The 144,179-nt window shown below is 46.6% G+C and overlaps 1 protein-coding gene across 3 annotated transcripts; it reads right to left on the bottom strand.

The window, feature by feature from the left end:
• Positions 1-68,571: 68,571 nt before the first annotated feature.
• Positions 68,572-139,082, bottom strand: THAP12 (THAP domain containing 12). Of its 3 annotated transcripts, XM_078658526.1 has the most exons (6): positions 138,494-138,599; positions 136,948-137,068; positions 123,808-123,928; positions 104,301-104,408; positions 76,494-76,530; positions 68,572-70,610 (listed from the first exon to the last, which is right to left on the bottom strand). In XM_078658526.1, the coding sequence occupies exons 3-6, from the start codon at positions 123,922-123,924 to the stop codon at positions 68,683-68,685; spliced, it is 2,190 nt and encodes a 729-aa protein (XP_078514652.1). In that variant the 5' UTR covers positions 123,925-123,928; positions 136,948-137,068; positions 138,494-138,599; the 3' UTR covers positions 68,572-68,682. The 3 variants fall into 3 exon arrangements, with proteins under 3 accessions (XP_078514652.1, XP_078514654.1, XP_078514653.1); XM_078658528.1 differs by lacking the exons at positions 136,948-137,068; positions 138,494-138,599 and adding an exon at positions 138,847-139,082; XM_078658527.1 differs by lacking the exon at positions 136,948-137,068 and having other exon boundaries at positions 138,494-138,615.
• Positions 139,083-144,179: the final 5,097 nt, after the last annotated feature.

Here is a 144,179-nt window from a genome sequence, read left to right as displayed (position 1 = left end):
GAAGCGTAGAGAAAAAGGGTGCTAACATGCGAATTTGCGTGTTAGCACCCTGTTGCTGATAGGGAGATAATTTTATCTCCGCTTTCTTGGCATTTAAGGCCAAAAAAGTGGAGATAAATCCCTTGATAATATGCCCCATAGTTCTGTGGTCTGCATGGTACACGTTCTTTGCAGGGACATTAACCCTCGGCCCTACTTTATGATGAGTCAAAACTGCCACTAGACAAAATTCCCATCTCTCACCAGTAAGAACATTGAACACCAGAGTTATCTGTACATTTTCATTGTTGCCTGAAAACTACTGGATGCACAAGAAACACCATAAGGTATTTAAAAACAACACCCCTCCCCCCACTAAAGACAGCACCAGGTGTGGCTGCACCGGTCGCACCGCCCTAAAGCCAGCCCTGAGCTCTTATTTCTTTACACCAGCATTTCTGCAAATCCACCAAATGGTGGTGCTATATTTTTTTAGTATAGCGCAAGAGCGTGAAACAATAAGTTATTCAATAAAAAATACCAGGGCACCCAGGCCAATCATATGGAATCGTCCAAATTGGCATATGTATTTGAGATCGATGGTAGGCATGGATGGCCCTGGCATTTGGCAGCCCTCTTTGGCGATGTGGGTGGTGCAAGCTGTAGTGGCGTCCGATCAAATACTTTAGGCACTGGAATTTTTTTTATACAACTTAAGCACTTGTCGACAGCGCCCTTTGTGTCAGTACGGGCCTCTACAAAAATTTACAATTTGTGTCGCTCGCATCATGCTGAAAACTATGTGTAATTAATATTTTGGGGAAAAAATGACATTGTATGACTGAAAATCGGCGCAACCGACCAAGGAAGTACATTTAGGAGGTAAGCGTGTGTAATGAACGCTCTCACCTCTTACAGTAGATACTTTATTATATTAGACATTTTACTGCTTACGAAAGCCTGGAAAGAGTTCGGAATAAACTGGTAAATGACTTGTAAGCAGTGACAGCGATCTGTTAAAATGCAGCTCCGAAGGAGCACTAGTGCCATCTAGCGTTTCTGTTGTAAACGACTAACAACAATAATTGTATTGTGTTCTACAACATAGGTGTGTAATCACAATCCCTGCGTTTTCTTTAATCAATATGACACACAGATAATTATGTTCTAAAACCTTAGTCAACCGCCATATCCCTGGTAGGCAGCAAAGTAAGAGTTCGTACCGTTATGGAAATGTCGCATATGGTTACTTGGTCGGGGAGGCGTTTTGACACTATATTTACTCACTATCGCCACGCACAGGAAAGTAATCCGAGTGGTGGGGTGTGTGGGAGGGAATGCAGTGGCGTCACTAGGGTTGGTGTCACCCAGTGCGAAACTCATGGTGTCACCCCCTCAGAATCACTGTTGGTCTGGTGGTTCTTCGGGCGCGTGCCAGCTGTCCAGTAAGGACCGCCTCTGAGTCCTGGGTATGGCCGCAGAATCCAGTTGCAGTGGGCATACCGACAACAGTCTGGCAGCAGCGACCTCCAATCTCCCGAGGGGATGATCACCTGTTTTGTGGGGTCATGGCGGGTCGGAGGTCACCGAGGTGCGACCTTACTACAGTAAAATAGTCCAGCCACCCCTTTGGCATCTATTGAAGACATGAAACTCTCGGCTGTACCGTCTGTGTTCAACAATAAATATTGCAGCCATGAGAAGTTAGATCTTTTCGGAGACTAAATCCCTAGGAATCATAAAACACGTGCAAAATCACCCCGATTACACACAGGGAAGTTACACGGGCCATATGCAAACCATAACCTTGAACTACATTATTAAGCACATGGTTCACTTCTTTCCACTATATTAGAAACCTGATGGGGAGTGCGGCTTCGCTTCAGGACAACACATGGAAACATATATACATATAAAGCTGGAGGAGGCATATATTAGAAGGAAGGTTGTAGGTTTGACTCCCGACCTGCCAACACATGGAACATTCATTTAGGGTGTTGTTAGACATTGGTAGTTTTGCAAGTTGATAAGTAACAATTTGATAGGGGCCACAACCTGAAACAATGAGTGTCAAGACTTAAGTTTATATATTTTTACGCGTATAAATAAATACTACTAAGTATGACAAGTGTTTTTCTTTATAAGTTAGCGGTGAAGAAATTAGTACATAAATATACAGGTATAGAGAATGAGAGGAATAGCGAGTACTCCTGGGAGTGCGAAAATAACATAACAGCGACGGTAGGTCATGTTTAGAAAAACAAATAATTGTAAAGGATAATCGTAAGTCAAAACATGCACATAATGAGGAATCTGAAGAACTTAATAGCAAGAATAAGGCCGTCCAGTTTGAAATCTGCATATTAATTAGTATAAACGTAATTTTGGGCTACCCCATATATAGTAAATAGACACCAGAGGAACGGACTGAAGATTTAATAAATGAGGGCGATCTTATCAACTGCGCTAGCACTAGGAGCTAAATGAATTATATAACGAAGAAAAAGTCATGAGTTCGAATCCCGACCTCACAACATACGAAAATATAATTTAGTTTTATAACTTATATTTTTTAAAGTTCTAACACAGCTTGATAAAATAAGGAGCCGGAATTCTATCAAGACTAATTTTACACGCATTTAAAATGCATTCACGAGAAGTATCTACACATTGTTTTTCAATAATTGATGCTTCACCGGTAAAAAACAAGCGCGAAAATACACCCCAGGTGTAGTGCATTTGATGAGCAGAGAGTATAAATAAAGAGCAGCAGAATCTGGCACAATCCACACCCGCTCAAGAGACGTGATTGGTCAGGGACTGACAGTCACAGGCGGTTTCAAGGTGAGGAAATGTATGGGATTTGAGGTCCAGGGTGAACGTTATATTAAGCTTTACTTGCACCCTCCCATTAGCACCGGCACCTATCCCCCAGCACTCAAAGGGACCGATGACAAGTAATCTTAGCTCTGGCTGCTGGCATATGCATGTCCTATCACTACCTCAAAAACATCTGCAAAACCCTGTGCTTAATATTGTGTTCAAACTTGTTTCTCATCATGCACAGATGCAATATGACGCACACAAGCCTCCTTCTTTTTCACGTATGCGAATACCTGTCAACTGCCCATATTTTGAGGGGTTCAACCCATTCAATTATATTTACCCTCCTAAAAAGCAGCATCCTGCCAAAGACTTCCATGGGGTCACCCCTTTGCAAACCCGCACCACCTTCAAAACCTTTCCCTCCCTTCACTTCAATGGTACAAACCTCGTAAACATCTGATCTCGTTCTCATCAAAGGGGCCACAGGTTGTCAGATATGCAGCTGAGCAGCGAAAAAAAATGAAGAACGCTGGACAAGTGGGAATCATGCTGTCCCGGTTGCTAGTATGGATCACATTTCTAGAAGGTGCGTAGTAGTTACTATTGGTCCAGCAGGTGCAGTCGTATCGGGGCCCGTTCGTTGAACCCTAAGCATTTCCGTCTATACTACCCCAGCAGCAGTGAAAGACTGCGTGTTCCTTGCTTGCACCTGGCTGGGCCCCTGGCATAATTGCTATGTTATTAGTTCTATCAGACCCCAACCAACCAACACGTTCAAACCCTTCCCGCTTGGAGTTAAAAAAAAGGCCATTAAACGCTGCACTCGTGTACTCCGCTGTTCTGTGCTCTCGGTAACGATATTAGCGGATTTTAGTGGGAACCCTAAAGCGCCGTATGCACCGTCCGCTGCCGGCTCTGCACCTCGACTGTGCTAGTTTAATAAGGGAGTGGAATTGAAATAAACAAAACTCAACTGTGAAATATGAGGCATTTATGGCAGCACTTAACCGTGAAGAGCAGCAGTGGGGTAACTCTCCTTTAACTGTGTTTTAAATGGTGGGGAGGACAACTGCCCTTACCTTTTCTAGACTTTAGACTCCTTAGAGGTGGTGGCTGGGCCCCTAGGCGTTCTGCAAATCGCCCAGCAGCACTCCCCTGCTGCCTGCCGAGACTGTTTCCGCTGAGTCTCAGTGCCTAGTGGTGCCGTGCGTCAGAGAGCTCTGCGCAGGGGCTGGTCCCAGGGCCGTCATTGGTAGCGCTGTAAGATTGACGGCCCTGGGACCCACAAACTGGGTACGCCGCCGCCGCGCATCGCATCACCACTACCACTAGGGTAGTAGGTGGTGCGTGCGTGGTGTGCGCTGCAGTATTTTGTAAGCAGGTGCTCTTGCAGAGCAAAGGCGAGGTTGCATAGCTGTATTACAAAGCGTAACCAGACAGATTGGTGTCACCCCATGTTTGGTGTCACCCGGTGCGGTCCGCACCCCCCTAGTGACGCCACTGAGGGAATGCTCTAGTTACTTACAGGTAGACTTAATCGTACTGGTTCCTTCTTTTCCTCTCGACACTCCTTACACTGTGAGGGCTTGTTTATGAGGTTTTGCCAGAGGGCAGCACCGCAGGCCTTGCTGCTGTGCAGCCCTACGCGGTACAAAAGGGGGTGGTGATGGACGGAGCATCAGAACCAATCAAACACTCACACCCAGTCAAAAGATCTGGGCTTGATCCATCACCGTTCTTTAGCCCACTCTGCCACCCCAGTTCAGACATGGCTATATGCAAATCAGTCTGACCCTGTGCCTCATGGGAACAGTCCAGCCCGAACTGCCAAGCCCTGTCTTCCCTGGACCGGAAACAAGCTTCCGAGGACCGGTTTCTGGCATTCCAGCCGTCTTCAGCCCGGCTTGCTTGAATCCAGTGGCAAAGTGAGCAAGGGACTCACGTCTGAGCATACCCTGCCACACTTATGGAGGCCAAAAGCGGTACAAAAGGGGGTGGTGATGCACGGAGCATCAGAACCAATCAAACACTCACACCCAGTCAAAAGATCTGGGTTTGATCCATCACCGTTCTTTAGCCCACTCTGCCACCCCAGTTCAGACATGGCTATATGCAAATCAGTCTGACCCTGTGTCTCATGGGAACAGTCCAGCCCAAACTGCCAAGCCATGCCTTCCCTTGACCGGAAACAAGCTTCCGAGGACCGGTTTCTGGCATTCCAGCCGTCTTCAGCCCGGCTTGCTTGAATCCAGAGGCAAAGTGAGCAAGGGACTCACGTCTGAGCATACCCTGTCACACTTATGGCGGCCAAAAGCAGTACAAAAGGGGGTGGTGATGGACGGAGCATCAGAACCAATCAAACACTCACACCCAGTCAAAAGATCTGGGTTTGATCCATCACCGTTCTTTAGCCCACTCTGCCACCCCAGTTCAGACATGGCTATATGAAAATCAGTCTGACCCTGTGCCTCATGGGAACAGTCCAGCCCGAACTGCCAAGCCATGCCTTCCCTGGACCGGAAACAAGCTTCCGAGGACCGGTTTCTGGCATTCCAGCCGGTGATGGATCAAACCCAGATCTTTTGACTGGGTGTGAGTGTTTGATTGATTCAGATGCTCCGTCCATCACCACCCCCTTTTGTACCTCTTTTGGCCACCATAAGTGTGGCAGGATATGCTCAGACGTGAGTCCCTTGCTCACTTTGCCACTGGATTCAAGCAAGCCGGGCTGAAGACGGCTGGAATGCCAGAAACCGGTCCTCGGAAGCTTGTTTCCGGTCCAGGGAAGACAGGGCTTGGCAGTTCGGGCTGGACTGTTCCCATGAGGCACAGGGTCAGACTGATTTGCATATAGCCATGTCTGAACTGGGGTGGCAGAGTAGGCTAAAGAACGGTGATGGATTAAACCCAGATCTTTTGAATGGGTGTGAGTGTTTGATTGATTCAGATGCTCCGTCCATCACCACCCCCTTTTGTACCGCTGTGCAGCCCTACGGCAAACGAAAAGGACAGGAATGCGCAGTATACAGCGCATTCCTGTCCTATTCCCCTGTGCAGACACACAATGGTCTGCCGTGTGCCAACGCAGGCAACTTTGCATCATGGTGTAAGAGTACCTGCGTTGCAGGGATGATTACCTTCCTGCACAACAACAATTACTAGAGGCAGCACTCACAGAAAAAGAAAGAGCAAGGAGAAATAAAGACCGCATTCCTCATTGTGCCTCCTCTGGGAAGGTGTACGTTTTTGGCGCTGCCTCAGATTTACGATTCCATGGATGTTGCTGGGAACACCCACAACAACAAACATTGCACGCCCCTTTAATGCAGAAAAACGAGTTAAAGGGAACGATATTTACAAGGCAGCATCAAGCCAAACAAAGTGGCTTAGTGCTGCCTCGTAAATATGAAGCAGGTTTGTGCGCTTCAGAAGGTCACAAAAGATGACGCTCCGGTGGTACATTCTAAATGAGGCCCTGAGGGGCTTATTTACAAGCACATTGCGCCACCTGTGCCTCACTTTTTATTGACGGAGTGGAATGCGCTTTCCCATACTTACAAGGTCATGTAAAGTCACCCTGCATGGCTTTTCACGGCCTTGAAAATATGCTTACCTTTCAGGCATGACTGTGTAAAAGGGGCATTCCCTTTGTTGCTGTGGGTGTTCCCACGCAACGTCCATGGAACTTGACGTACTCTCAGATTTACATTGTGTAAACCTGGGAATATGGTAGACTCCTACGCCTCCCCAGACAAAGCGTAAGGAGGCGCAATCTGGAGAAATACTTTCATTTCTCTTTATTTTTTCCTCTTTCTATGTGTGCTGCCATAGAGAGGAAAATGCATTTATATTTAGCTTTTGTGCAGGAAGGCATCCCTTTTCTGCACAAAAACAATCATCCCCTCAGCGTAGGCACCCTTGTAAAAAGATGCAAGGGTGCCTGCACTGGAGAACGCCTGCTGTTTGTGTGCTGGCACAGGGGAGAAGGACAGGAATGTGCTGTATCTTGTAGATACAGTGCATTCCTGCCCTGTTATTGTGACACACAGCAGCACAGCAGGAAGGCTTGCTGTGCTGCTGTGTGTCAAAATATTGTAAATGAGGCCCTGAGTGGGGGTCATGTCCGGGAAGCAGGCAAACCAATCTTACCTACGAATTTAACTAACATCTTTTCACTCTTCCTTTTGTCTTACGCCATAAATACCTGATGGAGCCATGTCGGTAATTAGGGTTTTAAGTGGGGCAAGTCCTGGCTAGTACAAGACCCAGCAGTAATTAAAAACTGACATCGAAATGGGTCACTATAAGGCTCTATAGAAATGTCTATAGCTTTACTGTTGAAAATGCTGAGCAATTTCTCAGAAATGCAATCCTCGTATACATTTCATGTTTTACTTCATCTTGCAATCCCTACGAGTATATTATATTTAAAGATGTGTTTTAGACCTGACACATTGGGGTGGAATTCCCCCAAACCTTTTGCCTTCACCCCTCCTGTTTTGTCAAATTTGTTGTTGTTGCCTTTAGGACTCTGTGCACTTTACCACATCTAACCAGTGCTAAAGTGCTTGTGCTCTCTCCTCCAAACACAGTAAAATTGGACTACACCTAATTAGCACAGTAAATATACTTTTAAGTTGCTACTAAATTGTACTACCTGTACACAGAGCATGTAAATTTAATGTTACCAGTGGGCACGCAGCACTCATTGTGCCACCCACCAAAGTAGCCCTTTAAAACACGTCTCAGGCCTGTCAGAGTTGCCTGTAGTGCAGTCTTAAACTGCCATTTCGGCCTGACTAAATAAACCTTTTACTAGCCCTAAACCTTCCTCTCTTAATTCTTATATGTGACCCCTAAGGAATGCCCTAAAGGCTCATAGGGCAGGAAACATTGTATTTAAAATGTAGGACGTGTACTTATGTTTTCAATGTTCTGGGATTGAAAAACTCCTGAAGTCATTTTTCACTTTTGTAAGGCCCATCTCTCCTATTGACTAACACTGGCTTACCTTATTACATTTAATAAGTACTGTTTGAATTTGGGCAGATAGAGATCTGTTGTTTACACTCAAATTAATTGTAATTTAGAATCCTCTTTATTGATGATGTTGGATTTAAGTTACAATTTTGAAAATGCCACTTTTAGAAAGTTGGCATTTCTTGTTCCAACAATCTGTGCCTTATACCAGTGTCCTGGATCACATGGCCGTGAATCTCTCTGCTGTTGGGGTTTGTATATTGCTTCCAGACAGTTACACAGAGGGGGCTTAGGTGTGGACAGGATGGGCCATCCTGGCACGATGACTGGGGAGCGGCTGTAACCAGCCCTATTTACACTTCAAGGGGCTATGCCTCCTGCACACACAAAGGAATCTTGTAGGAAAGTGCCCTTTTTGTATGGTCACCTCCACACTTTTTGCCCCAAAGCTGATGAAAGTGCACTGGAGCCTGTTGCCCAGGTCCCAGCGCCAATGCTCTCTCCTTAAAACACGATATAGCAAATTAGTACTCCACTTGGCAAGAATTTCAACCCCCTTACAAGTCCCTAATAAAAAGAGGTACCCAGGGCCGAAGTACTATTTGTGCCACCCTGGGGTAGCCAAGTAAATAGATTACAGCAGGCCTGCCATTGCAGACTGCATGAACAGTGCAAACTGTTCCAACTCAACTTTGCCCTCACCATGTGTGGCAAGGTCAAAGCACTATCTTTAACATACACCAGTAACCCCTAAGGTAGGCCTAAGGTGCAGTATATTAAAGATGTGTACATATAAATGCAAGTTGATATGTCCCTATAGTGGCCCTTTCCATGAAGGACTACTATGTGTTCAGCGAACAATAGAATAGCATGGGCTGGCAGCGGGGCATTCCTGAAGCTGGCAGTTCCATTATGGTACCATCTAAATAAGTCATATTTGGGATCAAACAACGTGCCTCATCAACCCAGACATGATTCTTGTGCCAATGTCATTATGGCATGTACCCATGCGGCTACCTTGGAGGTAGCCTACTGGTTACCGAAGCCTTACACGTGCTCTGGTTGGCAGTCCGTGCTTGCTGCCGCCAAGACAGGAATCCAACCCCCTGTCAGGAGGTGCGAACTCTCACAGGAGTCAATGGCCTGGAAGGGAAAGAGGTGGCACCTCCCTCCCTGACAAGATGGCTAGTGAAGTGGCACATCAAGGCAGTGAGCTTCAAAGCATGCACTGCCTCTGATATGCAAGCAGGCTGCATCATCGAGAAGAGCAGAGTCCTCTCTCTGCCTCCAGGCACATTTGCACCTGGCCAGGTGGGAAAATTAGATAATCAGGAGGTGTACACCTCCAGAAGGCTAGCTACACCTCGAGGATGGAATGCATGGTCCGTATAGCCAAAGAAGATTTGTGCCATTTTTTAAAGTGGCAGAATAGAGGGTTCTGGATAGAAAAAGGTGAGACCAACACCACCAGATGTGGCCATATCAAGGACAAAATAGCTGTAGGGACTAGTATCCCATTGGCTACTTGCACCCACACTGCCAATTGCCCTAAATCTAGGATTTAAGGGACACCCCTTACACCAGAACCTCAGTTCTGAACCAACTTGCATCCAAGACGAAAAAGAAGAGACCCGAATACACGACAACAGGACATGTTTAAAACACAAGAGGGATAATCTGCACCTGTGGCAACACTCCTTTAACTGCTTGACTGCAACTTGTACTAGCCCAAAGCTCAGATCTTCCAGACAGAGGGACCCCTGTGAGAGCCGGAAGCAACCCCAGACTCACTTGGACTGGTGACACCACTCCCCTGAAATAGCATGTAAAACCAAATATACTGGAACCAAAGGACCACTGGCCATCGGGCTTCTGAGGGATAGCCCAAAATTAAATGGTCCAGTGCATTGTAGGAAGGTAATCCTCTTCTCCAGCAAGTTTCAGGTGGCTACCATTTCCCATTTTATCTCGGACCACAAAATAATATCTGTTGAACATACCAATACCAAGGCTTGTTGGTGGCTAGCACAGCTACCACTACCGTTACTTGACACTGCATCAAGAGGGAACACCACAGTATCTACGAACGACGTAAGCAGCGGCTCTGTTGTCGACTTTTTGCATGCATTTTTCCCCAAGCACCATCTCAGCGGTCTGTTGGTGTGAGGATGCTGTGGAGTTCAGTGGGCTGGGGCTCGAAGTTCATGTAGATGGTGGATATCTTGTCATGGAAGTGGTTCGCTAGGGTGTTGCAGAGTTCTTGTGAGGGACAGTTTGTGTTCTCAGTGCTGGTGGGCAGGATAACTCTGATGACGCTAAAGAGTTTCTTTGTGTGATTGGCGCTTGCTTCGATGCAGTCTGCTATGGCTCCTTTCATTGCATCTTTGAGTCGTTGGTGGTATTTGTTAATGGCAGATTTGAAAGTGTCTCGGTCTGTGGTGTCACTGCTGGGGCCTGAGAGCAATTTGAAGGTGACTTGGTATGTGGTCTCTCTGCTGTGGAGCCATCTTCTCTCCAGTTGTTTGCAGCTGCGCTTCATTGTACTGAATGCTGGAGTGTACCCGCTGGCTTGTTTGGTTGATCTGCAGGTCTTGGCTGGTTTGTTGGCAGCGACTAGGTCTACAGTGTTGGCGATCCAGCTGGTGAAGTTCTGGACTGTTTGTTCCAGGTTGTTTGCGGGATCCGACTGGGTGGTGTGAAGGGCGTCCATCCATTGGGTCGGTTTCACATTGTTCCAACTGCGGAAGGAGATATGGGGGGCTATGTGCGGTGAGCCTGCGATGGTCAAGTGGACAATGGATTGGTCAGTCCAGGTGAGTTGTGTTGCATGACTGTATTTGACTGTTGCTGGAAGTGCAGATCGCCTCCAGTGTGTGCACTGCTCTGTGTGTGGGGTATGCGACCAGCTGGGTGAGGCCGATGTTGCCCATGCATTCCAGAAGGTTGGCAGAGTTTGTGTCTGTGGGGTTGTCCCGGTGGAAGTTGAAGACTCTGAGGAAGATGTAGTGCTTGGACTCAATGGCAAAGTGGGGCGATGAAGTCTGTGATGGTGTCACAGACGCCAGTGCATGGTCTTAAGGAGACTGTAGGCAAGGGTGATTTGATGGTCGTTCTCTTGTTGGTATGGAGTTGGAAGTTGAGTTGTTTTATGATCGGTGTGTTGTCGTCTTCGGTGGTGGTGGTGCAGCGAATTGTTTCTTTGTGGATGATGGCGATGCCTCCTCCGCGTTTGTTGGGCGGTCCCGGGGTGTCATCTTGTAGCCGTTGCTTGTTGTGGTGGTGATGTCAGTGGCGGAGGAGAGGTTGAGCCAGGTCCCTTTGATGAAGATCACGTCGGGGGCAAAGGTGTCGATGGTGTTCGAGACCAGTGGAGAGCTTGCAGAGATCAGGCTTTGAGCAGGAGGCATCGGAGTGCTACTGGGGCGGTCCCAGTAAGCGGATTGGGAGTGGCGTTGGTTGTAGTGAGGACCAGGGGTCCCGAGCTGCAGCGGTGGCAGGGGAACGGTCCTACCCTGGAACAAGGAGATGAGAGGCAGCAGTTTTATCATCTGGGGTCCAGGGCTCGGAGTTCTGCAGAGGGATATTTGAGGGTGACCAGAAGGCCAGGGTTCCTGCCGCTGGGGGAGGTCCCGGCACGGGCGGGCGCTGACGGGGTTGTCTCTGGCGCTCCTGCTTGAGCAGTGGTACTGCAACCTCCATTAAGTAGGTCCTGGAAGGTGGGAAGGCCGCTGGGAGGCTGTGGGCGGTGCCGGTGGGAGGCTGTGGGCAGTGCCGGTGGGAGGCTGTGGGCGATGCCGGTGGGAGGGAATAAACTGCGTAAATCGAGTGGGCGGCGGGGAAAACAAGCAGAGCAATCAGGCAAAACAACTGAAAGCACAATCTAGTGAGGCAAGTGTACTATAGGAACAACAAAGCCAAAAGCCAAAAAAACAGGGAACAAATCAAGACAAGGTAATACAGGCAGCAAGGGGAGGAGGACACAGGGAACCGATCAATGGGGTCACGCTGCAACCTCAATTAAGTAAGTCCTGGGAGGTGGGTCACTGGGTGGCTGTGGGCGGTGCCGGCAGTTGGGGGAAAATGGCAGGAATCGAGCAGGTGAAAACAAACAGAGCTATCAGACAGGACAACATAAAGCACAATCTAACGAGGCAAGTACACTATTGGCACGACAAAATACAACAAACAGGGAACAAATCAAAGCAAGGGAATAGAAGCAGATAAAAAAGCAAGACACGGGGACCTGCTCAATGGGGTTGCGCTGCAACCTCCATTAAGTAGGTCCTACCTAGGAGGTGGGAGGATCGCTGGGAGTATGTGGACGTTGCCGGCTGGAGGTGAGTGGGAAAACAATGGAGGGAATCAAGTGGCCGGCAGGGGGAAAACAAACAGCAATCAGACAAATTAAACAACAGAAAGCATATTCTAATGAGGTAAGCACACTATGGGCATGCCAAAAACAAACACACAGGGAACAAATCAAGGCAATAAAGGCAGCAAGCAAGGGGAGCAGAAACACGGGGACCTGCACACATGCACAACTGCACATCACCAGATGTCAAGGCACATGGGCTATCATAAACAGCAAGGCATCCATTTAGCTTGCCTACACAGCAGCAGAGTAACAGAAGCAGGTTTCCTTCTTTGAAATCAAGAAACAAGTACCCCAATCAGGCCCAAAATACTCACTAATGTTTCTGGCCAAATTAAAAAGCATAGAAAAAGACATGCCCCACTTCTTTACAGATGTGGAAGATGCACAGACTTGGCTGGAAAAAAGAGGAAAGACTGTGAACTACCTCACCATGGGTGAACAGCTGAACCACTGCTGAGAAAATGTTAAACAAAACAATAAGCCCATGGCCCCACAAAAGAGTTGAAATTGACCACAGTGCACAAATGGTAGTGGAAGTCATAAATCTGTGGAGCCCACAAATAAGAAGCATGAGGAGTAAACTAAATACCTCAGCAGAAAACAGTAATCCAGGATTGGAACACGCTTACACAGACAATGGTCAGAGACTAGAGGTCACTACATTACCTCCAATGAGATTGCCTAACATTCTGCGTTATCCATGCACCCAGAGTGGCCAAAACTTGTGAAAGGCAATGTGCACCTGGAGGTTTCGGAACAAAATGGTAAGCTGACCAGATGTCTTAATCAGTCAGCACGTGTTAGACTTGTCTGCCTTAGGGTGGTCTTCCCCCATTCTTTTTGCCTTTCCTCCTCCATTTGGTTGGACCATTTTTTGTTTGCCTTAGGACTCTGACCACTTTACCACTGCTAACCAGTGCTAAAGTGGATGTTTACTCCTTAAAACATGGTCATATTGGATTATCCCAAATTGATATATTTAATTTACTTATAAATCCTTGGTAAAGTGCACTACATGTGCCCGGGGTCTCTAAATTAAATATTACTAGGGGGCCTGCAGCATTGCCTGTGCCACCCAATTAATTAGCCCTTTAAACACATCTCAGGCCTGCCATTGCAGAGCCGTTGTGTGCATGTGTAGGCTGCCATTTCGACATGACAAAATAAAACTTTTGGAAGGCCCAAACCTTCCTTTTTAATGCATATGTCAAGAGAGATGGGACCATAGTTTTTAGGTTCTCCAGGATCCAAATTGGCCTTTTTAAGCAACGGCTTAACTACCACCTTTTTCCATATTGATAGAATAGATCCAGATGCAATGGCTTTATTGATAGGCAGGGGACAATATACTCTTACCTCCTAGTTGCAAAATGTTAGGGGTAACGGGCTATGTGGGGAACCTGATTTGATATCAAGCAGATAACATTCTGCCTGTGTTGTGTAAGTTAAGTAAACCGTGAAAGACTTGCTGAGGAGTTATCTAGAATGGGACAGTTGTATTGCAAGTCAAGTGATGTCTGAGGCTCTGTATTTGAAATATTAGAGAAATTAGAGTTAAGGAGTGTCAGAACTTTATATATATCCGCCACTTTGGAATAGAAGAATTTAGCCATTTGGTCACAAAATTCTTGGGAGTGCAATTGAAGGGACAGTTAAATGGCAAATTAACTTAAAAAGATCTTTGGAGGATTCCACTGAGGCAAGTTCATTGGTGCAAAAAAGAATTTCTGTCTTGCACAATGGGTTCATAGACCTATTCTGAAACACAATTAGGAAGGTGTATTAAATGGCATCCCCACTCAACTGCTATTTGGAATGGAACCTACTAATAGTTTGTGACCTCAACTGACAGTTTCCAGGAAACTCAATGGAAATAGGGCTGTTGCTCTCTATTTTTACCAGGTAACAACTTCTCTCTGATCAAGCTGACTCTATGGACAAAGTGCGGACTGCTGATAGAATTTGTCTGTTGATGTGAGCTGGTAGTGCTCGCTGCAGCTGCTGTCAGGACCTGCCTTGTTCAATAAGTGAAAAAGGCATGGCCTGCTTTCTCTGCCTTGCTTACACCTCTTCCTTGCTCAGACGCAGGCAGCTCTTTCAGGAGCCTTAGACCCAGCCGTGGCCCATACGTATGGGCTGAGTGGCCCCGCTCCCACCATTTTCCCAACAAGGATATTGTATGTCAGGCTGAACAAAGATCAGCCTGACAGACACTCTTCTTGTTCTGGTCAGGCAGCCAGGAGCTAGACATGCACTAAATGCAAAGGCCTGTGGCTGTCTGAGCTGAAATTTGATGAGGATTTCACAGCCCTGTGGGTGTGACCTTCTCTGCCTGGCAAAAATACCTCAAGGCCCTCACCCTCGTGATGAGGGGGAGCGTCGCTGATTGCCTCAGACCTGAGCTGGTGAGTTTTAAGCCCTGAAGTGCCCGGGGCCGAGTGTCAATCAGTGACACCTCGTCACAGAGTGGGGTGGGATCAGCAGCCTCCATGGCCCCATCCCACTCTGTGAGGAGTGAGGGTATTCTGCCTTCCCTCAATTGCTGACCTTATGTCAGCCAGTGAGGGAAGGCATCAGTCCCAACCCTTTTGGGACCGCCCAGGCTTCCCTCCTGGAGAGCTGCAATGAAGGCAAGTTAAGTTTGTCCACCCTAAGCGTGGAAGGGTATACTCAGATGTGAGTCCCTTGCTCATTGCACCATCAGGATTCAAGCAAGCCGGGCCGAAGACGCCTGAAATGGCAGAAACCGGTCCCCGGAAGCTTGTTTCCTTCCCAGTGTAAGAATTGGCTTTTGTAGTCTGGTCTGCCCTGTTCCCATGATGCACTGGGCCAGGGACAGACTAATTTGCATACAGCCAGGTTCTGAAACTGGGATGGTGCAATGAGCTAAAAAACGGTGTTGGATCTAGCCCTGATCTCTTGACTGGGTGAGAGTACTCTGCTTCATTCAGAGACTCTGTCCATCACCACCCCTTGTTGTAAATAATTTTGTCCACCCTAAGTGTGGAAGGGTATACTCAGATGTGAGTCCCTTGCTCATTGCACCATCAGGATTCAAGCAAGCCGGGCCGAATACGCCTGAAATGGCAGAAACCGGTCCCCGGAAGCTTGTTTCCTTCCCAGTGTAAGAATTGGCTTTTGTAGTCTGGTCTGCCCTGTTCCCATGATGCACTGGGCCAGGGACAGACTAATTTGCATACAGCCAGGTTCTGAAACTGGGATGGTGCAATGAGCTAAAAAACGGTGTTGGATCTAGCCCTGATCTCTTGACTGGGTGAGAGTACTCTACTTAATTCAGAGACTCTGTCCATCACCACCCCTTGTTGTAAATAATTTTGTCCACCCTAAGCGTGGAAGGGTATACTCAGATGTGAGTCCCTTGCTCATTGCACCATCAGGATTCAAGCAAGCCGGGCCGAAGACGCCTGAAATGGCAGAAACCGGTCCCCGGAAGCTTGTTTCCTTCCCAGTGTAAGAATTGGCTTTTGTAGTCTGGTCTGCCCTGTTCCCATGATGCACTGGGCCAGGGACAGACTAATTTGCATACAGCCAGGTTCTGAAACTGGGATGGTGCAATGAGCTAAAAAACGGTGTTGGATCTAGCCCTGATCTCTTGGCTGGGTGAGAGTACTCTGCTTAATTCAGAGACTCTGTCCATCACCACCCCTTGTTGTAAATAATTTTGTCCACCCTAAGCGTGGAAGGGTATACTCAGATGTGAGTCCCTTGCTCATTGCACCATCAGGATTCAAGCAAGCCGGGCCGAAGACGCCTGAAATGGCAGAAACCGGTCCCCGGAAGCTTGTTTCCTTCCCAGTGTAAGAATTGGCTTTTGTAGTCTGGTCTGCCCTGTTCCCATGATGCACTGGGCCAGGGACAGACTAATTTGCATACAGCCAGGTTCTGAAACTGGGATGGTGCAATGAGCTAAAAAACGGTGTTGGATCTAGCCCTGATCTCTTGACTGGGTGAGAGTACTCTGCTTAATTCAGAGACTCTGTCCATCACCACCCCTTGTTGTAAATAATTTTGTCCACCCTAAGCGTGGAAGGGTATACTCAGATGTGAGTCCCTTGCTCACTGCACCATCAGGATTCAAGCAAGCCGGGCCGAAGACGCCTGAAATGGCAGAAACCGGTCACCGGAAGCTTGTTTCCTTCCCAGTGTAAGAATTGGCTTTTGTAGTCTGGTCTGCCCTGTTCCCATGATGCACTGGGCCAGGGACAGACTAATTTGCATACAGCCAGGTTCTGAAACTGGGATGGTGCAATGAGCTAAAAAACGGTGTTGGATCTAGCCCTGATCTCTTGACTGGGTGAGAGTACTCTGCTTAATTCAGAGACTCTGTCCATCACCACCCCTTGTTGTAAATAAAGGCTGAACAAAGATCAGCCTGACAGACACTCTTCTTGTTCTGGTCAGGCAGCCAGGAGCTAGACATGCACTAAATGCAAAGGCCTGTGGCTGCCTGAGCTGAAATTTGATGAGGATTTCACAGCCCTGTGGGTGTGACCTTCTCTGCCTGGCAAAAGTACCTCAAGGCCCTCACCCTCGTGATGAGGGGGAGCGTCGCTGATTGCCTCAGACCTGAGCTGGTGAGTTTTAAGCCCTGAAGTGCCCGGGGCCGAGTGTCAATCAGTGACACCTAGTCACAGAGTGGGGTGGGATCAGCAGCCTCCATGGCCCCATCCCACTCTGTGAGGAGTGAGGGTATTCTGCCTTCCCTCAATTGCTGACCTTATGTCAGCCAGTGAGGGAAGGCATCAGTCCCAACCCTTTTGGGACCGCCCGGGCTTCCCTCCTGGAGAGCTGCAATGAAGGCAAGTTAAGTTTTTGGATGTCTGGTGCATATATTTTTGAATGTACGTATGTATGTGTATTTGAGTGAGTGTTGTGAATGGGTGTGTGCACGACCGGCTTTAAAGCTGGTGATTCCCAGTGCGACAGTCTTTTTTGGCACCCCCCCATGACCTCCTTCTCCACTAATTCTCTCACTGCTACTCTCCAATAGTGCCCCTCATCTCTCCATAGTCCATCTGTGACATAGATTTCATTTTGTATAGCACTACTCATAGTTCACTCACACATGGGGGCATATTACCAACGATTAGCGATATTTATCGCTAACGAGGCTTAGCAACGAATTTTTTAACGCTAAGCATCGCCGGAAATTATCGCAGAGATAACTTGCTATTAGCAAGGTTTATCTCAGAAGTGATAAAAATCCTCCCGCTAACTGCCAAATGAGAGATTATTGCTGGAAAACCAACGATAATCTCTCGAAGTTTGGAGTTAGCTTGATGATAGGGGCTCACAAACTTAGCCATGATATCCACCTTCCATAGGATATCATGGCTAAGTCAGGAAAATAACTTGGAAGATCCAAGCGCACTCCATTTTCAATACTGTTTGTGCCATTTTTTGCAATTTCACATGTTCAGCGTGCACTCAATTAGCGGTCTGTCCTGGGACCGCGCGGGTAAATACTAAACAAGAAATTGAGGCGGGTAAGCCTCAGGCTTGAGTGCACTGCAGATGCCAGATAGGCGTATTCAAAACTCCACAGGCGTAGTCAAAATTTAGTCCTTTTATTATAGGTTTCTTCAACATATTTCTCAATTGTACTGGTTGCGTAGTAGACAGTTAAAAGTATATATACCAGGTGTAAAAAAAGCAGTGCTAACCGCGGTTAGCGCTGCTTTTATTATCACTAACAGGGTTAGCGAAATCCTTGATAATAGGAGAAATGTCGCTTAACAACATTTCTCCTATTATTTTTCTCTGGAACGCCCCCTTTGCATCTCATTAGAGATGCAAGGGGAAGCGTAGAGAAAAAGGGTGCTAACATGCGAATTTGCGTGTTAGCACCCTGTTGCTGATAGGGAGATAATTTTATCTCCGCTTTCTTGGCATTTAAGGCCAAAAAAGTGGAGATAAATCCCTTGATAATATGCCCCATAGTTCTGTGGTCTGCATGGTACACGTTCTTTGCAGGGACATTAACCCTCGGCCCTACTTTATGATGAGTCAAAACTGCCACTAGACAAAATTCCCATCTCTCACCAGTAAGAACATTGAACACCAGAGTTATCTGTACATTTTCATTGTTGCCTGAAAACTACTGGATGCACAAGAAACACCATAAGGTATTTAAAAACAACACCCCTCCCCCCACTAAAGACAGCACCAGGTGTGGCTGCACCGGTCGCACCGCCCTAAAGCCAGCCCTGAGCTCTTATTTCTTTACACCAGCATTTCTGCAAATCCACCAAATGGTGGTGCTATATTTTTTTAGTATAGCGCAAGAGCGTGAAACAATAAGTTATTCAATAAAAAATACCAGGGCACCCAGGCCAATCATATGGAATCGTCCAAATTGGCATATGTATTTGAGATCGATGGTAGGCATGGATGGCCCTGGCATTTGGCAGCCCTCTTTGGCGATGTGGGTGGTGCAAGCTGTAGTGGCGTCCGATCAAATACTTTAGGCACTGGAATTTTTTTTATACAACTTAAGCACTTGTCGACAGCGCCCTTTGTGTCAGTACGGGCCTCTACAAAAATTTACAATTTGTGTCGCTCGCATCATGCTGAAAACTATGTGTAATTAATATTTTGGGGAAAAAATGACATTGTATGACTGAAAATCGGCGCAACCGACCAAGGAAGTACATTTAGGAGGTAAGCGTGTGTAATGAACGCTCTCACCTCTTACAGTAGATACTTTATTATATTAGACATTTTACTGCTTACGAAAGCCTGGAAAGAGTTCGGAATAAACTGGTAAATGACTTGTAAGCAGTGACAGCGATCTGTTAAAATGCAGCTCCGAAGGAGCACTAGTGCCATCTAGCGTTTCTGTTGTAAACGACTAACAACAATAATTGTATTGTGTTCTACAACATAGGTGTGTAATCACAATCCCTGCGTTTTCTTTAATCAATATGACACACAGATAATTATGTTCTAAAACCTTAGTCAACCGCCATATCCCTGGTAGGCAGCAAAGTAAGAGTTCGTACCGTTATGGAAATGTCGCATATGGTTACTTGGTCGGGGAGGCGTTTTGACACTATATTTACTCACTATCGCCACGCACAGGAAAGTAATCCGAGTGGTGGGGTGTGTGGGAGGGGAATGCTCTAGTTACTTACAGGTAGACTTAATCGTACTGGTTCCTTCTTTTCCTCTCGACACTCCTTACACTGTGAGGGCTTGTTTATGAGGTTTTGCCAGAGGGCAGCACCGCAGGCCTTGCTGCTGTGCAGCCCTACGCGGTACAAAAGGGGGTGGTGATGGACGGAGCATCAGAACCAATCAAACACTCACACCCAGTCAAAAGATCTGGGCTTGATCCATCACCGTTCTTTAGCCCACTCTGCCACCCCAGTTCAGACATGGCTATATGCAAATCAGTCTGACCCTGTGCCTCATGGGAACAGTCCAGCCCGAACTGCCAAGCCCTGTCTTCCCTGGACCGGAAACAAGCTTCCGAGGACCGGTTTCTGGCATTCCAGCCGTCTTCAGCCCGGCTTGCTTGAATCCAGTGGCAAAGTGAGCAAGGGACTCACGTCTGAGCATACCCTGCCACACTTATGGAGGCCAAAAGCGGTACAAAAGGGGGTGGTGATGCACGGAGCATCAGAACCAATCAAACACTCACACCCAGTCAAAAGATCTGGGTTTGATCCATCACCGTTCTTTAGCCCACTCTGCCACCCCAGTTCAGACATGGCTATATGCAAATCAGTCTGACCCTGTGTCTCATGGGAACAGTCCAGCCCAAACTGCCAAGCCATGCCTTCCCTTGACCGGAAACAAGCTTCCGAGGACCGGTTTCTGGCATTCCAGCCGTCTTCAGCCCGGCTTGCTTGAATCCAGAGGCAAAGTGAGCAAGGGACTCACGTCTGAGCATACCCTGTCACACTTATGGCGGCCAAAAGCAGTACAAAAGGGGGTGGTGATGGACGGAGCATCAGAACCAATCAAACACTCACACCCAGTCAAAAGATCTGGGTTTGATCCATCACCGTTCTTTAGCCCACTCTGCCACCCCAGTTCAGACATGGCTATATGAAAATCAGTCTGACCCTGTGCCTCATGGGAACAGTCCAGCCCGAACTGCCAAGCCATGCCTTCCCTGGACCGGAAACAAGCTTCCGAGGACCGGTTTCTGGCATTCCAGCCGGTGATGGATCAAACCCAGATCTTTTGACTGGGTGTGAGTGTTTGATTGATTCAGATGCTCCGTCCATCACCACCCCCTTTTGTACCTCTTTTGGCCACCATAAGTGTGGCAGGATATGCTCAGACGTGAGTCCCTTGCTCACTTTGCCACTGGATTCAAGCAAGCCGGGCTGAAGACGGCTGGAATGCCAGAAACCGGTCCTCGGAAGCTTGTTTCCGGTCCAGGGAAGACAGGGCTTGGCAGTTCGGGCTGGACTGTTCCCATGAGGCACAGGGTCAGACTGATTTGCATATAGCCATGTCTGAACTGGGGTGGCAGAGTAGGCTAAAGAACGGTGATGGATTAAACCCAGATCTTTTGAATGGGTGTGAGTGTTTGATTGATTCAGATGCTCCGTCCATCACCACCCCCTTTTGTACCGCTGTGCAGCCCTACGGCAAACGAAAAGGACAGGAATGCGCAGTATACAGCGCATTCCTGTCCTATTCCCCTGTGCAGACACACAATGGTCTGCCGTGTGCCAACGCAGGCAACTTTGCATCATGGTGTAAGAGTACCTGCGTTGCAGGGATGATTACCTTCCTGCACAACAACAATTACTAGAGGCAGCACTCACAGAAAAAGAAAGAGCAAGGAGAAATAAAGACCGCTTTCCTCATTGTGCCTCCTCTGGGAAGGTGTACGTTTTTGGCGCTGCCTCAGATTTACGATTCCATGGATGTTGCTGGGAACACCCACAACAACAAACATTGCACGCCCCTTTAATGCAGAAAAACGAGTTAAAGGGAACGATATTTACAAGGCAGCATCAAGCCAAACAAAGTGGCTTAGTGCTGCCTCGTAAATATGAAGCAGGTTTGTGCGCTTCAGAAGGTCACAAAAGATGACGCTCCGGTGGTACATTCTAAATGAGGCCCTGAGGGGCTTATTTACAAGCACATTGCGCCACCTGTGCCTCACTTTTTATTGACGGAGTGGAATGCGCTTTCCCATACTTACAAGGTCATGTAAAGTCACCCTGCATGGCTTTTCACGGCCTTGAAAATATGCTTACCTTTCAGGCATGACTGTGTAAAAGGGGCATTCCCTTTGTTGCTGTGGGTGTTCCCACGCAACGTCCATGGAACTTGACGTACTCTCAGATTTACATTGTGTAAACCTGGGAATATGGTAGACTCCTACGCCTCCCCAGACAAAGCGTAAGGAGGCGCAATCTGGAGAAATACTTTCATTTCTCTTTATTTTTTCCTCTTTCTATGTGTGCTTCCATAGAGAGGAAAATGCATTTATATTTAGCTTTTGTGCAGGAAGGCATCCCTTTTCTGCACAAAAACAATCATCCCCTCAGCGTAGGCACCCTTGTAAAAAGATGCAAGGGTGCCTGCACTGGAGAACGCCTGCTGTTTGTGTGCTGGCACAGGGGAGAAGGACAGGAATGTGCTGTATCTTGTAGATACAGTGCATTCCTGCCCTGTTATTGTGACACACAGCAGCACAGCAGGAAGGCTTGCTGTGCTGCTGTGTGTCAAAATATTGTAAATGAGGCCCTGAGTGGGGGTCATGTCCGGGAAGCAGGCAAACCAATCTTACCTACGAATTTAACTAACATCTTTTCACTCTCCCTTTTGTCTTACGCCATAAATACCTGATGGAGCCATGTCGGTAATTAGGGTTTTAAGTGGGGCAAGTCCTGGCTAGTACAAGACCCAGCAGTAATTAAAAACTGACATCGAAATGGGTCACTATAAGGCTCTATAGAAATGTCTATAGCTTTACTGTTGAAAATGCTGAGCAATTTCTCAGAAATGCAATCCTCGTATACATTTCATGTTTTACTTCATCTTGCAATCCCTACGAGTATATTATATTTAAAGATGTGTTTTAGACCTGACACATTGGGGTGGAATTCCCCCAAACCTTTTGCCTTCACCCCTCCTGTTTTGTCAAATTTGTTGTTGTTGCCTTTAGGACTCTGTGCACTTTACCACATCTAACCAGTGCTAAAGTGCTTGTGCTCTCTCCTCCAAACACAGTAAAATTGGACTACACCTAATTAGCACAGTAAATATACTTTTAAGTTGCTACTAAATTGTACTACCTGTACACAGAGCATGTAAATTTAATGTTACCAGTGGGCACGCAGCACTCATTGTGCCACCCACCAAAGTAGCCCTTTAAAACACGTCTCAGGCCTGTCAGAGTTGCCTGTAGTGCAGTCTTAAACTGCCATTTCGGCCTGACTAAATAAACCTTTTACTAGCCCTAAACCTTCCTCTCTTAATTCTTATATGTGACCCCTAAGGAATGCCCTAAAGGCTCATAGGGCAGGAAACATTGTATTTAAAATGTAGGACGTGTACTTATGTTTTCAATGTTCTGGGATTGAAAAACTCCTGAAGTCATTTTTCACTTTTGTAAGGCCCATCTCTCCTATTGACTAACACTGGCTTACCTTATTACATTTAATAAGTACTGTTTGAATTTGGGCAGATAGAGATCTGTTGTTTACACTCAAATTAATTGTAATTTAGAATCCTCTTTATTGATGATGTTGGATTTAAGTTACAATTTTGAAAATGCCACTTTTAGAAAGTTGGCATTTCTTGTTCCAACAATCTGTGCCTTATACCAGTGTCCTGGATCACATGGCCGTGAATCTCTCTGCTGTTGGGGTTTGTATATTGCTTCCAGACAGTTACACAGAGGGGGCTTAGGTGTGGACAGGATGGGCCATCCTGGCACGATGACTGGGGAGCGGCTGTAACCAGCCCTATTTACACTTCAAGGGGCTATGCCTCCTGCACACACAAAGGAATCTTGTAGGAAAGTGCCCTTTTTGTATGGTCACCTCCACACTTTTTGCCCCAAAGCTGATGAAAGTGCACTGGAGCCTGTTGCCCAGGTCCCAGCGCCAATGCTCTCTCCTTAAAACACGATATAGCAAATTAGTACTCCACTTGGCAAGAATTTCAACCCCCTTACAAGTCCCTAATAAAAAGAGGTACCCAGGGCCGAAGTACTATTTGTGCCACCCTGGGGTAGCCAAGTAAATAGATTACAGCAGGCCTGCCATTGCAGACTGCATGAACAGTGCAAACTGTTCCAACTCAACTTTGCCCTCACCATGTGTGGCAAGGTCAAAGCACTATCTTTAACATACACCAGTAACCCCTAAGGTAGGCCTAAGGTGCAGTATATTAAAGATGTGTACATATAAATGCAAGTTGATATGTCCCTATAGTGGCCCTTTCCATGAAGGACTACTATGTGTTCAGCGAACAATAGAATAGCATGGGCTGGCAGCAGGGCATTCCTGAAGCTGGCAGTTCCATTATGGTACCATCTAAATAAGTCATATTTGGGATCAAACAACGTGCCTCATCAACCCAGACATGATTCTTGTGCCAATGTCATTATGGCATGTACCCATGCGGCTACCTTGGAGGTAGCCTACTGGTTACCGAAGCCTTACACGTGCTCTGGTTGGCAGTCCGTGCTTGCTGCCGCCAAGACAGGAATCCAACCCCCTGTCAGGAGGTGCGAACTCTCACAGGAGTCAATGGCCTGGAAGGGAAAGAGGTGGCACCTCCCTCCCTGACAAGATGGCTAGTGAAGTGGCACATCAAGGCAGTGAGCTTCAAAGCATGCACTGCCTCTGATATGCAAGCAGGCTGCATCATCGAGAAGAGCAGAGTCCTCTCTCTGCCTCCAGGCACATTTGCACCTGGCCAGGTGGGAAAATTAGATAATCAGGAGGTGTACACCTCCAGAAGGCTAGCTACACCTCGAGGATGGAATGCATGGTCCGTATAGCCAAAGAAGATTTGTGCCATTTTTTAAAGTGGCAGAATAGAGGGTTCTGGATAGAAAAAGGTGAGACCAACACCACCAGATGTGGCCATATCAAGGACAAAATAGCTGTAGGGACTAGTATCCCATTGGCTACTTGCACCCACACTGCCAATTGCCCTAAATCTAGGATTTAAGGGACACCCCTTACACCAGAACCTCAGTTCTGAACCAACTTGCATCCAAGACGAAAAAGAAGAGACCCGAATACACGACAACAGGACATGTTTAAAACACAAGAGGGATAATCTGCACCTGTGGCAACACTCCTTTAACTGCTTGACTGCAACTTGTACTAGCCCAAAGCTCAGATCTTCCAGACAGAGGGACCCCTGTGAGAGCCGGAAGCAACCCCAGACTCACTTGGACTGGTGACACCACTCCCCTGAAATAGCATGTAAAACCAAATATACTGGAACCAAAGGACCACTGGCCATCGGGCTTCTGAGGGATAGCCCAAAATTAAATGGTCCAGTGCATTGTAGGAAGGTAATCCTCTTCTCCAGCAAGTTTCAGGTGGCTACCATTTCCCATTTTATCTCGGACCACAAAATAATATCTGTTGAACATACCAATACCAAGGCTTGTTGGTGGCTAGCACAGCTACCACTACTGTTACTTGACACTGCATCAAGAGGGAACACCACAGTATCTACGAACGACGTAAGCAGCGGCTCTGTTGTCGACTTTTTGCATGCATTTTTCCCCAAGCACCATCTCAGCGGTCTGTTGGTGTGAGGATGCTGTGGAGTTCAGTGGGCTGGGGCTCGAAGTTCATGTAGATGGTGGATATCTTGTCATGGAAGTGGTTCGCTAGGGTGTTGCAGAGTTCTTGTGAGGGACAGTTTGTGTTCTCAGTGCTGGTGGGCAGGATAACTCTGATGACGCTAAAGAGTTTCTTTGTGTGATTGGCGCTTGCTTCGATGCAGTCTGCTATGGCTCCTTTCATTGCATCTTTGAGTCGTTGGTGGTATTTGTTAATGGCAGATTTGAAAGTGTCTCGGTCTGTGGTGTCACTGCTGGGGCCTGAGAGCAATTTGAAGGTGACTTGGTATGTGGTCTCTCTGCTGTGGAGCCATCTTCTCTCCAGTTGTTTGCAGCTGCGCTTCATTGTACTGAATGCTGGAGTGTACCAGCTGGCTTGTTTGGTTGATCTGCAGGTCTTGGCTGGTTTGTTGGCAGCGACTAGGTCTACAGTGTTGGCGATCCAGCTGGTGAAGTTCTGGACTGTTTGTTCCAGGTTGTTTGCGGGATCCGACTGGGTGGTGTGAAGGGCGTCCATCCATTGGGTCGGTTTCACATTGTTCCAACTGCGGAAGGAGATATGGGGGGCTATGTGCGGTGAGCCTGCGATGGTCAAGTGGACAATGGATTGGTCAGTCCAGGTGAGTTGTGTTGCATGACTGTATTTGACTGTTGCTGGAAGTGCAGATCGCCTCCAGTGTGTGCACTGCTCTGTGTGTGGGGTATGCGACCAGCTGGGTGAGGCCGATGTTGCCCATGCATTCCAGAAGGTTGGCAGAGTTTGTGTCTGTGGGGTTGTCCCGGTGGAAGTTGAAGACTCTGAGGAAGATGTAGTGCTTGGACTCAATGGCAAAGTGGGGCGATGAAGTCTGTGATGGTGTCACAGACGCCAGTGCATGGTCTTAAGGAGACTGTAGGCAAGGGTGATTTGATGGTCGTTCTCTTGTTGGTATGGAGTTGGAAGTTGAGTTGTTTTATGATCGGTGTGTTGTCGTCTTCGGTGGTGGTGGTGCAGCGAATTGTTTCTTTGTGGATGATGGCGATGCCTCCTCCGCGTTTGTTGGGCGGTCCCGGGGTGTCATCTTGTAGCCGTTGCTTGTTGTGGTGGTGATGTCAGTGGCGGAGGAGAGGTTGAGCCAGGTCCCTTTGATGAAGATCACGTCGGGGGCAAAGGTGTCGATGGTGTTCGAGACCAGTGGAGAGCTTGCAGAGATCAGGCTTTGAGCAGGAGGCATCGGAGTGCTACTGGGGCGGTCCCAGTAAGCGGATTGGGAGTGGCGTTGGTTGTAGTGAGGACCAGGGGTCCCGAGCTGCAGCGGTGGCAGGGGAACGGTCCTACCCTGGAACAAGGAGATGAGAGGCAGCAGTTTTATCATATGGGGTCCAGGGCTCGGAGTTCTGCAGAGGGATATTTGAGGGTGACCAGAAGGCCAGGGTTCCTGCCGCTGGGGGAGGTCCCGGCACGGGCGGGCGCTGACGGGGTTGTCTCTGGCGCTCCTGCTTGAGCAGTGGTACTGCAACCTCCATTAAGTAGGTCCTGGAAGGTGGGAAGGCCGCTGGGAGGCTGTGGGCGGTGCCGGTGGGAGGCTGTGGGCAGTGCCGGTGGGAGGCTGTGGGCGATGCCGGTGGGAGGGAATAAACTGCGTAAATCGAGTGGGCGGCGGGGAAAACAAGCAGAGCAATCAGGCAAAACAACTGAAAGCACAATCTAGTGAGGCAAGTGTACTATAGGAACAACAAAGCCAAAAGCCAAAAAAACAGGGAACAAATCAAGACAAGGTAATACAGGCAGCAAGGGGAGGAGGACACAGGGAACCGATCAATGGGGTCACGCTGCAACCTCAATTAAGTAAGTCCTGGGAGGTGGGTCACTGGGTGGCTGTGGGCGGTGCCGGCAGTTGGGGGAAAATGGCAGGAATCGAGCAGGTGAAAACAAACAGAGCTATCAGACAGGACAACATAAAGCACAATCTAACGAGGCAAGTACACTATTGGCACGACAAAATACAACAAACAGGGAACAAATCAAAGCAAGGGAATAGAAGCAGATAAAAAAGCAAGACACGGGGACCTGCTCAATGGGGTTGCGCTGCAACCTCCATTAAGTAGGTCCTACCTAGGAGGTGGGAGGATCGCTGGGAGTATGTGGACGTTGCCGGCTGGAGGTGAGTGGGAAAACAATGGAGGGAATCAAGTGGCCGGCAGGGGGAAAACAAACAGCAATCAGACAAATTAAACTACAGAAAGCATATTCTAATGAGGTAAGCACACTATGGGCATGCCAAAAACAAACACACAGGGAACAAATCAAGGCAAGGCAATAAAGGCAGCAAGCAAGGGGAGCAGAAACACGGGGACCTGCACACATGCACAACTGCACATCACCAGATGTCAAGGCACATGGGCTATCATAAACAGCAAGGCATCCATTTAGCTTGCCTACACAGCAGCAGAGTAACAGAAGCAGGTTTCCTTCTTTGAAATCAAGAAACAAGTACCCCAATCAGGCCCAAAATACTCACTAATGTTTCTGGCCAAATTAAAAAGCATAGAAAAAGACATGCCCCACTTCTTTACAGATGTGGAAGATGCACAGACTTGGCTGGAAAAAAGAGGAAAGACTGTGAACTACCTCACCATGGGTGAACAGCTGAACCACTGCTGAGAAAATGTTAAACAAAACAATAAGCCCATGGCCCCACAAAAGAGTTGAAATTGACCACAGTGCACAAATGGTAGTGGAAGTCATAAATCTGTGGAGCCCACAAATAAGAAGCATGAGGAGTAAACTAAATACCTCAGCAGAAAACAGTAATCCAGGATTGGAACACGCTTACACAGACAATGGTCAGAGACTAGAGGTCACTACATTACCTCCAATGAGATTGCCTAACATTCTGCGTTATCCATGCACCCAGAGTGGCCAAAACTTGTGAAAGGCAATGTGCACCTGGAGGTTTCGGAACAAAATGGTAAGCTGACCAGATGTCTTAATCAGTCAGCACGTGTTAGACTTGTCTGCCTTAGGGTGGTCTTCCCCCATTCTTTTTGCCTTTCCTCCTCCATTTGGTTGGACCATTTTTTGTTTGCCTTAGGACTCTGACCACTTTACCACTGCTAACCAGTGCTAAAGTGGATGTTTACTCCTTAAAACATGGTCATATTGGATTATCCCAAATTGATATATTTAATTTACTTATAAATCCTTGGTAAAGTGCACTACATGTGCCCGGGGTCTCTAAATTAAATATTACTAGGGGGCCTGCAGCATTGCCTGTGCCACCCAATTAATTAGCCCTTTAAACACATCTCAGGCCTGCCATTGCAGAGCCGTTGTGTGCATGTGTAGGCTGCCATTTCGACATGACAAAATAAAACTTTTGGAAGGCCCAAACCTTCCTTTTTAATGCATATGTCAAGAGAGATGGGACCATAGTTTTTAGGTTCTCCAGGATCCAAATTGGCCTTTTTAAGCAACGGCTTAACTACCACCTTTTTCCATATTGATAGAATAGATCCAGATGCAATGGCTTTATTGATAGGCAGGGGACAATATACTCTTACCTCCTAGTTGCAAAATGTTAGGGGTAACGGGTTATGTGGGGAACCTGATTTGATATCAAGCAGATAACATTCTGCCTGTGTTGTGTAAGTTAAGTAAACCGTGAAAGACTTGCTGAGGAGTTATCTAGAATGGGACAGTTGTATTGCAAGTCAAGTGATGTCTGAGGCTCTGTATTTGAAATATTAGAGAAATTAGAGTTAAGGAGTGTCAGAACTTTATATATATCCGCCACTTTGGAATAGAAGAATTTAGCCATTTGGTCACAAAATTCTTGGGAGTGCAATTGAAGGGACAGTTAAATGGCAAATTAACTTAAAAAGATCTTTGGAGGATTCCACTGAGGCAAGTTCATTGGTGCAAAAACGTAATTTTTTCCTCCTTGATGACCGATTTGAATTCGGCCAACATAGCCTAATAGGCCAATTTATTAGGAAAAAGGTAAGATTTACGCGTACTCATTTCTGGCGACGCCATGCCTGTCTAAGGAGACTAAGTCTTTCAAAGAACTATGGTGCTGTTGGCAACTTTATTATTGAATGAATTGCCTTAAGTGGGGCCAAGATATCAAAAGATGCAGTGAGCGACGACAAGAGTTCTATGGCCATTAGCTCAGCGTCCTCCTGAGCTGTCCATTTGCAACTATTCAAGGTATGGGATAGGGCTTCTGCACTAAGTCTCTTCCAATTTCTTTTGGGAGGTAGGTTTTGCTGTCAGCAGGCGAACTGTGGACAGGGATCCAAGAATGAGAAAAAGGGACCACAAGATGGTCCATTTAAGGGGGAGAGGGCTAGCTGCTTTAAGCCGGACATCGTTGGTTAAGATGTCATCCGGAGTATGGCTAGCCTTATGAGTCACAGCCGTGACTATTTGGCTAGCCCACAACAGTCCATCACTTCTTTAAAGGCCTGTCCACAGGTAGGTCGCCCCCCCCCAGCTGCCACACGGGCCTCCGGTGATGCTGTAGCCTGCTCCCGCTGCCTGTTATTGCGTGAGCCCTTGCCAACTGCATCTCGCTTGTCCCCTGTACTGCTGTGTTGTGTCCTTGAGCCCCCTTCCCTCGTTTTGCTTCTGTGCCCTGTGACCCCTTCCCTTCGTTTTTGCTTTCTGAGCCATTGAACCCCCCTTCCCTTGTTTTTGCTTCTGCGCCCTGTGCCCCCTTCCCTTCGTTTTTGCTTTCTGTGCCATTGAACCCCCCTACCCTCGTTTTTGCTTCTGTGCCCTGTGCCCCCTTCCCTTCGTTTTTGCTTTCTGTGCCCTTGAGCCCCCTTCTCCTGTTTTTTTTTTCTATGTCCTTTCTCCCCCCCGCCTCCCTCTGTGCCATTTTCCCTCCGCTGTGCCCCTGCGGCCCCGCCCCCGCTGTTCCCATTCGCCACCCCGCTCCCGCCTCCCAGCTGCTCCTCCCTCCCACAGCCCCTCATATGGAGGAGGCACAGCGGGCGCGCCGAAGGTGCGCTTAAGGCAGGCCCATCTGCGCCCGTCCGTGCCTGGACCGCACCCAACGCCAGAACCCCTGGCCCCGGACGGAGCAAAGGACCTCGACTGAGATACGACACCGCCGCCCCCAACGCACTCAACTTCGGACGACCACCCGCCTGCTACCAAGCCACCCCGAAGCGAACACACGGACCATTCACCTGTCAAGCCTGCAAATTCACCTGCCTCCGAACCTGCAGACCACCGCCCGGACCTAACATCAAGAACAACCACCTCAAGTGCATCCTCCTCAACACCCGCTCAGTCCACAAGCACGCCATCGAACTCTGGGACCTCCTCGACACAACAGCACCAGACATCGCCTTCCTCACGGAAACCTGGATGAACGCTTCCTCAGCCCCCGACATCGCCATAGCCATCCCAAACGGCTACAAGATCACCCGGAAGGACCGCATCAACCAAACCGGAGGAGGAATCGCCATCATCTACAAAAACACCATCAACATCACGACCAACGCCGAAGACACACTCCCTGCTGTCAAACACCTACACTTCCAGATTCACACCGACCCCAAGACCACCCTCAGAGGAACGCACATCAACAGACCCCCGGGCCCACGCACACAATTCAGCGAAACCATCGCCGACTTCGTCACCCCGCAAGCCCTAGCCTCACCAGAATACATCCTCCTAGGGGACCTGAACTTCCACCTCGAGAAAAACAACGACAACACCACCACCCTGCTCGACAACCTTGCCAACCTCGGACTCAAACAACTGGTGAACACCCCCACCCACCTCGCTGGTCACACGCTTGACCCCATCTTCTCCGCCAGCAACCACATCTCCTTCAGCCACTCCACCGGACTACACTGGACCGACCACAGATGCATCCACTTCACCTTCAAAAAGACTACATCCCACCACCGCACGCAACAAATCCCCCGCAGATGCTTGAGCAAAATCACCACAGACCAGCTCCTCGCATCACTGAACCAGAACCCGCCAACCGACACCGCCGACATCAACGTCGCTGCCCACACCCTCGCACAGTGGATCACCAAATGCGCCGCCGACCTCGCTCCACTGAAGAACCACCCAGGCAAGACCGGAAACAGGAAAACCCCGTGGTTCACAGATGCCCTCAAAGACTCAAAGAAATCCAGCCGCACCCTCGAAAAATCCTGGCGCCAAGAACCGACAACAGAAAACATGACAGCCCTCAAGAACGACACTCACGAACACCACCAGCTGATCCGCACCACCAAAAAGACATTGTTCAAAGAGCGGCTGGACAACAACACCCACAACAGCAAGGAACTCTTCAACATTGTCAAAGAGCTCTCCTACCCCAGCGCCAGCAACAACGACATCACACCGTCGCAAGACCTCTGCAACTCCCTCGCAACGTTCTTCCACCAGAAGATAGTAGATATACACAACAGCTTTGGACACCAGACTCTGCCTCCAGTCACTGAACCAACAACCCCCACCAACACCCTCAGCGCCTGGATCCCCACCAGCACCGAAGACACCACCAACGTCATAAACTACATCCACTCCAGCTCCCCCTCTGACCCATGCCCCCACTTTATCTTCAACAAAGCCGACACCATCATCGCACCCCATTTCCGGAACGTCATAAACAAATCCTTCACGTCAGCCACCTTCCCTGAGAGCTGGAAGCATGCAGAAATCAACACTCTCCTAAAGAAACCTACAGCGGACCCTAAAGACCTCAAGAACTTCCGCCCCATCTCTCTTCTTCCCTTCCCGGCTAAAGTCATCAAGAAGACCGTCAACAAACAGCTGACTGCGTTCCTCGAGGCAAACAACTCGCTCGACCCATCCCAGTCCGGATTTAGAGCCAACCACAGCACCAAGGCCGCCCTCATCGCAGCCACAGACGACATCAGGACCCTGATGGACAAAGGAGAAACAACCGCTCTCATCCTCCTAGACCTCTCGGCAGCCTTCGACGCCGTCTGCCATCGCACCCTAATAACCCGCCTCTTCCACACCGGGATCCAAGGAAAGGCCCTAGACTGGATTACCTCATTCCTCTCCGACAGAACCCAGAGAGTCCGCCTCCCTCCCTTCCGCTCAGAGCCACCGAGATCATCTGCGGCATACCCCAAGGCTCCTCGCTCAGCCCAACCCTCTTCAATATCTACATGAGCCCCCTCGCCGCCATCGCACGCAAACACATCAACATCATCTCCTACGCCGACGACACCCAACTGATACTCTCCCTCACCAAAGACCCAGCCACAGCCAAAACCAACCTCCAGGAAGGAATGAAAGACATCGCAGAATGGATGAAGCTCAGTCGCCTGAAACTGAACTCAGACAAGACGGAGGTCCTTATCCTCGGACAATCCCCATCGGCCTGGGACGACACCTGGTGGCCCACAGCACTGGGCTCCGTACCAACACCCACGGACCACGCACGCAACCTGGGATTCATCCTGGACTCCTCCCTCACGATGACCAAGCAAGTCAATGACCATCTCATCATCTTGCTTCAACACCCTGCGCATGCTCCGAAAAATCTTCCGGTGGATCCCCACTGAAACCAGAAAGACCGTCACCCAAGCCCTCGTTACCAGCCGACTGGACTACGGAAACGCCCTATACGCAGGAACCACAGCCAAACTTCAGAAACGACTGCAGCGCATACAGAACGCCTCCGCACGACTCATCCTCGACATCCCCCGCCACAGCCACATATCCGCCCAACTGAGAAACCTGCACTGGCTCCCCGTCAACAAGAGGATCACGTTCAGGCTCCTCACCCACACACACAAAGCGCTCCACGACAAAGGCCCCAAATACCTCAACAGCCGCCTCTCGTTCTACACCCCCACCCGCCAGCTCCGCTCCGCCAACCTCGCCCTCGCCACCGTCCCACGAATCCGCAGAACCACCACCGGAGGAAGATCGTTCTCCTACCTGGCAGCCAAAACATGGAACTCCCTCCCAGCACACCTACGACTGACCCAGGACCATCTCACCTTCAGGAGACACCTCAAGAACTGGCTATTCGAGCAGTAAGCGACCCCCCCTTCAGCGCCTTGAGACCCTCACGGGTGAGTAGCGCGCTCTATAAATGTATTGATTGATTGATTGATTGATTGATTGGAGGTGTCACTTTCCAAATTAAAGCCTCTTAGCACTGTAGAGTTGTTTTTCCCAAGTAGGTTTCTAATAAGTGTGTAAACGTTGAAATGAAGGTAGCCCTGGATCCCGGTAGTCTATAAACTAAAATACCAGAGAGGGATTCATTAGGGCCAATTTTTAAAGAAAAAAATATTTCTTTGCAAAGATCGGACTGGAGTAAGGTTGCAGGTATAATCACGTTTATATATCACTGCAAGTTCACCTCCTACTCAAACAACTCTATTGTGTAGCTCAATCAGATATCCTGGGTGGACAGCATCCACTAGGTTGGGGCCAGAGCAGTTTTTGGGCCAGGTCTCTGTGAGAAAGACCCAGTAGGGCTTATAGGTGGTAATGAACTCTGCAGATTCTACTTTATTTTTGGTGAGCGAGCGAGCATTGACCAGGAATCCCAATTAGCTCACTGCGGTATGAGTGCACAAATCCTCAGAAGGGGATAGCCACACCAATTCCTGAGTTGGAATATGAGAAGGTGGAAAGGGATTTGCCTGGAATTGACACGAGGGGCAGCAGTTCGTCTTGTAGCAATTGAGAGTGTTGAAATCTAAATGACAAGTGCAAGATGGAACATTACCTTGACTACCCAAATTAAAAAGCTGGTTGCTGGTGTAAAACAGCCCCGGGGTCTCTTTGCTAGCAGAAATAGCAAGGGATCTGCCATAAGGCGCAATGCAGGCACGGATGGGCGCAGAAGGGCTTACCTTTGGCGTTCCTTAGGTGAACCAGCGGCACGCCTGCTGCGCGCGTCCGATGTAGCATCTGGCTTCAATGCCTTCACCCCGTGCACCACCAGCAAGCTAACCCGGCAGTGAGCGCTCTAACTTGGAAGTAGGAGAGCCAAGATGTCTTCCTTCTGTGCAATCGGCAACGGCTGCGATGGACGGGGGAAGAGAAATGATGTGAAGTGGCAGAGCAAGTGCGATAAGTTAAGTGCCTCAATATTAAAAGGGGAACATCATGAGAAATATTTTAAAACAGAATCCTGCACCTGAGGTCGTGAAACAAAGGGAGCAGCTTACCATAAGACTATCAGATGCGTGTCTGCTGTGGATCCGGCTTAAATGCCTTCACCCCCACGCACCCTTAGCCAGCTAACCCGTCAGTGAGCGTTCTGAGCTGGAAGTAGGAGAGCCAAGATGTCTCACCACCTTTTCAGTGGGAAGACAGGTGTAAAAAATTAGAACAGCCAAGAAGGTGGGCCCACCTTTGTCACTTCCACCCCTCAGCTGGGGGAGGCAAGGTGGAGCCCACTCTTCAGTGCCCGTCATCTTGCACCTCCAATCAGGATGAGGGATTGTTTCCACTCCTCCAAGTGAGATGAGCACACCAAGCGTGTAGTCACCCTAAGGGCAGTAGCCCATTCGCTTCTACCTCAAGACCTCTAAAAACACCCCTATAGTATTTAGGGGCAGCCGTGAACCAAACTGGCAGATCTTGACGACATAAGAAGATTGGCTTCCCGAAGACGTCGCAGCAGTGAAGACTTCAGGCCCAACTGACTTGGCCCCAGTCCTACCGGCCTGCCTGCAGCTCCGAACGGAACGGCTCCAAAAAGGATCAGCATCCTCCAGATTTGGTGAGGACTGGTCCCCCACTTCAACAAAGATTTGAGAATCCTGAGGACAGTGGCCCTGTCCACAGAAGAAGATTCAGCCTCTGCGGGACCTAGAAACCCTGCTCCAGGACTTACCTCTGCTCCAGTCACCCACGACCCATGTCCAGAGGGTCCATCTGTCCTGAAGTGGTCCCCCAGTGGTTCTGACCTCAAAACCATCGAGGGGTGTCCCCTCCAAGGTTCCGTGTTGACGCCTGCAGCCTCTTCACAATGACCCCCCGTCTACCGTGACTGAACCAGTAAGCAGATTCCCGATGTCAAAAGGCACCCCTGCAGTCTCCGACACTGCATCCTGGTGATTCGATAACGAATTGTATTGACATCGAGGAACATCTCTACGTACCTGCCCAGCTGATGGTTCTTCCCAGAAGACTTCCTTGCCCGAGCCTGCAACTGAAATCCAAAGATGACAACCTCCATAGGAAAGCATCACGCTCCCAGCACTTCCTAAGCACCCTGCACCCGGCTGACCCTGTGCTGCTGGTGGTGTGGACTTGGTGCTGACCTGGGACCCCTTTGCCCTTACCTTAACCCCAGGAGCTTTTCCCTCATATTCACGCGGCCTGCCTGTGAGCAGCCACCAACCGAGGTGCCCCTTAGCCCCATTTGCTAACATTGGCACCCTGCGCCAGGCTGCCTTAGTGCCGCTGGTAGTGGTGCACCGCGAGTGCTGAACTAAACCTTGGGAAACCTTAGAACTAACCCCCAAAACTCAGTTACCAAAACCGTTTACTTACCTGTAAACTTAACCCTGCTTTTTCCTCCATAGGATTGCTAGTAGGTGTTTCTCGGAAAAATTGTTTTAAGTGTTGATCCTGTCTTGTACTGCAAAAAAGTAACTTAGAGTCTTCTACTGAGATAACCTGCTTGCCAATATACTACAATACCCAAATTGTGTGATTAGTTTGTTTTGTGCAAAAGTAGAAAAGTAACTAAAGTAATCTTCAGTAATGATCAGTATTCTGAACAGCTTACAACCCATTTTCTTGAATGCAAAGCAAATTGTATGTTCTTACAAAACCAACACACACTATATCTTGAAGAATATCAATGTATTGAAAGTACCACTTACCTGCTACTGAGTAAATCTTGCCCCCAGATGCATCAAACATCCATTTTGCAATTCCTTATTAGCGAAAAATAAGGATTCGTTAATAAGGAATAGCAAAATGCTATGCATGAAGAAATCGCTAAAAAAATTGCGATTTCTTAATATTCCTTAATTGCGACTCGCAATTAAGGAATACCTCCCCATTCATTCCTAAGGGTGTAGAGGCCCATAGGAAGGAATGGGAAGACATTCTCAATTTGCGATTATCAATTAGCGAATCGTAAATTGAGAATGCAATTTCAAGGGTGCAGGGGTGTCCAAAGGACACCCTGTTGCACCCCTGAAATTAATCTGTGCACATATGTTGCCCACACACATGCTGTGCACAAAATGAAACTTTGAAAAAGTTTTTTCAAATTACCATGAAGTTCAACTTCATGGTAATTTGCTCCCCCTATTAGCGAAATCCCTAATTTTTTTACTTTGTTGCATTGCATTTAAGGAATCTCAATTTGGGATTCCTTAACCACTTGGATGCTAAGCCTATTTGTTGATTCCCATGTAATTTCCATTGAAACCAATGGAAACTCCATGACGAGCTGGGCTCGTCATGAGCGTCGAAGGGGTTAAATGCAATCGCAATTTAAGGAATCTCAATTTAGAGATTCCTTAAATTGCGATTTTTGCATTTGGGATAATGCATCCCAAATGCAAAAATACCGGTCGCAAAGGGGCAGATTCTGAGAATCTGCCCCTTTGCGACTAGATTTTCCTTTCATGCATCTGGGCCTTAGTTCTAGTAATAAAAATAACAAAATGACACATTTGTATTCAATTAGTCTGGATTCAGTCTTTGACTGTGTGTCATAATTTCTTGCCTGAGTGTTTACAACAAATGCTTAACACTACCCTCTGATAAGCCTGACTGCTCAACCACACGACCACAAGAGAGAGTAAGATAATATCTACATTAGCCTCTGCTATATCTTTTGGATTTCACTGGACTTTGCACACTATAACTTACTTTGATATAGTATATAAAGAGCGAGCCTCCTACAGATACCTTTTTCCAAGCAAAGACAGAGCCCTTCTAGGATAGATCCAATGTACGTGAAGTGGAGGATCCTAGACAGAGGCTGCCTGGGAAAAATGTTATGTGTAAGCAGACACACACTGTCAGTAAGCGAGACAGCAATGGACTGGGAGAATGTGTTAATGTCCGAATCTTATTTCGACCAGGGTAAAGGGGAGCCAGTGAATGACCAACCTCAGTCAGGTTTAACCTTGCATCTTCTTACTCTGAAAGAAACTGAGTATTAAGAGTCTGCAATATATATGCTGTTGGTACAATGTTGTCCTAAAGACAACACTGTACTAAGTATAAGAAAAAGGATTCAAAGATCTAAGTGATGTCTCGCCCTCTTTGACAAGGCCACTTACATGACTCCAGAAGAGGCTATCCACACTTCACCGATCAACGCATTGAAGAAATAACATAGCCAACCCCTTTCATTGTCACTAACCACAAATCAATAATGTAAAGACAAAGGCAATAAAAATACACCACAAGGAAAAGGGGACGTTGAAAGACAGACAGAGAGAACAATACTCTGAACTCCTCCTCTGATTAATAGCCCTGCCTTACACTCAGTTGAACAATTAACGCTCTTATGTTATCACTATCATGAAACAAAATCAGTTACTTTTGCAAGTTATGTTCAAGAGGTGATCATTCAACAATAAATCTAACTGTCTATCATTAACAATATTATCATTACCTTGATTTCTCTCTCCAGGGTTTTATGATGTCAGTACTCCTATCTCTACAGATTTGTTGACTCCGTTAACCCTTTCCATGCTCATGACTGCTCCACGCCATCATGAGCCACGGGCGGCGTGTGCTCATGACGGCGTGGAGCCGTCATGCAACTGCCACCCGCCCACGCTCCGCCTACACTGCACTAATTCCCCGCCTGTGCGGGCTACTTAGTGAGTGGGTGGGATCATGACTGCTTCACGCCGTTATGAGCACATGCCGCCCAGCGCCACGTCCACCCCCTAGTACCGCCCGTGCCGCGGCCGAATTCGTGCCGCGGCGAAACGGTTAACAAATGCTACAGACTCTTAAGGAGATTTTATGTTTTTAGTATAAATGTTTTTGTTTTAATCTCCTTGGTCCTGTTAAATAAAAACTATATGGCTTTACTGTCCTTTTTCCTGTCTTGAGGAGAGCAAAGTTCTGCTATCAATCTCACGTATTTTGATATGGATTTTTGTATGGATTTTTAAAAAGAATCTTTCTTCCTCAAAGTTTTTCTGTCAGGGTTCCTTTTGTTGTGCAATATCTGTGTCTTCATCTAAATCTGTAATTACTTCACAATATGTCCAAATTCAAAATTGCAAGATTCCTAGATATTAAAGTGTCCTAAAAACAAGTTTGCTTTCCAAAAACTCTTGCAAGTTAAATGTATCGGCACTCACCTGAAAGCCATTGACAAGATCCCAATATCTTTTAAAAGGATGGTTCTTTAGAGCGGAACTACTATCGTCTTTGATTCCTGTCGATGATTAATGCCCTTAACGGTAGGTGTTGTTTATTTTGTACCGTACACCAGACTGCTACCAAGCCTTAGAGAACTGGGAATCTCGCATGAAGTCCTGCAAGACTTCCACATTTCCCACAAAAGATTTGGAAACACAAACTTGGTTCCCACCAAGGCCTCAATCTACCCAAGACTGGCAGGGACGTTATTGTCCTACCTGGTGTAAAATAGAATTGTGAACCTCCCCTTACACAAAACCTGAGAAATACCCTACAAGGCCATGGACTTCTGTAAAGGGACATGGCAATACATCTTGGACCCAGAAAGATGTGACATTATTCGCACACGGGTAAGCTCACATGTAACCTTGCAATTCACATTGTTGTCTGGCAGAACATCTCTAACCTCCATCTTATGAACTTCTATATGTAGGACATCAAAATGGATCCTTTGCCTGCCGTTTACATGGACAACACATACGTTCAACACATAGCGAACTGCAAATAGATGGTAAACATACATGTGCCATCAATGTCTGCTTGGAGAGAGCGAAGGACCAGTTTGCAGGGGATGGACTGACTCATTCAGAGCAAGAAAGGCCAGTAGTCATCTCTCCCAGGAAAAAGGCCTGTCCTGTCATTATAACATGGTGCTGACTCCAAAGGAGGGCGTTATATTCAGTGTCGCAGTGGGCCATCAGCACACATGCATGACTGACGTGTGTGCTGAAACCAACAGATAAAAACTCTCTTTGGAAATTGCCAAGAATGCATGTTGTTCAGAGCCATGCAGCATACATTTGCCATCCCACCAGATTCCCTCACAGATACAACAGCCACCATTGGAGAAGCCTAGTCATCAAATTTGGAAAACCATCAGGAAAGGCTATCTGCATTCCCATGCTGTAATCATTAAGCATGGGCGTAAAATCCGTTCCGCTCGCGGATTTTGCGGATTTTCGGCAAATTGGCAATCCGCGAACTCTCGCGAACTTGCCGAAAATCCGTAAATCCGTGCGAAGCGGATTTTTTGCTTGGTCGCACTTGCCAACTAGAATACTATACAATTTCGCGGGAGTAAACACTTGCGAACACGTAGATGCGGCGGGCAGCGACAAGCTCGCAATTGCGAGATTGCAAAATTTGCAATTTCGCACAAGAAATCCACCAGCAGGCAGCATAAACCTTTAAAATTATGATTTTTATCAGAATAACTCCTCAGGTTGACATTTGCCTGCACTTTTTTTTTTGCAAGGAGTCCATTTTGGGGGGGGGGGGAGAAGGAAGTGCCCCACAGTCTCCAACTTCCTGATCCTGTCCAGCAGGCTCCTCCCAGTGCTTTCTTCATGTGCTGGTCACTTTGATTTGGATCTTGACCTGGAAGGATTACTTTTTGTGGATGCTGCTGGATATTTCAAATTTTACAAAACTGAAAGCACTCAGCAGGTGCAAAAGTTCAATCTTATCATTAGTAACCATTCTCTGTAGTGCTTCCTGAGGGGCCCCTTCAGAGTTCAGTTGCCTACTTGCAACTATTCTATGACCCTGCTCTGACCCTCACAGCAGGCTCAGAGAATAGCTACAAGTATACAACAAAGGTCCTGTTAAAAAATTACACTTCAACAGAAAGCAATTACAGACAAAACTGAAAGCACTCAGCAGGTGCAAAAGTTCAATCTTATCATTAGTAACCATTCCCTGTAGTGCTTCCTGAGGGGCCCCTTCAGAGTTCAGTTGCCTACTTGCAACTATTCTATGACCCTGCTCTGACCCTCAACAGAAAGCAATTACAGATAAGGAAGCAGGTGCCAGCCTGGAAGATCAAATTCAGTGACACATTAATCAGCCCCTAATTCATTCATGTCAGTTGAGGCAGGGCAGGTGTGCTTTTCCCCCCATAAACACAGTGATGAACTAGAGGGTGGCATGGGTGAGACCAGGGGGTGGCATGGGTGAGCCAGAGGGTGGCAGTGGTGAAACAGAGGGTGGCAGTGGTGAAACAGAGGGTGCTGTGATGAACCAGACGTAGAAACAATATGGTCGCGACCGTTGCTACCCGACAAGTAAGTTCGCGTTTGCGAACTGGTAAAAAACCCTTGCGAAATGGCAGAAACACTTGCGAACACAAAAAAAAAGGAATCCGCAAAATTCGCGAGAGTTCGCGGATTGCGAATCCGTAAATACGCAATTTCGCGGATTGCCAATTCGCAAAATCCGCCCATGCTTAGTAATCATGCCTTATGCTCTGCAGTTATAATCCCTTTAATCTGATGTACCATCGGAGTTACTTTGGATTCTCTTCTTTCACAGCCATCAGCCACTTCAGTGACTTGTGATCCACGGATCACAAATATAGCACCACACAAGAAAGGCCTGAACCTGTAAAAGGACCAGATTATAGCAAACCACCCCTTTTCGAGGGTTGCTCAGTTCTGCTTCTGAGGCAGGAACCATCAACTGGATGTTCCATGCCGTTCTTGATGAACTGGGAGAGGATCATGCCAATTCACTTATCAAAATCCTCTACCTGCACAATGAAGGGCTCCCTGAAGTCGTGGGTCAAGACTTCTGCATTGCAGAGAAAAGTCCTCAACACATTGAAGCCATTCTGTTACTTTGCAGACCAGATCATCTTCCTTGGCTGCTGCCTGGAGGCCAGACTTCTCAAATTGGCAACTATGGTCCAAAATTGGCCACAACATTTCTGTTGTACCCAATAAGGCATTGGAAAGTGCTCATCTGGGTCTTTGTTACTGGGACTCCTACTCCAGGCACTAAGGACTACCTGTACCTTTGCCTCAAACGGGCAAATATTTCCCCCTCCTCACCTAATGTTCGACTAGAGAGAACTGAAACGCCAGGCACCTGGTAAACTTGATAGTCAGTTTGGTCCATTGCATTGGCAACAGCACCTGTTCATGTGGGCCTTCCTCAAACCGCTGAAAACAGCTGTCATACAGGTAAGCCATACAGAACGTCTGTAGGTCATAAAGCGCATAGCTTAACTCCAGATCGAATGTGGCAGGAGCATTCTGTACTATTCATTTTATTTTGAGTTAAGAAGTAAAGCACGTAATAAATATTTGGTTTTACTACTTCTTCACATCGATCATCGAATCACATTGTAACCTGGGCTACCCAGAACTGATTTATTAGGTACCTGCTCACCAAACCTTAAATTTGAACTGCATGCTTGAACTCTGCCCACACCCCAGTTAGATTACCATATTTGTCTAGGGAGAGTCCCAACTTGCCTTGGCAAACTTGTTTTGTGACTGTGGTAAATAATCAATCAGTTATTAATAATGTCAGTCCAATGCTGTCATTCAAGTCAGACTCATTGTTGTATTGTGTATAGTCGATTAGCAACCTTCGGATGCTGCTGAGTTTCTTGTGTTCATTTACATTATATCCTATCTTTTGCATCGCAAGGATAGTCCACAATTTGTTATAGGACTGGATAAGAAATGGCAGGTATTTTGTTTCCAGGTCACCACCAGAGGTTTCTTTGTCCTTATCCGAAAGAAGAGTTCAATGAGAATTCTCTCAGATTTAGAAGGCCACACATCTTAAGTCTTAAAAATCCAGGAATGAATACTCCCAAATCCTCTGTGAGTTGCCTGTTGCCACTTTGGTATGTCTAAATACCTCTATTCAGTAGACTTCTATTCTCTTACATTTCTACCAAATGTGGGTAGGACAGCCATCAATTTATTCGCACCACCAACTGACATTCTGTGTGCATGTTTGTGAAGTAAGTGAGTGGTACATATATGGAAGTAGAGCTCTGCTGAGAGTCTGAGTACTGGGCCCAGTGAGGTTCATTCTAGATGGCCCCTGGTTTAGCAAGGTACAAGATGGAGGGTAGCTATAGCTTCCCCAGTGGAAGTGTATGACTATTCCTGTGGCTGGAGGGTGGAGACCCAGACACTGAAGCAGAGGATGACGAAAGTTTAACAGCGGGTTGCTGATTGGTTCATGATGAGCACTGCCATTTAGTGTAAAGTAGGGATAGGCTTGAGCGGTGCTGTTTCTGATGCCCAAGGTGAAGACGTTTCTAGGTAAAGCCTGCCCTTTAGCCTCCCTGATTACTGGGTCTTGAATGCTCATGAAGGCCATGGACCAAGATCTCCACCTTACCCTGCCCTTGTTTTGGATAATCCTGCTTGGAGCCAGCATCATTTTTACCTACTGTGAGAGTCATCCCTTTGCACAATGGCTATGTCTGAGGAACAACCACAAAATTATATTTGAAAGAGAAACAGCCCAACCTGATTCTGCAACCTTAGATAGTGGATTCACATCGCCTCTCTGGAAAACGTGTATAGAAGTGAGAGCCAAATCAATGCACTTTGATCCAGTTGCAAGTTCTTCTTGACCGAGGAAGGGAGCGCACCACAGAGTATTTAAAGGAATGCTGTGTTACTAGGTGTTTACATGACAGTCAGACTCCTAGAGGTGAGAGGACATCATCTGAAGTCAGAATTTTCTGCTGGAGAAGCTAATGACCTGTCTAGAAGCCTGCCTGCCTGCTAGTTGAGAAAAGGAAGGAGTGCACCTGGTCATGAAGGAGGACGAACTATCCAGAAGAAGCCAAGCATGCTCCAGGCATGAGGAACAACCAGAGAAAGCAAGCGGTTTTGTGAAGGAGTACACCTGCCCCACTGAGTGGTTCTTGATGTGAACTGCACCAAGACTTTAAAACTGGCAATCATTGTGTGCAATTGTCTTTGGCTTCCTGCCACATGCCCAAGAAACTGGTGCTGCCTCTTCCAACTTCAAGCGTTGGATATTCCTTGTGGCCTATGACCACAATTGCCATCGAAGTTGCAGAATGCACCCAGCGTAGAGATGCCACTACTGTCGAAGACTACTGTTGCTGTGTAACTCACTGCACTGAACTCACCCAGCCGTCTAGCTGTGAGTGAGGTCACAGCCAAGGCTTCCACATACCAAAAGCCACCAACACAGGATCAGGACAGTTGCATTCGCCCATCCCCCACATTCAGAACTCCAGCTACAGAATGCACTTAACCACAGGGCATAAACTATGAGTGGAATGAGAGATTGAGGAAGCAGTAAGAAATATCCATAGGAACTAACGACTTTTACTAGGTGAACTTGAACTGCTGAACACAAACTGTTCGGCGTATCTAAACTTTGGTGTATTTCAAAAGAACTGCACCTATTCAAAATCAGTGCCTTGCCCTGTGTCACCTACCAGGAATTGCATGAACTAGGAATATATTGTAGTGTGAGGAGGATACTAAAAAGGTGTAGCACCTTCTTGAAGAACAAAGCCAATAGATCTTGGAGTGGTGCAGCCTACTGGCTTTGCCAATGCTTGCTGTTAAGAGGGAGGTGGTTACCATGGTGTGCACCACTAGTCACATGAAGGAATCTAGCACTAGCACTGTTACTTGCACTCTCACAAGTGGTGCACCTTCATTCAACTCTACTGTGTACAGATAAAGGTTCTGTAAAGAGCAGCCCTTGCTGAGACTTCAAATTCAGACATATTATTTAAGCAAATAACGGCACTGACAGAAACAAATGAATACAAATAAAAATCCCAAATGCTAAAGGGCAAGTTTGAAAAGCTCTACTTTTTCCTTTAATCTGTGTAATGTGGACAAAACAGGCTGAGAAACACACAAACACACATGCGCACGCACACACAGTTTTCTCTTGTATGAAGTCAGAAGGAAAAGAACTGCATGGAACAGAAAAGCGGGTTTAGTTAGCATGAGCGGGCGAATCAAACAAGCATTTACAATGCAATGGTTTCGCCTTTGGAAAAGTTAGAGCTATTGGCACTGTAAATGACAAAATTTTTATTTATGTGTTGGTTTTGAAAACAGATAAATAAATGGCATTGTCATTTACATTGCCATTAGCTTAATCTCTCGCAATTAATGCATTAATACACAAAGCAATGTCTTTTTTTCTACAAAAGTAGACTGTGCAGATACCTCATGTGGCTGAATAATGCCAACTGAAAACCTAGGCTCAAATCCCAGCGTCCACGTTTACCCAAATTGTATGATCCTGGGCAGACCACCCTGCAGCGTAGTGCCTCGTGTTTCTTCACTGGCAAATTTGGGAACAAGGTGATTCTCTTCATGTTATGCACTGTAAAAACGTTATTCATATGTGTTTAAAGATATTATGATGTTTTTCAGTATCTAACGAGGCCAGATTGTAGGCTGGGTTTGGCCAGGGACTATGGTGTGCATGTGATTTTTCTAAATTGCCCCACTATATTTGCACTGTTGTTGTATTTCTAGCACTATGGAAACGTGTCTCTGCCCCTCTCACATCTCTCTGCTTCATCCCATAATACTGCCCACAGACACCCAATAAAACACAGATTGTACCAATCAAGCACAAAAAGATTTAGCTGTTTACTCAATTCCCTAGAAAGCGCTCCGAAGCCTCGTTCGTCATAGAAAGCGCGACTTCATAAATGAACGCCAGCACTCTCCCCCATCACCACCCCCTTTTGTACCGCTGCGCTCTCTCCCAAGCAGCTTTACATTGGATGATGAACCAATGGGGGACATTTACATTCTTCCAGACTGCAGGGTCCCTGCGAGAGGACGGTTTCTTCTTTACGTCTCCATCCATGGACGGCCTCAAGGAGGTGGACGGGAGAAGGCGGTGCCGTGACTGTTTCTTTTACAAATGGACGGACACAGCTCTCTCAGAGAGACCCCTGAGGATGGGGAGATTGCCATCACTACGGTTAGTGCAGCAGGTGCAGTGGCACCAGGGCACATGCTGCGTAAGGTTAGCTCCATTAAGTGACATTATTAGCTGAGAGGACGGGGGGGGGGTAGCAATTATCATGACCGGCTTCGATTCCTCCTTTATCTATGTTTCTGTCAGGAACATCACAGCCCATGTGTTATCCATCAGAGATGAGCAAATACCATCTGCATGTTGGGGGGGGGCGATCTACAGTTGATTAGAAGGCTCGTACCCCCCAACCTCCCCTTCTGTGGACAGGAGACTCTTGTACTGCCCCCGTCCCCCGCCAGGGGCCCCCAGAGTAAGGTTGCATTCCTTACAATGGTGCGGGAGGCCAGAGTTCACTAAATCAGCACACGGATAGGGAATCTCGTCACACACACGTCTGCTACAGAATATCCCCAGGCGTCAGACTGGATCCGGAAATTTTTGCGTAGCAGTACCCTTGCGCGTCGGTAGGCGTCGTCTGCGGCTCCGCGTCCGTCGTCGGCGTCGTGGGCGCCGTGATGACGTCGTCTGAGTACTTAGACGCCGCCTCCGCGTGCTGACGTCAGTTCTTAGACACAGCTTTTCCGCGCCAGAAACGCAGAGCCATGTTAAAAAAAAACAACACTGGTGCCATTGAAACTAGGGCCCTGAAAGGGGACAACCCTAACCCTAGATATTGGTTCGCAGAACGGGGAGGACGGGTGGGTCGGTAAGGAATCTAATACTAACTAATGTCTCTTACAGATATATCGTTACACAAGTAGTAACTTGTGCATCTGAAAGAGACACGTTAGTATTAGATTCCTTACCTTAGAATAGATACCCCAGAGATACCAACCCCGGTGGTGGGTCTGAAAACCAATAATCACACCAGAAAGTCCTGGAGGACGGAACGGCCAAAGAAGCCATCCCTCCGGACTTGACTGTCCAGGCAGTAGTGTCTTGCAAACGTGTGCAGCGATGCCCACGTAGCTGCCTGACAGATATCCTGTAAGGGCACACCCCGGCCCAGGGCAGTTGTAGTTGCCGTGGCTCGGGTGGAATGAGCCCGTAATCCAACAGGGGGCTCCTTTCTAGCCAAGGAGTAGCATGCTTGGATACACAAGATGATCCACCGGGAGATGGTCCTCTTGTGCACCGCTTTCCTCTTCTTAGCGCCCACGTAACCAACAAAGAGTTGGTCATCCACCCGGAACTGGCGTATGCGATCCAAGTAAAATGAGAGCGCACGTTTTGGGTCCAGACGGTGGAGCCGCTCTTCCTCTTTAGAGGGATGCGGTGGCGGGAAGAAGGTTGGCAAGGTGATAGACTGCCCGATGTGGAAGGCCGTGACAACCTTGGGCAGGAAAGATGGTTTGGTTTGCAGCACCACTTTGTCCGGATGGACAGAAAGGAAAGGTGGAGTACAAGAAAGGGCCTGGAGCTCACTCACTCTCCTGGCAGAGGTGATGGCAACCAGGAAAGCAGTCTTCAAGGTCAGAAGGCGAAGAGGACAGTTGTGAAGTGGCTCAAAGGGAGCGCACATCAGAAACGTAAGAACCAGGTTCAAGTCTCACTGAGGCATCACAAACGGAACAGGAGGAAACGTGTGAGTGATGCCCTTTAGAAATCTATTTACAATAGGGGACTTGAACAAAGAAGGTTGATCAGGCAGCCTCAGAAAGGTAGCCCTTGATAGTGCCCAGAGCAGAGCCCTAGTGGGCAAGAGAAAGAAGGAAGAGAAGAACCTCAGAAAGAGGGGCAGCAAGAGGATCCACAGCCTTTGCTGTGCACCATGCCACAAATTTGTTCCACCTGCAGGCGTATACCGACTTTGTGGAGGGACGCCTGGCTGCCAGAATGACGTTACAGACTTCAGGAGGCAAGTCAAATGGCCTCAACTGTCGCCGCTCAATCTCCAAGCATGGAGGTGGAGACTGGACAGGTTCGGGTGGAGGACTGCCCCTGCTGCTGCGACAGAAGGTCCTCCTGAAGAGGCAGACGAACCGGGGGATCGACTGACATACTGAGTAGCTCTGGATACCAGTACCTTCGTGCCCAGTCCGGAGCCACAAGGATGAATTGGGCCCGGTCGCGCTTGATCTTCTTCAGCACTCTGGGCAGAAGTGGTATAGGCGGAAAGGCGTACAGTAGACCGCAACTCCACTCGCGACGAAAAGCGTCTCAGAGCGAGTGCCGCCTTGGAAATTCCAACGCGCAGAACTGATGACATTGCGCATTCTCTTCGGTGGAAAATAGATCTAACCAAAGCTCTCCCCATCGCTGAAAGAGGCCTTACGCCACGTCCGAGTTCAGACGCCATTCGTGATCCATCAAGCACTGACGGCTGAGCTCGTCCGCCCTGGCGTTCAGAGAACCTGCCAGGTGTTGAGCCACCAGGGTCACGCCCTGGCGTTCCAGCCATTGCCAGAGACGCAGAGCCTCCGGGCAAAAGGGTCCACGACCCCACCCCGCCCTGTTTGTTGCAGTACCACATGGCGGTGGTGTTGTCCGTGAACACCTGCACTACACTCCCCCTGACAGAGGGGAGGAATGCCTTCAGCGCTAGACGAATCGCCCGTAACTCCAACAGGTTGATGTGGAGCCGGGCCTCCGCCGGAGACCAGAGGCCTCTGATCCCCGCCTCTCCCATGTGGCCACCCCATCCCTGGAGGGACGCGTCCGTCACGAACTACGTGCTCCAGTTGGGGAAGGGAGAGGGATCTGCCGCTGACCCAATCGCGGTCCGTGAGCCACCACTGCAGCTGTCTCGCAGTGCCCTCCGAGATCAGGACGTGGTCGGATAGGTTGCCCTGATGCTGGGCCCACTGAAACTTCAGGTCCCACTGCAGAGCCCGCATCCGCCACCTGGCGTGATGCACCAGCAGGATGCAGGAGGCCATCTGCCCCAGAAGCCGCAGCGTCAACCTGACCGAGACCCGGGATAACGGCTGAAAGATGGGAATCAGAGCCTGAATATCCCGGACCCGCTGTTCGGGCGGATAAACCCGAAACCGCGCCGAGTCGAGAACCGCTCCGATGAAAAGGAGCTTCTGAGAGGGGCACAGGTGTGACTTCGGCACATTGATGGAGAACCCCAGCCGGTGCAGGAGGTCTGCCGCAGTCTGGAGGTGGCTGACGACTGTCTGCGGCGAGCCCGCCTTCAACAACCAGTCGTCGAGGTAGGGGAAGACTGAAACCCCTACCCTGCGCAGGTGAGCTGCGACCACCGCCATCACCTTTGTGAACACCCGTGGGGCGCTGGTAAGGCCGAAGGGGAGCACGGTATACTGAAAGTGCTCGTGGCCTACCGTGAACCGCAGGTAGCGCCGGTGGGCCGGCAGGACGGGGATGTGGAAATAAGCGTCCTGCAAGTCCAACGCTACCATCCAGTCTCCTGGGTCCAGGGCAGCTAGGACCTGAGCCAGTGTCAGCATCTTGAACTTCTCCTTCCGGAGGAAGCCGTTGACGTTCCTTAGGTCCAAGATAGGGCGCAGGCCCCCTTTGCCCTTCTTGGGTACCAGAAAGTAGTGGGAGTAGCAACCACACCCTACTTCTGGCCCAGGAACGAGAACGATGGCCCCCTTGGCCAAGAGGGCCGTAACTTCCTCCTGCAGAAGTCGCAAATGATCCCGCGATACACGGTGGTTCTGCGGTGGCATGGCTGGAGGAGTCGCCTCAAAGGGGAGGGAGTAGCCCCTTCGGACGATCTGCAGCACCCACCTGTCCGAAGTAACGGTGCGCCAGTGGAGGTGGTGATGGCGAACCCTGCCCCCCACTGGCGTCACATAGGCCTGAAAGCACGGATTAGGAGGGCTTTGAGGCAGATGCTGCGGGGGAAGGTGTGGACTGACCTCGCCGTTGTCCCCGACCGCCGGGACGGCGGTTCCCACGGCCGCCACCGCGTTGGGTATTACCCTGCGGAGCGTGGCTGGCAGCACGTGTGGGTACACCCCTTCCGTGGCCACGAAAGGAATGATAAGCAGCCGATTGCTGGCGCGGGGCCGAGAGGCCCAAGGACTTGGCCATAGCCCTGGAGTCCTTAAAGCGCTCAAGCGCATGGTCTGCTTTGTCGCCAAAGAGGCGACGGCCATCGAACGGCATGTCCATCAATGTGTTCTGGAAATCTGCCGAAAAGTTGGCGGACCTCAGCCAGGCGTGGCGTCTGACCGCCACCGTCGTTGCCATCGCTCTACCTAGCGAGTCGGTGGTATCCAGCCCACATCGGATGGAATATTTGGCTGCATCCCGGCCCTCCACAAGGGCTTGGCCGAGTTTGGCCCGTACCTCCAACGGACACTCTGATAGCACTTCCGTGACCGTATCCCACAGAGAGTGGGTGTAACGGCCCAAGAGGCATGCGGTGTTGGAAGACCGCAGACCCAGACTAAGGGATGAGAAGATCTTTTTACCATACTGCTCATACCTCTTGGATTCCCTGTCCGGCGGAGCCGACGGGAACGCGGTCTGGGAATTGGAGGCCTGGATGACCAGGCTCTCGGGGTGGGTTGGGTGGATAGGAAACATGGGTCGCCCGGGGCTGGGCGGTGGCGTCTGGCCACGTTCCTATCTACGGGCGAACCCGTAGCGGGCTTGGACCAAGTGCCCAGAAGAACGTCGGTCAAGGCCTCATTAAAGGGCAGCAGAGGCTCGGCCGAGCTTGACTGCAGTTTAAGGACCTCAGTGAGGAGATTAGTCCTCACGGCCGCGACGGGGGGCCCAAGGCCTTGGCAGCCCTCATCAGCACCACACTGTAGGTTGCCCCCTCCTCCGAAGCCACGGTAGGAGGGGAGACAAAACCAGTGTCTGGAGAGGTGTCCAGGCCACTGGCCTCCCCAAGGTCTCCTGCCCAGTCCTCATGAGACTGACACTCTCTGGTCAGAGGGTCCTCAGACCCCTCCCAGTCCTCTTCATCACCCATCTCCTGAAACTCGGGGTTCTCAACCAATGGGGCCTGTTCATAGTCCAAACGACGTCTGGAGCGGCGCCCATCGGGGCCGTCCCGGCGCCTGAACAGGAACGAAGGTGGAACCGGGGACGGCGCCACCCGAGGACGGTGCCGGAGGCGACACCTGAGGTTCCGACGCCGGGGAGGTCGTAAGGTCCACCGGCGACGAACCAGAACCCGAAGGAGGTCCAGCGGCGTCGGGCCCGAAGGCGCCGGCGGCGCCGGAACAACTGAACCCCTCGGCGCCGGGCCCGAAGGCGCCGGCGGCGTCGGGATAACGGGAACCTGCGGCGCCGGGCCCGAAGGCGGCGGCGGGGCCACAGCACCCAACGGCGTCGGGGCCGACCCGACCCGCTAGGGGTCCCAGACGGGTCCGCTGGGCCCGAAGGCGCCGCGGAGCCCGTCGGAGGAGAGAGTTTCCTCATGGCCATGAGGAAGAGCTCGACCTCCTCCGGCGTCGCGTTGAGCCCAGGGACCGGAGGGTGTGGGGCTGAACGCGGCGCCCGCGACTCCGACGGAGCCGCGTGGGTGGTGTCACCCGAACCCCCGGCCGCATCGCGCGAGCGTCGGGGGGAGTCCGAAGAGCGATGACGCCGCTTGGACTTCTTGTGCTTCTTACCTGACGACGACTTCGACCAGGAGGAGTGCGGCCTACTCTCGGAGCTGTGGTGGCTCCGAGCCCGCGACCTGTCCCTCGACCTCCCATGGGACCGAGACCTCTCGCGGCGCGGGACCGACTGCCGGAGTTCGAGTCGCCTGCGGGACCGCTCCCGCCTGGTTTTCGAAGAGAGGGCCCGGCAGTCGGAGCAGGCCTTGTCGTCGTGATCGACGCCTAGACAAGTTAAACACAGGTGGTGAGGATCCGTGACCGACATCAGGCGGTCGTAATCCTCGCAGTGCTTAAAGCTGGGCATCCCTACGGCACCGATCGGAGTCGAAAGACTTCGAGAAATGATCAAAATCGATCAAAAAAGTTAGTAAAAAATGACTAGGGTTACTGCTTTTTCCAGATCTGCCCTTGCTGGCGCGGAAAAAAGAAGAACTGACGTCAGCACGCGGAGGCGGCGTCTAAGTACTCCGACGACGTCATCACGGCGCCCACGACGGACGCGGAGCTGCAGACGACGCCTACCGACGCGCAAGGGTACTGCTACGCAAAAATTTCCGGATCCAGTCTGACGCCTGGGGATATTCTAAGGTAAGGAATCTAATGCTAACGTGTCTCTTTCAGATACACAATACATGAATCTCCAAACACAAACTAACACTTGACAATGCAATCAGACCCACTCCTCTGACACCAACATCACACACCCGCAGTTTAATTAAAGAGCACACAATATCCGTAACACAGCGCACTACGCCGTAACACAGCATCACAATACCAGTTACACAGCATCACAAGACCTGTAACACAGCATCACTCCCTGTAACACAGCATCACAAGACCTGTAACACAGCATCACACGACCTGTAACACAGCATCACAAGACCTGTAACACAGCATCACAAGACCTGTAACAGCGTCACTCCCTGTAACACAGCGTCACTCCCTGTAACACAGCGTCACTCCCTGTAACACAGCATCACCCTACCTGTAACAGACTCCCCCAGTTGCATCAATCTCCGGCCCGTGGTGGCCTCTGGTGGCCGTGTTGGGTTGTCACTCGGACTGCAGAAAGCTCCTCGAGGCCCCTGTAGGGTCGGACTGGGCGCTCTCCGGCTGGCGCTTGGATAGCACGGTCAGTCTTTTCTAGAAGGCGCCTCGACGCCCGGATGAGGCGCTCCGCCCGCTCGGCACGCTCTGTCTGCAGGCTGAGGGCGGAAAATGCACATTTTACACTCCCACCCGGGAGGGGAGCACGTTTAAGATGCTCCTCATGCAGAGGAGTGACGTCACCTGCTCGAGGCCCGGCCGAGTGACCTTCACTGGTGAGGAAGGTGTGAGGGGAGGGGGGGGGAGGTGTGAGGGGAGGGGGGAGGCGTGGGGGGTGGGGGGAGAGGGTGTATAGGAAGGGATGGGAGAGGGGTCGCAAGTGAAAGGAGAAAGAGAGACAACAGTGAGGGTGCGGGGAAGGGGCCCCACGAAGGAAGCAGGCCATTCTTAGGGGCCACAGAGGCAGGGGCCTCTTCCAGTCTGCGAGGACTCCAGGGGCCCCCCTGGACCCAAAGTAGCAATGCTGCCCCCTGGGCTTCACTCTCACAAACCAGAGCTTTCAGGGGTGACAGCAGAAATGGATCAACCCTAGTGTACCAAAACTACAGATCCCAGCATGCACTGGGCGGGTAAACCAAAATCCCTGACGTCGGCCTTGGTGACAGGAGTCCTCTTAGTACCCTTGGCTTTGGAGACTTCTGACAATAAATAGACGCAGCAAAATGTCAGATCATGTAACAAGCATTTCACAAGTGCCCCCCGCCCAGGTTAGCCCCAGGTCCCCTGCTGGTGGGGTTGGGGGGAGAAGCAGGGGGCTGCAGGTGGGGGGGGGGGGAGGGAGTATACAGACCGTGGGGAGAGACTGGCACGGGGCGCCCTGGCAGCGTTGTACCACTGGGCAAGGGTCCCACGGGGCAGCAGGTGTGTTCCAGAGGTAAAGGGCGTTTTCATATAGCGCTTAAACTTCTTGGCGGCCTTTTCAGAGCGCAGAACGTGAAGAGGACCCCCCAGGGCCTGTGAATGACAGAGCAGGGTCTTTGGGTAGGGACCAGTGTCGGTGCCAGAGCTGCGGCTCTTCTGAGTGCCACAAGGCCCAGGGCGCGGCTCTAGCGCCGAGGCGCTACACAAGGAGGAGCTATCAGGATACACAGACCTGGAACTTTCATATGTTGGCGAGTAGGTGCAAGCAAGTATTGGGTGGGTGACGAGTTAGGAGAGGCTTATTTCCCTAGAGAAGGGGGCTGCTGGGGGGCTCAGTTCAGCCTCCGAGAGGAAGAAACCACACTTGGGCAGCCATAGCACCTCAACATGAAGTTGCCCGTGCTAGGCGCCTTACCTTTCTGGTTACAAGTTTGACGGTGATCTCCGGGGTGTTTTTTCAGTGTAAACACGTTGTTTGGTGGTCAGAAGAAGTCTGTAACGCTGACGAGGACGCAGGGCAGTGTCGTGATTGCTTGCAGTGGGACAGGCCTGCCACCTTGCATCTGTGCTGCTGCTTGAGGGCTTTGTCCTATAAACCCTGCCCTGCAGGGCTTGAGGGCCCCAGTTCACTCCTAGCTGAGAGGGGGCCCCAGGCTGCCACCTTAACTCACCCGAGCTCTAGTGCAGAGCAGGAGATGACCAAAGCATTTGACTCCTTCCAAGTACCTACCATTCTCCATGCGCGGATTAACACAGCTGGTAAGTTCCACTATAAGCAACAAAGACGTGCTGACATTACATCAAGCTTGGGAGATGAATCATATGTGGTTTAAGACAAGACTGTATGGCGAGCAATTATGCACGGACAGCGGGAGGGGGGCGGGAAAGGCACGGACAGCGGGAGGGGGGGCGGGAAAGGCACGGACAGCGGGAGGGGGGGCGGGAAAGGCACGGACAGCGGGAGGGGGGGCGGGAAAGGCACGCACAGCGGGAGGGGGGCGGCGGGAACGGCCAGCACTCACCTGGACCTGGACAAAGTGATTTAAAAAGAGACTGAAGCAGCATTGTCAGTGCAATATCTTGGTCAATGAGAATCTCGGAGTTTTCATGCCAGATGTTCTAGAAGCGGGTAAACACATAAGACAAGACTGTATGGCGAGCAATTATGCACGGACAGCAGGAGGGAGGCAGCGGGAACGGCCAGCACTCACCTGGACCTGGACTTCCTCCAGCGGCGGTCGGCCGCGGAATGAGCAAATGAAACGTTGACGACCAAAAAAATAAACCCCGCCCACCGCCGCACTGACGTGTCCAAAGGGGCCAGATGAGAAAAATTCTCAGAAACGCCCACGAGTCGCCTCGCAGAATGACGGACGCCTCTGTTTCCCAATGGCTAGCGTCCATTTATGGAGCTAGCCAATGGGAAACAGTGGCGGGACGAACATCCATACTGGTAAACAAAAGTTTTCGCCTGCGCGAACCGCTCTTTGCGCAGCTTTTCGCCAGGCGAAACCTAAAAACGAGGGGCTAGGGCCCCTGGGGGTCGAGCTCACTCCCTGCTGATTCACATCCCTCTACAACAAAGGTCTTCAAACTTTTTGAAGCCGAGACCCCCTTGTCAAACGTTTTTAGACGTAAGTACCCCTTCTGACAAATATTTCTAGAACCTGGTGGTACTCATCATCAACAACCATAAAAGCCCCTAATCCCCACAGAAAATGCTTTTTACAGAAGGGAAATAATATTAAACAGTGTTTAGCAAACCAAAGGTCATTGAAAGGGCAAGAATGCACCATATTTATGAAATACAGTGCATTCCTATGATTTTCACTTGCGTTGGCGCACAATTGCTGACTAGCACCAACATAGGCACGGTTGTTTCTATACAGGAAAGGGCACTTTTCTTCACAAAAACAATCAGAAACGTTTTGCAGCACACATGGAAAAAGGAAAAACGAGGAGAAAAGAAAACATTTCCCCTCGTTACGCCTCCACTGGGGAGGTGTCTGTTTTTGGAGCTGCCCCAGGTTTACGTGATTTTGAAATATGGGGTAGCATCAAAATACATGGGTGTAGCGTGGAACCCCCAATGCATAGTCCATGGAACACCTCCTTGACGCAGAATAAGGCAACGCAGTGGCTTGAGCTGTTATGTCTTACTCCATATCTATGAGGCCATGAAAAGCCATGCAGGTTGACTTTGCACCGCCTCATAGGTATGGTTAAGAAGCCTGCGCTACCGGAGCGTCAAAAAAAGTGAGCTCTGGCGATGTAAGCCTCTCCTAAATAAGCACAAACATATTCTGTAGGTTTTTTAGGTCTTTCACCATCAGCTATCTACATACAAAATAATGGGCAGCGTAAATGAAAAATAAATTCCGGCGAATTCCGATTTCAATGAGTGGATATCCTCAGGACTGGATAACTGCATTCCGGCGAGATTGGGAGGGAAATTTCGCGGACCGTCAAACCCTTGGTTCGACGACTCCCTAGTCACGGCTAGAAAGGGTTGCAAGCAGCTGGAACGCGTATGGAGGCGCTCCTATGATCTGACGGCAAAAAGGAAATATCGTGCCGCGATTCAGCATTACCATAAGCTTATCCATCAAGCTCGTGCCAAGTTTGTGGCCGATAAAATCCTATCCAGCACCAACCCTTCTAAAACCATCTTTGCTGTTCTGAAGAACATGAAAAACGGAGGAGACGTGGAGACCTCTGTGATCTCGAACAAACAGTGTACCGAGCTGGCCTTGCACTTTGTGAATAAAGTTGACAAGATCTACCAGGGGTTACCCACCCCGAACCCGCCTCTGGCGGGGGAGGACTCGGGGATTCTGGGATCAATGGGGACTAATATCTTGACCTTTTTCCCGCCACTGACTGAGTCGGAGTTTGAGGTTCTCTGCTCTAAAATCAAATCCGGTTCTCCAGCCGACCCACTGACGCCTGCCCACTTCCGTCAATTCCATTCGCTTCTTGCTCCGCTGAACTTCAATCTGGTCAACCTCTCCTTGACCTCAGCGTCTGTCCCCAGGGCTTGGAAACATGGCAAGGTTATTCCCTTGCTTAAAAAACCCTCGCTGGACCCCACCGAGCCAGCCAATTACCGTCCAATTTCCCAACTGCCTTTCCTGGCTAAGGTGACTGAATCGCATGTGAATACCACACTCTCCAGGTTTGTGGAGCAGAATGACATCTTTGACTCATCCCAACATGGCTTCAGGGCCCGGCACAGCACTGAGTCTGCGCTATTGGTGGTCACGGAGACCATCCGGGCAAACCTGGACGTTGGAGACTCAGCGGCCTTGGTCCTGTTGGACCTAAGTGCCGCTTTCGACACTGTCTCCCATGTAACTCTCTTGCAACGCCTACAGGAAATTGGCATTAGAGACCTGGCCTTGGAGTGGCTTCGGTATTTTTTGGAAGAAAGGTCCTTCCAAGTCTATGTTCCACCTTTCCAGTCACAGGAGTTTGCCTTGCGCCAGGGTGTACCGCAGGGGTCAGTGTTAAGTCCCCTATTGTTCAACATCTACGTACAGCATTTGGCTGCGTTGGCGAGGGATAGGCACTGGTATCTTACGCTGATGATACCCAGTTGGTCATCGCCTTCTCCAAAAAAAAGTCACAAACCTGCTAAAGTTTAAGGAGGATCTTGCTGTGATTGAGGACTGGATGGCAGTGAAAAATCTTGGCATCTGGTTCGACAGTGAACTAACATTTGACGCCCAATCTAAAGCTGTGGCTGGAATGTGTTTTGGTGTTCTGAGGGGCTTGAAACCGCTGTTGGGTTTCTTCCCCCCGAAAGTCCGCCAACTCATCCTCCAGGCGACCATTTTGTCAAGATTGGATTACGGGAACTGCCTATATCCAGGGGCAAACAAGGCCAGCGTCAAGCGTCTGCAGAGGGCACAGACGCTGCTGCTCGCATGCTGTTGGCCCTCCCATACACCTGCTCGGTCTCCCATGTCCTGCAGAGGCTGCACTGGCTGCCGATAGCAAAGCGTATTCAATTTAAGACGCTTTGCTTGGTGCATAAGATCTTATCACCACAGGCACTGGCTGGTTTGAGGGGACTACTGCAGTTCTATGCACCCCGCCGTCCTTTAAGATCTGCCACCTTAGCATTGGCATGCACCCCGCGTGTTTGGAGAGCCAGAGCTGGTGGCCGTTCCTTCCGCTGCCTGGCTGCGCAACTGTGGAACTCTCTCCCTGGGTCAATTAGAGTAATTCAAAACCATCTTGCGTTCCGGAAGGCCATTAAGACCTGGCTCTTTCCGGCTTAATGCTGTTTGCTGCGGTTTCTTGTCTGGGAGTTGTTGGTCAGCGCTGGGACGCCCCGTCGCTGAGGCAGCCATGCGCAATATAAATCTAACAAATAAATGAAATAAATAAATAAATAAAAAAGTTGTTACTCGGTGGGAAATGAAGTACAGTACATTATGAAACTTCTATTAGTTAATGCACTGCAGAGTACCGTGTAACCAGAGAGCCATAGAATTAAATCTGGATTGGTGCAGAGGAGAATAGTGATGTGTATTTTTAGTGCAACAAGGTCACAGCCTGTTACAGAAAGGACTGTAAATATGCAAGTCATTATTTTATACTTGCATTACACACAGTGTAAGATAGAATGCTGCAAGTAGTTTTACTATAAAATGGTGCTTCCAAAATGTAGATTTTAGTAATACTAGAGCGTATGTAATGCAATTGTTTTCTTAACTTAACTGTCACTTTAACACCTTTTTAGGAGTACTAAGGGCTGTGTAAATGCAGTTAAAATTAAATGCAAGCACTTCCCAGTCCAATTGTTAACTCTTTGCACTTCCATTCATAGATTTTTTTTTCTCATCACAAACCTTGGAGTTATTTGATCAATTAAAGCCAGAACTGCTCATCCTTTACACTTACTGATTTGCATTTCATTCAGGCAAGCAGCTGAGAACGATCTAGATTAGCTGTCCCAGGACAGCTGTCTTTTTTCAAAAGGAAAGCAACCCTTTTGAATTGCAGGGCAAGTGAAGGTGGGGAATACGCGACCCCCTTTCCAGGACACCAGGGCCCCCTGGGGGTTGCACCCCACAGATTGAAGACCTCTGCTCTACAAGGACGTAACGACTCACTGCATAAACGCAAAATGTAACAAGTAACCTTTTCAAACACGCTGGACCAGAGAGGCTGCTGTGTGCCAACCGCTGTGCAAGGGGTAAAGGTTCATACACTATTCGCACCGTGAGAGGAAGGTGGAACAGAGTGCGGATAGCAAACTGACAAGATAGAGTGCAACATGGAGCTGGAGAGGAGGAGCACAAGAAGGCGAGCGCATCGCGGAGAGGATCGGGAATGCTTAAAAGAACAAGCATTTGCAATGCAATCAGTCTTGCATTTGTGAAAGTTAGAGCTACTCGCGTTGCAAATGACAATGTTTTTCAATAATGTTTTTTTGTTTGCAGTGAAGTGATTATTTAATGAAAAAAGGTGCACGCTCTATCATATTATACGTTTTTACAGCAACTGTACAGTAAAGCTATGGCTACGTTAATGTAAACTAGGTGGGCAAAGTGCACACGTCGCGGAGTAGAACAGATGTTTTTATAATTTTAAAATTATATGGATAGAATACATACACCGTTGAGTATGTGTGTGTGAATGAACTCTCCATGATGATAACTTGATGCTCCTCTGTGATGGTGTCAGGAGTCATTTATATGTGGACAATTGTGAATTATTCAAAGGTTATAGCAGTGTTTACATTATTAAGTAGATTTATATAAAGTTCTTAATAAGATGGAGTATCCAGAGACAAAATCTCTTCTACCACGGTGGACGACATTCCTCTGGTGAATTGTTACGTAAAACTGCTGAAAATGATAGGGCATCCAATGGGATGTGAGGGAGTAGAACAGTGGGTAGAGCAAGACGTACAGACTTCCTATAAAAACGAAAATAGATGATGCTGACTGATAAAAATATGATCATTTATTTAGACTTTGCTTAAAGTCGCAAGAAAATGTTGAGGGCAGTAATGTGTGCTAAAATGCGGACATGTGAGGGCGATAACTAACTTTCCACCAAGATTTGCCACAAAACCTTATACAGGAAAAGGGAGCTGCCAGGAGTTAAAAATAAATTAATGTCCCAAGCCGCAGTGTATCAACTGGATAGCCAGTAAAGTTGAACGTGAGTGTCAAATGAGATAAGTATATATTTGACATGTTGATGCGTAAGGTTATTCCCTGCTATGGCATTCTGACTGTTAACTTGAGTGTGGATACCGCTTATACAGTGCAGAGAAGCCTCTATCTGCCTGACCCTGACGCTAAGAAAAGACTGCTGGGAATAAATATATCATTTTATTATACCAAGATATCCCCATTTTTTTATACTGGAGAATAGCTCTTTTATTGCCCGTCCAGTAAATCAAATCCCATGTGGTCCATGTTTAAAAATTATGTTTGCTTTCTTTCCCCCAGAATAATAACTGAACAGGGGACTTTCCAGGACGATTTACATTAAGGCGTAAAATATTGCAGCCAAAGTTCCCTGGTGCACATCACATTGGCGGTGTCATTTCATGTTATTTGTATAAAATAAAAGGTACTAATGTGCGTTTGCAGCTGTTTGACTGAGATATTACCCAAATCAGTGTTGTGTGCATAGGCAAATCCCACTGGCGATGGCCTGGTGTTTCTTTCTTGCGCAAGCGCATGAGGCAGCCTACGTGGTACAAATAGTGTTGTGCGTCTGCTTTACAGAAGCACTGGAGTTTAAATCTCTCCTTTAATGCCCTGCTTGTGTATAATCACCTTTAGTTTAACTGAAATGTGGTCTTTGATAAAACCTCAGTGCTGCACTTTTACTCTGCATTGTTAGATCTTCTTGCGGCACTAGAGTCTTGTGGCAGGTCTTCTCAGCACTGGAGGTGCACAGAGCAGGAGGCAGTGTATCTTTCTGTTTATCAAAGCCTCTGCTGCCTTTTAGAATCCCCATGCTGAAGTAGAAACGAAACCTTCTTGTACAGCCTTGGCGCCAGCATGAGGCTTAGATTCCTGCGCGTGCCTTCACTGCGTTGTGCACATCGAGGCATCTTGTGCAAACAGATCTGCCATGTAGCGGTGTTCATTTCATAGATCACGGCGCATCGAGGAGCTAAATGTTATCATTAGGCTGTAAATGAATGCTGCATGTTGTCCCCTCTGATGTTATGTGGATCCATTAGAAATAGTGCCTCAATCATAACGCTTGCAGTGGATGGACTCAAATTAAGTGTAATCAATCAGTGGTTGAGTGGTGCTCCACCCAAGCAACAGGAAGTGGTGTACAGTGACTTCTGCAGAATTAGAAGGCAACAGAGAGTGATGATGCTATTAACCAATAGTGAGCGTGGGTGGTCAAAAAGCCCCTTCTGAGTGTTTTTTAAACACAATAGATCATCGCCATAGCGACAGTGCATGCGCGCTGCCTACAGGCTTGACCTAAAAAAAACAAGTGGAAGGGAGTTTTAAAGCACACAAATCTGATTCCCTGCAGTGCTTTCCTCTATGTGTTGAATCTAAACAAGGTGAAGGACAAATCATCTGTAGCGAGACCGGCAAAATGAAACAAACAGCCGCTGACCAATGGAAAGAAATAGAAGAAAACAAGTTACTTACCTGTAACTTTGGTTCCCCAGTATTGGTAACTTTCATAGATTCCCATGCTTTGTATCATTCCCCGTCGTCGGAATGGGAGCCTCGGTAGTATAAAAACCATAGAAACAAAAGAGAAACCTAGGCCTAGGCCTCATCTCATTTTGTATTCTATCCACCTCTTTTTGTAAAAAGAGACCAAACTTTTGCCAGGACCAATCAGAGCAGCCTCACCCTCTAGAACCTTCCTGAGAGAGCTCAGAGCCTCAGATTTTCGTAGCCGTTGTGCAAACCGCCACTAACTCTGTAAAAAGACTGAGCTTTCCCAGGGGAGGCGGGCGGGCGCATGGGAATCTATGAAAGTTACCAATACTGGGGAACCAAAGTTACAGGTAAGTAACTTGTTTTCTTGCCCCAGTATTGGAACTTTCATAGATTCCCATGCTTTGTATCAGAATAGCTAGCAGTACAGCACCATGAACACATTTTGTAAATACATGGCATCACATAACCATAGAAAAATACATAAAGTACAGTAAAAACAAACAAAATGTGCTCACCAGGATGGAGGGATCGTAGGGAAAGCTCACCTCTCAATGAAACAGATTCCTCAGGACTGCCTGGCCAACAGCCGCATCATCTCGTCCTGCAGACTCCAGGCAGTAGTGTTTCGTGAAGGTATGAGTACTGCTCCACGTTGCTGCCCTGCAGATGTCCTTAATGGCAACTCCCGAAAAGAGAGCCACAGATGAAGCCACCGACCTCGTGGAATGTGCACAGACTCTGCCGTTCAGCGGCTTGCCCGCTTCCTGATGACAGAATTGAATCGCACTGGAGATCCAGCGGGAAATGGCAGTCTTTGTCAAAGGCAACCCCTTACGAGGTGCACTGTAGGACACAAACAACTGAGTAGACTTCCGAAAGGGACGTGTGCGCTCCAAGTAAAACTTTAAGCATCGTTGAATGTCCAAAGAATGGAGCGTACGCTCCGCAGGTGTAGAAGGATGTGGAAAGAAGGTTTTCAGAATCACCGGTTCATTCAAGTGGAACTCAGATGGCACTTTCGGGATGAATTTGGGATTAGTCCGAAGAACCAGACCTTGTTTGGTAAATTGCAGGAATGGATGCACTATGGAGAGTGCCTGAAGCTCACTCACTCGTCTAGCTGATGTTAGAGCTAAGAGGAGTGCTAGTTTCCAGGAGAGGAACTTTAAGTCTGCCTTGTGAACCGGCTCGAACGGAGCTTCCAAGACAAGGTTGAGCTACCACACTGGTGGAGGAGGACGAACTGGCGGATACATCCGGAATAGGCCCTTCAAGAATTGTTTAACCACCCTAGAGGACCATAAGGAAGGACCTGCCGAACTGCGTCGAAACCTTGATATGGCCGCTAGATGCACCTTTACTGATGAATGTGCCAAACCAGACTTAGCCAGAGATAGCAAATACGGCAACAACTGATGAGGTTGGGAAGTGTAAGGATGGAGACCTTCCCGTTGACACCACAAGCAGAATCTCTTCCATTTTGCCGTGTACGTCTTGTTGGTACTTGGTGCTCGGGCTTGAGCCAAGACCTCTCTGCATTCTTGAGACAAAGCTAGATGACTGAATTCTCTGTGTTCAGGAGCCACGCCGTCAAGTGGAGGGATCTCGGATCCGGGTGGAAAACCTGCCCCTGACTCCTGGACAAGAGGGACGGAATGGGCTTCAACTGAATTGGAGGAGCTTGGGAGAGCCGCAGTAGTTCTGTGTACCAGAATTGTCTGGGCCACGCTGGAGCAATTAGAATCATCCTGCAGGGTTCCGCCTTCATTTTCTTGAGAACTCGAGGAATGAGGGGAATGGGAGGAAAAGCATAAAAGAACGCGCTGTACCAGGCCATCGAAACAGCGTTCCCTAGGGACCCCTGATGGTGAACCTTGCTTGCGTAGAACCGGCATTTCGCGTTCTCCGGCGAAGCAAAGAGGTCGATGGCCGGCGTCCCCCAAACTGAGAACACTCCGTCGAGAATGGATTGATTCAACTCCCACTCGTGAGTAACTTCCGTCTGGCGACTCAAGGCGTCCGCCTTGACATTGAGAGTTCCCGCCAAGTGCTCGGCTCTCAGAGTGATGTTGTTGTGAATCGCGAAATCCCAAATCCGTTGAGCTTCTGCGGACAGAGTCTGCGATTTGGTGCCTCCTTGTTTGTTTACATAGTGCATGGCCGTCGTATTGTCCGTCCGGACCAGCACTTAGCGATTGCCCACTCTGGGTAGAAAAGCTTGCAAGGCCAACCGAATGGCTGTCAGCTCCAGGAAATTGATATGGCACTGCCGCTGTCCTGGACTCCAATGGCCACTGACTTGAAGCTCGCGGAGCACTGCACCCCAGCCTTCCAACGAGGCGTCCGTGGTCATCACCATGGGTGAAGGAGAAATCCTGAACGTTAGGCCTTGGGCGAGATTGCTTTTCCGAAGCCACCATTCGCTCGCTGTTCTCATTGCTGATGTTATGACAACCCTGTCGTTGAACGACCCCTCTGCCTGGCGCCATTGCTTGTCCAGCTCCTCCTGTAGAGGACGCATCCGTAGCCTGCAATGCGGTACCAATGGTATGCAGGAGGACATCGATCCGAGAAGGGATTTGTATTGGCGGACCGACAGGACCTTGCTGCGGCAGAGTAGTTGAGCAGAAACCATCAATTTTTGTTGTCGCTCCTCCGAGGGACGAGCCGTACAATGCGTGGTGTCCAGCACGGACCCCAGGAACCGGGCCGTCGTGGAAGGCAGGAGGACTGACTTGTGTTCGTTCAACTGAAGGCCCAGGCAGCGGAACAAATGGAGGCAAGTAGACACGGCTTGCGAAGCCTCCTGGAACGATGGTGCCTTGACGAGCCAGTCGTCCAAGTAAGGGAAAACTTCGAGGGATTGTCGTCGAAGAAAAGCTGCCACCGGTGCCAAGACCTTGGTGAACACTCTCGGTGCCGACCGGAGGCCGAATGGAAGCACTTTGAACTGGAAATGGCTCTTTCCCACTGTAAAGCGAAGGTATTGTCTGTGAGCTGGGTGTATTGGAATATGGAAATATGCGTCTTCTAAATCCAGAGACGCCAAGTAGTCGCCTGGATTCAAGAGAGGAAGAATTTCCTGGAGAGTGACCATCCTGAAGGAGAGCTTTACGAGATAGGTGTTGAGCTCCCGAAGATCGAGGATGGGCCGCCAAGTGTCTTTCGTCTTCCGCACTAGGAAGAATCTTGAATAGAACCCCCGGCCCCTCTGAGAGAGCGGGACCGGTTCTATCGCTCCTTTGAGGAACAACTGATGGGCTTCTAGATGTAGTAATCCTAGATGTCCTGAGCGGATGGCGCCCGGAGCTCGCGTTGGAGGAAAGTTGTGAAACTCCAACGTATGGCCACTCTTCACGATGTTGAGGACCCATTGGTCCGATGTTATTGACATCCAACTGTCCAGACAAAGGGATATCCTGCCCCCCACTGATGTGACCGGGAGGGGAGGAACAGTAGGTAGAGCCGGGAGGCCGCTATTGTCGTTTGGTGTTGTCACGACCCTGACGCTGTTGACGGCCTCGCGGAGGGTTGCGAGAGAAAGAAGCTGATTGCCCCTGTCGCTGATTCGAGTATTGGGGTTTATATGACTGGGAAGACTGCGAGGAATAACGTTGTTGATTTCCTCTGTAAGACGCAAATCCTCTCCCTCGTGCGCCCCTAAAGGGGACCTTGCGATAGGTGAGAGAGCCCAAGGACTTTGCTGTGTCTGTGTCCTTCTTTATATTCTGTAGGGTATCATCCACATGTTTCCCGAACAGCATCTCCCCATCAAATGGGAGGTCTAGGACTCTGTTCTGAACCTCCTGACGAAACCAGGTGGCCTTCAGCCAACCCTGACGCCGTAACACAGCGGAGCCGGCCAAGGCCCGGACGGCCGTGGAAGCAATGTCCATTGCACAATCAATCACTTCTGCAGAAGATTTTTCTCCTTCTGCCAGAACCTTCTTGGCGTCCTCCCTAGTGGGCTCAGGTAAGAGATCCACGAAGGGTTCCATATCGCACCACATCTGGCGGTCGTAACGGCCTAAGATGGCAAGGGCATTCGCCGCTCGAACCAGTAAGCTGGCCATAGAGGAAAACCGTTTTCCAACATTATCCAGACGTCTGCCTTCCTTGTCTGGAGGAGTGGTCAACGGTGTGGACGGATTCTTTGACTTGCTTTGTGCCGCCTGAGAAATCACAGAGTCAGGCTTCGGTTGACCAATAAGGCAAGCTGGACTGCCTTCCGGAGCTTTATATTTCTTCTCCAGTCTGGGGAGCACTGGAATCACCGTGGCCGGACTCTGCATGATCTTCATGCCCTCCTCCCAGACATGCTCAATAATGGGAATAGATTTTACAGATCGTTGGTACTGCTCCTTAAAGTCATAAAGGAAACATTCCGATTCCTCTCTCGAAATAGGTAGGCCAAACCTCTTAGCAGCCCGCTCCATCAGATGATGAAAACCCCCTATATCCACCGGAGGGGAGATGGAAGTGTCGCGACCAGCAGCATTTGGGTCTTGCGGGTCATTGTCCCCCTGATCCGGGTCAGGGTCCTGTAAAGGATCTATCAAGGGATCCACTGGGACAACCTCCTCATCCGAAGAGGTATCCAGATGGACATCGGGAAGTGGTGCGGGATCGGGTGTGGGAACCCGGGCCAACGGTGTCACTGGCGGTGGTGGGGAGGGTACCACCGGAACACTAGTAGCCGGCTGCACTTGCGGCGGCACTGGAAGTGGAAAAACCGTAGTCTGTCCAGAAGGGTCTGACGGAAACCTTTTGCGATAATCCTGAAGCATGTCCTGAAGATCCGAAATGAGAGAGGAGGGCATGGCTACCATGCCTTGACCCAAACTCGGTGGATGTCTCTCTTCCACAACATAAGGCTGTAGTTGTTGGCCACCTGCCTGGTCGAAGTACTCCTCCGTGTCCGTCTCCTGTAACTTTACGTTCAAGTCAGAGGGACTATAGGCAGGTCCATAATTGCCATCGTCCTGAAACTCATCCTCAGACTCATCATCCAAAAGCATAGTCGGAAGATGGGACGAGACTCGTCGCGGAGACGTCATCTCCGGCGTGATTTTCATTCTCTGAACTGGAAAATGCATTTTTTGGCCCGTCGATGGTCTCGTCGACGACGCCGTCGTCGTCGGAGCATCCGTCAATGTAATCGTCGACGGCAACACAGTCTTCGTCGACACAATCTTTGTCGTCGATGGGACCACCGTCGACACTCTCGTCGACGAACTCGTCGTCATTATCATTGTCGTCGACGTGGACGTTCGTCGTCGACGGACGCTGTTTTTTGTCCGGCCCAGATCCTGAAGTGCCAGTAGGATGTTTGTCACTGGACTTGATCTTTTTGGACGGAGGAGAAAGGATCACAACCTCCTTTTTGTCCTTTAAGGCTGTTACCACTGCCGTAGCCTGTCCCTGCCTCTCCTTTACACTTCCGTGAGGAGATTGAAGGGGACCAGCCCTCTCAGACCTATCAGAGATCTTGTGAGGGGCTTGAAGAGAGGGCTCAGATGTCGAAGAACCAGGGGGAGACCTACCCCTCTTCTTTGATCTCTTCGAGGAAGCAGCAGACACGGAATCCTCCTCATCCGAAGAGAGCACCTCCTTGCGTGTCTTCATCTTCTGAAGCCAGGTAAGTAGCCGGCCTTCTCTGTCCAGAAGAGTCTTGGTCGAGAAAGTCCTGCAGATCTTGCAGTCTGTGGCCTTGTGGTCAGGATATAAGCAATAAATGCAATTATCATGCTTATCCTCCACAAAAAGACGTTTTTTGCCACAAGAGGCACAGGACCTGAATAAGGCCTTCTTCTCCTTGTCAGACATGACGATTTGAAGCAGAAACTTGAAGAAATAAGTAGAAAAACAGTGAAAACTGAGCAGAGCTCAGTGGAGACTCCCTAGCACAACATGCGGTAGAAAAATCTGAGGCTCTGAGCTCTCTCAGGAAGGTTCTAGAGGGTGAGGCTGCTCTGATTGGTCCTGGCAAAAGTTTGGTCTCTTTTTACAAAAAGAGGTGGATAGAATACAAAATGAGATGAGGCCTAGGCCTAGGTTTCTCTTTTGTTTCTATGGTTTTTATACTACCGAGGCTCCCATTCCGACGACGGGGAATGATACAAAGCATGGGAATCTATGAAAGTTCCAATACTGGGGCAAGTGACGATTAAGCCAACCAATGGTAAGCAATAAACAGGCTTGAATCCAAAATATCTCATCGATTCCCTGCAGTACTTTGAAAGAAGGTGAAACTCAAATCATTCTAGATAGACTGGCAAAACCAAAACAGCTGCCACTGACCAATGAAAAGAAAAGAAGTAAGTCTGACAATGGAGCCAGCCAATGGTAAGTAATGGGCGGGTTTAAAGCCCTTTTTCATATTTAATTAACTAAAGATCTCACAAGGGACAGCCATGCACTGCCTTGGGCAAAACCTAAAAATAGAATGGAAAAATGTTTTGCTCATCATTTAAGATAGCTGATTCAACATTAGATCACAGCATCTAAGAAATCCAGAAAAAATGATAAGGGTTTTGGAACGGGGACAAAGTTATTGCTTCGAATGGCATTTCAAATACAAATACACGGAGAAGATGGCTTATCTAGAGTGATGCTACTTCATTTCATGAAAAAAGAAAAAAAAACTATGGCACTAGGTTATTGGTATAGACATCAAGATATGATTTGATGGCGCCTCACAATTGGGGGAAACGACTGATGATTTAGCAAAGAAGTACGGACCATAGGAGTCATTTTAACAATCAAGGATTACTGGTAACAACAACAACCATGGTTCAGAACAGTCAGCGGTTATTCATAAAAACAGAAAACCCTGAATTAACAAAGTTAGTATGTATAGCACTGATATGGGTTCATTTTGATTTTGAAGGTGAAAGCATGTCAAAATGTTACTAAAGCCAAAAGAGACCCAAAAGTACTCCAGCTCTACACACAGCCAACCATTGGTACTGCAACACCTGCCCATAAAAATCAATGGAGTTAAGGACTTAAAATAAAACCCAAAAGAAAATAACGTTAAATGAAATTAATGTAAATTGTTCAAAATATAAATGAATATAATTTAATGCAAAAAGTATATAAAAAATAGTACATATTTTTAATTTAAGTATTAAATTGAAATAACTTTTTTGCATTTAAAACTTAATGCAACAGTACGTTATTAAATATTAAATTACTTTTACATCTTTACATCACTTTTCATAATTATATCTGCATAGTAAAAATGTGTTTCTACTTTAGGTGGGAATTTCATTTTTAAATTTAACCTTGAGAAAAATTATTTTAATGTAGTTTAATGTAATTTAAAGTAATTATTTTCTAATTTAACATTTAGATAATAGTCCTGCAGGATTTCTTTTCTTAGTGCTACAGTTAAAATAAATATATAAAAATAATTGACTTTATTATTTTACATAAAAAATGTCAGCAAACCTTTACCGAGTTGAATACATTTTTTTACTTTTTCTATACCTTACCATAGGGAGACAGCACAGTTGGGGCAGAGACCTTCGCATGGTAAATTATAGGGAAAAGATGCCAATACTATTTCATAAGGAGATTTTGACAGCAGTGGCCGAGATATCTGCATGGCTAAGAAGAGGGAAAGGTATTCAAGTTGGAACAAGTTTGTAAAAACATGTTTATGTTATGTATTAATGAACATTTTTTCATATATTTATTTTAATTGTAGAGTTAAAGAGAAAATGCTGCAGCACTATTAACTATGTTCAAATACATTTATTTTATTAAAAATGTATCAAATTACATTAAAATTATTCTTCTCACAGTTAAAGAAATTCCAACTAAAAGTAAAAATATATTAAAGGTGATGCATAGAATTAATAAAATGCAATTATATTTATTCAAAACTATTACTTTTTTTAATGCAAAAAAATTCTTGAAGATTTTATAATTAAAATTAATATATGTTCTATCGATATATCATTTTGCTGACATTAAATTATTTATGTTATTAACTATTTTAAAACAATTTGAATTAATTTAATTTAGCATTATTTCCTATCCGATTTACATTTAAGCCCCTGCCGTCATGATTTTCTGTGGGAGAGGGTTGCAGAACCGGGGGTTAGCTACGTGTTGTGCTAGACTTACATCAGTTTTTTTAGTAGTAACTTACTCTTTTAAGCTAAGCTTTAACCTCTTTTTCGAGAGTGAAGATATGCAAGTTTACACTTTAGAGTAAATTTACACTCAGATTTTGTGAAGAGACAAACGTACTAAAGTTAAGATTCTCCTTCCTCTCCTCCCTAATAAATTCCAGATAATCATAGCAGATGGAAAATAGAATGTTCAGTTCAAGATTTATTTTGGCAAAACAGTTATTATCGTTTTTGTCATAGTATTAAAACATTTGAAAACGTGTGCTCACTTATATACAGTACTGTACCTCAAACTATATTTCACACAGCCGTACTTTCTTGTGAATTACTTGAAGCAATAAGGCCTTCTACTTTATCCCCATATAGTTGCAAGTAGGTATCCACCATAAAATCAAGGTCACCTTTTACGTCATAGTTTACGTAAAGTAAAGCAAAGTCACTTGACCTGTCAGCACTTGGAGTGTCTCTTAGATATGCTTTCAATCGCTTTCGTCCAATTTCATATTTCTCATTTTCAACTTTCATCACAGGTAGGATACATAGAACTTTCAACAAAGCATACATGTTAGGGAAGAACTTCATATCAGGCAAATGTAAAGCTTCATTTATGCTACTTGGCAGTGCCACATCTTTTCCTCTGTGCTTCCACTTGATCCTCCAGCAATGAAGTTCTGCAGAAAGTGTGTCTGGATTCGGAAGATCATGCCTGTACATTTCAGAATGCTGCTCCTCACTTGTGCTAAATTTCAGTTGCCCCATGACGAAAGGCACAAGAGACAAACATTTGAGAGCTTTTAGATGTTGCTCTGAAAATATATCTTTGAGTTCACGAATGGTGTTTTCCACTAGTGGAATACTGAGTATCTCCTTGTAGTAACTTTCAATTAGCACATTGGTTTCTTCATTCTGCAGCTGTACTCCAAGCATCTCTCTTGGGGGTTTAACTGGAATGTCCAATTTTGTTGCAAGATTTGTGGCTTCTTCGAACCAGAACTCATGATAAACTTCAATGTTTTCCATCACCTCATTAAGCGAATGCAGCACAGCAGTTAAGCTACCCGATGCAAAGAAAACATCTGACGTTAATGCTTGCAAATTTTTTCCAAACGCTCTTGTAAAAGAAAGTGCATTTTTTAATACAACAGCAGATACAACAAACTCAAAATCTGTAACTGAATACCAAATTGAACTTGCCTCCCTTAGTATGTACGTGGTATATTTAGGTGATGATGCATCTTTCCTAATATTTTCAAAGAAGATGACTAGTGAATGCATCATGTCTACCAAAATCTCAAAAGTATCATGACGATCACCCCAGTGAGACCGGCAAATGTCCTTTAGTTCATTACCCTTTTCTTCATTGTTTTGAAAAACATCTGTAATGGTATCTTCCAGTACAGTTACTAAGAGTGGGTTGAGATTAAAAAACATACAGATTGCCTCTATTGTTCCCAGAACAAACGAAACACTGGAGATGGACATGGATTTTGCAAGCCAGATATTCAGGGCACAGGAGGACGAGAGTGAGAAAACAGCTTGAGGGTACTTTTCTAAGAGAGTATTAACCACAACTTTCATGTTTGAAGCACACTTGTTATCAGGCACATATGCTTGTCCCCGGCAGTATTCCAAGTTTAGCCCCCATTTTTCAGTAACTGTTGCGTGAAACTGGGCAGCTAAGATGTCCGCATCAGGTTCATAAGGTAGAACCCCTAAAAACTCTTCTCTCAAGTTGTTAGAGTCATCAATAAACCGTACAAACACAGGCAGGTAGACTTCATCGGCCATTTCCACCACCTCTTCAATGATGATTGAAAAAAAATGAACATCTCTTACTTCGCGGATTAGTTCTTCCCTAACACAGCTCCCACAAATTTCAAGCATTTGTTTCAGTTGCTCCTTGTTACAGTAGGCTACATTTACAGCAGTCATCTCAAAACGCTTCCTCAGAACTTCATCACCACAATTCATTCTGAAATCCATAAGTGCTTGAAAATTATCAGGGGTAAATGCATCCTCACAGTTCTCATCATCATCATCATCATGGTGTCCGGTCAAAAGAATATTTTGTTTGCCCATAAAGACCAAATTTTCAAATAAGATCTTGAGATAATCTTTGTTATCTTTCTCTTCCTGCGTTAAAGATCTTGTTTCCTCTTCATTGTGGAGTTGAATGGTGTTTTCAATTCTCTCTTGATTGGTCAGTTTCTGTGCAGAAACTTGATCAACTGAAGAATAAAAGAAAAATATGTAAAATAATGTATTAGTTCAAACTATAAATATCAATTGTCTTAGTCTCGCACAACCTGCTAGTAAACTTCCAGCCACATAATACAATTATTTCCCTGATCCTATCGTCACTGATTTTGTTGAGAAAAAAAGCAAGAAATTGCTTGAAAGGTGTCACTATTTTGCTAGATTGATGGCAAATTTTAATTTGTTAGCATCTTGCAAGGATCATAGAAAGTGTTATGTAAACCCTATTGCAACAGAGTACAACATAATGGACTAAAAAACAAGACAAACTGTTACAGCACTTAAATCCAACTGGGGGCTATAAAATGCATTTTTTGTTTAAGGCTTCACAAACAAAGACCTGTATCTTCTCCTCTCTAAGGGAATAATAATGAAGCTGCCTTTTGTAGACAAATCTCAACATGCAGCATTCATAATCAAGGAGTTATTTGCCCGGCACATCATTTCTTTATGGACATGTACAATGTTCCTGGAAGCCTCAATCACCAAGAGCATGTTAGCTTAAAGGAACTATTTCATTCTAACCCCAGCTGAATTATCAAAAGAATTGCTTGGTTCCTATCAGGGTAACTACACTACCTCACATTTGCAGGTGACTAATCAATTCCCTATTGGCTCTACAGCAGGTCTTTTCTCTGCCTAAGATCAGTTACAACACTAACACAATGATGAAAAAGAAAAGAAGCAACAAATCTTAATAAGAATAAAACAAGATCAAAGGAAATACAAAAGCACTGGCATATAGAAAGAACTAGTGTAGTTCACAGAAGACAAAAGCACAAATGAGATGCATTTTAAGAAGTGTTAGAATCTATGAAAAATCTTAGTTTAATTTGTTTATTGGTTTCCCATTTGAATGAAGTGCATTAATACATTGTTCCGTTTATGATTGCGGTTAGTTACAACGAGTAACAAATCAACAACAATGAAACTTAACTAACATTGGCCGTATTACCACAGTGATTAGTCATCATATAGTACTATCAGGTAGGATCAGCCTACTCTGTGCTTAATTGGTCTGGGCTTAACCAGTGTGCTGTATCAACTGTTGTGTTTTTGGTTATTATGTATAGGTTTCTATTTGAATCAAGTGTTCCCATCAGTCCTCACATATGACTCTCAAGGTGTGCACCTTATATGGGGAAGGGATGGTCTGTTGCTAAGGTAATGCTCTGCGAGAATATGCCTTTTGTTTTAGTGAATCTCGGGTTGTTCGACCTGATCAGGTGATTGTAGTTTACGAGGGTCTTGTCATTTATCAAGTTCCGTGTCAACAATGTTCCCTTCTAGGATGCTACATCTATACTTTGTTACAAAGACAGTCTCTTTTTCCACTAATTAATTCTCTCTGCTACACACTCAGTTGTGGCATCATTGTTGTTTTTCAGCACATGGGCATTTTTCTTTAACTAGTAGTGTTGCTTGATCTATGATTTTTTTTCCAGCTACACTGTGGGTGCTCTTTTGTTTAAACCCAGAATGCAGGCTTCCATTCTGCACAGGATAAATCTGCCTGTGAGTTCAGAGATTAGTAACTGCGTTCTAATATTCATTCAACACTGGCCAATTCTAAAACGTAGTTTTTAATGTCTGCATCATTAGCTACGCACTTACGCATGTGTCCACTGTATTCACATATCGTGTGGGATCGTTGTGGTGTCACTGAGGACCGGTATAATATATTAAATCGGATCAGCTTAGATTTAGCATTTCTCGAGTCTTTCAATAGTAACTCTACTGCGGCTGACTATTCTGTATTTGTAAGCAGTTTTTCTGAATCCACTTTTTTCTAAGTGTTGCGAGGTAAGTCTTTGTCTGGCCTGTGATACTGCAGTATAGGGTGTTATTGCATTCTGTGCCTTGCCATGTGTTCGTAGCGTATTTAGCATTATATAGCTAATACGTTCAGTATCCACCACACTGCCAGATTTCTTTAATAGTGAAGTCATTGCTACATTCCAGTAGAGTCTTATTTCCACACATATCACTGAATGTCAGTAGAATGCCTTGCGCAAAAAGGTTGCCCACTTAAATATGTTTGCCCTTTGCTATACTGTATAGGTAACCGCTTTAGCTTCCAGAATTTGGAGTAGAGCGATAATGTGAGCTTTGGTGAATATGATCTGTAGTCCCAATATATGGGCAAGTCATTGCTTCCAGCCATGCCTAATAGTCTTGAACAGATCTGTGTTTTACTGTGTATGTCTAGTGTTGTAGCTACCATTGATTTGTCATGGAGTGGGCATCGGTATGCTTGGGTTCCTTTGTGAACAGGTTGCCGAGCCATGTGGCTAGCCATTGTAATTGGGCCAATAAGTAGTTGCATTCAGAGTACGGCTCCTCAGCTCTCCCTACAAAGTTGGAAACTGCAGTTTTCACTAAGCCATCCTCTGTCTCGCATTGTCCCACACAATATCAAGCAGTAGCGCATACATTGTTTAAAATATCGGTTTAAGGGCTTTCCCCAGTACATTTCCCCCCCAAAAAGTACAAAAACAGGGAGATACAATAATCCTTGAGAGAGCTAAATCTGCCCACAGTGGTATTTTTTTTAAATACTGGATGGATTGTTTGGTGGCCGTCTTGTTAGTATTTCCCTCTATGATGTCCGCATTTCAGCAGTACACCTGGATACCCATCTATCAGAATGAATACACCTCCCATTTCATTAGCAGTTAATAACTTCTCGTATTTTAGGCCTCTATGGAAATATGCATGGTTTATCTTTGTGCGGCTTCAGACCAGATTAGCAGTCGTAGCACTGGTCCTAACTATGCACCTGTATTTTTAAGATACTAATGTATGTTATCTGTGTACAACTAAATTATTTGGGAGTGTCCATACAAGCGTGATTCCCTCATTTCTCCTTCCTAACCATCACTTGTTAAGAAGAACCGTTGTAACGATGGGCCAACCCAGTCTATTCCCTTTCTTCACCCACCAGAGCTCAAGGATGTCTCTACTGCTGGCACCCAGGCTGTCTGGTGTGAAAAGAGTAGTCTTTATGTATGCTTTAATCTTGTTTCTGTATTTCTGTCTAACGCACTAAAATGTCCAAAATAGGTCGACATGTTTCAGCCCTTTGTAATCGCCATGTTGGGTCGGTGGGGTTTTCTTCAGGACCTCAGAAACATAGTGGTGGCTGCGAATAATAACAACAGCCCCGGTGAACAACACTGTAGTTTACTAGATTCAAAAAAGGTCATTAAGTACCTTTAAGTCCAAAATTAGGGACCTCATCTGAGTTCCGGCGGGCATATTAACCTGCTTCCGTCGTGCAGAGCGACTTGTGCTCGCTCTTCCTAGGGTGCCCCGGCACCACCGACCCGACAGGGCGATTCCAAAGGGCTGAAACATGTTGACCTATTTTGGACATTTTAGTGCGTTAGACTAATAAGCGGTCTTCCCACGCACAACACTGCTTTTATTCATCTTGATTCCAGACTTATTAAAAGTACAGTCCAGGAAATACGAGGATCCTAATTTTCCACATTTTAACTCACTTCCCCTGAGCACTGGTCACTCATTTCTCGTTGATCACTACTGCAATAACCAGTGGTTCTCCTCCTGGAGGAGGAAAGCATACGAAAAAGAAGCCCAATGATGATGCTGTCAAGTTTTTTACATGGCGGAGAACCAAGATATACCGCCACACGGCTTGTTTACGTGAATGAGGGTCTCTGTTGGTGTGCCATCGCCTTTCTAGTCATTTGCAGTTGTGTTTGATGGTCTTGAGTTCTGGTGTGTACCGGCGGCTTGTCTTGTGGATGTGCTGATTTTGGCTGGCTTCAAGGGGGCAACTCTGCTGACGATCCAGTCAGCAACATTTTGGACAGCCTGTTCCAGGTTGATTACGGTGTCGGACTAGAAAGTTTTGAGGGCATTTTTCTACTAGATCTCAATCACTTTGTTTTAGTGGTTGTGGGAGGAGCCCGGGGGCCTGGTGGGAGTGTCAGGGCACCTGTGATGGTGAAGTGAATGATTGCACAGACAGTCCAGGAGAGTTTGGGGTCATGGCTAAACTCTACTCTGTCAATATAGGAATAAAAAATTGTTTGGTATATACAAGATAAAATTTGCAGAAAAAGGGACAGTGCAGTGGAATTTGAGTAGAGGACTCATCGCATAAGCAGATCATAATAGATGACTGATCAAACTGACCCAGGGGGAAACATAGACCAGATGGCCATTCTGTCAGGGGAAATATGGGGGGGTGGAGTCAATCTCTCTCCCTACGTCTCAGCGTTTGGGAGCCACTTCACACCTAATAAAAGAGCTATTCGCCTCCTGGATAACTCTGAACTCTGGCAGAAAGGCCCATTTGGCTCAGGCAGGATAATTACAACTTTCTAAAAGTGTCATTTTCAAAATAGTCATATAAAATCTGACTTCACCATTAAGTTAGATTTTAAATTGCTATTAAAATTAGTCCTTGAATCATTTTTGCATCTACTGCTAAACAGTGCTCAATTAAAAAGAAAATATTAATAAGAGCCAGGGCCCTCGTCAGGAGGGCACAGCAGCTTGCACAACCCATTTCCTCTGCCAGTGTTACCATGACATCACAAACCATCACACTCCTATAAGTGTGACAATTCAAACTCAAACTATTCCGGGCCCTCACAGCTATAACAATGGCTTGGGTGGCAGGTATTAGTAATTTTTTATGTATATTGAATGAATAAACAACTGTTGTCCTCATCTCAAAATTAGATAAACAGTACCACCATGTGGCAGACTGTCATAACTTCCGGTGTTGACAATTAAGTGCCGGTGCCAAGCACAGGAAACCACAGGCTCAAATTAAGCACTTCTACCAAACCTAAGTTCTGTATGATAAAGTGTTATTATGTAACCAGGGGCTTCCCTACGGGAGGAGCCTGCCTTGCCACAGAGACAAACCACTTTGGAGGTATTCCACTCCTGGTAAACGTGAAGCAAAGTATACATGTGCTATTTAGAGCATACCTTAGGGATTCTTTATTAGTATTGAAAAAGAAGGTATAGGCCTGGTAGAAGGTTTACTTTAAAACTGCACACTCAGGAAGTAGCGACAGACCCGAAGACATTTTACATTGTCACTTTAGTGGTGGCACGATATGTGCTGCAGTCTAACATTTAACTTACAGGCCATGGGTACAATTTTGTACTTTACTTGGGACTTTTAGGTAAATTACATAAACCAATCAGGATTGTAGCCAATTGTAATGTGTTTTGGGGCTCTGATCACCAACAATGGGCACTGGACAAAAGCATCCCAGGGTGCAAAGTTCAAGAGCCGGCACAAAAATATAGCAAAAGTGGGGGGTGAACAAGCAAAAAAAGGCTCTAGCTTACAAGAGCAACAGCCATTTCCAAGGCAGTTCTTCTTGATAGTCAGTGAAGGCGATGTGGAAAACCTCTCTCCATTGGTGGGGTCAGATCCAGCCTCACATCCTCTAGTCTACTCCCTGTGTGAAGTTGGACTACCTTAACAGTGTTAGACCTTTCCTCAAATTCTGTCTTTGGTAGTATTGGTACTCTGTCAAGCTCAAGCCCAGCTTGAACCCTTTTCAACTTACAACCCTACTGGGATAAATCAAGCCCTAGCCTACCTACCCATAAAGGCAACCAAGCCATTGAATAGCACCACCATGGCCAACAAGGTGATGTGGCCAATCTTGCCTCCCAGGTCAGGCTTCTGTCCCAGAGTGAGGGCCCCCAAAGTCAAGAAACCAGGAGAAGCACAGACAGCTGTCAGTACCAGGAATCAGGCCCGTATCTATCCAAGGACAGGTGGAAGGGCCTGAAATTTCCTTGAAACAAAATAATTGGGGATCAATGGCACATGTTTCTTTATCATATTGATCACTTACGTTTTTGCTGCCTGAGTAGTTGTATTTCCTCTTCACTCTGCAGAAAGAAAATGTGTAATTATAGAATTTCAGATACTTAGAAATTCACTAATTGCATACACCTGTAGATAAAACAAGAAGGTGCTAGGGAAATTTAGCCAAACATTAACATACTGGACCTGTTTCATGAAACAAAATTGTCGGGAAGAAAGTGCAACTTGTGCTAGAGTAAATAAAAAAAATGTGTGTGAACGTACAGAATTTACTGCAGAGGCACACAAATATTAGCTACTGATGAAAAGTGCATTGAGGAGTGAGGCGTAGAAGGTACAGGCTAGACACATCGCCCACTGTGGGATGTTCCAGGGCCTGCACTCTCCACAGACCAAGTTTCACTGCAAAAGTTCTGCCCTGGTGTAGGGATGTTGTAGGTGAAGGTGTAGGTCTTTTAAATGCACTTTTTAATCAAACCAAATACATCAATGATCATGCAGGGTGTGATCACTAGATTATAGGATTACATGACAACCAGCTCCTGTTCTTCCAACATGCTGTATGGGAAACAGTGAATGCTAAAGCAGCAGGTATGCATTCTCAACCTCAGGGAGGTCCCTTCCAAGAAACACAACATGTGTGAGGCAGAGCAAGTGCATACAATTGCATTGCACATCGGGTCCAGTGTGTGCAAAGCTGGCAATGTATGACTCATTGAGGAATACTCAAGTACATAAAAATAGAATGTTCATCTCCCAATGTGCCATTCAGAAAAATTCAGGATATTGCGCGTTGAGGATACTTGTCGCTGCAGTAATGAATAAATAAGCCATATTCTCCCACTCTTAAAGAATCCTACCACAGACTCTGATGACCTTGACAGTTACCGGACCTTCACTCACCTACCATTCATGAGCAAGATCACGGAAAAAGCTGCCTATGTTCAACTCCAAGATCACATCAGAGCTAATTATCTCCTACACTACTACCATTCTGGCTTCAGATCATGTTGTAGCACAGAGATCTCTACTTCATACGCCGTGGACGATGCCCTCCTGATCATAGATGGTGATGACTCTTAAAATCTGATATTGCTGTACCTCTCAGCTACCTTCAACACTGTCAGCCATCCTGGAGTCTCAATTGGGATTCACCACTAATCTTCTTCACTGGTTCTCTTCCTACCATTCCAAACAACACCAGTTTCTTCCCATGTGCTCTTCCAGGTCCCAAAAGAAACCCATCAACTGCGGAGTCTCCCAGGGTTCTATACTGTCATCTTCAACCTCTAAATGTAGCCACTTGGTGCTCTAGTCACCGATACAAACATCATGATTCAACAATAAGCCAATGATACATACCTCTATTTGAAAGTATCCTCTGCTTTCAGACATCAAATGCCTCAAAGATGCACATTATTCAGATCTGGATGGCCTTTGCCTACCTGAAGCTCAATCTAAACATGACAGAACTCCTGGCTCAAAGACAAAACTTGATAGGTTTCAACCCTAAATGCCAAGTCACTTAGATTCATCCTTGTCACCAAATTAACCATCAAGGAACATATAGCCTAGCCAAAAAATACAATACTCTGGCACGAGAACTCTCTTTTAAAGAAAATGAAACGGTTTCTTCCAGATAGCGATTTCAGAACTATTGTTCAAGACCTTGCACTCTTGGATCTGGACAGAGGTAACCCCTGCTACATGGCTTCTATGCTCCACACTGGCTCCACATTGGCCCCACTTGAGGGCACCCTACAAACTGCAGCACAACTCACTCAGGACCAAAGAAAATATGATCCCATCACTCCCATCCTGTTTTAAGTCCATTGGCTCTCTTTGTGGGCCCAGACCATCTTCATCAGACTGCAGACTTTGAAGTGTAAAAAACGAAAAAACATGCAGCAAGGTTTTTACATCTATGCACGCAGGATCTGGAACAGCATCCCCGCATCCATCAGGATTGTCCAAACGCTGCTCCAATTTAAAATTAGAAAAGTGTTAAAGCCTCAACTTTTTAAAGAATACTAAATCACAATCCATTAACTGTCCATAACCTTGTTACTTCTGCTATTGCTTGTTGACTTGTTGCTTGTCTTTGTCTGTATAGCGCTCTGTTGCTTTTTGTCAATATTCGCACTATAGAAATAGCATATACATCTATATATGCAAAGAAAGTTGGTCATACGAGCGTTCCTGTATATGGACTAGCGGATAGTTAATGGGAGCAGTTCACAAAGGTTCATCCAGCTCCTTTATCAACTAAAGAAACAAGCACTGACAAAGCCAGTAGGTCTTGGGTGCAAACTACTGGATTTGCCAATGCTTGTTTGTAAAGCATAGTGAAACACAAATATCATATATATATATATATATATATATATATATATATATATATATATATTCACTGAAAAAACCATAGGTTATAGACCATATATAGTTAGGAATTAGCATTTAGAAAACCTTATTTTACTCACACAAAACCATTGAAATTCCATATATAGTTAGTTGCACTAACTATATATCGCGCACCCGCAATCCACTGCTGATGATGTCACATATTACATCATTCATGACATGGTCAGTGACATCACTGATGACATCACTGATGACATCTCAAATGACATCACTGATGACATCACTGATGACATCTCATTTGACATCATTCTTGTGCTAATACGATAAACCTCTTCAGACTCTAATATAACCTTAGATACACTCAGTGTATACAGACACTCACACACTGTCACTCATCCATGGAGTTACTCACACACCTAGTCAGTCATGCAAAGAAACAATCTCACCTCCATTTCCTCAACTATACAGTTATACACACCTTACTTATTCAAACATATACTAACACATATTTACTCTCTTATACAATCCCTGATACAAGTTCACAATGATCCATACAGCCACTCACACATTCAGTGGCTCTCATGCACAGTTATTTATATATGCCAACTCTCACATGTACTGTGTTTTACATATGTACTTACTATGACATGTAGCATTGAGATATCCATTCACTCATCAATACACTCATGCACACAGTCAACCGCCCATGTAGCTTTTTCCACATGCACTCTTGAACTCATACACCTAGTGAATCAACTGCTCACACATCTATGCACAGAGTCACACACCTCCCAGCCACCCCCACACAAACTCAATCTCCCATAGAAATACTTGGGCAACCAATTAATAACACATATAGCCTCTCGTATAGCTAATGATCAACACATGCAGCAGTTTACATCACAACAGACATAATGATGCACAAATTAAGACAGTTTAGTCACTAACCCATGCATTCAGTGAGACACATTTAATCACTCACTCATACAGTCAGTCACGCACCTACTAAATCCTTCATCCAGACACTTATACATCCACTCATTCTTCAATATCTAAGACATATTTTAACTTTACAGAAACACACAGTCACTGGATGTTGTCATCAGTGATGTCATCAGTGATGTCACTGACCATGTCATGAATGATGTAATATGTGACATCATCAGCAGTGGATTGCGGGTGCGCGATATATAGTTAGTGCAACTAACTATATATGGAATTTCAATGGTTTTGTGTGAGTAAAATAAGGTTTTCTAAATGCTAATTCCTAACTATATATGGTCTATAACCTATGGTTTTTTCAGTGAATTTTCAAGGTTTTGTAAATGCTAATTCCTAACTATATATGGTCTATAACCTATGGTTTTTTCTGTGAATTTCATTGGTTTTTTAACAGCTAATATCTGTAGCTGTAAAATGTATTCTTCTTTAAATCCAAAAATATATTTTATATGTTTATGAATAATTTTTTTTTTAAATATTTTTTTTTCTTCGTTCCCGCTTCGCGAATCGGGAAGCTTCCCGTTAGCTGACCTTGATGCCGCGAAATAGACCGCGAGCCGGTAAACGTTTCTTTACCGCAAGTGCCGCGTTAGAAAACAACATCGTGACGCCTCCCGTCCGCATGACGTTTCACGTTGTCGCGTGATACGTCATATGACGTGCTACGTTAGCGAACTGGTACGCGAAGCGAGTGCCAAAGCGCAGGTTTCTGGAAGCAAACCGGGAGGCCCTGCAAAGCGCTTAACGTAAACACAGCAAGTCATGTGACTTGGTAATAACACTTTTCATTGGTTCATTTCACTTTTGGTTTCCTAATGATGTAAGACTAGGTCATATAATCTAAAATGAACACTTTTGATTGGTTGAGAACTCTTGTTTTTCCCAAATGATGAAAATCCCTCCTTCTTTCCTCACTCTGACTTTCATCATTGTGAGAGAAAGACCCTTTGTGATCACTGAGCAATGGCTTCTTTAGTAGCTTCAGCTGGTGCTTCCCCACCACCTCCACCACATCCAAGGAAGAGTGGACCACCTGCTCAAGTTGTAATTCAACAAGAAGAAGAAGAAGAGGAACAGGAGGACGAGCACGAAGAGAGGCAGTTTTTGCCTGAGCAGCCCAAGACCTCTCACCGGAAAGAAAACTTCATTTGGCAATTTTTTAAAATTCCCAAAGGTCAGAAAAAAGTAAATGCAAGATACGTAACTTGCCTTATATGTCAAGATAGACTGTCCAGAGGGACCGACAAAAAATACAGTTTCGGAAACTACACAATGCATCGCCATATGACTAGGTGGCATCCTAACAACTACAGTGCTGCACAGTTTCGGAACGACCTAGATAATCTCCCTATTATGGCCAGAAGATCTGTTGTACCGGAAGTAACGGGACCAGAGGGCAGGGAGATGGTGCCAAATATACAAATGAGATTTGGTGAAGTAAAACACACCTGCGTATTTTGCGATGGATTCATTTCCTACGGAGAAAGTAGCATCACTCTGATCAACAGAGCTATTGACTATCATATGCAAGTTTGTCCGAAACGCCCAAAATAATAAATACTTCTTTTTTTTGTTTTGTTGCTCCTGTTGAGCCCTTTACAATGAATCGTTTTCATTGCCCCCTCCAAGAAAAACCCAAAAAAATATAAAACTGTTCCGAAAAATTCAAAAACAGTAAAAAAATGTTCAGAAAAATAAAAATAAAAAGTTCTTTTCAGAACTACCTCCCCGTTATTAAAAAATTGGTACAATATTTGGAACTGTGCCAACCTCTATTTCTCTTAGTTCGCTTCCTAGTTCGCTCGCTGGTACGCGAACTGGAAGCGAACCAAAAACAGTAAGTATAAGGGAAGGAAACACACACTTATGTTAAAAGAAAGACAGCTATAGGGGAGTAAACTAGAGATACTATTACCCATAATCCACTGCTGATGATGTCACATATTACATCATTCATGACATGCTCAGTGACATCATCAGCAGAGGATTGCGGGTTTTTTGGCAACATGCCTTATCCACGGTTTAATAACGCTGCCTTTTGCTTTATATAAGTTTTCAAATTGTATGAAATATATACCAATAGGTCTTTATGAACCTTTAGGTAGTGCTTTTGTTCATGAGGTCTGGTCGCTTCCATACACATACAGATGTTTCAAAGATGATCAAGAAGTTTATCTGAATGGAGAGGAATGCACTGAGACGCCAGATCATTCACTAATGTGTAGGCACATACAGTTACACGATTCATGCAACAAACACCGACCAAATATGGCTTGCGTGTTGCAAGGCACGCCAGTTCCTGCTATCATCCCCACGTTCAAGTTGTTGGAAAATGGTAGTTATTTGATGCTCAATAATGAAGATTGTTCTGAGTTAATTAAAAGTATTCCTTTTATCGTAACAGTAAGTGAACGGGTTATTTGCTGCAGAAATGTTCTATTTCCTCCCACACATGAACATAGGGAGTTTTCAATCTGGCCACAAATACCAACCTTGGGACACGTTTCAACGGCATGGCAAGAATAAGAGCTCTTTTGTCTCAGAGAGAGGTGGCCTTGAGTTCGGCCCGTGAAACTTTCGTACTTCACATAGCGAACACCCGTACACAGGTTTGCCTTTCAATTTCAGCAACATGTTTCCGACTATCTTTAACGCATCCTCCACAAAATCCCTGGCACACTTTTTTAAAGTTGTTACCAGTGGTCTCGTGACTTCATTTGAGAAAATCTTTGGAGTCATCCCTGCTCCCTTTCATTGTATTTTCTGCACTCTGGTTCGTGGATTGGCATTTTTACTTGCATTACCAGCGGACGCTCTTGTGCTTTTTTACATTTTTAAATATGGATGTCCCTCCTATGCAACCTCCGACCCTGCAGCTGCTGACACTGTTCCGCAATCGCATGCTAGAATATTATGGCACAATGCCGTTGGCGATATTAAGCACGGCATATGGATTATCTTTTCGGTTCTCCTACTTCACCTGTGTCCAGCCTGTATTTCACTGCCTGACCTGTGATTTCGATTGGGCCATTGATTTGTGTCTCTGCGGACCGGTTTCTCCTGACGTCGACTTTAATCAGCTGATGACTCCTATCATTACTCACGAGTTGATTTGTCCTGGCGAAAGGATTATGGCTGTGGCATTGATGCATGGACTACTTGGTCCCTGGAATTTACTGGCGGCAGCACAGTCTTTCTTGGAACACAGCTTTCTTGAAAACCCACCGAGCTGTCCTCTGATGGTGATAGAGGATCCGGTGCTGGGAGAGCACGTATGTTCTTTTCCGCTTTTAAATTGGATGGCTGAACTGTTTTCGGATGAAGACGGTGACTTCCTATTGGAGGCTGTTGCAGCTTATTTTGCATACACAGTTATGTCATAGACCTTTTTCATGTTTGATATGCTGAGTACTAGCATTTCATTGACAATTCATTGACTTATTTGTCAAGTTTTTATTATTTACCTTGCCTATTGGCTTAAGACTCGATAAAGTACTTGGCTGTTTTATTTTTCTTTAGCATTGAATTTTCCTAGTTTTTAATGCTTTACCTTGCGGACCGTCCACATATAAACTTGCAATCTGCTCTCATGAGATGGCACTTCTATTATCTTATTCAGTTCGTTTCCGGATCATGAGGAGGTGTCATCTAGGTCCTGGATATCTTTACACCGTGTTAAGTTAGCATGGGCTCATTACCGGTTTAAACGCCATTTTTCCTTTTTTGCAACTTCTGCACACGACACTTAGTTGTTGCTTTAGCTTTCCACCTAGTAGTTCATCGTGGTTTACATGAGAATAATATGTTATTGGTCTACTATCTGCTTTACTTGTTAAACTATATCTGTACAGCGAGTGCTAAAGTTTCAAGAACAACACGATACAGAATTGTTATGAGGTCTGATCTCCACGACTTCATACTCATAACATAAGTGCAACTTCTGCCAATTCTGGGCATGAGGCGGGTTTTATATTGCTTTGCCGAACACACATACACAACAGTTGATGCGGTTCACATGAAGAGAGAGCTGGTGTATGCTGATGTGATTCCTTCAAATCTAAGACACTAAAGTATGGGCACGCCCTAAACCAACACAAAGAGACCTTCTTAGCAAATAATATAATATGTGTATTAGGGAGGGTGAGATATAAGCAGCCGCGGGCCGTGGAGGGAGTTACGATGGGGCAGGGAGGCGGGGAGGGGGAGAAGCAGGGTGGAGCCCTCTCTACCTTGCCCCTCCCCCTCCCCGCCTCCCTGCCCCACCGTAACTCCCTCCACGGCCCGCGGCTGCTTATAAGTGTTGCTAACTCTTATTCATTTACAGCATGTTAACATACTGTCACCATTCGCTTTTTATGTACTAGTAACTATGCTGGTAATTTTGCTACTGATAATATGTGTACTTGTATTCTCCACCCTGCTTCTCCCCCTCCCCGCCTCCCTGCCTCACCGTAACTCCCTCCACGGCCCGCGGCTGCTTATAAGTGTTGCTAACTCTTATTCATTTACAGCATGTTAACATACTATCACCATTCACTTTTTATGTACTAGTAACTATGCTGGTAATTTTGCTACTGATAATATGTGTACTTTTATTATCTAAGGTACTACGCCTGAGAAGACGGCATTAGTAAATAAACATTTCAAATACACATCTGTTCTTCTTAACTCCATGTTCTGGTTTCTAAGAAATCTATAACGACCGACTGTTCATGAGTTCCACGTATCCTGAGGTACTATAAGTTCATATTCTGGATTGTCTAAACATTGAGAGTTTGTTATATCCAATGTGACACTGTACCTAGCTTGCTAAATAGTTTTTGATTACTAACGTGAGTTTTGGGACACCCTAATTCGCCGAGGTTCCAATCCTCTGTCCACAGTTCTGTGTGAGAACAGAAACCCTGCGACAGGGGCACCCCCGACCCTTGCTGGAGCTTCATCACACTTGCGATACAACTCCAGCAATGCGCCACCTTTACGGCACAGATACATCACGCATCTGTGCTGTTTTTGCCCCATGATGCGCCGCATTGTAAATGCAGCACACCATAGGTGACGGAACAGCGGCACAGAATGACTAACACATCCCTGGTGATGCGCCAGTCATCATAAATCTATCCCTATGCTTCTTATCTTGTTAGAGATGAACCGCCATATGTATCATCAAAGTTATTTGCATTTCCTAAATAGCGAACTTTAAGGAATAAATAGCGATTCTTTACCATTCCTAGTTTGCGATGAGCTATTTGCTAATTAGCCGAATGTAGCCCAATGAAGCCCAATGTAGCCCAATGTAGCCCAAAGATGGCCGCCAGACACACAAAAAAACAAATGTAGCCCAAATATCAGCCAGATGTAGCCCAACTATAGCCCAGTGACAGAATGACCAATCAGCTTCGCAAACCTCCGTTACGCGAAGCGGAGCGCTGTTACAGATATATATCTTTTTTTGAACGTTAATTTCTCAAAATCCACTGGAGCACATATATTGAGACCTAGCAAAGGCACATCGGGCTACCAGTCCCTAATATTTTGCCAAGTTTCGTGCAAATCCATTCAGCCGTTCAATTATTATTTTTATTTTTTTTTTTTGCCCCGCGGGGCCCTTTTAAAACCTCCACATCAAACCTAGGGGGTCAGCGAGGATCTACTATGCCCCCTTATAGTTATTTCCCCCTTTGTTTTGACCTCCTCTTGTCTCTCGATCCTACCGAGAGACAAGATGGCGGCCGCTACGGACTGTTTGGAATGTTGACAGACGCCGGAGAACCAATCAGCTTCGCTTCACAAAGCTCCGTTGCGCGAAAAGTCCGCGAACCAGAGCGCTGCCTGGTCCGCGCTTACAGATATATATCTTTTTTTAAACGTTAATTTCTCAAAATCCACTGGAGCACATATATTGAGACCTACAAAAGGCACATCGGGCTACCAGTCCCTACAATTTTGCCAAGTTTCGTGCAAATCCATTCAGCCGTTCGGGCTAAAAGTGAGGCCAACCGCCCTATGGAAAACTCAATGTTAAAAACACGTTTTGGGACCCCCCTTTTTTCTCGGCCCCCCCTGGACGAACCCCCCCCAAATTTTCAAGGGCTGCTCAGAAACAAAATGTGCCATTTTCCTGAAAATTTCAGCCAATTCCGTCCACAAACGCCAAAGTTATTAGACATAGAATTTTCAAAAAACCCATAGAGAAAAAATCCTAACTATATATACCTACTGGCGACCGCCAGTAGGTAATATATATATATATATATATATATATATATATATTTATATACATATATATATATTTATATACACATATATACGTATATATATGTTACAAAAACTCAAAGTAGCTAGCGATGTGTTGCATGCAGACACATGCAGACACACTGTCGCCCTTCTTTGAATGCTTTCTCTTCATAAGCAAAGTCTGTTCCAAGGTTGCCAATGATGCATCATGCTTGCGCACGTACGTGTGGATGGTCATTTTGAAGGGGAAAAAACACACTATATATCCGAAACAAAACTGCCTAATGGACAAAATAATCCAAGTTATCATTGTGTGCTCTTCTGCAGAGAGGAAACACAAACATTATACATTAAAAACAAGGTATGTATTCGTTATATCTATGCTAAAAGTACATCTAGTTGCAATATGTATTATTATTAACTTGTAACTACAGTGTGTAGCTTTAGCAGTAGTTTTAAATTAATACAGCAGTGCTTGGCCCACGAGGGCTGCCATTTAATAGCATGTTGATCAAATGGAATCTCATGTGCATTGTACTTTGTCCAATATTTGTATAGCCCTTGTACAAATATCGGGAGGGCCTATTCCCTGACACTTATGCCCAAGACTGGAATATACAAGTCACAAAAGCGAACATAGAACACTATTTGTTATATTTTATATGTATGTAAACATAAAAATGGACTATTTGAAAAGGCCACGTGTCATTGGCAACAATGTTTTTGTTTCTTCTGTAAACTACGGATGGAACATTGTCACTTTTATCTCCACATCATTTAAAGCTGCTGCAACAGAGATCGAGGTATAGTTTCCAATGATCAGGTTTTCCTTTCAAATGTTTGTCAGACCCTAAAGATAGGCACACATATTTAACAAACCATACAGGAAGAGTACAGACCTCTAGCTGGTTGCCAATCGTCCAGACAGAGTAATGAAGTTTCAGAAGCAAATAATGGGGTTCTCAGCCTGGATCAATCACCCCGACCTTGGTAATGCAGCAACAGGACCACCTGAAGTGTGGCCCCTCGGCACATTAGTGACCCTGGACTCTTTCTGAGCATCAGTCCGTGTGTGGCTTGGTGACACAGAGCTTCAAAAACACACAACATAGCTTTCTGAAGAGTGGCCAACTGAGAGCCTTGGAAGTAGTCACTGAAACCCCTTTATTACACTACTTGCCAGACAGGCTGCAGGCAGATTTAAAGACAGTCTGTAGGCCTACACAGAGGTCTGCTGCTGGGATACCCATAGGAGACAATGCAAAATTCTGTTTTAGGTATTTTCAAAGGGGATCTCATCAAACGGCCTCTGAGTTTAACAAGGAGCTTTCTAAAAGGGCTGCAGCAGGCTATCTGGAGCTGATGTCGTATACCACCCTCCAAGTAATTTTCTTAGAACAATAGCACTCAAATTGCTCACCTGACTAACAAATAAAGACTGAATTAAATGTGTCCGACAGTACAACAATGAAGAGTAACTCAATCATTGCCTCCACTACTGTTTTGAGACAGGAATGTCTTGGGGCCAACAAGAAAACGAGTTACTTACCTGTAACTTCAGTTATCATGTATTGGTATCTTTCATAGATTCACATGCTTAGAATCATCCCCACCGACGAGGTGGGAGTCTCGCAGGACAATAAAATATACACATAATAGTCATAAAAAACATTACACATTAGGCTACTAAGGACAGTAAAGTCACTACATTAGCCTATCTTAGTCCTTTTATAAAAAGAACCAAATTTGGAACACAGCCAATTAGGCTGCAGCACCCTCTTAGAACTCTCTCCAGAGAAGAAAACCTTCAGATTTTCGAAACACAAGTGACAGTAAGTATGTAATAGCAATAAGGTAAGCCTCTCTGGGGTCGCATGTGAATCTATGAAAGATACCAATACTGGATAACTGAAGTTACAGGCAAGTAACTCGTTTTCTTATCCAGTATTGGGGTATCTTTCATAGATTCACATGCTTGGAATCAGAATAGTTAGCAGTAAAAAATCCTTAGTTAGATAGTGGATAGTGGGTATCATAAGAAAAGAAAAGCAATAGATACCTCGAAATACCAATACAGCAATGCAATACAACCTTTTAATACAAATAAGGGAAAGCAGTATAAACATATGCATAGATATAAATATATATATATTTGCACATTGTCTCTGTTGCGTGTTTTTTTATAAAAATGAATAATATATTTTTATAAACCAAAACGTATTTATTTTTTTAACTATAAAATAAATTGTAATATCATCGTGATTTTAACATGATCATGCATTTATGCTGTTATAACTTTCATGTAATGATTCTTCATGGCACTGATTTAGAGAAAAAAGACTGCTTAAGCCTAAGATATGTAGTGTGTCTTTTATGTTTACTACCACGTGGTTGTGAAAAAAATGCCCGGGAAAACTATTTGCATTTAAGCTATTGTGATTGTACTGACTAACGATCTGTGAACAAGGGCGGATGCCCGAAACGCGTAGGATCTGGTGGCTTGAGCGCTAATAAATTGTTTTTTTGGCCCATGACGAACGTTGGAGTGGCGTAGCTTCTTTTTGAGATTGCTGCGGCGGCGGCTGCGATAATTACAGGAGAGAGCTTCACTCTGTGCATTTTACTTCGGAAGGTGGTTGCTTACGAAGCCACTCCACTCCCCGGAAGATTGGCTGCAGCTGTTCAACCAAACGTGCTACTTTCTTCTAAGGAAATAATCAAGCAGCAGCCCCCGACCTGGCTCTGGATTTCACTCCGCCAAGCTTTTGCGGTAACGGACCTGTACGGTTGTCGTTCAACGCATAATTGACCTTGGCGGTGAGTGACAGTGAGCGAGCAAGCGGTGGGGAGGAGTTCTTTGGCCTTGGCAGTAAGAGATCGGTAACTGACTGTGTTCGTAACTTAACTGCATCGATCTCATTGCGCAATATCAAGTCACCGCTAACATGTCAGCAGAGACTTTGAGAGACAGGGAGGCGGCGGCAGATGTGCTTTACTCTAACCTCCCTACTGTAATTAACAAACAGGGAGTCAACAAAGCCGCGTCCAATACCGCTGAAAATACGGATGAAGATAAAATCAGAGCTGCCATGAAACGCCTTGAGAAATGCATGCGGCAAGAACTCACCAAATGGTGGGAACATAAATCCCTCACCAAGTACCTGGAGGAGGGGCGGGTGCCCCGTGGTCTTCGCATTCTCTTAGCTCCGAGCTACGAAAATCCTAATCCGGACATGCTAAAGGAATGGGGGCAAACCAATCTTGGGTCCTCCAGCAAATTAATACAAGTACTTGTGAAATACGCTGTGATTGACAGAGAAGCCATAATGAAGGAAATAGACGGCATAAATGAATTGCTTTGCACGTTTGAACCCAACGATTTAATTGGGAAGCTACGGAAAGAGATTGACGACCGTCTGAAACAACAAGAGGAGAAAATCAAAAATCGCAAAATATACAAATTCGCCCGTGACAAGGAGGACTATGCCCAAGGGCGAATTTTCACATTTGCTAAGAAGTACGAAAATGCTAAGAAGACAAGATTGGCACAGCAGGCATCAAAGAAACCTGCTTCCTCTACTGAGACCCCAGTGGCTGCCTCCACCTCAGCAGGCATTGGCGTGGTATCTGAGAACAGCGACAATGAATCCCTCACAAGCAGTTCGTCATGGGAGAGCAGAGGCGAAAAATCAATGGATACACAAACAGCGATTTTGAATCTTGGGGAAGAGGTTGATTTTTTATGCTCGGATCGGCTGCAAACATTGAGACCCAGAAATCGGAGACAGCAGCCGCAAAGCAAGGAAAACGAGCAAGTGCAAACAAACGCCGAAGAGAACGCCGTAAAAAGCAAAAAATCACCAAAAAAGCCAAAGAGGCAATACTGGCGAAAAAGGAAGTAATGGACAATGTAATTATCAATTTATCCACCATTGTACTGACTGAAGCAGAAAAACAGCTTCTAAGTTTGGGGCTTACTTATTGTCCTGTGTCCGACTTTAGCTACACCAAAACACGTGTAGACATTTTTCTTTATATTCGTAAGTTAAAGCTCATGAAGTTTTTCAACATTAAGGAGGGCAATAAAAACAATCTTTCAAAGCAACCTGAAATTGCATCAACCTCGAGCTCGTTCAATGTCCCGGCTGGAGACACCAGAGCTTTTTTGACAATACATCAATTGGCAATGAATGATGCGCCGGTTGCTGAGGATGTGTCAACACAGGGTGAACTCCATGCAGCACAAATACCACAGGTAGGAATGAATTTAAGTCCATTCATCGAAGATTTGAAACAACTTTACCATAAAGTGAAACACAGAAAGAGATACAGAAGCAGTAGAGAACAGGCTTACACAACTTTGGTTAATAAGTTAAGCAAGGACCAAAGTATCATAGTCACCATGGCAGACAAAGGCGGTAACGTCGTGATTTGGCCGCAGAAAGACTATTTTGATGAAGCAATGCTGCAATTAAACAATGGGACCTGCTACATGAGAACTACTATAAGATCGTATAACGAATCAAAAGAGGTCCTTAAAAAACTATTGTTTAAATGGAAAAGGGAAAACATGTTGTCCAAACAGGAATTTGACTTTTTAAATGTGGAAAATCCAGTACTGCCCAAACTATATCTTTTGCCCAAGGTGCACAAAATGGTGAGCCCCACCCCTGGCAGGCCCATCATCTCTGCTATCTCCAGTGTGGCTGAGCATATTGGGGAATACATTGATTACTTCCTTCAAAGTTTGGTGCAAGCATTGCCAACCTATATTAAGGACACTGGCCACTTTCTTAATAAGATCAAAAATGTTCCCTGGAGTGATGAACTACTATTAATCACCCTAGATATAGAATCACTCTATACCAGTATTAATCATCAAACTGGGCTTAGAGCGCTTGAACACTTCTTAGGAACTAGATCCATCAGTTGCTACAAACATAATAAGATGCTGATAGAATTGACAAATTGGTGTTTGCGTCACAATTATTTTATGTTTGGTAAGGAAATATATCTGCAACAGAGAGGGGTGGCGATGGGTGCCTGCTTCTCCCCCAGCTACGCGTGTTTACACGTGGGCTGGTGGGAGGAGCAGGTCCTTAACATCACTTACAATGATATTATGGCGAACAATGTATTGCACTGGATGCGATTCATTGATGATGTTTTTTTGGTGTGGAGGGGGGATCAGACAAGTGCAGAAAATTTTATAAAATCACTCAATGTCAATGATGAAAATCTACATTTTACATCACACATCAATCAAGTAGAGGCAGATTTCCTTGATGTTAAGATATTTGTAAAAAATGGCAAATTATGCACTAAATTACATCGCAAGAGTACTGCCGGCAATAGTACACTCCATGCCAGCAGCTCCCACCCCCGTCACACCATTGACAATATCCCCTTTGGTGAGCTATTGAGGCTCAAACGAATCTGCAGCACTGATGAAGATTATGAACTTTGTGCTGCAGAAGCCCTCAATAGATTTCGAGGGAGGGGTTATAAAGAATCCGTCTTGAAGCAATCCATTGAGAAAGCTAAGAACAGACCCAGGGACTCTCTTTTATCTAATTTAGAATCCATCATGGAGAAAACATCAGATTCAGACATCAGTGCACCTAGACTGATATTGACATTTAATAGACAGGAACGCAAAATTCGGTCTATTATTAACCAAAGGTGGCCGGCTTTAAAAACTGACTTGGTGCTGGCACCTAGAATAGCGGCAGGACCCAACATCACATATAGGAAAGGCGTAAGTTTGAGAACCCAGCTGAGCAGAGATTTTCCTGAAGTGATTAAAAAAGACAATTGGATGGTTAAGCCTGGCTTCATCCGTTGTTCTAGCTGCAGAGCTTGTAAGTTCGGGGTTAACACTACCACGTACTTCACACCCTTCAGGCCTGATCCAGTGGAAATTAAGGGCAAACATAACTGCAAAACTGAGTTTGCAGTTTATGTTCTGACATGCACCTGTGGCTTAAGATATGTTGGCAGCACACGCCAACAGGTGCATGTCAGAATTTTGCAACACCTGCGAGCTATCGTCAATAACGACAGCACATACCCCGTGGCTCGACATTTTAAAGCTATTCACCATAACAACCTTGAATGCCTGACATATTTTGTCATAGCCTCCATACCCAAACCTATCAGGGGAGGGGACAGGGATCTTATGCTTAGGAGATTGGAATCTCAGTTTATCCTAGAACTGGACAGTCGTTTTCCTAACGGTCTTAACACAACTGAAGACCTCCATGTATTCCTGTAAAAACCATTTGTTGACCTTGATATATCTGGTTTAAAGCTTTCCTGCCATTACCCGCCCCCCTTTCCTCTCTTGAAGTCTCTTTATGAAATATATGTTTAATTTCATCTTTTTAATTTTGGCACATATGTTTGGAATTGGGTAAGAGTTCTTCTCTCACTCACCATTCATATTGGAAGAACACCATTTAGGATTTCTTCCATATTTTTCCCTCTGGGGGCACACATAATTTTGGATTTTCTATAGCACTTTAACATTGACACAGACAAAGGGGGCATGATGATAAGCAGTGGCAAGGCTTTTTCGTATTGTACGATTTACTTCTGTGACCATACATGAATAGAATACAAAATCATGATGGATATATAAAGCATTCATGCTGATATCAGATAAGTTCCTTATCTAACGAATTAGAGACAGTGCACAACCATGCATATACACCAGGTCTTAGCTAAAGAGCATGTATAAATAACTCTTTATGCACAGAGTGTTTTGTTTACACATTCTAGTCATTGACTATTTAAACAACGTTGCACTTTATGATGATGGCACTTTAATGCATTTCTGTTTGCACTATTATTGCATCTTTTGCACAAATTTGCTGGTTGCGATATTTGCACATTGTCTCTGTTGCGTGTTTTTTTATAAAAATGAATAATATATTTTTATAAACCAAAACGTATTTATTTTTTTAACTATAAAATAAATTGTAATATCATCGTGATTTTAACATGATCATGCATTTATGCTGTTATAACTTTCATGTAATGATTCTTCATGGCACTGATTTAGAGAAAAAAGACTGCTTAAGCCTAAGATATGTAGTGTGTCTTTTATGTTTACTACCACGTGGTTGTGAAAAAAATGCCCGGGAAAACTATTTGCATTTAAGCTATTGTGATTGTACTGACTAACGATCTGTGAACAAGGGCGGATGCCCGAAACGCGTAGGATCTGGTGGCTTGAGCGCTAATAAATTGTTTTTTTGGCCCATGACGAACGTTGGAGTGGCGTAGCTTCTTTTCGAGATTGCTGCGGCGGCGGCTGCGATAATTACAGGAGAGAGCTTCACTCTGTGCATATGTATGTATATATATATATATATATATATATATATATATATATATATATATATATATATATATGAGAAGCACAGTATGAAAACAGAAAGAAACAATACACATGTATATGTTAACATGTAATGATATAATCACTTCCTTACAGAGGCTTACCTTATTTAAAAAGGTTTTGCAACACTGCTTGACCCACAGCTGATTCTGCTTCTGTCGCCAGATCGAGACAGAAATACCGTGTAAAAGTGTACACATTTGACCAGGTCGCAGCACGGCAAATCTTCTCCAAAGGTACTCCGGCAAAATAAGCAGTAAATGAGGACACAGCCCTTGCGGAGTGAGCCTTGGGTTTCATAGATAAAGGATGTCCAGCTTTAGTATGGCAAAATTGGATAGTAGATGCAATCCACCTTGCAATAGTGGATTTCGTAACAGCTGTTCCTGGCTTTTGACCACCATAAGAAATAAACAAAATCAGACTTCCTGATGGACACAGTATGTGAAATATAGAATTTCAGACACTTTTTAACATCCAAGGTATGCAAAATCTTTTCAGCAGAGGAAGACGGATTAGGAAAGAAAGAACGCAGTATAACAGGCTCATTAAGATGGAATGTCGAGGGAACCTTCGGAATAAAGGTTGGATTAGTTCTGAGGAGGACATAATCGTTGGTGAATTTCAAATAAGGTTGTATGATAGTGAAAGCCAGGATTTCACTGACTCTCTGAGCAGAGGTGAGTGCCACAGAAAGTGCTGTTTTCCAAGAGAGGTACTTGAGGTCAGCTTTGAAAACAGGCTCAAATGGATGCTTCATGAGGTGTTGTAACACCAGATTAAGCCTCCATTCTGGAGGAGGAGCTCTGATAGGTGGCAAAGTTCGGAAAAGCCCCTTTAGAAATTGTTTGATCAAGTGATTAGAGCAAAGGGATGCAGCTCCTGCAGAACGTCTGTAGATCGAGATGGCTGCTAAATGTAACTTAACAGATGCAAACATAAGACCAGACTTAGATAATGACAGAAGATAAGGCAGAACTTTATCTGGAGAACATCGTAAAGGATGTGTATCCTTGTCACTGCATCAAGAACAGAATCCTTTCCATTTCAAAGCGTAAGTCTTTAGAGTAGAAGGAGCCTTTACCCTTGCAAGACTATCTCTGCAATCCTGAGGTAAATCTATCTCCTTGAATTCTTTGAATCCAGAAACCATGCATAAAGATGCAATTGGACTGGATGAGGATAACGAATCTGGCCCTTGCTCATTGATGACAGGGTCAGAACTGCAGGAAGGCAGTATGGTCTGTGTTTGGACAGTAGGAGAAGCTCCGTGAACCAATGCTGCCCTGGCCATTGCGGAGCAAAGAGAATCATGCAGCATGGTTCCATTTTGAGCTTGGGAAGAAGTTTTGGGAGCAACGGAAAGGGGGGAAATGCGTAAGCAAAGATCCCCGTCCATCTCTTCATGAAGGCGTTCCCCCAAGAGCACTTCTCTGGTTCTCAACTGGCAAAGAATGGGCACTTCCGGTTGTTTTTGGAGGCAATGAGATCCAGATTTGGTCTGCCCCTCATCCGAAATATGTGTTCCACCGCTGATTGATCCAACTCCCATTCGTGACAGGACTTCGAAGTCCTGCTCAGAGTGTCCGATACAGTGCCTCTGGGCCGGTCACCCCACGCACCGTGCGCACTCCCCGTGAGTGAGCCCGTTCCCGCCTAGTGCCGCCACTGCTCGCAGCTGTGATCGGCCCTCGCCCGCCGGAGCTGCTCCCGCCCTATTTGTCTTCTTGTTCTCCTGCTAACCTCGCATCTTGCCTCCGTGTATCTGTGCTTTGCTCTCCCCTCCTGTTGTGCTGCATTTTGCCCCGTGCAACCTTTGCTTGCTCTCTGTGACTCTCCTCCTGCTCTCCCCTTTCATTGTGCTGCATTTACCTCCGTGTTTTTCTCCGCCTTGCTCTCTGTGACTCTCCGCCTGCTCCCCCCTCGTTATTGTTACTGGTATTGTGCCTGGCCCCACCGCGTCACCCCCCTGCGCATTTTGTACTTCTGCCTACTTTGCCTCTCCACCGTGTGTACTTAGTTTCCTTCTTCCTCCATCCGCTGTTTACCCCTTGTTTTGCTGTGCCCAGCCCCTGCAGCGTTTCCCGCCACCTCCCCGCCGCTGACCCCCCCGCCCCCTTCCCTTGCTCGTCCTTCCCATTCGCCACCCCGCTCCCGCCTCCCAGCTGACCCTCCCTCGCTCCGCCCCCCCCACGCTCCACATATGGCAGAGTGGCAAACGCGCAGCGGGCGCGCCGATTGAGCGCCGAAGGTGCGCCAAAGGTAAGCCCGTCTGCGCCCGTCCACGCCTGGACCGCGCCCAGTGCCAGGACCCCTGGCCCCCACCGACAGAAGCCGACCCGACTGACCTACGACACCACCGAACTCATCGCTCTCAACACCGGCCGAACCCCGGGCTGCTACCGAGCCACACCGAGACACACCCACGGACCCTTCAGCTGCCACTCCTGCAAGTTCACCTGCAACCGGACCCACGCCACACCAGCACCCACCAAGCCGAACTCCAGCAGCACCCACCTGAAGTGCATTCTGCTCAACACCCGCTCCGTCCACAGACACGCCGTCGAGCTCTGGAACCTGCTCGACACCACAGCCCCAGACGTCGCCTTCCTCACGGAAACCTGGATGAACGCCTCCTCAGCGCCCGACATCGCCATCGCCATCCCGGACGGCTACAAGATCATCCGGAGGGACCGCGTCAACCAGACAGGAGGAGGCATCGCCATCATCCACAGGAACACCATCCGCATCACGACCAACACCGACGACACCCTCGCACCCGCCGAACACCTGCACTTCCAGATCCACGTCAATCCCAAGACCACCCTCAGAGGCACACTCATCTACAGACCCCCGGGACCACGCACACAATTCAGCGAGGACATCGCCGACTTCGTCAGTCCACACGCCCTCCCCTCCGCCGACTACATCCTCCTCGGGGACCTCAACTTCCACCTGGAGAACAACAACGACCGCAACACCACCACCCTGCTGGACAACCTCGCCAACCTCGGACTCAAGCAGCTGGTGACCACCCCCACCCACTACGCCGGACACACACTCGAACCCGTCTTCTCATCTTCACTGGACGGACCACAGCTGCGTCCACTTGAGCTTCAGAAGGACCACGCTCCACCATCACCAGCAACAGGTTCCCCGCAGAAGCTGGAACAAGATCACTGCAGACCAGCTCGTTACCTCCCTGAGCAAGAACCCTCCCACCAGCACAACGAACCCCAGCCAAGCGGCCACCAACCTCACGAAATGGATCAGCGACTGCGCAGACGACCTCGCCCCTCTAAAGACCCAGCCGAGCAGACCCGGCAGCAAGAAAGCCCCATGGTTTAACGACAAACTCAAGAGCTCCAAGAAGAACTGCAGAGCACTCGAGAAAACCTGGCGCAGAGACCCAACACCGGACAACATGACTGCCCTCAAGCTCGCCACCCGAAAACACCACCATCTGATCCACGCCACCAAGAAAACCGCATTCAAGAAACGACTGGACAACAACGCACACAACAGCAAGGAACTCTTCAACATCGTCAAAGAGCTCTCCAACCCCAACGCCGGAAACAACGACATCACCCCTTCGCAAGACCTCTGCAACTCCCTCGCCTCCTACTTCCACAACAAGATCGCGGACATACACAACAGCTTCAGCACTCAACCACCGCACGCCGCGACCAAACCACCGCCCCCCACCACCACCCTCCGCGCCTGGACCCCGATCAGCACCGAAGACACCATCCGCACGATGAACTCCATCCACTCTGGATCTCCGACAGACCCCTGCCCTCACCACGTCTTCAACAAAGCCGACGCTGTCATCGCACCCCACCTGCGGGACATCATCAACACCTCCTTCGACATCGCCACCTTCCCAGAGAGCTGGAAGCACGCCAAACTCAGCGCTCTACTAAAGAAGCCATCAGCCGACCCCACCGACCTCAAGAATTACCGCCCCATCTCACTACTCCCGTTTCCGGCAAAAGTCATCGAGAAGACCGTCAACAAGCAACTGGCCGCCTTCCTCGAGACGAACGGTTCCCTCGACCTCTCGCAGTCTGGCTTCCGGGCCAACCACAGCACCGAGACCGCCCTGATCGCAGCTACCGATGACATCCGAGCCCTGCTCGACAACGGAGAAACAGCGGCCCTCATCCTCCTGGACCTCTCCGCGGCCTTCGACACTGTCTGCCACTGTACCCTTGTACAGCGCCTCAGCAACGTCGGAATCCAGGAGAAGGCACTTGAGTGGATCATCTCCTTCCTCGCCGGAAGGACACAGAGAGTCCGCCTCCTCCCGTTCAGATCGGAGGCCACCGAAGTCATCTGCGGCGTTCCTCAAGGATCCTCGCTCAGCCCAACACTCTTCAACGTATACATGAGCCCCCTCGCAGCCATCGAACGCCAGCACAACCTCAACATCATCTCCTACGCCGACGACACCCAGCTGATCCTCTCCCTCACCAACGACCCCGCCACCGCCAGAGCCAACCTGCACGAAGGGATGACAGACGTAGCCAAATGGATGTCGAACAGCCGCCTGAAACTGAACTCGGACAAGACGGAAGTCCTCATCCTGGGATCCTCACCCTCCGCCTGGGACGACTCCTGGTGGCCCCCCGCCCTGGGCAGCGCACTCAAACCAACAGACCACGCACGCAACCTGGGCTTCATCCTGGACTCCTCCCTCTCCATGACCAGACAAGTCAACGCCGTCTCCTCGTCATGCTTCAACATCCTGCGCATGCTTCGTAAGATCTTCCGATGGATCCCCACCGAGACCAGGAAGACGGTCACCCAGGCCCTCGTCACCAGCCGTCTGGACTACGGCAACTCCCTCTACGCCGGAACCACCGCCAAACTCCAGAAGAGACTCCAGCGGATCCAGAACACCTCAGCACGACTTATCCTGGACATCCCCCGCCGAAGCCACATCTCCGGACACCTGAGAGACCTGCACTGGCTCCCGATCAACAAGAGAATCACCTTCCGGCTCCTCACCCACGCACACAAAGCCCTACACAACCAAGGCCCAGGATACCTCAACAGCCGCCTCAACTTCTACGCTCCCAAACGCCAGCTTCGATCGACCAGCCACGCCCTCGCCGCCGTCCCCCACATCCGAAGAGCCACCACAGGAGGAAGGTCCTTCTCCTACCTGGCCGCCAAGACCTGGAACTCCCTTCCGACCCACCTTCGCCTTACCCAAGACCACCTCGCCTTCAGGAAGCTGCTCAAGACCTGGCTGTTCGAGCAGTAGCGGACCCCCCCCCCCAGCGCCTTGAGACCCTTCGGGTGAGTAGTGCGCTATATAAATACTTTGATTGATTGATTGATTGTTGTGAATTCCCGGCAAATGTGCCACCTTTATTGTGATGTTGTGAGAAAGCAGCCATTCCCAAATGCTTTGAGCTTCTGTATGAGTGAACGGGTACCTCCTTGCTTGTTTAAGTAATGCATGCAAGTGGTGTTGTTGGTTCTGATAAGAACTGTTGACCCTTGAAGCCTTAGAAGAAACGACTGCAACGCCAGGAAAATGGCTCAAAGCTCTAAGAAATTGATATGCATTTTTGCCATCGCAGCGGACCACTTTCCTCTTATGCAAAGATCTTGAAAGTGTGTGCCCCACCCTTCTACGGAGGCATCTGTAGTGAGGATGCACTCTGGCATAGAAGGAAGAAAAGTGAGCCTGATTGAGACATTCTTGGAGCGCAGCCACCAAAGCAGCGCTTCCTGTATAATTGGAGATTTTTGGATGTTGAGGGACAGCCCCCGGTATTGAAATAGTTGAAGGCATGTGGGCGTTGCTCAAGATGCCGGCCGAAAAGAAGAAGCCTTTATTAGCCAGTCGTCCAAATAAGGAAAAAGTTGTATGTCTTGAAGTCTGAGGTGAGCTGCCACCATGGCCAGGAATTTCGTAAAGACTCTTGGGGCTGAACGTAGACCGAAGGGGAGGACTTTGAATTGGAAATGAGCACCTGCCACAGTGAAACAAAGGAATTTCCGATGTTTTGGGTGAATGGGGATGTGGAAGTACGCATCCTGGAGATCCAATGTTGTCATGAAATCTGCATGGTCCAGAAGCTGAAGGATTTCTTGAAGCGTGACCAAGCAAAAGAATTTAGTTTGAAGATACTTGTTCAGCTTTCTTAAATCCAGGATAGGTCTTCATTCCCTTGACTTTCTCTTTATTAGAAAAAAGCGGGAATAAAACCCTTTCTCCACCTGAGAGCGAGGCACTCTTTTTATCGCTCCTTTCGAGAGCATGTTTTTGCTTCCTTCCTGAGAAGAGCAAGATGTGGAGGATGTTTCTTTAAAGATGGAGGAGGAGGAGGGATACTGACAAATTCCAGGGTATGCCCAAATTTAAGAATATGCAAGACCCACTTGTCTGTGGTCAATCTTTTCCAATTGTTGAGATGTTGGGATACGTCCAGAATCCTGGAAATAAGGTGTGACAGAGCTGTTGCAGGTGCTAGGAAGTCGTCACTGCTTTCTAGCAGAATCCCTGCACTGTTGGGGCTGTCGTCTTCTATTCTGCTCTCTATAAGCGGCAGCCGGAGAGTTTCTGTAGGACTGCTGCTGTTGCTGCTGTTGCTGCTGTTGCTGCTGTTGATAGTTAGATCTTCCCTGATTGCCTTGGTACTGATATATTTGATAGCCACCACGAAAGGAATATGATCCTCTGCCCCTGGATCCCCGAAAAGGAGTTTTCCTATATTGTAAGCTGTCAAGGGCTCTGGTAGTGTCTGTATCTTTTTTGAAGTCTTGCAGAGCCTCATCTATATGTTTTCCAAAGAACATATCACCATCGAATGGCATGTCCAAAATCTTAGTTTGGACCTCAGGGAGATAGGTGGTAGATTTCAACCATCCCTGACGTCGGAGGACTGCTGCTCCAGTTAGTTGACGAAAGCCCAAGGAGGCTAGGTTCATAGATATATCAATTATTTCGGATGCAGCCTTTTCTCCTTCAAGGAGAATTTTCCTTGCCTCCTGCTTCTTGTCATCAGGTAAATAATCGAGATATGAAGCAATATCCGACCATAGCTGGCGGTCATATCTCCCTAGAATCGCCAAGGAGTTTGTGGCACGAACTAAAGCACCCACCATGGCGGTGAATCGCTTACCAATGTTATCAAGGCGCCTCCCCTCCTTATCCAGCGGTGCTGTAAAAGGAATGAATGGATTCCGAGACTTACGTTGAGCAGCCTGTGAAATAACGGAATCTGGTCTAGGATGACCGGACAGGCAAGCAGGGGCATTATCTGGTGCTTTGTACTTTTGTATCGATTCTAGGAAGAATCGCAGGCATTGAAAATTGATTTTTCATTATTTTAGTTCCTTCTTCCCAGATATGATCTATTATAGGGATAGAACGGACAGACTTCCTACTCTGGTCTTTAAAATCGTAAAGGAAACAATATGTATGCTTCACAGATACAGGAAGATAAAACCGGGTTGCTGCCCTCTCCATAATTGCATGAAAACCTCCAATATCTTCAGAAGGGGAATCTACTGCCTGAGGAACTGGCGAAGATGGCGTAGGAATCAAGTATTCATCCCATTCATCCACAGTTGTGGCAAATTTGGTAATTCCCCATCCTCTGCAACAGTATCGTTATCATCATCCTGGCTAAATGCTGCGCAGATAAAATATCCTGAGGTTCATTAATAGGGGCAAAACAGGAGGCGTAGTAGGTTGTGTTGGAACAGGCACTGCTGCTGGAAAACGTGCATGATAATCCCTTAACATAGCCGTCAGGTCTTGCATTAAGGCCGTAGGCATTTGCACCATACGTTCCTGTTGAACTGAAGTCTCTTGAGGACCTCGTAGAGACTCACAAGGCTCATAGTATTCTTCCTCATCTTCTTCATCCTGATATTTAATCCGGAGTTGAGAAGGATTGCGTGCTGGGCTAAAAAGTCCATCATCCTCTGACTCTTCAAGATAGTGACTAGGAGGCAAGGGTGAAACATGACAAACGTCCTGTAAATAGTTTCTTGAAGATGGGAACGTCGACAATAGTTTTGATGTCAAAACTGGTGTAATCTGTGCTTGTTCTGAAAAAAAAAAAACTGGTGTAATCTGTAAAGATGTAGGTCTTTTATGCTTCAGCGTTGACAAGATGTACATAGACGGTGAGTCAGTACCAGTCGAAATAGCCATAATAGAAGCTACCGTCGACGTTTCATCGGTGGCGGCGGAAAAACCATTGTCGACAATGTTGACGTTGAAGCCGCTGCTGTCGTCGACGGTGGACTCGTTGACAGGAGTTAAATCATCATCGACGGTGGATCAGTCGACGGGAGTTGAACCGTCGTCGTCGAAACAGGTACCCCCTCGTCGACGAGGTAGGCGTCGAGGAGAAATGACCAGTCGTCGTCGCTGGTATCATCAACGGCGACAAAGCAGGCAATGTTACCATCGTCGACGGTGCCGCTGTCGACGGAGCGATCGTCGATGGCAGGATGTTCTTCGTCGACGAAGAGGAAGCACTTACAGTCTGAGGAGATTTCGTCATTGACCATGCTTTATTCGACGTCGAAGGGATCCTGATAGACTCAGAATGAGTCTTTTGCTGTTTTGAGGCAGTTTTCACTGAAATCTTTCCTTTTTCACCAGATTTCACCTCTGAAGAGAATGAAAGCTTCTCTTTTCTAGAGGAAGAGTGACCAGTCACAGAGAGAGGCTTATTCAAGGTCTTACTCTGTCACTCAGGGGGATCATCAGGTCTATCCCTCTTCTTGGTTAGTGGGGTGGACACCTGAGGACTAACACTGCCATCATCTCCTGAAACGACATCAGATGTAGACTTCAACTTCTCCAGCCAAACCAGCAATCTTCCTTCTCTGTCTTTCAAAGTCTTGGCAGGGAAGGTTCTACAAATCCTGCAGTCTTTATCCTTGTGAGCTGGGTAAAGACAGTAAATACATTCCTTGTGGGGATCTTCAAAATGTAGTCTATTCTTCCCACATGAAGAACAAGGCAAACACAAGCTTTTCTTAGAAGAATTAGACATAGCTACTCACAAAGTTCAACCAAAGGTGAAGAAAAACTGAGCAGAGCTCAGGGAAACTCCCTGTCGCACGACGTGTGGTAGAAAATCTGAGGGTTTGCTTCTCTGTGGAGGGTTCTAAGAGGGTGCTGCAGCCTGAGTGGCTGTGTTCCAAATTTGGTTCTTTTTACAAAAGGGTTAAGATAGGCTAATGTAGTGACTTTACTGTCCATAGTAGCCTATTGTGTAATGTTTTTATGACTATTATGTATATATTTTATTGTACCACGAGACTCCCACCTCGTGGGCGGGGATGATTCCAAGCATGAGAATCTATGAAAGAGACCTCAATACTGGATAAGTAGGCTGATCTCAATATCTGTTAGTGCTCCACATACAGGTGTATGGTCAGGCCATCCCACTAGAGATTTCGGTTCAACTATTGAAGCATTGCACAACTATAAGCTGAAAGAGCCTATAGTTAGGTTCTCAAAGAAATGATTGTAGCAATAACATTACTAGAACCATGGCTTGGAAAAGCAGTTACATCATGCCCAGTTTATTTTTGGGCATCAAAATGAAAAATACAAAAAAATGATGTGTGGAACACTTGAAAGAATCTCAGCCGCTGGTAATGACATGGGCCTGCATCCCAATGTATATTTTTCTGCCCAATATGCTACTTCAGCATTTGTTCTACTTCAACAGGAACAGCCCAGCCTGAACTATCAAACCGGGGTGCTCTCTGAACTAGAACACAAGCAACCCAAACCAGTTTCGGCCTAGTTAGGCCTCTTCAGTCGAGTGCAGCTTGGTCTTTCACTATGGGATTTGACCAGGTGTCCCCCAGACTAGGACCTACTCCCAACACCTGCGCACACGCCAGAAACCTCAGTATCATCAATAACAAGCTAGACATGTTGCCTAGGTCAACGTCGCCAACGCATTCTGCTTCCACACTCAGAGGATGCTGATAAAAATCTTCAAGTGACTGCCTTAAAACACAAGAAATTACATCACACAAGCACTCATCAACAGCAGACTAAATTATGGAAACTCCCTCTACGCAGGAATCCTCAAAATTTCACAAGAACCATTCAGAACACAACAGCCAGACTCGTTCTCAACCTCACACGCAGAACTCACACCACACTTCAAGGACTCTCAAGACAAAACAGTGCACAGTACAAACTCCTTATCCACACATACAAAGCACAACAAAAAGCAGGGTCAGACTACTCAAACAGCTGCATTCCCCTCCACCAACCATCCAGGCACCTCCCTTCAGCTGGGCTTCAATTAGCACACATTCCACACATTTGCAGAAACAGAACCGGGCCTTCACTAACATCGCCCCCAGAGCATGGAACGACAACAAAATCACTTCAGAGTCTCTTTGTTTCTTCTTGAAATCCACAAGAAGCTGAAGACGTAGCTCTTTGAATAAATCCTTTCCGCGCCCAGGGGCTAGCATAGCACCAGGATGACCTCACGGGTGATATTGAGCTCTACAAATACACTTAACATAACATACCACAAGAACATGCCTGACAATAATTGCATTATAAGAGTAGCCATTTGAAGGTTAACAGTTGTAGACCGAATATTACATTATTATTGTGTGCACTGGAGTTCTGTGACTCTGCAATAACATCTATTAGTTGTTAGAGTAGAGGCAACAATATCTTCAGCTAAAAGTACATGGAAAACAACATGCTCCAGTCAACGGAGAGGAGAATTTTTGCAAAAGGGCTTTTTAAATTAACATTTTCAAGAATATGAACAAAAATCTTTGTGTAATCACTGACATCACAAGCCGCACCCATACCATTTCTTTTATTCTTTTTCGATGTCTGCTATAAGGGTTGCCAAGATGACTGGTCAAATCGAAGATGGTAGGTATAGCATTGTCTCGCAGAACTGTTCTGTATGGACTCTGAAAAATAAATACCACCAGCTTAACTTCACAACATATGTTGCTCTCCTACTTGACAGAACACCCACATACAAATTATTACTTCAATCCAGGCTTAACAGATTTCACGAAATAATATATATGGCAACTGGCTTCCAACTTCAGAAATCTCTGATTGCATCATAAATAGTTAATCCTTCAATCATTTAGTAAGAGATCCAGTAGGTTATTAATGGTGCATTGTTTAATTCAGGCACTGGTTTTGGTGAACTGTGAATATTTTGCATCCTGTAGGTGAAATATCCAGTAAAATTTCAAGATTAAAATAATCAAAAAACAGCACAACATGAACAAAATAGCAGAGAGGATAATATGGCTACAGTAATAATGGGGCCCACTATTTTCATGAATACATGCCAAGTAACCATCTTTCAGGAGAACCGAGTTCTCCATCCTTTTATTTATGTTCAATGAAATTCACCCTGAGCTATTAATATTATTAGTGGTGTAATCCTGGCCACTTCAGACAAAGTTACATTAGCATCCAGTATATGCAAGATTAACAGCAGTGGTCACCTCAGTGCATATGGCAGAGTTTCCCAGCAATCAAGTAATAAAAAAAACAACAAACAGAAAAAACTGTGTCAATATGCAATGCCTTTACTAGGGTAATATACAACAGCCACAGCTGCAATGCCCCTGGCACCAAGGTAATAACTTTAGTTATACGTCTCCCCATCAATATGTGATTTATCACTCAAATATAGGCTTTAAACGTATTTGGAAATTCGAGCATTTTTCGACAAACACCAGCTTATGAATTCTGAAGATAGCTACATTTTCATCTCCCTAAAAACACACGCTTCCATTTGGGTATACAAATATAAATTCAGCTAAGCAAAAGTTACCTAATGTATTAGACTTGGCTGCACACAGTAATGCTGCTTACAGGTAGCTGGAGAGCTACCAGTAGCTCACGAGCTGCTCATTAGAGAAGTCTGTAGTAGACGATGAACTGTGTCTTTTTTTAATTTTTCCCCAGGAATAGCTGCGCAGCAGAATAATTGTGGTTGAATCATCTTATCATAACTCATTTCACTCACCCATGTGCCAGTTAACCACTGCTATAATCATGTGGTGGTAGTTTATAGTAACTACATGTTCACCTATAAAATAACTTATGTCATTTTTCATCCAGTGGAAAAACTGGCTAACCTGCAAAACAGAAATACACATAATGATGGCTAGAAGATGTTGGAAACAAAACATGTGGCGTGAGCACTGAACTCCCATTATAGCGGAGGATTAGAATGGGTAGGACTAGGGCAGCCATCTTCAAACTTCTTCACCTACATCAAATGGAGGATGCTTGGAGACGATTACACCCTGTGGTGCCAGGATTTACATTTTTTCACACCAGCATAAATCATATTCTAGAATAGACATGATTTTTGCTAGCAATGCTGCTTTAGAAAATGCACTTATTGAGGTATGTCCCAAAATAACCTCGGATCACAATCCTGTGATGTCGACAGTTCGGCTGCGGACCGGGACAAAACTGCAAGAAGTGAGTGTTCCTTTCCTAGACATCTTCTTACTAATATTGAGTATGTGGAATGTATGCGAGGTACACTGGTGGAGTTTTTAGAGAATAACCGGGGTACGGCATCCAATGCTATTGTTTGGGATTGTATGAAAGCGTACGTTAGAGGGGCTACACTGCAATATATTATTAAACAAAATCGGCAGGGGGCACGATTGGCAAAGCAAGAATATGTGCTTTATTTAGACCGGGAGCAAAAACATGCTAGAGCCATTGTCACCAAAAATCCTGGTGAACAGTTGGTGTATAAGCAGGTTAACGAAGTAAGAGCCAAACTTAAGAGGAGGTTAAGGGACAAAGTTGCAAATAATTATCTTAAGGTTAAATCTAAACGATATGAATATGGGGAGAGGGTAGGGCGGCTGTTGACTACCCAGATTGCTGACTCTAGGGATAGATCTTATGTTAAGCGAATTCAAGGGAAAGATGGCAGAGCGTACACTGGATCGGCAGACATAGTGGAACAGTTTAGGCTATTTTATGCTGACCTGTATGGGAATTCAACTACATTTAGCCAGCAGTCTGCCATGGATTACATCCAGGAGAGTGGATTGCCCGTATTGGATCCACTTCTCTCCGAGCCCCTGCAAGGAGATTTTGATCTGGAGGAAATTGAGGAAGCAATTAACGCACTGCCCACTGGCAAGGCTGTTGGTGCCGATACAATTCCATTGGAATTTTATAAGATTTTCAAAGACGTGTTAGCGCCGGTTTTTCTAGCACTGTGTAATGAAATGATGCAGGGGGAAAAGGCCCCGTTATCGTGAAACATCACCAACATTAAATAGTTTCCTAAAAAAGGGAAACCGGTAGATAAGATGAGCTTATATCGGCCTATATATCATTGATAAATGCTGATGTTACAAACAAATCAAACATTTGTGTCTTTCGGCTGGCTCCAGTTATCCATGCATTAGTCTCGGAGCAACAGCACGGCTTCGACCCGGGCAGAGACGGTGGCTCATATTAATACAGCTATTGCTGCACTTGATGTGCCACCCCCCAGACTTGCTGCATCTTAGGATGTACCATGTGTGGACAACATAGTCAACTCCTCCCAGCTACTCTTGGATACTGATCACAGCTAGGGCGATGGAGGCAGAACCAAGTCAGAGGGCTCTGCTCCGGAAGTAAGTGGTGGCCCTGTGGGATAATGGAGCCTTTCTGGGAGTAGGAGGTTGTTATTTGCAGACCTAGATTCTGCCATTCAGCATCAGATCAACACCCAAGTGCCAGCACCCATTAGCCCCTCAGGCACATGCTCCTTTCCATGAGAAGCAGGGTGTGCTGCAGATGTAGATCTATTTCCTTAGTTACCCCAAAACTTGCCCCAGGGCCTCTCTTCTGTAATTCAGAGGTCAGTTTTAGGGTTATGAAATAAATTGACTGAACCATGCCGGGGTAAAGTGTCAAGGGTTAGGGGATTTAGCTGAATGTGCAGATTAGTTTCTGCTCGGATACTATAGCACCAAAAGGAGAGCAGGGTATTCATGGGAAACAGATGTAACTCTCTGCACATTGGGAATTGTCAATGTTTTTTTAATACTAGATGCAGATGTGAACCTGACGTTGCTACTTTAACTTGAGGGCCTATGCATTGGTGTTACAACACACCAAACCTCTGGGGAGGAAAGCAGGGGATTATGGCTTGTCAATTATTTCAATTGCATCCTCAATCCCTGCCTTCATGGAATCAAATACATGCATGGATGACCAGTAGTAATTGCCCACTCCATCCATGTGTATACTTTCTCCATGTGTGCCTTGGGTTGATATGCAACTCGCATAGAATTTCTATGTGCCCCTTGTTGTGTAATATCTATATATTAAGAGAGATTTGCTGTCCACACCCTACTGATCAGTGTGTTTGAAGCTGGCTTGCACCTTTGTATGTGCCTATAACTAACCATGCGTCTTGTGCATACATGTTGCTGGACAACTGCCAGCTCACCATACTTAAATTTTGATGGGCAAAACCTCTTTCCTCTGCGTGCATTGGTATTGGTCTGCAGTTGTCGTTTCTATGTCATAGTGGGTTGATGCACTTAGGCAACACTGGCAGCTACTGAAGAGTAAGTACGTAGCACAAAAGAAGAAAAGTTCAATTTCACTCTTAAGGAGAAATTGGAACTTAATTTCCCATGCACCCACTAGTAGAATCAGCTCACCACTAGGCTCTGAGGCAGGCTTGAGTGCAATTGGTTTACCTGTGTTCTTGCAAAAAGAAAGCATTAAACAATTCTTCCAACTAAACATCCGTTCACTCACTTATTAACTATTTAATCTTTGCACTCATCCATTCAACCGTCCACCCATCTAGCCAGTTGCCCATGAATTATCCATACAGTTACTCACACGTCCATTTATCCATCCATCTAAGCACTCACTCATCCACAAATAGGGGCCTATTCACAAAAGTGAGCATTACACGCGAATAAACCTAAGCATGTAATTTGCTATTAAACTTTTAACTATTTTAAAGATTACTTCATATGAGGTATTATTTTAAGATCCTACCTTCATTATTTTCAATGGGAGGGTGTTACAATACCAGTGGGTGGCCACGTGTTGTTCTGGACCTACTCCAGCTCAGAGATGAAGCACATGTACTATGTGTTGGGTTATTTTTGACTGTAGCAACTTTAGAAGTTCAGTGTATGAATAGGAATGGGCTTACTCTTTTGTGGATGGGTGTCCATTCCTCCATAAACCCCCTTCTAACAACTCCCTAAACCCCAACTATTTTTAGTAAGTAGGCACCATTTTTTACCTCCTACCTCGGACCCTCCCACATTAAATACTAAGGGCCCAATTTCGATGTTGGACGGACCGGAGTCCGTTTGACATAGATCTGGAACTGGGACCGACCGACCTCCTGTTGGCGTTACCAAACCAGCAATTAGGATGCAACCGAACACTGTTACGTTGCAATACCATTCTTTACAATGGGAGCGTGCATTCAGACCGGAATGCATGCTCTCATTGTAAAGAGCTGAGGTGCAGTTCGTCCCTGCACCCCATGGCACCCCAAGATGCCGGATACAGGGATCAAAATGGGGGCACTGCTGGGGGGCCCCTAAAGTCGGATTCCCACAGCCTGTGTCTGGAAGGCCGGAACAGAAATGCTGTAGGAATCTGCCATTGTAATCCCTCGGGCTAAAAGAGCCACCCTTGGGATTACAAGCCCTCTTCCGAATGGCATACGGGCTCTCCGAGCCTGCCGTAAGCCATTCCGAAATCCTGTTTGGATTAATTTAGGACCGACTCCATCAAAATGGGTATTGAACTTCAGATACATCTTGACTGGCTTCATCCTTGTTTTCTGTGAGACTGGCTTACCAGTCCGCCAACAATATGCAGCTCTGAGGAGGACCACCAGCTGGAGTCACAGTAAGAGAGAAAGTGGGCGTGGAGGCGCTTTGGGGCATACATAACAATGGTGAAAGAGAACGTGGGACAATGAGGTAAGGAACAGCCTGGATAGTCAATAAACAAGGGGTGCGGGTCCCAACTGCTGCCTGAAAGAGTGAATTGGAAATTTGTCATATAGGACTTGACTGAGGGGTTGGGGGCGGCGTGAAATGTTGTGGGCATTTCAGAGCCTCGGGGAGGCCCCTTAGCATTAAGTAAGAGGACGTGAGCTTTGAGATTGTATCTAATCCATGAAGGGTCCTCATAGAGGATCAGGTCTGAACAGCAATGGAGAGGTGACAGTGGATGATACGGCGTCAATTTCCAGCAGAGTGGTTCCCTAACAGAATGGAATACATGAATATGCCTATATGCTAAAACAAGAGACATTACACACTAACGAGAGACACATAGGCCCCTGGTGTGAGACCAGCAGAATACTGAGTATTAGTTGTTAGCCTTAGAAGCAAGGTGAATAAAAGCTAAGGAGCGCCATAAAATCCTTGGAGCCAGATTAGCATGGAACAGCCCTGCATAAACTGAATTTCGACCTCTTCACATATACCTTCCCAAAGTATAGAGACTCATCAGAGTAAAGAACTTCACAACGTGGCTGCCAATAGAAGCAGACGATAAGCAACCATCAAAGACATGGTGACTAATAAAAAACACCGAAGCAGACAGCCTTGAGGGTGCCTCATTGGAGTACAGTACACTCCAATTCTTCAGGGCTGGAGAAAAAACACAAAGTAAACAACTAACTGACTATTCAGTCAGAATGTCAGTTCAAACCTCACATCCCATGTGGATCTTGAGGATCCCCAAATTTTTTTTTAGAATTCACTCATTTATCGAACTTGTGTATATACATATTGTTAAAAACGCTACAATGGAGAAAGAATGCCTTGCCATAAAATGGGTTATGGAATCCTTACAGTACTACTTGTTAGGATGTACCTTCTTCCTGGTAACCGATCATCAATCAATCAATCAATCAGCAAATTTTGTATAGCGCGCTACTCACCCGCTAGGGTCTCAAGGCGCTGGGGGGAGGGGGAGTCGCTACTGCTCGAACAGCCAGGTCTTGAGTTGTTTCCTGAAGGAGAGATGGTCCTGGGTCAGCCGTAGGTGGGTGGGGAGGGAGTTCCATGTTGTGGCTGCCAGGTAGGAGAAGGATCTTCCTCCGTCGGAGGTTCTGCGAATTCGTGGGACGGTGGCGAGGGCGAGGCTGGCAGATCGGAGCTGGCAGGTGGGTGTGTAGAATGTGAGGTGGCTGTTGAGGTATTTGGGGCCCATGTCGTAGAGAGCCTTGTGTGCGTGGGTGAGGAGTCTGAACGTGATCCTCTTGCTGACGGGGAGCCAGTGCAGGTCTCTCAGATGGGCAGAGATGAGGCCGTGAAGGGGGATGTCCAGGATGAGTCGTGCAGAAGCGTTCTGTATCCGTTGGAGTCTTTTCTGGAGTTTGGCTGTGGTACCAGCGTAGAGGGTGTTCCCGTAGTCCAGTCGGCTGGTGACGAGGGCCTGGGTGACCGTCTTCCTGGTTTCAGTGGGGATCCACCGGAAGATCTTTCGGAGCATGCGCAGGGTGTTGAAACAGGATGACGAGATGGCGTTGACCTGCTTGGTCATCGTGAGGGAGGAGTCCAGGATGAAGCCCAGGTTGCGTACCTGGTCCGTTGGCTTGGGGACGGTGCTCAGGGCAGGGGGCCACCAGGAGTCATCCCAGGCGGAGGGGGATGGTCCCAGGATGAGGACTTCCGTCTTGTCTGAGTTCAGTTTCAGAAGGCTGAGCCTCATCCATTCCGCGACGTCTTTCATTCCTTCCTGGAGGCTGGCGGTGGCGGGGTCGTTGGTGAGGGAGAGGATCAGCTGGGTGTCGTTAGCGTAGGAAATGATGTTTAGGTTGTGTTGGTGTGCGATGGCTGCGAGGGGGCTCATGTAGACGTTTAAGAGGGTGAGGCTGAGCGAGGATCCTTGCGGAACGCCGCAGAGGACTTCGGTGGCCGTGGATCGGAACGGGGGGAGGCGGACTCTTTGGGTTCTTCCGGCGAGGAACGAGATAATCCACTCCGAGGCCGTTCCTTGGATTCCGGTGTTGCTGAGGCGCTGTATCAGGGTGCGGTTACTGCAAAAACAACAATGATGGACAGAATGTGGATCAATGTCACACATTCACCCCAGTCAAAAGATCTGGGCCCAAATCCATCGTTTTTCCACTCCACACCACCCTGGGTTAGACAATGGCGATATGCAAATCAGCGCTGACCCTGTGCCCCATGGGAACAGTCCAGTCCGAACTACAAAAGCCATGTCCTTCCCAGAACGGAAACAAGCATCCGAGGACCGGCCCGGTTTCGAGGTAACACCTCTCATCAGCCCGGCTAGCTTGCTTCCAGTGGTGTGGAGTGCCTGGGACTCACGTCTGAGCATCCCCAGTACACTTAGAGCGGTTACTGCAAAAACAACAATGATGGACAGAATGTGGATCAATGTCACACATTCACCCCAGTCAAAAGATCTGGGCCCAAATCCATCGTTTTTCCACTCCACACCACCCTGGGTTAGACAATGGCGATATGCAAATCAGCGCTGACCCTGTGCCCCATGGGAACAGTCCAGTCCCAACTACAAAAGCCATGTCCTTCCCAGAACGGAAACAAGCATCCGAGGACCGGCCCGGTTTCGAGGTAACACCTCTCATCAGCCCGGCTAGCTTGCTTCCAGTGGTGTGGAGTGCCTGGGACTCACGTCTGAGCATCCCCAGTACACTTAGAGCGGTTACTGCAAAAACAACAATGATGGACAGAATGTGGATCAATGTCACACATTCACCCCAGTCAAAAGATCTGGGCCCAAATCCATCGTTTTTCCACTCCACTGGGGAGTGTGTGACATTGATCCACATTCAGTCCATCACTTGTTTTTGCAATTGCCGCCCTAAGTGCGCTGGGGATGCCCAGACGTGGGTCCCAGGCACTCCACACCACTTGGAGTCAAGCTAGCCGGGCTGAAGAGAGGTGTTACCTCGAAACCGGTCCGATCCTCGGATGCTTGATTCCGTTCTGGGAAGGACATGGCTTTTGTAGTTCGGACTGGACTGTTCCCATGGGGCAACAGGGTCAGAGCTGATTTGCATATCGCCATTGTCTAACCCAGGGTGGTGTGGAGTGCAAAAAAACGATGGATTTGGGCCCAGATCTTTTGACTGGGGGAGTGTGTGACATTGATCCACATTCAGTCCATCACTTGTTGTTTTTGCAATTGCCGCCCTAAGTGCGCTGGGGATGCCCAGACGTGGGTCCCAGGCACTCCACACCACTTGGAGTCAAGCTAGCCGGGCTGAAGAGAGGTGTTACCTCGAAACCGGTCCGGTCCTCGGATGCTTGATTCCGTTCTGGGAAGGACATGGCTTTTGTAGTTCGGACTGGACTGTTCCCATGGGGCAACAGGGTCAGAGCTGATTTGCATATCGCCATTGTCTAACCCAGGGTGGTGTGGAGTGCAAAAAAACGATGGATTTGGGCCCAGATCTTTTGACTGGTTGATCCACATTCAGTCCATCACTTGTTGTTTTTGCAATTGCCGCCCTAAGTGCGCTGGGGATGCCCAGACGTGGGTCCCAGGCACTCCACACCACTTGGAGTCAAGCTAGCCGGGCTGAAGAGAGGTGTTACCTCGAAACCGGTCCGGTCCTCGGATGCTTGATTCCGTTCTGGGAAGGACATGGCTTTTGTAGTTCGGACTGGACTGTTCCCATGGGGCAACAGGGTCAGAGCTGATTTGCATATCGCCATTGTCTAACCCAGGGTGGTGTGGAGTGCAAAAAAACGATGGATTTGGGCCCAGATCTTTTGACTGGTTGATCCACATTCAGTCCATCACTTGTTGTTTTTGCAATTGCCGCCCTAAGTGCGCTGGGGATGCCCAGACGTGGGTCCCAGGCACTCCACACCACTTGGAGTCAAGCTAGCCGGGCTGAAGAGAGGTGTTACCTCGAAACCGGTCCGGTCCTCGGATGCTTGATTCCATTCTGGGAAGGACATGGCTTTTGTAGTTCGGACTGGACTGTTCCCATGGGGCAACAGGGTCAGAGCTGATTTGCATATCGCCATTGTCTAACCCAGGGTGGTGTGGAGTGCAAAAAAACGATGGATTTGGGCCCAGATCTTTTGACTGGGGGAGTGTGTGACATTGATCCACATTCAGTCCATCACTTGTTGTTTTTGCAATTGCCGCCCTAAGTGCGCTGGGGATGCCCAGACGTGGGTCCCAGGCACTCCACACCACTTGGAGTCAAGCTAGCCGGGCTGAAGAGAGGTGTTACCTCGAAACCGGTCCGGTCCTCGGATGCTTGATTCCGTTCTGGGAAGGACATGGCTTTTGTAGTTCGGACTGGACTGTTCCCATGGGGCAACAGGGTCAGAGCTGATTTGCATATCGCCATTGTCTAACCCAGGGTGGTGTGGAGTGCAAAAAAACGATGGATTTGGGCCCAGATCTTTTGACTGGGGGAGTGTGTGACATTGATCCACATTCAGTCCATCACTTGTTGTTTTTGCAATTGCCGCCCTAAGTGCGCTGGGGATGCCCAGACGTGGGTCCCAGGCACTCCACACCACTTGGAGTCAAGCTAGCCGGGCTGAAGAGAGGTGTTACCTCGAAACCGGTCCGGTCCTCGGATGCTTGATTCCGTTCTGGGAAGGACATGGCTTTTGTAGTTCGGACTGGACTGTTCCCATGGGGCAACAGGGTCAGAGCTGATTTGCATATCGCCATTGTCTAACCCAGGGTGGTGTGGAGTGCAAAAAAACGATGGATTTGGGCCCAGATCTTTTGACTGGGGGAGTGTGTGACATTGATCCACATTCAGTCCATCACTTGTTGTTTTTGCAATTGCCGCCCTAAGTGCGCTGGGGATGCCCAGACGTGGGTCCCAGGCACTCCACACCACTTGGAGTCAAGCTAGCCGGGCTGAAGAGAGGTGTTACCTCGAAACCGGTCCGGTCCTCGGATGCTTGATTCCGTTCTGGGAAGGACATGGCTTTTGTAGTTCGGACTGGACTGTTCCCATGGGGCAACAGGGTCAGAGCTGATTTGCATATCGCCATTGTCTAACCCAGGGTGGTGTGGAGTGCAAAAAAACGATGGATTTGGGCCCAGATCTTTTGACTGGGGGAGTGTGTGACATTGATCCACATTCAGTCCATCACTTGTTGTTTTTGCAATTGCCGCCCTAAGTGCGCTGGGGATGCCCAGACGTGGGTCCCAGGCACTCCACACCACTTGGAGTCAAGCTAGCCGGGCTGAAGAGAGGTGTTACCTCGAAACCGGTCCGGTCCTCGGATGCTTGATTCCATTCTGGGAAGGACATGGCTTTTGTAGTTCGGACTGGACTGTTCCCATGGGGCAACAGGGTCAGAGCTGATTTGCATATCGCCATTGTCTAACCCAGGGTGGTGTGGAGTGCAAAAAAACGATGGATTTGGGCCCAGATCTTTTGACTGGGGGAGTGTGTGACATTGATCCACATTCAGTCCATCACTTGTTGTTTTTGCAATTGCCGCCCTAAGTGCGCTGGGGATGCCCAGACGTGGGTCCCAGGCACTCCACACCACTTGGAGTCAAGCTAGCCGGGCTGAAGAGAGGTGTTACCTCGAAACCGGTCCGGTCCTCGGATGCTTGATTCCGTTCTGGGAAGGACATGGCTTTTGTAGTTCGGACTGGACTGTTCCCATGGGGCAACAGGGTCAGAGCTGAATTGCATATCGCCATTGTCTAACCCAGGGTGGTGTGGAGTGCAAAAAAACGATGGATTTGGGCCCAGATCTTTTGACTGGGGGAGTGTGTGACATTGATCCACATTCAGTCCATCACTTGTTGTTTTTGCAATTGCCGCCCTAAGTGCGCTGGGGATGCCCAGACGTGGGTCCCAGGCACTCCACACCACTTGGAGTCAAGCTAGCCGGGCTGAAGAGAGGTGTTACCTCGAAACCGGTCCGGTCCTCGGATGCTTGATTCCGTTCTGGGAAGGACATGGCTTTTGTAGTTCGGACTGGACTGTTCCCATGGGGCAACAGGGTCAGAGCTGATTTGCATATCGCCATTGTCTAACCCAGGGTGGTGTGGAGTGCAAAAAAACGATGGATTTGGGCCCAGATCTTTTGACTGGGGGAGTGTGTGACATTGATCCACATTCAGTCCATCACTTGTTGTTTTTGCAATTGCCGCCCTAAGTGCGCTGGGGATGCCCAGACGTGGGTCCCAGGCACTCCACACCACTTGGAGTCAAGCTAGCCGGGCTGAAGAGAGGTGTTACCTCGAAACCGGTCCGGTCCTCGGATGCTTGATTCCGTTCTGGGAAGGACATGGCTTTTGTAGTTCGGACTGGACTGTTCCCATGGGGCAACAGGGTCAGAGCTGATTTGCATATCGCCATTGTCTAACCCAGGGTGGTGTGGAGTGCAAAAAAACGATGGATTTGGGCCCAGATCTTTTGACTGGGGGAGTGTGTGACATTGATCCACATTCAGTCCATCACTTGTTGTTTTTGCAATTGCCGCCCTAAGTGCGCTGGGGATGCCCAGACGTGGGTCCCAGGCACTCCACACCACTTGGAGTCAAGCTAGCCGGGCTGAAGAGAGGTGTTACCTCGAAACCGGTCCGGTCCTCGGATGCTTGATTCCGTTCTGGGAAGGACATGGCTTTTGTAGTTCGGACTGGACTGTTCCCATGGGGCAACAGGGTCAGAGCTGATTTGCATATCGCCATTGTCTAACCCAGGGTGGTGTGGAGTGCAAAAAAACGATGGATTTGGGCCCAGATCTTTTGACTGGGGGAGTGTGTGACATTGATCCACATTCAGTCCATCACTTGTTGTTTTTGCAATTGCCGCCCTAAGTGCGCTGGGGATGCCCAGACGTGGGTCCCAGGCACTCCACACCACTTGGAGTCAAGCTAGCCGGGCTGAAGAGAGGTGTTACCTCGAAACCGGTCCGGTCCTCGGATGCTTGATTCCGTTCTGGGAAGGACATGGCTTTTGTAGTTCGGACTGGGCTGTTCCCATGGGGCAACAGGGTCAGAGCTGATTTGCATATCGCCATTGTCTAACCCAGGGTGGTGTGGAGTGCAAAAAAACGATGGATTTGGGCCCAGATCTTTTGACTGGGGGAGTGTGTGACATTGATCCACATTCAGTCCATCACTTGTTGTTTTTGCAATTGTATCAGGGTGCGGTGGCACACGGTGTCGAAGGCTGCCGAGAGGTCCAGGAGGATGAGGGCAGCTGTTTCCCTGTTGTTGAGCAGGGACCTGATGTCGTCGGTGGCTGCGATGAGGGCGGTCTCGGTGCTGTGGTTTGCTCGGAAACTGGACTGCGAGGGGTCGAGGGATCCGTTTGTCTCGAGGAAGGCGGAGAGTTGTTTGTTGATGACTTTGGCAGGAAAAGGGAAGAGCGAGATGGGGCGGAAGTTCTTGAGGTCCGTGGGGTCCGCGGTGGGTTTCTTCAGGAGGGCGCTAAGCTCGGCATGTTTCCAGCTCTCCAGGAAGGTGGCGGATGCGAAGGAGCTGTAAATGATGTCCCGGAGTTGGGGTGCGATGATGGAGTTGGCTTTGTTGAAGATCTGGTGTGGACAGGGGCCGGTTGGGGAGCCGGGGTGGATGGTGTTCATGGTGCGGGTGGTGTCTTCGGTGCTGACCGGGGTCCAGGTGCAGAGGGTGGTGGTGGGGGGCGCTGGTTCGGAGGTTGAGTGCGTGGTCTGTGCGCCAAAGCTGTTGTGCATGTCGGCGATCTTGCGGTGAAAGAACGAGGCGAGTGAGTCGCAGAGGTCTTGCGAGGGTGTGATGTCGTTGTTGCAGGCGCTGGGGTTGGAGAGCTCTTTAACGATACTAAAGAGTTCCTTGCTGTTGTGGGTGTTGTTGTCCAGTCGTTCTTTGAATGTTGTGCTTTTGGTGGTGCGGATCAGCTGGTGGTGTTTGCGGGTGGCATTCTTGAGGGCCGTCATGTTTTCTGTTGTCTGGTCGTGGCGCCAGGCTTTCTGAAGGGTGCGGCAGGTCTTCTTGGAGTTTTTGAGGTCGTTGGTGAACCACGAGGCTTTTTTGCTGCCGGGTCTGCTGGGGGGGTTCTTCAGTGGAGCGAGTTCATCGGCGCAGTTGGTGAGCCACTGTGTGAGGTTGCGGGAGGTGGTGAGTTGGTCGGCAGTGATCTTGCTCCAGCTTCTGCGGGGAACCTGTTGCGGGTGGTGGTGGGTCGTGGTTCTCCTGAAGTTGAAGTGGACGCAGCTGTGATCTGTCCAGTGTAGTCCGGTGGAGTGGCTGAAGGAGATGTGCTTGCTGGAGGAGAAGATGGGGTCTAGCGTGTGGCAGGCGTAGTGGGTGGGGGTGTCCACCAGTTGCTTGAGTCGAGGCTGGCGAGGTTGTCCAGCAGGGTGGTGGTGTTGCGGTCATTGTTGTTCTACAGGTGGAAGTTGAGGTCCCCTAGGATGATGTAGTCTGAGGAGGTGAGGGGGTGCGGGCTGATGAAGTCTGCGATGGCTTCGCTGAATTGTGTGCGTGGTCCCGGGGGTCTGTAGATGAGAGTGCCTCTGAGGGTGGTCTTGGAGTTGGTGTGTATCTGGAAGTGAAGGTGCTCGGCGGCGGTGAGGGTGTCGTCGGAGTTGGTCGTTATTCGGATGGTGTTTCTGTGGACGATGGCGATGCCTCCTCCGGTCTGGTTGACGCGGATCCTCCGGGCGATCTTGTAGCCATCCGGGATGGCTATGGCGATGTCGGGGGCTGAGAAGGTGTTCATCCAGGTTTCTCTGAGGAAGGCGACGTCTGGTGATGTAGTGTCGAGGAGGTTCCAGAGTTCGACGGCGTGCCTGTGGACGGAGCGGGTGTTGAGCAGGATGCACTTGAGGTGATTGTTGCTGGTGCCTGGCTTGGCAGGTGAAGGGTCCGTGGGTGCGTTTCGGGCTGGCTCGGTAGCAGGCAGGGTTTCGGCCGGCGTTGAGTGCGTGGAGGGTGGCAGCGTTGTAAGTCCGTCGTGTGGGCTGGCATCGTCGGGGGCCAGGGTTCCTGGCAATGGGCACGGTCCAGGCGCGGACGGGCGCATACAGGCTTGCCATTGGCGAAGTGGGGGGGACGAGGAGGCGGGAGCGGGGCGGCGAATCGGAGGGGGGAGAGGAGAAAAGGGGCGGGGCCGCAGGGGAGCAGCGGTGAGGAGCTGGGGAGGTCACAGAGTGGGAAAAAGACAGTCGCGAAAGGGCGGCGAGGGGCACAAAGTACAATACAGTACAGGGGCACAAAGTACAATACAGTGACACAATTACAGGGCACAAAATATATACATAAAATACAGCAGAAGTACAGAGAACTTAGCAAGGGTAGCGGCAAACTCGGGCAGCAGCGGTGATCAGTCGGGCGCACTCAAGGGGGGGGGGCGCGCGGTGCGTGGAGCGACCGGCCCTGCGAGCAGGGTCAGAGGTCACAGCTCACCACCTCGCGGTCCCCGCCATAAATGGCCAAGTGGGAGGGAGGAGCAGCTGGGAGGCAGGAGCGGGGCGGCGAATCGGAGGGGGAGAGGAGAAAAGGGGCGGGGCCGCAGGGGAGCAGCGGCGGGGAGCTGGGGTGGTCACAGAGCGGGAAAAAGACGGTTGCGAAAGGGCGGCGAGGGGCACAAAGTACAATACAGTACAGGGGCACAAAGTACAATACAGTGACACAATTACAGGCCCCATTGACATGGTTAGCCACTAATAAGGATACCAATGATAAAGTCTTACGATGGTTCCTGGCCTTACAACCTTTTTCCTTTCAGACTTTACACATGCCAGGAAAATTACAAGGGAATGTGGACTACTTATCCAGGTTCCCTGTATCAGAATGGCCCAATCGTCCATCCCAAGAAGAGAGGCAATGTGATATGGGCTGGCCAGAACATGGGATAGCCGAGAACTCCAAGATGGCGCCCGGCTGGGCGCCCTACGATTTGACAACCAGCGGTCCAGTCGCGGAGGGGAGACAGTGAAAACGGACGACGGGAATAGTCGGAGGACCGTTATCCCAGGTGTGAGGGATCGGTAGGAGATTGCGGTGAGGCGAGGAGGAGACCGAACGCGAAGGAGAGTCTCGGGGGTCTGGAAAGCGGAGCGGCGGTGGAAGCGGAGGAACAAGTAGAGACTGACGGGAGGCCCAAAGAAGTCGACATGACGCTACAGGAGGGGAATCCTCCAAAATACAACGCGCTCGTATCCGATAGTTCCCTGAGGCCACAGGACTCCAGGCAAGTGACGTGGAAGGAAGGATGGAGGAAAAGGTTGGAGGGAAAGGGTTTCTGGGGGATTTGGCGCAAATGAGCGCACTTGCTAGTGAATGTTTGGCACACCCTTGACCCAAGAACCCTGTACCTTTACATTTCCCAACCAGTACCTTTTATACCTCACTACTTGCGGTGACCTGTTGGTGATGGGGAGCACCCTATAGTCTATTGACAAAACAGACAGACAGTGACTGTAGTGTCCTTTCTTTTCTCTGTTTGCCTTTTGGGAAGCACCGGCCATGGTCACAGTGTGGAAGCAGTACAGCTAGAAGAGGAAAGCCAACTCTGAGAGACTATATACCAAGACTGTGTTCCTGGACTGCATAGTTCTTTCTTCGTTTTGTATAGTGATACACCCCAACTGTCCGGACTGTAAGAAATAAATATTAACAAAGTAGAGACTGTTGTTAGAGAAGTGTGTTTCCACTTAGAGAGTTCTAATTCTGTACAAGTGAACTTTTCCCTACCTCCCTTGTTGATAAAGGTAAAAACTTTCACAGAGAGACACTGAGGAAGAATTAACAACTTGCAAGCAAGCCTTTTTAAAGGACAATAGAAGTAACAAAAAGGCAATGGGCGGGCTGTAAGCCCACAAAGTGTAAACAACATGTCTCAAAAGTAAAGCGCAAGCGCTGCCTAGACTTGACCTTAATGGAGTAAATTGTAATACACAAAATGATACGGATATGATAACAAATCCAATGAAAGGCATGGAGATATGTTTTTGTAAAAATGTAGGTAAAAATAGTGCCCAAAAGCACTAAGCGCTAATGGTAGTCTCTGGAAGCGGTAGACCAGGTCATAGGTGCGATTTCCAACCGAACGAAATGGAGCGCAGGTCGGATTCAAAGCTGTATCGGAGTACTGGTGCAACGAAATGAGACACCTTTACACCAAGGTCCCCATGGTGGCTCAGGCTGTTTTAAAGTCTAAAAATGCATAAAGTCCCAACTTGTCAGGGTTCCTGGAGCAGCACCGCTAGGTCATTTATAAGGTTTCCTGAACCTCAGAGATAACACTTAGGGGCCAAGGAATAACACCAGCAAAGGCCACCACCATGGTCCTGTCAAAGTCCAGATAGTATTGATCAACTGGAAAAAGTTCTCTTACAGCTTGTCGTGTCCCTGTAGCCACAAATGAGGTCAGCCAACTGACCCTTGGAGTCTACCTCTTTGTTCTGGGTACAAGAGGGGGCAGGCCCAGTACTTCAGGGCTCCTCTCAGGCTACAGCAAACAATTTCCAGTTCTCTTTTGATCTTCAGCATATCCAGAAAGTGTTCTCAGGTGGGTGCTACATTTGTGGTTTGCACCAGCTAGTGAGTAGGATGGGTGACTCCTGGCTCTTCACTAAGGAATGGCGTAAAAGATTCCAGTGGCAATGCTACCCACTTGTGCAGCAGTTCCTGTTTTCGCTAGTGCATACAATTCCAATGTACCGTACTCCTAAATTTCACGATGGAGAAACCCTTCCTTCTTGTGCAGACAGGGCTAGAAAAAGCATTTAATTTTTACTAGACCTGCAGGTTTAGTAACCTAAAAAATGTACTCGACCTGAGTTTCTGGAATCGGAGCAAATGTGACAAGTTAACAAGATTTAAAGGCATTTTTATTGCTCATTCACTTTGTGAGCAATAAAGATGCCTTTAAATCTTGCTATCTTGTCACATTTCCTCTGCTTTCAGAGACAGAGGTCAAAAGTCAGTTTGTCTTCCTACTCGCCAGAAAGGGCAAGTAGGACCTAAAAATAGCTGGCCCTAATTGAATCTGGCTCGCAAATGCGAGCGGGCGAGTGGATTTTTTCAAGTCCTTCCAGAACATGTGTGCCCACCAAGAGGTGTGACCATGAAATGAGCACCCCCCTCAACTGGTCATTAAACACTGGTTCTGGGGGCAGCTTCCCTGTCATGGGTTTGGTGCTAGCCTGACTAGGGAACATATATCTTTACATTTACTTGTGAAACAACTTCCCACACCCAGGCGATTGTTTCTGCTCTCTAGGGAGATTTCACACTTCATTTAAGGCAAAGTGCTTGCAGACCAGCTGTCACTAGGCTAATGCTAATTAGCTAACTGGAGGTTTGGTGACATAAAAGGTAACTTAAAAGTCCGACCTTACAAACAAATTGAATTTTTACTAAATAATAAAAATAGATTTGAATTACTTTGCTTTTGTATTTGTTTCCTGTCAAATTTACAGATTGATGTTTCTGTTCTATGGCCTTTTTTCAAATTCAGCTACAGCCCTACCAGCGAAAATAGCTTTTGGGGCCAAGCCAGTGGAGAAACTGGCCTATTTTAAATTTGTACATATTCAACTTTTGAATGTAAGGCACCCTGTCTTAAGGGTGACTAGGTGTCCTTAGGGGTGACTTATTAATATTTAAAAGCAGGAGTTCCTGCCTGTAAAAAAAGGTTTTTTTGAAAGGTCGGCACAGCAGATGTTATGCTGCTGCAGTTAGGCTACGCCATTTAGGCCTGAAGCCATGTTTTCTCTGTCACTGTAGTGGCAGGCAAAATCTGTGCTGAAACCCACAAGTGACATTTAACTTTCAATAACATGGGTGTATTTCTGCACCATATACTATAGGCGTATATGAAAGTTAAAATTGCCAATTAAGGACAAGCCAATTTTGAAATGTTGAAAGGGGGAAAACAGGCACCTTACTCCTGGTTAGCAGAGGTAAAGTGTACAGAGTTAATATTTCAGAAAAAAGTGAGGATGGGATGAGCAACAGAGAAAGGGGTCTGAAGGAGTTGAAACCCAAAATCAAATGAAGCTGAGAAAACTTGGGAAGGGGCAGAGAAGCAACAAATGAATTAGGAGGGGGTGGCAGAAGCAACAGAGTGCAAGAGACGAGAGGTTTGAGGAAGAAGCAGCACACAGGGAAGGGGGCAAGAACAAACATGCACTCCAATGGAGGAGATGGGGGGGGCAACAAGTAGTTCTCTGAAAGTAAACAGTGGAAGGATACAAGTCATGCAATAAAAAAAAGAAGGGGAAGAAGCCAGGCTCCAGGTTAGAGACAAACACAAGACGGGTAAGACAAGCCACTGAATAAGGGCAAGCAAATGAGATTGACAAGAAAGTCAACCAATGATACGCATTAGGTTGACCCAATGCACACTGTTTACTTAAAAGCTGTAGACAGCAAAATACAGGATTCTGAAAGGGACACGTTTTGGGAGGCAGACACATTTATTAGATCCCTTAGGTGCAAGAATTTGCAATGCAATCTGTCTCTTCTTGGGGACCTTATATGTATTTAGCTATGCAGCACATTAGCCTAGGTGCTGAAACATCTACTGTTCTTTAACATTAAGGGAAAGTAAGCACCAAACATGCCAGGTATGGGAACACTTGGAGAGAAATATTGCCTTTCAGTGGGAAACTGTATAGTCCAACGCTCTGTTATTAATATGAAATCAGGGCCTTCAGTGGTCATATCACTAAAAATACAATATTTGAAAAAAATATTATTGTCTACGGGTGCTTGTGGAAGACTATTCCTATGGACTGGAATCTAGAGAATGCTAAGGTGATTCTGGTATTTTACTGACCTCCACTGGTCGTTTTCTATCAAGACAGTTAAATAGAGGTAGTTGAACAAGCAGAAAGCAATTCTGGTATTTTACTGACCTCTACTGGTCATTTTCTATCAAGACAGTTAAATAGAGGGAGTTGAACAGAAAAAAAGTCGCTTAGCAGAAGGAGACAAGTCCTAGGGCTGATCTCCAGAGCCGACAAAGTACATACACATTTAAGTATATACTAAAGTATATACAAGAGGTCTTGAATGCTCGACCTAAAAAGGGGACCAGTAAACAAGACAGGCCAATTACTTTTTAATGTACCACGTTTTATGACTCAATGCAAATTGGTATTGCAAATATGATGGAGCCCCTTAATTCACAGTATAGCAGATGGATTTGCTACTAATCAAGGCACTGTGTTTGCTGCAAAGGTCTATATTTTCTTTTTAAGGTTCAGTCTTTTTACATTGGCTCAGAACACTCTGAATTTATCAATAAGCTCATTGTTTAAACTATATAAACATAGGACATAAACAAAATAATTCATATGATCAAAATGACATCAATGTCGTTAAACTTACACTTTTGCAGATCATTGAAGACTCAAAATGTTGAGCACATAGTCTGTAGTGCTTATTCAGTTGATCTGGAGTCTTTGTTTCTAAATCAGTTCTCCGACAGCATTCCACCCACTTCATACATCTAAACATTCAGAAACAGGAGTATAAATCACATCAGTATGTTGTAAAGAATCTACTGGGTTGAAGCTTTCAGTTAAACTTCTGTACCAAAATGTGCATGAAAGTACTCTTAAAATTCAGTTCTTACGGGGTCAACACTGCAATTGAATGCAGATAAAACAGAAGTAGGGAGAGTGCCACTGAAGACTTGGAGAACATCCCACATACAGTGCTGAACCCCCAAATCTCTTTTTCATTCACGAAAATAAGGTATTTCAGGATAGACAGATGGAAAAATGTCACTTTGCCTTAGGCTGCAATAATCCTTTCAAATAGCACCGTAATACTGAATTTCCAAAGATGTCCAGGACACAGTTCTTAGTAAGATACAACTTGCCAAACTTGTGTAGTCTTTACAACATGCAGAGGGTTTGTTTTTAAAGTAGAATACCAAAGTTACATGCTTATAGGTGGAATAAAGCTAGACAAATAGCTGGGCAGCAAAGCGTCAAACTTATTGACCCAGTGATATAATAATTTGGACATCTGATGGCGTTTTCAAAATAATAACATTTTCTTTGAGGTGACGTCGGCTAGACCAGAATTTGCTTTTGTAGCTGTTAATTATGGCTTTGTGTGTCATTCAAACACTTGCATGCATCATACATGGCATGCCTTATTCCCTGCACTGATGTGCGCCCTTGGAAGCTTCCTTCTTGAAAAAATAAACCAACTGATGATTTAACAGATGCAGCGGAAGGGATGGGGCCAGTGAGAGGACATATATGTGGGTCCACTATGTACTTACGGTTGTTCTCTCCAGAACTCTACATCTCCAACAAGATCATGGCACAGCAAGATACAGTCATTTCAACTTCAAAGAGGTGAAGGTCCAACAGAACACTAACCTGTAGTATATTTCTATATTTGACTAATATTATCCTCTCCACAGCACTGGACTCAATCCAGTGAGCTGCCACTTCAGGGTCATGATGTTGTTTGCGGGACAAAGCTCATTTATATGCCTTTGCGAGAGCACAGTGGCCACTTTAAGTATTTCTTAATCGGTCGGTGCAGTCTCTGAGTCTAACAACTTCTGGAAACAGCTCCAAAGGGAAGGTTTGAACACCCCGGCATCTTCCTTGCTTTAATCTGGTAACACAAAAACCCAAATCAAGTTTTAAAGGTAGTTAGGTGGAAACCTCTGGAATACTGTGTGAGTACAGTTAGAGTGATTAACATACGTCCTGATATTGGGCTCTGTCAGTCCCCTGGAATTATACAAGCTAAGACTCATGGCATAAGGTCATGGGTGCGTCCAGGAATATGAAACAAGGTCCTATAACATGGTCTCTGGCTTCCTGAACATGATTGACCAAGTGTTTTTAAAATCATTTCAATCAGCATGGTCAAGGGCCTTCGGAGAAGTTACAGGACGCACTCGCCCTGACACGCACTAGAATTGCAGGGTGTTTCCACATTGACGCATCAGTTTGGCACGTGAGCATCTCCACTGGAGAGCCAGGACCTGAAGTTCCCTTCTCCAAATTGTGCAACCTCTTTCATCAAATGCATACATTTTCGGAGGAGATGGCAGGACCAAGTGGACTACAATACATGTTGTCCTCCCCTAAAGTCCCGGACTATACCCACAGAATTGACTCTTTCATTGGACAGCTCTAACAGAGAGTAAAAGCAAATGGGGGAAATGGCATCCCTCTGGAGTGGCCAGCAAGAAACGCAGGTGAGACCTAGCGAAACTCTCCACTGACCGAGATTAACATGGCGATTTTTCGATCCTGAGGATATTAGGCATCCCTACTCTTCAGGTGGGAACCCACGCCTAAAGTAGTGCACTATCTGAAACAGAGACTTTGCCAACCTATGTATAAAAAGGTTGGAAACATTGAAACAGTCCTAGGGCAGAGTGTCTGAGGCCCTCTATTGAGGGAAAAGTAGGGACCAGCCCAGAATGGTGACATTTTTGGGATAGCTGCTTAAAAACCTCAAAAGAGGCAGACAGATCCTGACAAGCATGCCAGGACAAACATGTTGGAGCCGGCAGGTCCCCACACAAAGATCATAGAGCTAGCCAAGGTGGCTAAAAAACCAAGAAAAATAAAAAATCAAGGACCCCTGTAGGCCCATTGGTCCTCGCAGGATGGGCCGATCGCATGCTGGGTAATGCAAATTGCACTCCATCTCTGGAGCATAGAAGATCCATCTTACTCCACTTGGACCCAAAATGAGGGGAACTAGACTTTTCAGAGGCAGGACCAGAAGCATGGGACAATCTATTTGGGAAAGCATTCGTCAAAGACCTTTCAAAGTTCTTCCAAGCCTTCAGGGCAAAGGCCAAAGGATAATCCTCCCTTAGGACTGTTTTCTCCTCTAGAGTGACTAGGTCAGACATTGAAGGAGATGCTTGTTCAGCCACCAGTTCTCTTGCATTTCCTGGAGAGACAGCAAAGAAGAGGAGATTGTTCAGACTAAAAGGGATACACTCCCCACTCCCTTCTTTACGTCGTGCAATAAATTCCAGAGAGGGTATGCCAATCGAGGTTCCAGCCTCAGGTAAGAGTCAGAAACTCTTCCCTCATAAACCTAGAGGGTTGGAAGGTTGAGTGCCTTCACAAGTGGAGGGAAATATCATCAGATGCTTGGGTCCTTCAAACAGTCCAGTGTTTTCAAATAGAGTTCTGAGGCTCTCCAACCCAGTATGTCAAACCGACCCCCATATCCTTCCCAGCAGAGGTCTCTTCTCAGGTAAAACATGAAATCCAATCCCTGAAGGTCAAGGGAGCAGAAGAAAACTTATTTTTACACCCAAAGGGGTTCTTAAGCAACATCTTTGTAGTAAAAAAAAAAAAGGCAAACCCTTTCTGTTGTTATCATTGATCATATTGCTTGAAGAAGGCACTGGAACGCTATGACTCTCACATATGGCATCCACTTCTGCATTATGTTGTTCACATGTACTGCTTACTAAAAACAAGTATAAAAAAGAGAGACTAAAAGACAAGGGAGTAAGAGTGGCCACAAAAGCTGAGTTATTTCAATGGATGTTTGATCTACAGGCACTTCAAGATGGAGCAAATCAATCTTTTAGGAGACAGTCTAAGACAGGAAGATTGAATGATTCATCTAGACTTAAGAGACACCTATCTATTGATTCTAATTTTCCCTTGCATTAATGCTCTCTTCAATTCCTTTCGGAAACAACAGGTGTGGGGGTTCAGGATCCCCCATTCGACCCTTCCTTAGAACCTTGGTGTTCTTCAAAACTCCTCCAACCAGTTGTAGCTTGGCTACGGATGCAAGGTTGCAGCAGATCATTTATCTGTATGACATCATCTTGATGTTGAAAGAAAATTCACACTCCTTCACCAGGCATAGTAGACCATATCACTTTTGGAGGATCTGGGTTTCCAGATAAACACAGATAAATTGGACCCGAAGAAGAGGATGAACTTTCTGGGATTCAAAATAGACTTGCAATCCACAAACTTGAAACTCTCAGGTCCCAGGATTTCTGTCATCAAGAAGTAGTTATAGAATCTCATTACGGAACAGTGAGTGTTTCTGCAGTCGAGTGGAAGGATGGTAAGTCTGCTACCCTCTTCTATCCAGGCGATTGTTATTGAGCCCACTCCATTACAGGGTCCTCCAACGCTTGAAAAATCAAGCACCTACAAAAGGGAGTATCCTACTCGGAAGATGTTCCACATTATCAGGAGGCCAGAACGGAGATTATATAGTGGCTGAGCCATAGGAAGGTATGGAACAGTAAAGCAATTTTCAGATCGGAACTCCACATAGAGACAGAGTCAGATGCCAGCTGATGAGGCAGAGGGTCTTGTTGCAGAGATACTTCCACAGAAGGACAATGGTCTCCAGAAGAATTGTCCTTACATATCAACTGCATGGAACTCTTGAACAGTGTGTTCACCATCCAGAGCCTAGCGAAGGTAAAGTCAGGTTTTCTATCCTTCTAAAAAGCGACATCTCGGCGATCCAGTAATACAATAAACTGAGAGTCAACCCTGATAGAGACTTCAAAGGAGTTTTAGAATTACTGCCTGGAGAAGGAAGTGAGTGTGACGGCAGTTCACCATGCATGGCTATTCAATACTGGAGCAGATTGGAACTCCTGATTTCTTCAGGTCTCCAGTGGCTGGAAACTTTATCCCAGTGTTTCATCAGTTGTGCCTCATAGGAGGCACCCCAACTAGGGATTTGTTTCCATCCAGACTCAATGCGCAAGTTCCACTTTTCTTCAGCTGGATGCCACACAAGTGGATACATTCCCACAGAACTGAAGTCTTAACTATGCCATTATGCCTTGCCTCCCATTCCAGCTGATAGCCAGGGTGACAAATCAGATGAGGAATCAACAGACAGAGATGATTTCAGTGATGCCGGATTGGAAAGCCCGACCATGGTTTCCTCTTCTACTGGGATTATCAAGTGACCTGCAGATCAGGATTCCCTTGCATCCGCACTTCCTCGTGGGCCGGGAAAGAGGAAATCGCATCCCATGGTGATAGATTGCTCTAGTCAACATGGCTTAGTTGGTGTGAGGAGAGACATGTAGAGCTCACGGGAGAGGACAATATTTTGGGATCTGAACCTCCAGGCACCGTTGGCAGAAGGGGGCAGAGAGTACTCTACCGTTAACTGTTTCAGGTCAAATATATCAGCAGGCCATTCCCCAATTACAAACAACCAATTGGGTCTTGTCCACTAGCATGAAGTTGGTGAGTGGCATCAGATTTTCCCACCTGCCCACTCCCAAATACACTAGAACATGGAAAGTTAATGTAGACCTGAAACTCGTGAGTGACTGGTCAGACAATCCGGACTTACCTAGAAAGCAACTGTTTGCTAAACTTACCATGTTACCATGCCTTATCTAATGTAAAGTGGTGTCTGATGTGCAAGCATTGGATGTACCAGGGTGATTTTACCCCAAAGGAGGTTGTTTTTACTATCGCCAGGCCTACTAAGTCCAACACCACAACGTTATGTATCCATCTTTCCCTAACAACCGTAGACTGCATGTGAGACGTTGCCTTCAAGAGCATGAGTAGGGCCTTAGACCACTAGTTGTTGTTCTCTCTGAACAAACCCCACAAACCAGTGCCATCCCCCACTTTAGCCAGATGGGTGATGCAGGAAGTGGGTACTGATATTTAAGTTGTCGGTGCCAACTCTACCAGGAGTGCCATGTCCTCAAAAGCCCTTAGATTAGAGAATATTTTCAGTCAGCAAATAGGTCTACAGATTCCACCATCAAAAACTTTTACTTAAAGCCTATTTCAAAGATGGCTACATTGGTGGTAAGCAGGGGTGGTTCCTGATGATGGGCGGAGGGGCTGCGCCCCTCTCACTTTTAAGTCTTTATGGATGGTAATTGCAAAAGGTAAATACCATCCACATTTCCATTCATTTATAGTGCTTTGACCTGAAGTTGAAGTTGGGGGAATTTATAGAGCGCTCGTACACCAAACAGGTTTCATGGCGCTAATCAGACCGGTAGCAGACCAGGGCAATAATTTAGACCTCAAAAGCTTTAGTAAAAAGCCAGGTCTTCAGATTTTTACAAAACTCCATATAAGATTGAGAGAACCGAAGATAGTCAGGAAGAGAGTTCCAAAATCGAGGGGCCAGGAAAGAAAAGCTCAGCCCCCCATGTTTCTTCCTGACAAACCGTGGAACAACCAAAAGGTTCTTGAAGGAGGAGCGTACGTTTCTGGAGGGAGTGTAGGTTCTAAGCCTGGAAGCTACATAAGAAGGGGCTAATCCCACTAGTGATTTAAAAATAAGACAACCCAGTTTAAATAAACATCGATGCTTATAATGACGCTCGCAGCTCCCCAAAACAGTTGTCAGGCAGTTTTTCTTTGGCACGTGCGCTAGTGGGTGTGAATTTTCAGCAGCCTACGGGCTAACATGGTGCCAGCCCGGAACAGAAGGAGCAAAACACTCTGCCAACATTTTTTTTATCTAGTGCAATAAATCACTGATATGTACACAACAGTCCTAGATGAGATTCCCTTCACATAAAAATCATACAGACCTTCGAATTAGGGATATCATATTTCTTTAGTTTATTAACATAGTAAAAAAGACATATCAGACAATAATAGTTCACCAACAATTACACACATTATAGGCTTCACACGCACACTCAAACAAACAAGGAGACACTGACTCATACATACTCAAACATTCCATCACACAAATAATACAGAAAAATTTGCTGAATACAGTCTTATGGTACAAACACAAAATTTACATCAGCATAAGAGCATCAGACAAGGTATGCTGAAAAAAAACTCCAAGGTTCGTTGGTCTTCATAATACAGCCTCCGTGTCCTTAATAAAATCCAGATTTTCTGCCCAGCAGGCTGTGAAAAATCTAAATTCTCCAAAGAAATAATAATAAACAAGGGGAGTACAGTTACTCCAGTGCCGACGCGCGTTTCGGTGTTGGACCCAGATTCGGATCACACCGTCTTCAGGGCAACAAGGTCATATGCAAGCCAAGAAGAAAGGCCTGGGTTATAATGCCAGGACGACAGTCAGCATCATAAGGAGACCAACAATACATAAAATGTATGGACATAGACTTCAAGAGTGCAATTAACAACGTAGATATAATCCAAACGATGGAGGTTCCTACATGGATCTTCAGAATACCAAAACCGAGATTTTGAAGACGATTCGAGACTAGATAGCAAGGCCCCAAAGTCAGTGGCAAAAAAAAGGGGCTTCAGGAGGATGGATCCAGGTCCAGAAAAACCTCCGGACAGGCACCGTTCTCGCAACCAGAACGTCAGAAATTCAAAAACCAGCCTGGGCCTTCAAGACTTGGGCTCCCAGGGAGACCGGCCGGTAATGGTGTGTTGCAGCGTCATATTTTGGTAGCAGCCCCGGGCATATAAAGTTTCAGTCCTGTATTTCCCAGGGCTGCCTGTCACTTCCAAGCGGACTCTCACCACCCCTCCCTTTCCCAGTCGTCACTGTGACGACTTGGGAAAGGGAAGGGTTTCAGCCTTTGCAAGAGGGCTTGCCAATCCTGAGAGACCTGTTGCCACAGAGTCATGAGGCTGAACTCATGGTTCTCTGAGGCCGGGTTGAGTGCTGCATGCTCTAGTCTAAACAGATACACATGCGCATGCTTCCGTGCCTCATGTATCTGGTTAGAGCATTTTAACTGCTTGAGGCAAAAAAGCAGACTGCTGGTGTTTAGTGCCTCCGTCTGAACACCAAACGGATAAAGCTGAGGACCAGAAGAATTGTAAGTCAGCTGTCTCCTCTCGTTTCTCTTTTGTCCTTTCGCTCGCATTTCTGTTAGTTTCAAATCATAGTTTTAACAGCAAACTGGGATTTAAAACGTACAGAAAAAAAGTGTGTCTAATGTGCTCTGTAATCATGATTGTAAGTGAGAAACACAAAACAGCACCTGCGGAACATTGCCAAGAACATAGGAATTCAATGGGCGGGCACACAAAAACAGTGCCACGGCCTTCACACACTGACTCTTGTGAACTCTAGCTAGAATATTCAGTGCTCTGTCCTTTTCCCGTAGTGCGAATACAATATTTTTGTATTGGACACATCGTGCAGTGCACCTTGTTTTAATGTGTATTTTGGTAACACTTTACTGTTGACAATAAAACTAAGAGTATAAGTCAGCTCCGATGTATGTTTGTTTCCAGCACTTAAAACAACAGAGATGTACTTATGCAGCAGAGTTTGGACAAGCAGGACATCTCTGAATTGAGAGGATTGGGAGCAAAGCTTTTGATAGCATTGCTAAAAGAAGTGTTTTGCAACCCGGCCTATTTCAAGGGGGATGCGTGCTGTGTCCTCTCACCTTTGCTCGGCCCCTCCTCTCTCCTTGGACAGGAGGGGATTGGGAGCAGGGGTTGCCAAAGCCTTGGGCCCTTTACCTCATGAAGGATGGGCTCAGTGTATGAGTGAGTTTCAGAAACATCAACTTGTTCTTAAAGATTTATGATCATGAGCTCATAGTCACATAAAGAATCTTTTCAGCTGATGCATAGGGGAGAGACCATAGAAATGTAAGCGGATTGTATGCCCCGCTGCAGGTCAGTTTCATACATTGTGAGGGTTTGTATAACCTCATGGCTACATGTCACTCTCCTCAGACTTCAGTTCAGGGGCTGTCAGTCTGAGCTGAGGGCAGACCCTTCAATAATGGATCCCAAACATCAATACTACTAAAAGATGGTGCAATCTGTGCCTCTTTAATAACCTGCACTGCTTGCGCGTTGAATGTCAAAGCATTAAAAGCTTGTACTCTTGCTTGTCCTCAAAAGTTGCCTTTCCCACGGTATTTATGGCTGGCACTACAAAAAAATGCAATAAAAAAAAGTCTCTCTTCAAAGTCCTTTTTCGTGCGGGTTGAAAAAAAGTGCAGCATCTTGTAAGTGTATGAAAGCATATGTGGTTCGATTGTAAACCGCCTCATTCAGCTCAGAGGGTGCCTCAATGTGCTGGGCATCACGCTAAGTGGAAAGGAAGGCCTAGGTGATAGTGAAGAAATGAACAGGCGAGATGGAATGATAAAGGAAATCATCTTCAACAAAACAGTATGAAGACACTAGACATTGCAAAACTAGTGCACTGAAGATTGCAGAAGAACTTAGAAGAGACAGTAAGGTCGATTATGAGAGTTAAGTATTTGGACCCCATGTGTTTGTAGTTTTCTAACATGCCCAGTGAGTAATGAAATGTTCATTTGTATATGCTGCTGTGAGTTGAATAACACAAGATAAGCACAGTTCTCACCACTGTGTCCTCAATGGAATTTAAACTTTCCTTCACAGTCGCTTGGAAATTTTTCGTTACCAGCCAATCTAGGCATTAGGTAACTTGGATATTCTATTTGGTGAAAGAGAGACCAGTGTCCCATGGCAAAGTTTAGACCAGCAAGGCCCCCCTGAATGTTGATAATGTAGATGAACCAAATTCAACCCCACCAGGACATCAATTGATATTCTGCGTCCAATTAAACAATAGTATCCTTCAAACACTGGACTCTATTGCTGGAGTATGTCAAAAACCTCAGATTTGTCTTGGGATTTTAAAGCAGTGTCACAGGAAAGCACATAATCGGTTAATCTCATGCATGTCCCCTAATTGACTACTAGGTGTTGTTCAAGTAGCCAACCAAAAGTTTTTTTTCTGTATAATCTGTGCACACATTAACAGCACTTGTCGCACTCAAATGCCTACCCAAGCAAGTCCAAAATTCTTGATTGACATGTATTCAAAAGAAAGACACAAAGTTAAATCACATGTTAATTTCATAACTTCATAAATGCCAACATTTCAAAACAGAAAGGGGGGAGATACTGTTAAAAATAATCAGATTAACTCATTTTACCCATTGACTAACATTGAAACAGAGGAAACTTTAGGTGGGAGAGTGAAAAAAATATAGACATTTGTTTGGCTTAAAAATCAGGAGTCGAGGGAGGAGCCTAGCTCGCGAGCGTAATGGCCGCATTTTAGCTCGGCTCCGTCGGCCCTCCGGCCAACCTCGAATATCCTGCAATATATCCTGTACTGCGACGATACTTCACTACAGATTTTGGATTTTGGCGACCCACTCTTACTCACCGTCTGGTCCGGAGGCTCCTGCGTGCTGTGGGTCCGCAGCTGTGCCCTCGGTGGGATTGGGGCCTCCGGGCGCTCGAGACCGGGACCTCGCCTGTGGGACCCGACCGGCGGTGCTGAGATTGCCGGCCCCGGCCGCGAGAGTGAGCCACTGGTGGGAGCCGTTGTGTGTATGCCCCGGCGATCCTGAACCGGCCCCGATTTGTGGTCCGTGCGGCTGGAGGGGGACGAGATGTGTCGGGGGCTGACTGTGTGAAGGGGTCCCTTCGCCTTTGTTCTGTCCGGCAGCCCTGGACCCCGCGCCTGGCTCTCGCTTGTGGGCCCGCCACTGTTCGGAGGGGGCCCCCCCCCCCATTGAGCGCCGGCCCATTCTGTGCCGGTGGGGCCGTGGTTGGGAGCCTCCGGAGGTCTGTAAAGTCCTACATTTGGGAACTGTTTGGGGGCCCGCGGTGGAGTGCGGGGCGGCGAAACTCACAAAATGGCTACCAACAACGTGGGGAGTGATCCGTTCTGCACCGACGAACCTTGCTGGCCGGATTGCGCGGAGGCCTGGGCGTGTGCTCGAGCGCCCACGCTCGGAGATGTCCTGGACGCCTTGATGTCCTTGTACGCTGTCTTGGCCCCCGGTGCTTCTACCAACCCCATGCGGCCCGCCGCCATTTTGGGTCGTCGCTCTTTCTTGCACCCCTATCGTCCTGATGCCTCCATTGCTTTGCCCCCTTCGGCTGCGCCAGGAGTTGCTGTCGCTGTTCTTCGGCCGCTTGATGGGCCGGTGGCTTTTGAACCTCCGCTTTCTCACCGCCCGGACTTCGAGGACTTGCACACGACGCCGAGATCTGCTCCTTCCCGGATAATTGGGAACTATGGTGGACCGCTGTTTGCTCCCGCTTCGATGGATTCGAGCTTTTGTCCTGGTGGGGTACCTTTGCATTGTCGAACTGCGAAACTGGACTCCGGCTTGCTTTTGCTTGCCCTGTCGTTGCTGCTACAATTGACTTGCTTCTTTGACTTTTTGTATTCCATTGGTGTGGTGGCTCTCCCTACTCTACATCATTGCCGTAACCCTGGTCAACATTACGATTATTCTGTGCTGGGGGGTCCGCTCCTTGTTATCCTTTATTGGGTTGGCTTCGTGATTAGGAAGGGCTGGGGGTGAGTTGCAAGACACTGATGGACTGCTGGTTTACCTGTTCGTTGCACTGATGCTTGTACTCTCGACATTGTGAAACGTTAAAATTTCCCCCCCTCCCTCCCCCCTGCGGGTTTTTGCTGTATGTGAATGGTGTAGCATTGCTTTGATAATTAGTCATTTGCTGGTCGGGGGGGGGGGTCGTAGCCGAGTGTGTTTGTTCATATCCTCTGGCTCCTCCCTCACATCTTATTTTTGTTTTATATTCTCTTTCCTCCTTCTTTTTGTCTCCTTATTCTACTTTCTTTCTTTACTATATTTCGGGTTTCGGATTAGGGCGACAGGCACGCTGTTGGGAGGGTAGGCCGTAGCCTTCTGCAGGGGTGCGGGGTGGGACGGGTGGGCGGGGTCTTTCAGATGTTTTTTTTTTTTTGGTTCTATGGCCCTTTTCTATCCCTTTATAGCGGTGCCGCTTCTGTCCTCGCTTCTCTGGCATGAGTGGGTTGGGGTCTGTCGCTATGCCACTTTTATCTGTTTCGATGCTCCGTCGCGACTGCCATACCCTTCTTCTCGCCAGCTCTCTACTTTCTTCTGTATTATTAGCTGCGGGATGCCTGGCCCGGGGTGGCGCCCATCTTGCACGATTGGGTTTCTCCTTCTCTATTTCTTTTATTTCTTTTTCATTTTTCAATTTTTCATTTTTTCGTATATTTTAGATCAGACGGGGGGTCGGGTGGTGTTCCTTTTGGGTAGGATTTAGCACTCTGTGATTATGTTGTTTGCACTGTTTATTGGATTTTGTGTGTACGGCGTTGATATTAGTACACAGCCATTGAATGCTCGCATATTCTGTTTTCACTTCCCGATTATATTTCTTAGAGGGCCTGTATCCTCCTACACGGCTTGTTCCACGTAAAACTCGCTTTATTGTATGACACTGGATCCTTTCTTCCTGCTGTAAGAATGTGCCCTCTCACGTCCTGCTATATAGTGGTTAAGTTCGCAAATAAATCCTGCAGTGATATATTGACTGGGTGGGCACTGATTGGCGCGGAATGAAGTGTAGTGTTTATGTATCCTGCCTGCAATGTTCAACGCACAAATCCTAACTATTGCTGCTCCTTTAGTTGATATTATGTCGTATGGCTCGCCCTTTCGGTTGTCTGGTCTGAATGTATGACACCTCTTTAAATTTATAAAATGAAACCTACGTTATTCTTCTTATGTCTGCTGCTAATACACCGTGGCGCTCTTATTTTTAGCTTCTCCGACTAGTAAGACGACCTGGAATGTTGTTGATTGTCATAGCGGCCGGCCCGTAGTGGTTGTAGGCAGACGCTGTGTACTATGTATAAGATAAATAAAGGTTTAAAAAAAAAAAAAAAAAAATCAGGAGTCTCCCGTCTGCATCGGGTCTGTTGGCATATATGTAACCTATTTTCTCTAATTTCACTGTCCTGCAAGTGTTTCATTCACTTCCACCTATGGCCAAATCGGAAAAGACATAATTACATAGCATAACACTCAAAAAAAACAACTGAACAATAAATATTTTTTATCAATTATCTGAGCCCAACTGAATACATAATAAAACTTTACTTGAGCCCCAGTTCTAAATGTCTTGTAGAAAGTTATTTAGTGTTCAACTAAATGAAAACTTCAGAATGCTAAGGAATGCAGCGAAACGATGTTCAAGAAGGGACACCCTTCTACTTCCACAAAGAGCTGCCTTCCTCAGGAACTTTAGCTGGAGGAGTGGTTGAAGGGTATGCATGATGGCTGAATAAATAGCCGCGACCGACTAAATATTTTATGCAAATATGCTCTTAATGTCTTTCCAGTTGTGCACCACTTAATTCGGCAACACTATAAGCAGACGTCTTCAAACTGTGGGGAACACCTCCCTGGGTATCTGTGGCTGCATTCCCAGAGGGAGCACCAATGTCTCAGTAAATACTTGTAAATTATGATAGCCTAAAAGTACAACTTTGCTTATTTGGCATGTTCCCAGGCTGTCTTAATTTACATAAAGCCATTAAAGTGCAAGCATGGGAACTGTGATCCTAAGTTGCATGGGGCATAAATCAATCAGACAGGTGGCAGGGTCAATGACCTGCATAAAAGAACAAAATATTCTGTAGCATTTTGTTTTTTTTCACCTTTTGTTAACTGCACATAAAATAACACATACAAAAACTCATACTTTAGATAAAAAAATAAATGTGACTTAATCAGTGACAAAAGCACTCATGTTTCGAAACCTCAGTTGGGTAATGAGATCACACAGGTGTCTGTGTCTGGGATAAGAGAGTCACAGTTGAACCCTGGTTGGTGTAGTAAGCAATAGTGACTTTTGTATTTATGGTGCTACAAGGTCCCAGTCTGTAACAGAAAGCAAAGTGAATGTTATTATTTTAAAATTGTATTACACACAGCATAGTTGCCAACATTTGAAAAAAATAATTCCTGTGAGACTTTGCAGCACAGGGCTACTGCAGATATAAAGTTCTTGTTTGTGTACCTGTGTGTAATAAAGAGGAACGGGTTCTGCAACAATATTACCCGGACAGTCTCCAACTTGCCAGGACAGTGCCTGCAAAAACAGGTCAGTTGGCAACTATGGCACATTATAAGACAGGCTGTAGCAAATTATTTAGGCCTGTATTTAGAAAGACTTTGCGTCAGATTTGAATTACTTTTTTAACGCAAACCTGAACCAAAGTGTTGTGCTGGTATTTACCATCCATTGTAAATTGCAATGTGCATTGGATTGTAATCAAACATAATGCAAGGCTGTGCAGTGGCGGTTTAGAGCCCTGATTTACTAATGCTTTGTGATGGGTTTGCGTTACTTTTGTAACTCAAACCAACACAAAGTGTTATGCTGGGATTTAATATCCAACACTTACCAGGATTTGCGTTGGATTGTTTTCCAAGGGAACACAAAGTTACAGTGTATGCTTCCTTGTGTTACTTTGCATTAAGGAGACATTCCATGAGTAGTACATTGGAGTTCCCATGAAACCACCATTGGTTTTCGACACATATCCCGGTATACATACAATTGTTGACTGGGATTTGCTTCAAAATTCTGAGCCTTTGTTTGATATTGATGCAGAGGAGAAACCCAAGCTTGGGCCTCAAGGACACGGTAAAGGGGGGGGGGGGGATTGAGGTGCCACTGCCTCACAATTATGACCATCTTACTTTACAAAGGTTGCATTAGGCTCATATGTTTTTCTGGCATTTAAGCTGGCTTGCTGCTCAAAGTCTATATATGGGAGCTCATTTTATTTCTGAAAGGGACAGATTGGAATAATGGCCAGACATGGTGAGGAAGGGATAAAGAGGCAAAGAAGACAGCCTCATACTGAGGGTCAATGCTATTATTGTGTAGCATGTGTTGTTGAATTGGGGCCCTAGCGTGTGAGGGGCACACAACACCCCCAATTACAGGAAGTAGAGTGTGTTGACCAATTTCTGTTTTTGTTTGATTCATTTACTCAAAACCTAACGTTTAGTGTGGTTTATCATGAGCTACATCAAAAATACCCATGAAAGCCCAAACCCCTTCTCTCAGCCCTCCCTCACTCCAATCCTTGCCATAAAGTATTGGAGAGGGGGCTGATTTGAAAACATTTTAGGGAAGGAGGGCTCAGAGAAAAAAAGTGTGCAGACCTCTGTAAAGGGTCATGAAACACAGCAGGTGAAAAAGGCGCGGGCGAGGGAGTACTCCCAATGACTTGCCGTCGGCCTCCTCACATGTAATGTATTTTAGCTGGTCTTAATAAAGTCACATTAGTTTACCGTCTTCCCTGATGCGTCTCTCTTCACGTTAAAAGAAGACCTCATACATGTCCTAAGAATAATATCTTTAGATGCCGGAAAACGCCAACGCACGCATTCAATATGGCTACGGCCCACACGCGTGAAAATTATAGTTAGCGGTCTAGAACTATGACAGGGCAGGTACAATAAGACGCATGCGCAGCACACCACTCAACACCAAGCCTTTATACTCCTTTGAGACAACAGCGATTATAACGTCGCTAAACCGATTCCTAGCGTGAGGCTGCCGTTTGAATCGCATTATATTGTCCAGTGTGTTCCCAGAGTTAACGAACTACTCTGCCCCAAGGTGCCACGTATCAGCTCCTCACCTCTCTGGGTCACGGGGGAATCTGAAGAAGGCCAAGTCTGACTGCGTGCTTTTCTGTGTGCAGTTGGGGGCCGCGCAGAAGTTGGGCATCGTACGCCTTTGTGTCCCAGAGGTTAACGAAAAAAAAATTAAAAAATAATAATAGTAAACGGGTCTCTGTTTACACCACGTCTCTATGGCCCCTCGGGTGGGAGCGACTCCACAGTGCTCTAGGCGGCCTGGAGGAATGAGCGCGCCGATTGGAGGAAAGGGGCGTATACATAGAAGAGGGACTAAACTAATCACGCAAAGCTAGGATAGACAAAGATGATAGACTACACTAAAGACGATAGACTACACTATATTTAAAAGGCTGCATGTCGTTCACGGAAACGAGTTTTCACAATCTACACACCTCCGCTTCACGTGGATCCAGACTTGCAAAGACGTGGTCATGACCTGAGGCGAGGATTATCCATCTCAAGTCAAGTCAAAGATAGCTTTATTCGATTCCATAAAAAAATCATAAAAGCACATTAAAAAAAAATACATCACTAGTAAGAATTCAAAAATCAATAATACAGTGCCAAGTACAGTTCTCTTAAAATATTCAATGCATTGTTGAGCTGCATCTAAGAACACTCTTGAGGAACATACATACTAGGTGCATTGTCATTTCATCTTGTAACATTTGTATTTTCAGGAAGGCAGGTCGGCACTGTCTTAGGCCCCATTCCTTCAGTAATGATAAGAGGTATCTTTTCCTACAGAGGGAGTAAAACATGCAGAATAGTATACAATGTAGCATGGACTGCTGTGAGATATCGTCACATGGGTATAATATTAGTTCTTTGGACCAGTTGTTGGTATCTGGAAAGGTAATCAGCCTGAAAAAACTACCTGTTCTTAACCGAGACAATAACATCCTGCTATAACTACTCTCAATGTGTTTTAAGTAACATTGCATACCAGGACCCTGTAGGATTAATTGATTCTGAATGACAGACACCTTTTTCCCCTCTAAACGCCAGCGTTTGTCCTCTAAATACAAAAGACAGGCATCTTTCAATGCCTTTCTAGTGATTGAGCTTAACGAAGACGGGGAATCATAGAATTCAGGAAAACCTATCTCTGTTAAAAAGCCCTTTACATAGAAAAGCCACACGATTTTTAAAGCCTCTTGGTGTTTAAGACAGTCCTGAATTATTCCCCTATTGAGCTCGGTTGCTGCGGAGGTCCACACCTTGTGCCATAACAGAACGGGACTTATGCTGATTAAGTCTGAGATGTAGACAAGAGCAAGCGCCTTGTGGCATACGTATGTAGATGTAAATCTGGGGACAGCTAGTAAATATCCATAGCTGCCAAGGTTTCAGTTTGCAATGTGTGACATTTTCATAATTCCAGTGCAATTATGAGTGACATTTCAACGTCTATGAGTGACACTTTCTTGCGGGCAAAAATCAAGCAATGAAGATGAGAGGCACATATAAATATTAGAGATCCTACCCATTTGAGCAACAAGAAACTCTAAGAACATCTTAGAACTGCTACACGGCACCAGAAATGTAAGGGTACTAACCAGAACTTCAATGGAAAAATCGGGGGCCCCTACAATGTACTGAGTTAGCTACTCGTAGGGAATGTAATCTATGTAGAAAAGGAGTGTAGCACACTCTGAGAATATATCTAGACCCTAGACCAACAAATAATGTTACATACTATACAGCATCAAAATAAATATATACTGAAACAGTGATATATCAAAAATTCTTAGATCTTTTTATTTCAATTATTTTTCTTATTCTTTTCTTTTTTCTTATTGATTTTATATCTTCAATTAAAAACGTTTGTGAATTTTATAAGTGACATTCAAGTTCTGTAATTCAAAAATGTTACAAATAGAACAGTGCAAAAACAATTAGTGTGAACAAAAAAACTACATAAACACAATATCATGAAGACAAAAGTGATATACGATATAACCAGTCGTTGGAAACTTGGATGAAGGCAATGCGGTTGAATGGAACTAACCAGAGACACACTGTGTAACTGCAGGCTGGCAGGCACTGCTGCTGCTCAGAATGATCTGTTCATGACCACACGCTAGCCTAAAAAGTACATTTTATAGCATGGGTCAGCTTGTTATTGAAACTACCCTCACAACCCTAACCCTACTGCATCTCTGTCTCTCACCCCCAAGAAAAATATCAGCCTTCTGTTCTCTTTCTAACAATTGGAAAGGGTCTAGACACGATTCTTAAATACAACTTTACATAGCTGCCAATTGTTATAATTGCTTATGTGTGATATTTATATGTTTTCCTTGTGTGACACTTCCAGCGGCACTTCCTCGTGAGTAAATCAGTGACTATTATTATTTGCGTGCCTGTGTGTTTTCTATTACTATAGCTAAATATACAACACAGTCCTCAGAGTGCTTTAATCCATCACGTTTTTCCACTTATACTGTCCTCTGCAGCTTCTTACTCTTTATACTCTTTCATTTTTTGTCTTCCAACATCTCTCGGACTTTGTCCGTAAGCACGTCATGTCTGAGTGTGGTTAAAATTTACAGAAACATAACAGTTAGTAAAAGGAAATATGCTGAGGGAATGCGATATTGAGTAAAACGTGTGAAATTTAGGCAGGTGCTGCAGTTGGTGTCATAGATTGCCTTTACAGTGTTAGTTATTCTTCAGGAATTGTTTAACTCTTGTTGAGAACTTGGGAATTTTTTGCCAATAGCCCAAAACGCTCTGCTGGTTTTGCTGCAGAGGAGACTGGCCTCAGAGGACAAGAATCTGCTCTCTGAGTCAGACACGGCTGCCTGGGACCGAAATTACGGTGCTCATGTAAAGCGCTCCAAAACCTTCGGGTCGAGTTTGCACGCGAAAATGCTAACTTTCTTGTGCTAGCGGCTGATGTCCAAGTACCCTTTTTGTTAAAAACTATCCCAAGATAGGAAAAAGTGTTAGTTAAGCCTATCTTTGACTTCTCTAAAAAGGTATTACATTGTATATTATGTTTGGATGTGCAGCACATAGTAAAGGTTTTCCCAATATTAATCTTTAGGCCTCTGGCTCCCATGTAATCTGAGAAGATGGTTAGTGCTTTCTGAAGGGCCACTTGTGTCCTAGCCATGATGACCGCATCATCTGCGTACAAAAGAATAGGTGCTGGGGTTCCACCAATTTGGGGGAAGTCCAAATTTTCAGACATTAAATGGTCGGCCACACTATTAATGTATATATTAAATAAAAACGGTGCAAGAATGCAGCCCTGTCGGACTCCTTTCATTATAGGGAACTTTGTTGTACATTCCCCCTTTCTCCCAAATCGGACTTTTGCCATCACGCCCCTGTATAGTTCTTTAATAAAATTAAGAATATTGCAATCAATACCAAGAAGTGATAAAGTATCCCACAGAGTGTCGTGACTCAGGCAGTCAAACGCCGAGCTCAAGTCGATAAATGTCATAAATAAATTGCCTTTTTTCGCTGCCACGTGCTTGCCCATGATCAAAGCCAGGTTTAGTCCCTGCTCGACAATGCCTAAGCCTGCTTTAAAACCGTACTGGAACTTAGATAGGGCGCCCGTTTCATCCACCCATGTCTGTAGTCTATTCAATATAACTCTACCTGCTACTTTCATCAAGGAATCTAATAGAGAAATGGGCCGGTAACACTTTGGGTCATTTCGGTCTCCCTTTTTGAAAATAGGTACTACGTTTGCCTCTTGCCTGGTCAAAGGGAATCCCTTTGTCATTACAACTATTTAATACGTTAGTCGGAGGGGTGTCCATATTTCAATATTGGACTTAAAAATGTCTATCGGGACCCCATCTGGTCCAGCCGCTTTACTGGAAGAGCTTTCTGCAATAGCTAGTTCTACTTCTGGTAAGGAAAATACAATATCCAAAGGAAACAACCCCACAGAATTACTCTCGGCTGTTCCAGATCTATCAGGGTTCCTTGAATTCGCTGACTCATCTTTCTTATATAATTCAGTGAAGTGGGTAACCCACGTGCCCTCCTCTATTGCATTCTCTTTTAAATCTGTTTTCCTGGCGGCAAAGAAAGGGGCATTCACGGCCTTCCAAAAGGCAGTGTTATCTCTCAGAGTGCAAGCCTTGTGGAGCGTTCTCCATGCCACCTCCTTCAATTCTGTTTTCCTTCTTTTTATTGCGGAGTAGTAATGTGCTCTGGCACTTCTTACCCCCTCTACATTTTTCGGTTCTATTTTAAGCACCTTTTTTAGGGCCGAGTGCGCTTTACTGCACTCGGAGTCGAACCAGGCCACGCCTTAGATCTAGCACCTGCGCGGGCCGAGCCAGTTACATTTTTACAGATTTACTCTGAGATCTTTTGAAAAGCTCTAGTAATTGATGTAGAATCAGTATTTTCTGCTAAACAGATCATAAAATCATTATACTGACTTTTTATTAGACTTTCGAGGAAATCATTAGGCTCAACCCTATTCCATTTAATGGAGTAGCCATTCACTTTAGCCAAGGCTATCCCGTATTGATAAAGGTTATCGACTACATTGTTAGTCTTATTATTACTCAAGCCCAGATTTAAAGTTATGCTAATTGGAAAGTGATCGCTCATTGCAATGTCCTCAGTATTATAGCTTAGAACTCTGCGATGATGTCTATTTGAGACAAGGATGAAATCGATCAATGACCAATGCCCCCTCGATTGTAAAGCAACCTGAGGGCTGCAGAGCTCATTTGCGAACCCCAAATCCCATTGAAATAGTAAAGTGTTAAAAAGACTCCCAATAGTAGTGGTTATCAACTACATTGTTAGTCTTATTATTACTCAAGCCCAGATTTAAAGTTATGCTAATTGGAAAGTGATCGCTCATTGCAATGTCCTCAGTATTATAGCTTAGAACTCTGCGAAGATGTCTATTTGAGACAAGGATGAAATCGATCAATGACCAATGCCCCCTCGATTGTAAAGCAACCTGAGGGCTGCAGAGCTCATTTGCGAACCCCAAATCCCATTGAAATAGTAAAGTGTTAAAAAGACTCCCAATAGTAGTGTGCTCGAAATGGGTGCAAGGATCACCCTGGAGGTTGACCAACCCGCAAGTTCTTAGGTCACTGTAAGGACATAAGTGACAATTAAAGTCACCCACCAAGATGACACAGTTAACAGCCTAGCTAGTTTCTGGTGAATTTTGAAAGATATTTATAAGTTTATCAGACACCTTAGTTATTTCATTCTTCGGGATATTAATATAAAGATTGAGCAAGGTGACAAGTTCATTACCTCCCATATTAAGTGACAATAGTTGATAATAAGTAGACCCCACATTAGACATTTTAACAGTTATATTTGCGGT

This window comes from Lissotriton helveticus, chromosome 8 (genome assembly GCF_964261635.1).
Source record: "Lissotriton helveticus chromosome 8, aLisHel1.1, whole genome shotgun sequence".
Classification (NCBI taxonomy): domain Eukaryota; kingdom Metazoa; phylum Chordata; class Amphibia; order Caudata; family Salamandridae; genus Lissotriton; species Lissotriton helveticus.
Note: the sequence above shows the minus strand (reverse complement) of the source record. Positions and strands in the feature narration are given on the sequence as shown.

Excerpts from the sequence above, each read along its gene's own strand:
- THAP12 (XM_078658528.1), bottom strand. The coding sequence starts at position 138,935 with ATGCCCAACTTCTGCGCGGCCCCCAACTGCACACAGAAAAGCACGCAG. Across the intron at positions 123,929-138,846 it reads TTCCCCCGTGACCCAGAGAG|ATGTATGAAGTGGGTGGAAT; the intron begins GTGAGGAGCTGA and ends CTGAATGTTTAG. Across the intron at positions 104,409-123,807 it reads CTTCAATGATCTGCAAAAGT|AGTCCATACAGAACAGTTCT; the intron begins GTAAGTTTAACG and ends TTTATTTTTCAG.